The sequence below is a fragment of the Molossus molossus genome, unplaced genomic scaffold, assembly GCF_014108415.1.
Source record: "Molossus molossus isolate mMolMol1 unplaced genomic scaffold, mMolMol1.p scaffold_m16_p_4, whole genome shotgun sequence".
NCBI lineage: Eukaryota > Metazoa > Chordata > Mammalia > Chiroptera > Molossidae > Molossus > Molossus molossus.
Genome location: NW_023425377.1, coordinates 714000 through 849770, shown reverse-complemented (window position 1 = coordinate 849770; position 135771 = coordinate 714000). Strand labels below are relative to the sequence as shown.

Here is a 135771-nt window from a genome sequence, read left to right as displayed (position 1 = left end):
AAAGGAGTTCATCACCACCAAACCATTATATGAAATGATGAAGGGTCTTTTTGAAGAAAAAGATAAAATGTATGAACAAACAAAATGGCAATGAATACATATCTATCAACAATGGAATCTACAAACGAGATGAACAGGTAGAACAGAAACATTCTCATAGATACAGAGAACATTTTGTTGGTTGCCAGTTGGGAGGGGGGTTGGGGGAATGGATGAAAAAGGTGAAGGGATTAAGAAGCACAAATTGGATGTTAGACTGACAAACCTCAAAAGGAAGGGGAGTTAGAGGGTGGGAAGAAATAAACCAAAGAACTTCTATGCATAACCAATGGACACGGACAACAGTGTGGGAAAAGGCGGGAGGGGGGCGGGAGTGGGGAGGAGGGGGTCAATGGGGGAAAAATGAGGAACATCTGTAATACATTCTACATCCAACAATAAAGATTTTTAAAGAAGAAGAAGAAGAAGATAACATCGAGGCCACGGCAGCGCTTCAGCTCCAGGCCCAGAAAAGCGGCAAAACCAAAGGACCTTGTGGCTGCCTCAGGACCAGCTGCAATGATTAGTGTCCCCCTGCCCTGGCTCTGACCAATCCGCGGCCACCACGACCCTGAAGGAGCACACCCGGGGAGCTGATGAATAGTCTTTCGAGACCCCCCTCTGAGACCTCCCCTAAGGTTCCCTCCTGCAAGAGAGAGAGAAATACACCCAGGATGAAGGACCCAGGAGAGCTCTCCCCCAGGGGAGCGCACCGGTACCCTTCCCCCCTTCCCTCTAAGGGACCCCACAAGGCTTGTAACTGGGGAGCAGTGGGCAGCAGCAGCCCATCCCAGGCTAACCCCTGAACCTGTCCCCAAGGCCCCTTTCCTCTGACCCCCAGTAGCCAGAGCAGCCCCGCCCAGGGCTCCTGATGTTTCTTCTACGTCCGTCCCCAGTTCACTGTCCTAAGTGGGTTTTTGCCTCAATAAGTAAATTCTCTCTTACTTTGCTGCACTTTGTCTCTCTCTTTTGGGGGGGGGGGAGTATGTGTCCCTAGTGGGAACCGAACCCGGGACTCTTTGATCCGCAGGCTGAGGGGCAGGGGAGAGTGCTGCTCTGACACCCATAGTCCCCTCCGGAGGACCCAGGAGAGCGGCCCCCCAGGAGCCTGGAAAACCACAGACAGCGAGGCAGGCACCTGGGCCTGTTTCCCTCTTCTCCGTGCCTACCAGGAAGACCAAAGCTAAATCCGAGGCCCAGCACTGTGTACCGTGGGGCCGCGGTGCACAGCGTCCATTCCCTCTGTGTTCATCATGGCCACGACAGTCTCCGCCCGGACGTCTGCTAGTCCTGTTTCCACTGCTGACTGCTCCTGGCACCTGTGGTCTCCCCACCGGATGCGGCGGGGCTGCCACTACCCCTGCACGGGGTCTGGCCCTCAGGCAGCTCGGCAGGTGTCTGTGACACAATGACAGACGCCACGCCTTCGTCAGACAGAGTTTTGCCATTAGGAAGCTGTTTGGATAGGGCAGAGAGACCGGATAACAGAGACAGAGCCAGAGGACTGGCCTCCTGGGAAGACGCAGGGAGCAGGCCCTGGACAGGGACGAGGTGGGAAGGAGCAGGGGGAGTGAGGAGACCGGATGCTTCGGTTCCTCCGCCCACACTGGGTTCAGCTCGGTCCCTGCGCCACCCTTGAGAGCGTTCCGTGGCCTCTGCTGCCACCCAGAGGTGTTTGCTGGTAACACTGGTGCTCCCTGCCCAGCTCTCCCTGGGTCTGGGACCCTGCAGCTCCTCACACAAATCTCACGCCTGGTTTCCCCGCCAGGACCAACTTCTATGCCCGCCTGGACCCCACTAGGGGGCTGTGGGTACATCCATGTGGTGTAAGAGTACCTGCCTATGAGGCCATGTCTCCTTCTCCCCCTTTTTTTTTTTTTTCTGATCATAAAAATAGAGGATGCTAGTGATAACAAAATACAAGCAGTACATAAATGTGTAAAAACTGAACAAAAGCCCCACCTAATTCCCCACCCTCCCCAAACGACCTCTGGGCACAGCATCCCTACCGGCTTCTCACCAGGCAGTGGGGGCTGTGTTTCCAGGACTCTGCTTCCGTGTTGGCTCCATCTTCAAAGCTGTTTTCCAAGGAGGCTTTTCTCCTTTTCCCCTTCTTCGCAGCTCTTGCCTGTCCCACCTGTGGGAGGTGGTTTCTCCTGTTCTCACCTGCCTCTGCCGTGACCCACGGCTGTTTGCTCATCGTCTCGTCTCTGCAGTGAGGTGGGGCCCACAGACCAGCTCCTAGCAGACCACGTTCACGGAGTGAATGACCAAGCAAACGTTTCTCCCCTGGATGACCGACAGCCATGGGAAACCATCTTATGCCCAAAGGAAAGTGGATGAGCTCATGCAGGTGAAAAGCCCAAAGACTAAACTTCCCTCTCTATGGATGGGTGGATGGATGAATGGATGGGTAGATGTATGGGTGGATGGCTAGATGGATGGATGAATGGACAGATAGATAGACAGGTGGATGGATGGATGGACAGGTGAATGAATGCATGGACAAGTGGATGGATGGATGGATGGATGGATGGATGGATGGATGGATGGATGAAAAGATGGATGAATGGATGGATGGACAGGTGGATGAATGGATGGACAAATGGTTGGATGGATGGATGGATGGAGATGTAGCATGTCTTGTAATTTCCTTTTTTTTTTATCCTCACCCGAGGACATTTTCCCATTTTTTGTTCAGATAGAGTGGGAGGGAGAGAGAGGGAAAGAGAGAAACATTGACGTGAAAGGGATACATCGAGTGGCTGCCACCCGCACGACCCAACCAGGGCCAGGGACAAACCGCAACCGAGGTACATGCCCCCAGCAGGAACCGAACCCGGGCCAACGCTCTAACCGCTGAGCCAAATCAGCCAGGGCTCCTTCTTTTTTAAGGCTCAATAATATCGCACTCTATGGATGGACCCCGTAGTGTCTGTGCACCATCTGCCGCTGAGCTCTGACTTACACCTTTCAGCTGTGCATCAAGCTGCTGTGCACATGGGTGAGCAGACAGTGTCCAAGTCTCTGTTCTCACGTCTCCCTCCTCACCACCACCCAGCCCCTTGCTTTGTGAACTGGAATGCCATCCCGGTCGGCAGAGGTCTGTCACGGCCCTGTGATGAGCAGCCCTGGCCTCTGGCCTCTCCTGTAGGAGACGGGAGGTCAAGCCTATGGGCCTCCGTGTGGACAGGCACCTCCGTTGCTCGCTCCACAGCCCCGTGGGGAGATGGCGTCCTTCCAGGGGGAATACGATGTCTAAATAATGAAAGGCTTTTGGGAACTGTACGCGGGTCAAGGTTTCGTTTATTAAAGAACTAACCAAATAGCACAGGACATGAGCGCCAGGCAGCGTCGGTCTTTCTAACAGGGGCAGAAAGCCTCACTGTGGAGCGAAAAGGCCGTTGGGATGGACGACAGTGCGGCGGAGAGAGGGGTGCTGTCCAGCTGTCAGGTACGGGCCGCGATGGAACTGGGTCCAAAGCAGGGGGGGTTGTGTTCACCATGTGATGTTAAATGTAAAACTCCCATCGACATAAACTCCCAAAGCACAGGGCATCCCTAGGCCACTCTGTCCTCCCCGCACGGCTGGGCTGAGTCCACACCCAACAGGGGACACCACTGGGTGTGAAGGAAAACCACGCTTTCACGCCAGACCCTGTGCTGTGGGCACCACAGGAAGGATCCTGGACTGCTCTCTGGGAACAGGCTTTGTTCCTTCCAGACGAACTGCTCCCTGGATCCTTATAAACTGAGCTCGGTATTAACGGTATTCGTTAATTTCCCTTGGGGGAAATTTGAATTTCATAGACCCAGGATCTGTTTCACATTAAAATATGTGATTTTCAGTTGGTTGCCTTTATTTTTCCTCCAAAACACCTCAGTGGCAAATATGCTTCTTGCATCCTGTTCCCCGGCCCCCAACTTAAAAAGTCTTGGGGAAAATTCATTGCCCACTATCTTTTGTGGGAAAACAGGGTGCCAGGAAGGTCATTTCTGTGAGTGGAGCACCCTGATGGAACTGTTTCTATCTCTGTGCGGCTTATTCAGGGGTCTCTGTGACCAGAGGCTCTGCTGGGAACATGGTCACACGTGCAATTCTGTCGGCAGGCAGGATGCAACCAGGCGCAGTCGCACCCAGCGGGGGCAGAGGGCAGTGATGAGGCTGGGGTAAAGCAGGTGCGCAGGGCAGGGCGTCACTCCTCAGGGTTGCCGTTGGAGCAGGGTGTGCACACAGCCAGGAGGGTGGCCATGCCCCTGTACCCCGCCTGCTGCCTCTGCAGCTCTCCGTGCCTGCTCATAAATGTGTCCTGATATGGCAGGACCCAGCTCCTACACTGTCACAGCCCCTCTCCGGGAACAGGTCGGTGGCCTCGTGACCCCACAGCCTGAATGTGCATCGGAGGGGACTCTGATATTAACCAGACCAGCCGAGGGGAACCAGGGACCAGGCCCACTGGTAGCTGCCACTCCGTCCTTGTGCCCCTGCAAAAGCCTGGCGTGCAGACAGCCTGGAGTGGATGGCACTGGATGCCAGGGCCCCGTGAGGGAAGGAAACTATTCAACAGCTGCAGGTGTCAGGCCCTAAGCAAAGCCCTTCTGCCACTATGATGTCATTTCACCCTCCTCATTATTCAACAAGATTCGCTTCCTCCAAAAGGAGTGAGGTTCTGGCACAACCACGTCCACGAACCTCAACAGACGCAGGATGTGAAGCAGCAGACAGAGGCCACGCAGCCCCGCACCAGTGAGGAAGACGGTTGTCCGGGTGGGTGCACGCCTGTCCTGGGGAGCAGAGTGAAGAGAGGGAGGAGGAGCGGTGTCCGGGGCTGGGGGACGGCAGGTGGAGTTAGTGGGTGAGCGGTGTCCGGGCTGGGGGACGGCAGGTGGGAGTTAGTGGGTGAGCGGTGTCCGGGCCTGGGGGACGGCAGGTGGGAGTTAGTGGGTGCGCGGTGTCCGGGCTGGGGGACGGCAGGTGGGAGTTAGTGGGTGAGCGGTGTCCGGGGCTGGGGGACGGCAGGTGGGAGTTCGTGGGTGAGCGGTGTCCGGGGCTGGGGGACGGCAGGTGGGAGTTAGTGGGTGAGCGGTGTCCGGGGCTGGGGGACGGCAGGTGGGAGTTAGTGGGTGAGCGGTGTCCGGGGCTGGGGGACGGCAGGTGGGAGTTAGTGGGTGAGCGGTGTCCGGGGCTGGGGGACGGCAGGTGGGAGTTAGTGGGTGAGCGGTGTCCGGGGCTGGGGGACGGCAGGTGGGAGTTAGTGGGTGAGCGGTGTCCGGGGCTGGGGGACGGCAGGTGGGAGTTAGTGGGTGAGCGGTGTCCGGGGCTGGGGGACAGCAGGTGGGAGTTCTAAATATTCTGAGATGTCCGTCTCCGGGGTCTTCTTTGACGTCCATCACTTGGAAGTATGTTCCTCTCCCAAATGCATGGGGAAGTGCTTTTACACAAACTCATTCTTTAAATTTTTTTTATTTTTTATCCTCGCCGAGGACATTTTTGCATTTATCTGCAGATTGAGTGGGAGGGAGAGAGAAACATCGACGTGAAAGGGACACAGCGAGTGGCTGCCACCCGCACGACCAACCAGGGCCGGGGACACACTGCCACCGAGGGACGTGCCCTTAGCGGGAACCGAACCCGGGTCTCTCCGGACCGCAGGCCGACGCTCTAACCGCTGAGCCACCGGCCAGGACGACACGTGTGCGAATCCTCACGGGTGCCTCTCCCCTACTCGTCCCTGACGTCGGCAACCTAGACACCCCAACATCGGTCTCGGGCCACCTCCAAACGCCTCCACCGCGCCCAGCGGGACTTCCGACGAGCGAGAATCCAGCCGCCCCGAGGCCCGAAGGGCTGGGCAGGGGACCGGAAGTCCTGGCCAGGCCACCGGAAGCCCGGCAGGCTGCACTTCCGGCAGGGCCGCGGGGCGGGGCCTGTCGGGGCGGGGCTGCGCTGCGCGGGGGCGGGGCTGCGTCGCCCGCGTGCGTCACTTCCGGGCGCGGCGAGAGAGGTGAGCGCGGGCGGGAAGGCGGGGGCACGTGCTGGGTCCGCCTGCGGCTCTGCGCCCGGCCTGGCGGTCGCGCCGCTTCCCCGCGGGCCGGCCGTGTCCGCAGGACAGAGCGCCCCGTGGGTGCGCTCCGGCCCCGCCCTGCTGGCCCGCGGAGCCCGCCCCCGCCAGCGGCCGTGCAGCCCCGACGGCGCCGGAGGGTGAGCGGCCGGGGCGCAGGACGGCCGGCGAGCGCGTGGCGGTGCCGCCCCGGGAGGGAGGCCTGGAGCCGGGCCTGTCGCGTGGACGCGCGTGTCGGCCCCGAGCGCGGAGGGCGCAGGCGGAGCCCGCCGGGCACGGGCGCCCCGTTCCTACTCCGGGGGGCGCGGTGTGCGGGGCCCCGAGGCGGCGCCGACGCTGACGGACTCGCCCCCTCCCTCCGCCCCGCCTGCCTGGCGCTCGCTGAAGACGCGCGGCCATGGAGGGCAAGCCCTTGGTGACGTCCAGACAGAGGACGGAAGTGGTGTGCGGGGTCCCCACGCAGGTGGTCTGCACGGCCTTCAGCAGCCACATCCTGGTGGTGGTCACCCAGTTCGGCAAGATGGGCACCCTGGTCGCCCTGGAGCCCAGCGCCGTGGCCAGCGACGTCAGCAAGCCCGTGCTCACCACCCGAGTCCTCCTCGGGCAGGACGAGGTAACGCGGTTGGAGGAGCCCCGGGGGCAGAACCCGGCTGGGCCAGAGCTTGTCAACACAGACAGGGAGCGTCTGGCAGGCGGCACCCCCACCCCCAGGGCCCTGGCATGTCCCGGGCCTCCGCGGGTGTGAGGACCCGCCCGCGCTGGGTGGCGCCTCCCCAGCCCCTCGGCCTGTTATCGGGCCGACTAGGGGGTGTCGGGTGTGCAGTGCGGGCCTCCCCCCCAGTCTGACATGGTCATGATGCGGGACCGCTGCGTTCCGGAAAGTTCCCCCGAGACGTGACAGTCCTGCCTGCAGACAGCCAGGCGAGGCAGGAGCCAGGGAGCCGAGGACACCGAGTGGAGGAAGCCCGCTGAACGGAGTCACCTCACCTCGCACTTCTCAGGGGTGACTTAATGGTGCTGCGGGGCCAGTCTGGGTTCCTGGGAAGTGCTTAAGTAGGGCACCAAGGAAAAGCCAAACAAAACAGGTTTCAAGTGGTTTTCTCCCCTTCCTTCCCCAGCCTCTCATCCACGTCTTCGCGAAGAACCTGGTGACGTTTGTGTCTCAGGAAGCTGGCAACAGGGCGGTCCTGCTTGCCGTGGCCACGAAGGACAGGAGCATGGAGGGGCTGAAGGCCTTGAAGGAGGTGATTCAGGGGTGCCAGGTGTGGTGAGCCTGGAGCAGCAGCCCCGCTGCCGCCCAGCAGGGCCCAGCGGGGACTCGGACTCCCTCCATGGGAGGACCCCCGTCAGCCGGCAGGAGGGGCTTTCTCTGGCTCCAGCCCTGGGAGCCAGAGGAGAGGCGCTCGACTCCCGCAGACTTCTGTTTGGCTTCTGACACTGTCCGTGGGCGGAGGCGAACGGTGGAGTGGGAGGATCCTGAGTGGTTCTCACCAGGCTCCACGTGGTTATGTTCAAGAATTGAAACACTGTCATTGGCCTTCAATGTATATATAGTTTCAGCTATTGGAGAAAAGTATTTTTATATTAAAAACAAGTGCATATCCCGGCTGGTGTGGCTCAGTGATTGTCGTCCCGTGCAGCGACAATGTGCTGGTTTAAGTCCCAGTCAGGGCCCCTGCCCAGATTTCAGGAGGCAGCCAATTAATGTTTCTCTCTCTCCCCCCTCCCTTTCTCTCTATCTAAAAATATCAATAAAAACATGTTCATTTGTTTTTAAAAAGTGCATAACCCAAACTACTCCACCATCCTTAACGACACGGAGAACTTGAGTGGGAGGAAACCTTGTGTGGCAAATACAGGCTCCACGCACTCATCTTGCTTCTCCTGTGGCTCCTCTGAGCTGCTGGGAGCTGGCTGGGCCGGGAGCACAGACCCCATCCTCAGGAGCCCTGTCCTGGAAAGCTGGGAGCAGGGGCATGTCACCCCACAGGCACAGGACCAGCCAGGCGAGGGGCCCATGGTGCGGACCAGGTGGGGACTGCCCGGGGAAGGTGCCCAGGGACGGAGCTGTGCATGTGGGAGAAGGGCGTTTCCCATGAAGGCAGGGAGGTAGGCTGGCGAGGCGAGCGATGCCACCATCAGACCAGGGTGTCCGGGCTGGCTGAACAGGACACCAAGGGGAGGCAGACAGCAGAGGGCCTTCTGTGCTGTGCTGAGGCCCTGGACTTGGCCTTGAGCTCGGGAGGAGCTGCTGAAGGGTTGCAGGTCAGGTCGGGTTTGTGCTTTGGAGATGATCCCAGGAAATATTCCCAAGGATTCTGGTGAGCTGTTGACTTCAGATGGCATTTACTCACAGAAGCCAAGCCCTGAAACAGGTGGTACCCAGGACACCCTGGGAACTCGGGGTTCACCTCTGAAGTTTCTCGTGAAGAGACACCTGAGGTGTAGTCCGTGTGTTCTTGAGATTGGAAAGGGCTATCTGGTGTCTCAGAATCATCAGCTTCTGAAATCCCGAGTCTCGATTTTAGAAGCCCCGGACTAGGGCCGGTGATGGGAAGACCTGCCCAAACCGCTGGTCCCGTTCATCGAGAAGGTGTTTTGTCTGCGGAACCGTGATGTCTCCTCCCAGCCAGCGGCAAAGCTGAGCGGGAGCGGCTCCGTCTGAGCTGAAGTTCTGTTGCAGCTTCTGTTTTCTTTGGTCCTAAAGGCACAGCTCGCTCGCACGGCCCTGTGGGCCAGTGGTCAGCCCTGCTCACACACGGTAACTCGATCTCCCAACAGCTGGGTGAGGTTGCTCCTGTCCTCTGCCTCTTACAGATGCGGAAACAGGCAGGGAGAGTCACAGCGGCCGCTGAGTGCGGAGCTGGATGCGAACCCGGGCAGAGGGCCCCTCACGGAGCCTCAGCCACGGCCTCCTTTCCTCTGAGCTGCGACCCCGCACAGGGACCCAGCTGTCCTTGTCCCGGCTGAAGGCAGGGTTGCCTGGGGTCCCGGTTCTGATCCAGAACCTGACTGAGCCCTTAAGAGGCAGGTAGGGCCCTGGCCAGTTTGGCTCAACGGTTAGAGCGTCAGCCTGCAGTCCCGAGAGACCCGGGTTCGGTTCCCGCTAAGGGCAGGTACCTCGGTTGCAGTTTGTCCCCGGCCCTGGTTGGTCGTGCAGGTGGCAGCCGCTCGGTGTGTCCCTTCACGTCGATGTTTCTCTCTCTCTCTCTCCCTCCCATTCTATCTGTACAAAAAATGGAAAAATATCCTCGGGTGAGGATAAAAAAAAAGAGGCAGGTAGGCCGTGGAGAACATTGAGGCCAGAGAGGAGGCGAGTCTCGGAGACCGGCCGTCAGTGGGCCCCAGGCTGTGAGCGCCGCTGCCCCGCGTCATTTGCCAGCTGGAAGTTGGCTGCGTAACTGACGTATAATTGAAACCAGGGACCCGGCACCTCTCAGTCCTGCGTATTCACAGCTGCCTGGAGCTGCCTGGTAGCTATAGAAAGCGCAGACCGGGATGGAAAGCTCCGGTCATGGAAGCCAGCGCCTGGCGGCTCTGCTCTGCCCTACACGCAGGACGTGAGGCTGGGAGGGCCCGGCCTCCAGGCCTCCGGCCTCTGCAGTGCTCTGCGCCCGGGGCTGTAACCCAGGGGAGGCCTGCAGTTCAAAGACAGGGCTGTTCCTCGGGGGAAAGGCCATCCGACTGTGCTTACAGCTTCCACCAACGTGGCTGAGTGTGAATGATGAGTGTTGGGCTAATCTGCCGGCCGGGCAGTGCAGACAGGTGGGCGAGGTCCACTTTTGAAGGCCGTGCCCCTGGACCGGCTCAGTGTCTCTCGTCCAGCACACTTCCTGGTGAGCTGCAAGCCCCCACTCCCTCCCTGTCCCGTAGCCCCCACTCCCTCCCTGTCCCGTAGCCCCCACTCCCTCCCTGTCCCTCAGTGGACATGGGCACACTGGACATGGGCTCGCCAGGGACCGGCAGGTACCCTTGGAGGTCATGAGAAGCCGGGGGGCGGGGGGAGCAGCCGCTGCTGGTTCCCATCTCCAGTGGCTTATCCAGGGGCTGCGGAGCCCTGGGGCCACCTGAACCAATGATGACAAATGCCCGTGGAATAGGACACATGGGGACCAGCTGGGGAAGCTGGCACCTGCTGTTCTCAGCACCTTGGAGGGAAATGAAAAATCAGGAGAGGTGTCCCGTGCCTGGAAGGGCGGCCACCTCTGAGTGACACGGAGACGGTGCAGGGTGCACAGCGTCTCGGTCGTATGGTCTGCAGCACAGCGACACCGGGACGTGCCTGTGTCGTGTGGGGCCTCGGGCTCAGGAGAGAAGCGAGGACTCAGGCTCTGGGAAGGTTGTGAGGAGACAGAAGGCACTGAGCCAGGGGAAGTGACCAACAGAGTACTCTCCAGCAGGTCCCCAGAGAGCCCAGGGCAGAGGCGGGAGTGGCCGGTGACATGCACGTCTGAGGACCGTGGACGATGGTCTCCCACAGGCTCAGTGTCTCTTGTGGGAGCCCCACAAGAACCCCCAGGGCGAGCCAGGGCCTCCAGGGTGGGCTGCGCAGAGTGGTGAGCTCACCCTTGGGGAGACGGGAAGGGCGGACAGCTTGCTGCACCCTGGCTGGGGAGGGGCGGAGGGCCCAGTGCCGGGAGGACAAGAGAAACAGAGGGGTCTCCAAGAGAAAACCCAGAAACACCGGCCCTCAAGTAGGTGCCTCAGCCCACGGACAGCACACTGCACAGCCACCCCTGCACTGGGTTTGTTTCATTTGTTACCCTCCGTCAGCCCCCACAGGCATGGTGGAGGTGTGGCCGGTGCACCTGGGCAGGCAGGGCTGGACTGATGGGCAGGCAGGCCAGCGGTGGAGTGTTCTCAATCTGGGGACAGGCCAGGGCTTCCCCAGGAGCAGTAGGATCTGGGGCTGACCCAGGCTGCTGTGAGGAGGACAGTGGAGGGCAGGAGCCCCCACTGCAGGGCCCAACACCCCTGCCACCCCTCTCAGGCCTGGAGGCCTGCAGCAGACCTGCCCAAGGGGCCCAGCCGGCTAGCTGAGGGAGCCACCAGGGAGGTGAGCTGTGTGGGTGCATGTGTGTGTGTGTGTGTGTGTGCACGTGTGTGCATCCACGTACATGCATGCATGTGTGTGCATGTGTTTGCACATACAGGAGGGTTGGAGGTGAGCTGCATGTGTGTGTGTGTGCACACGCGCGTGTGCATCCACGTATATGCATGCATGTGTGTGCATGTGTTTGCACATACAGGAGGGTTGGAGGTGAGCTGCGTGGGTGCAGGTACGTATGTGTGCATCCACGTATGTGCATGCATGTATGTATGTGTATGTGCACATACAGGAGGGTTGGAGGTGAACTGCATGGGTGCATGTGTGTGTGTGCATCCACGTATATGCATGCATGTGTGTGCATGTGTTTGCACATACAGGAGGGTTGGAGGTGAACTGCATGGGTACCTGTGTGTGTGTGCATCCACGTATGTGCATACATGTATGTACATGTGTGTATATGTGCATATAAGAGGGTTGTGGGATAAGACTGGGGCCCCAAGCATCCCAATGGGGGGGACTCCTGGAGAAAAACACCTATACCTTGAAATTCTGAGAGTCACAGTCCCTTCACCACCCAGAGGCTGTGTCCCTGACAGCCAGAGGCCACCTGGTCACCAAAGGGTCAAAGGCCTGCCTGGCCAGTCCAGGCCCAGGTCAGCGCCCCTGCCCCACCCCCACTCCCAGACACAGGCAGGGTTGGCAGCTCACTCTGGAGCGATGAGCAGGTACAAATGGGCCCAGGGCACACGCAGGTTCTCCCTGGAGAGAGGTGACAAGCCGAGGGAGGGACATGGCGGGCATGGGCAAGACAGAAAGAACAGGAGGAGGGAACAAAGTCCCAGAGACTCCAGTCTGGGGTCCCCCGAGCTGACAGGGTGCTGGGCTGGTCAGCCCCTCAGCCTGGAAACAGAGAATCCTACCCATGACGTACCCAGCTGGTGGGACACGGGGCCAAAGGAGCCAGCCGGGCCCCAGTTCCCAGGCTGCAGTGACCCCCTCTGAGGAGCAGGTGAAACTGAGGCTGAGAGAGGCCCAAGGTTTGCCCAAGGTCACAGACAGTGAGCGGTGGGTCAGGGTCCCACCCCGCATGTCCAGCCCTGGGTCCTGCTCCTCCCAGCTCAGAGGCCAGTGCCCCAGCCCAGGGGAGGAACTGGAGTCTTGACCACCCAGAGGCGATGCTTCCCTGATCCCCCCCAGTGAGGGATCCCAGAAAGAATGCTGGGAGGGTCCATGGTCCCCGCGCCCGGGCCCAGAGGAAGGGGGAGCGAGCGGTGGGTGGCCAGGTCGGGACTGTCAACCAGGCTCTCTCAGTCCTGCAGGGCAGTGCTGGGAGGTCAGGGGACCCGGGGGTCCCCCACTGCCCCTCCCCTCTCTGCTCCAGCACCCGCCTGTGTGACCTGCAGGCCTGAGCACCTGAGCCCTTGGCCAACATGGTCCCGGTCCAGGCACCCTGGCCCCAAGCCTTGGCGGGTATGAGCTGAGTCCATGGTCCTGGGTGGACCAGGACAAACGCTCAGTGACAGGCCCTGCCACTCCGGGTACCCTCAGGGGATGGCCCCAGGGGAGAGCCCCGGGACCCTGGTGGGGCTGGTCCGTGTGGCAGGGTGCCAGGTCACCCCCACCTGCCACCGTGACCCCCATCTTGTCTGTAGCAGCTCTCAGGGGCTGGGGGCAGGAAAGGAGGAAGGGAGAGCCTGCCCTTCATGGGAGAGGAGCCTCCTGCCATCAGAAATGCCCCCGGGTGGCAGGTAGGCCGGGAAGGTCTGGTACCAGCACCCAGGCCAGGAGCCGCGGGCAGCGGCCACTGGGGTGAAAGCCAGGCACTGGGTCGAGGGCACTGGGGTCTGGGACCGGCTGGCTGCTTCTCAGCCACCCCACAGCCCGCTGGGAGCAGGAGTCAGGTCACCTGGTCAGAGGCCCGGGCTGCTCAGATCTGGGCCGGCAGTGCTGCCCTGTGACAGACTTGGTCAGGGTCCAGCCCCAGGCAGGAAACAGGCGCAGCAGGCCCAGCCACCAGCTGCCCGGGACCAGGCCTCTTTCAGCCAGAGAGCCCCAGAGGCAGCAGAACGGCCGGCTTCCGCCCAGCCACCTGGACACAGGGGCTGACCCCTTGGTTTCCACCCCAAACACCCTTTGTTGTGTGTGGACTCCTCCCTCTCCCCTGAGGAGGGTCGTCTCACCCACCACGGTGTCCTGCTTGCTCATGGGCCTTGATCCCGGGTTCTAGGCCCTGGAAGGGCCACATGGCTACCTGCCCCTGAGTGCAGGGCGCAGCAAGGTGGAGGGTAGCCTCGGCTCCCAGCGATGCTACAGACCTGCACGCTGTACCCCAGGGCGGGCAGAGGGCCCCAGACTCATCTCTACAGATGAGAAAGCAGAGGCCCAGAGCAGCAAAGGGGCCTGCTGAGGTGGTCTATGAAATGCACACAAGGCCTTTGCTCGCAGGAAGGACCAGGCCAAAGCCAAAGCTGCTCCATAAGGCAAAGCCATTGCCTAGAGTGCGCAAGAGGTTCTGGAGTGGGGATGCTTCAGAGCCAGGGCTCTCTGGAAGCCTTCCTGGAGGCAGTGGCTGAACTAGAATATGCCAAGGGAGGATAGCGGTGAGAACAACCCAGAGTGACCCTGGGACCAGCCTCCACCATCAGAGCAGGGGTGGCCTTGAGAGGAAGCAGCTTCCGGGAATCGGGCGCCCTCAGGGGCCATAAGGCAGCTCAGTCTGATGTCAAAATCCCCTCGCCCCCACTCACCACGGCAGAACTATGGGACAGGGAGACCGCCAGGCCCCCCGCCTGCCTCTCTGCAGTGCCATCCGCCTTGGAAGGAAAGGCAGAGTGTGGAAGTCCCTGCCCTGAACCCGCGTGAGGAGGCCCTGGGAAGTCCTCGTGGCATCTCACCACAGTGCCTCATGCTGTACATGCAGCCCCAGGACACTGGCGCCCTGCATGCTGGATATGGGCTGGGCGGCACCAGGTTTCGGAAGCTCCCTGGAGGGGAGGCAGATGAGAGGTGGGGCCACCCTGAGGGCAGGACAGGAGTCGGCTGGGAGAAGAGCTGGTGCAGAGTCTTCCAGCTCCAGGGGGCACCTGAGGGCGGTGGGAGTGGGGGCAGGGGGCAGGCCTGTCCTGGGCTGGGGCTCCCAGGGGGAATGGTGGAGTGGGGGAGGGGTGCTGCATTCCAGGGGTTGGTGGCCTTGCCCTGGACCTTCCCGAGCTCTTGGGGACCTCGCTCCCACCTCTAAGAGGGACAGAGCCATCCCCGCAATGTGGGCCTTGATCCCAGAGCACGGAGTGCCGGAGGGCCGGCAGGCCTGTCGCCCCAGAACACGGGCACAGAGCAGACACCTCTTCCCGGCACCCACGCGGCACAGGCCATTTGGTTTCGTTGGTTTTTAAATCCTCACCGGAGGATATACCTTCCATTTATCTTCAGATAGAGCGGGAGGGAGAGAGAGAGAAACATCAATGTGAGAGACACACATCGACTGGTTGCCTCCCGCACGACCCGACCAGGACCAGGGACTGAACTGCCAACCGAGGTACGTCCCCTTGACTAGAATCGAACCCGAGACTCTGGTCCGCGGGCCGAAGCTCTAATCGCTGAGCCACCCCGGCCTGGGCAGCACGAGCCATTTGTAACCAGAGCAGGGCCAAGACAGCAGCTGAGGCCCCACCCACCACCCCCTCCGGAGACGGGGGCCTTGGCAGGGCTGACTGTGGGGCAGGGGAGTCGGGTCCCCAAGCAGGGCCTGGGCCCCGCTGCCACTTCCTGCCCTGCCCCCACTAAACCCAGAGATGTTTCTGATGCACCTCCTGGGGCTTTGTAAATTGAGGTGAAAGTCTCATAACAAATTTTACCCATTTTTAAGACACTTAATACACCCATGACGTTGTGTAACCACCACCTCTATCTCCTTCCAGAACTTTCCATCCCCAAATGGAACCAGGGCCCCTGCACCCCACCCCCAGCTTGGGGTCTGCCCAGTTAAAGCCTCCAGTCCAGCTCCACGCACCTTGACCCGCCACGGACCCCTCCCACCTGTCTCGGGCTGGAGGCAGCTGCCTGGCCAACTGGCACAAGCAGGTGAGGGCACCTGGCGGCCAGCGGGCTCCAGCGAGCCAGCTGCCACTGAGCAACCGCCAGGAGGGATAAGGTGTCCACTGTGGGAGGGGCCAGCCCTCTGCTCGGCCCCTCCTCCTCAACCCTCCCTGCCGCGGAGCCCAGGGGGAGCTCAGGTGGGCCACCCTGTGGTGAAGCAGTTGCTGCCCGGCCCAGGGCTGGCACAGCCTCCAGAAAGCGGCCTTGCCCCACCCCCAGGGAGGCCACCCGTGGGGGCCACGTGGCCACACGAATGACCAGCCAGGCTTCCCTGGAGGCCGGCCTCCCAGGGATGGGCCGGGAGCTTCCTGCCTGAGAGGTAGGTGCTGGGCCCTGTGACCAAGGCAGGAAGGAGGGGGAGCCCGGGACAGAGCCTTGCGAGTGTGGGAGGAGGAGAAGCCTGTGCCCCCGCAGGTTGGCAAGTGCTGAGAACAGGCACGAGGGCCCAGCGAGGCAAAGCTGGGCACCTAGACGGTCCCAGAGAGCCAGTGGGGGCTGGGCTGTAATCCTGCCCCCCCACCTGCTCCCTGGACTCCAGCCCTGGCAAGCAGGGCAACTGGGGCTCCCCCACTCTCCCAGATGTCTTTGGCCCCTAAAAAGCGGGCTCCCCACAAGCTGGGGCACCAGAGGCGGGGACTGCCCCAGGTCACAGTCAGGTGGCTGCGCCCAGGTGGCTGAGTCTGGGAAGGAGGTGCCCCAGACCCGGGCCTTGGAGCCGGGTCCCTGTGCACAGAGGGCTTCCAGATCCGCCGGTGCCCGGGAAAGTGGGCAGTATGGCCAGACTGCGGCTGCCCCGGAGGGGACAGTGACTGACGCCAGCGTGCGTGGGCTGCCTGGAGGAGGGGCCTCCTTCCTCACCGCCTCCCCCCTCCCGGCCCTGCTGCGTGCAGCCTCCGGACACCTTTGCTCTCTCCTCCCCCGCGCTCCCCGCCTGCGCAGATGACTAACGCCCTGGGACTCCTGGGAACAGCCAGTGTCCCCCTGGTGTCAGCGACCTGGGTCCAGCCCAGCCCCCTGCCAGCCATGCCTCCCGAGCCCACAGGGCTACAGATGGACCCCGTGGGGAACAGCTCCCAGGGAGCCTCCCCGCTGTTCCTCACCAGCGCGCTGGCCCGGGGCATCTCGGGCGTGTTCGTGTGGACCGCCCTGGTGATCACCTGCCACCAGGTAAGCCCGCCCCTCTGCACCTCCCTCGGGACCCCGCTCCTCCTGAGACGTGGCCACAGCTGAGCCTGGACCTGCTGCGATGGTGGGACCTCAAGCAATGGCTCCGCGCTAGACGAAGGGGCTGTGCCCAGGGTCTTTCAGAGATGGCACCAGGCCAGGGGCAGGCGTGGAGGGGGCTCTCCAGAATGTGACCCGGGGAGCTGGGCCTGCAGGTGGACGTCTGACAGGCAGAGGGCCCTTCACCCGGAGTATTTTATTAGCCCCAGGCCTGTCCACTGACGTCAGCAGTATTCTCCCATTTCACCAACGAGAACACTGAGGCTGAGAGGTCAGGGGTCCCCACAGGCCCCCGCAGCTGGGAGGGAAAGTCCCTTCTTTCCCCAGAGGCACAGCATCCCCGGGAGGCTGCTGGGGGCTTAGACTTGCTCTGCGGGGAGTTGAGAGGTGGAGCGGGGTCAGAACATGACTAAGGGGACAGGGCAACAGCAGGGGCTGCCCCCTTCAGACCCCTTGTGAGGGAAGCAGGGGGCAGCAGCAGTGTGCTCAGCTGAGAGCACTCAGCTGGGGACACAGGACAGCCCCCAGATGGAGAAGCACCAGGCCAGCAGCAAGGACGAGCCAGGTGGCCGCTGAGCGCAGGGGCTGGGCGGCGGGAGGTCCTGAGAGTTCTCAGGTACACAGAGAGGCGCAGGGAGGACTGGCGTGCCCGAGAGCCACGCGCAAGTTGGGAGGCAGGAGGTCCTGGCAGGCCGGGGAGAGGGTCGCCCGGGTGGCGGGGCCTTGCACACAGTGGGGGGAAATGGCCTTCAGTGTGGGCGTGGAAGGTTGTTGAGGAGGAGCGGCAAGCAGAGCTGCCCTTCGGGGTGGTTCCGCTGGCCCTGGCGTAGGGAATGGATTGGCAAGTGAGCCGGGCAGGGGCAGCCTCAGTGAGTCGTCCGCCGTGTGGCCTCAAGGAACCGGATATAAAGCAGACACATCAGGTGTGCAAGGGAGGCCAGGTAGACACGATGCAGCTGAGAGGGCTGGGAGGAGGCGGTGACTTCCTGTGGGGCCATCAGGGAGGACTGCCTGTAGGAGGCAGTATTCGCACTGAGTCTCACTGAGCTGCATCTGGACAGGTAGACTGGACGGGCGGGTGGCACGTTTGGATTTGCATGAAGCCGCACCTGACTGCCTGGTGGTGGGATGGTGTCGGGTCTGGTGTAGACTGTAATTTGTAGGACAGGTTACCCAGCACCCAGGGTCGGGCTGTCCAGTCCCAGCCACAGTCTGGGCCTTGGTTTCCCCATCTGTCTAGTCCAGACCTTCTGTAACTTGGGGACCAGCTGTGTGTGTGTGTGTGTGTGCGCGCTTCCTGGGGCCCCACCAGCTGGACAGGGCCGACGGAGACCCTGGAACTGCATATCTCAAGCCTCACCCTAGTCCTCCAGCCACCCCTCCCCCGCTACCAGGCCCTCTGCCCATCAGAGCCCAACAGCACAGACAGGAAGCCGAGGCTGGAGAGGACAGTTGCCAAGGCCACGCAGCCGGGCGGCACGGGCTCCAGGAGCGGAGTCCAGGTCTCCTGGTGGCTGTGCCCTGCCCTCTGTGCCAGCCGGGGAGCGAGCAGCTGATAAGGAACCTGTTCCTGCTGCCAACCCGCCCCGAGCCGTGCCCGAGGGCACCGGCCTCTGCACACACCACTTGCTCTGCTCAGCCTGCCCTTCTACACCCTCTCTCCCCCTCCGCTCGCGGCACCTCCTCCAGGAGGCCTTCCAGAGGTGCTCTGAGACCACCAGACAGCCACCTAGGCACCGGGCTCCCCAGGGCCTCGTCCCCTTAAAGACCCTGTCACTTTTTTATGTCCTCGTGGAAAAATCTAGAAAGGTTTACAGAGGCGCCATCGTCACCCACATTGCCTGTTGTCCGGGGGTAAGACACCGCTGTCTTTTCTCCATTTTGACTATGCGTTGTCAACATACGTGGGGGTGCTTGTCGTCCTGACACGTCCCCATTTTCCTGGCCGTGTGACACCCTTGTGCATGGCTGCACTCAGTGTAATCAGCCGGCCACCACTGTGGGTGGGTGGTCCTTACTGTGCATGCCACGAGAGCATCTTTCGTTTCTGAGTAAATCTCCACAGGGGTCAGAGGTTGCCAGCCCGTCTCATGTCCCGTGGAAATGTCAGACAGCCTTCTGGAATGTCTGTGCCCACAGGGACCATGACTGCCCTTTAGGGGGTCCTCCTTGGACAGCTGAATGAGTGAGTGAATGAGCATGTGACTGAATGAGTGAGTGAATTATTGAATGAGTGAAGAATGAGTGAGTGAGTGAGTGAATGGGTGAATGAGTGATTGAATGAATGAGTAAGTGAACGAATGAATGAGTGAGTGAATGAACGAATGAATGCGTGAATGAATGAGTGAGTGAATGAATTAATGAGTGAATGAATGAGTGAGTGAATTAATGAGTGAGTGAGGGAATGAGTGAACGAATGAATGAGTGATTGAATGAATTAATGAATGAGTGTGTGAATGAATTAGTGAGTGAATGAATGAGTGAGTGATTGAATGAATTAAGGGAGAGTGGGTTGGAATGAATGTCCGGTGAAATTAATGATCGGTGCATGAAATGGTGATTGACTGAATGAATGAATGAGTAGTGAGTGAATGATGAGTGAGTTGACTGAATGATGAGTGATTGACTGAATTAATGAATGAGTGTGATGAATGAATGAGTGAGGTGAATGAATAGAGGTGTGAATGAACTAATGGAATGAGTGTGTGAATGAATGAGTGAGTGAATGAGAGTGAGTGATTGAATGAGTGAGTGATTGAATGAATTAATGAATGAGTGTGTGAATGAATTAGTGAGTGATTGAATGAATTAATGGATGAGTGTGTGAATGAGTGAGCGAGTGAATGAATGAGCGAGTGAATGAATGAGTGAGTGATTGAATGAATTAATGGATGAGTGTGTGAATGAGTGAGTGACTGAATGAATTAATGAATGAGTGTGTGAATGAATGAGTGAGTGAATGAATGAGTGAGTGATTGAATGAGTGAGTGATTGAATGAATTAATGAATGAGTGTGATGAAATGAATGAGTGAATGAATGAGAGAGTGAATGAATGAGTGAGTGAATTGAAGTGAATTAATGGATGAGTGTTGGTGAATGAGGGGAGTGACTGGAATGAATAATGATGATGTGGTGACATGATGAGTGAGTGAATGAGTGAGTGAATGAATGAGTGAGTGAATGAATGAGTGGGTGAGTGAATGAATGAGTGAGTGACTGAATGAGTGAGTGATTGAATGAATTAATGAATGAGTGTGAGAATGAATTAGTGAGTGAATGAGTGAATGAGTGAGAACGAGTAAGCGACCGAATGAGTGAGTGACTGCATGAGTGAGTGAACGAGTGAATGAATGAATGACCGAGAACGAGTGAGTGGGTGAGTGAGTGGGTGGATGACTGAGAACGAGCAGCACGGAGCCCGTGGATGCTGCCCCCGCGCAGGGTGGCGGGGCCCTGCCCGGCGAGCCTGCCCTCCCCTCCCGCTAGATCTACCTGCACCTGCGTTCCTACACGGTGCCCAGTGAGCAGCGGTACATCATCCGCCTGCTCCTCGTGGTGCCCGTCTACGCCTTCGTCTCCTGGCTCAGCCTCCTCCTCCTGGGAGCCCACCAGCACTACGTCTACCTGGACTCCGTGCGGGACTGCTACGAGGGTGAGTGCGCCCGGCCTCTGGCTCCGAGGTCAGGAGTGTCCCGGAGGCAGGGCCCAGGGCAGGCATCACCCCCAGGCCTGAGTCGGCTCAGGGTGGCCTTGAGGTGCGGATAGACCCCAGGGTCAGCGATGCGGGGGGCTGCAGCGGGGCCTGCCCGGAGCTGCCAGAGGGAACGGGCCCTAGCGGGGTGGTGGGCACCCCTGGGGGGAGTTGGGTCCGAGGTCCTGCTAAGACCTGAGCCTCAGCTCGTCTTCCATGAACTGGGCCCCGCGTGGGGGCGGGAGACCCGCTGTGGGGGGGCGCCTGCACGAGGCCCAGCTCACTGCGCCCACGCCTCCGGCCTGGCCCTGGGCTCCGCAGCCTTCGTTATTTACAGCTTCCTGAGCCTCTGCTTCCAGTACCTGGGGGGCGAGAGCGCCATCATGGCTGAGATCCGGGGGAAACCCATCCAGTAAGTGCCCCGGCGCCCCCAGCCCCGCGGGCCCTCCAGCCCCTCCAGCCCCTCCAGCCCCTCCAGCCCCTCCGCCCGGGCAGCGGGCCGCTGGCCTGTCCTCCAGACGGACCGCCGGCCTCGCACCCCAGGTCCAGCTGCCTGCACAGCACCTGCTGCCTGCGGGGCGCCGCCTACTCCATCGGGTTCCTGCGCTTCTGCAAGCAGGTGCGTGCGCCCCCTCCCACCCCGCCCCCCGCGCGCCGCCCCGCCCACATGCGTGCCCCTCGCCCCGCCCCCCCAGGCCACGCTGCAGTTCTGCGTCGTGAAGCCCGTCATGGCCGTGGTCACCATCGTCCTGCAGGCGGCCGGCAAGTACCATGACGGCGACTTCAAGTAAGGCTGGTAGGGAGGTGGGCTGGGGGCGCGGGGTCCGAGGGCCCCGCGGAGAGCTCAGCACGGGACAAGCCTGCCCCTCGGGACAGGGCCCGGCAAGGGTGGCAAACAGGACCAGAGGACCTGCCCTTGTCGCACGTGTGCCTGAGGAGCCCCCGGCTTCAAAGTTCAGGCGGAACCTGCCCACCCTGAGAGCCAGGGCGGGATCCAAGGGCACTTGGCCAGGGTCCACACACACACACACACATGCTCACGCATGCACACGCATGCTCACACGTGACAGCACACAGTGCTCACGTGCGCACACAAGTGCACACAGACACCTTCACGCACACGTACGCCTGTGTCCACCATGCAGAGGGCTCATTCCTCAGGCTGAGCCCAGGCGGATGGGGCAGGAGGGCCACATCCCCCCTGCTGCGTGGGGCTCTCCGCAGGTCCCCTCGGCCCCCAGCTCCTCCCTGCGGTGCCACCTGCCCCTCTGGAGGGAGGGCGCCGGTCTGGGTCCTGCGGGCACAGCTGTGGGGCGCAGCCCGACCCAGCCCCTGCCTGCCTCAGCGTCCACAGTGGCTACCTCTACGTCACGCTCATCTACAACGCCTCGGTCAGCCTGGCCCTCTACGCCCTGTTCCTCTTCTACTTTGCCACCCGGGAGCTGCTGCTGCCCTTTGAGCCCGTGCTCAAGTTCCTCACCATCAAGGCTGTCATCTTTCTCTCTTTCTGGCAGGGTGGGTGGGGCCGCTGAGCCCAGGGCCTGGTTCTAGTCCCACCTCCACCCCCAGCGCCCAGCCTCAGTTTCCCCAGCTGTAGCACAGGGAGTCACATGGCCCTCTCATCTGGAAGCCGTACAGCCTGGGTGCAGGGCTGGCCCCAGGGGTGGGCGTGCAGAGCAGCAGAGGGGCTCTGTCCCCGCCGGCCCTGGGCCAGCCGGTGGGCATTCCTAGCCCCACTTGGCAGTGAGGGGTGGGCCCCGTTCTGGGGCTGTGGGGATCCTTGGATACTCACTAGGCCAAGGTCCTGGCTCCGGGGCCCCTCTGAACCGCCATCTCCCCCTGCACGGAATGTGACCCCCTGGGGGGACATCCCAGGGCCAGCTGGGGGAGCCTCTGCAGAGGCCTGAGTCTCGTCCTTCCCTCCGACCCTCTCCAAGCCCGTGAGGCAGCGGCAGCGGGATTCTTGGCTGGGTCAGCTCCGACCCAGCCTCCTGTCTATGTGGGTGCCTAAGTGGCTGTTACCACCCCCAGGGATGCTGCTGGCCATCTTGGAGAGATGTGGGGTCATCCCCGAGGTCCAGACGGCAGACGGGAGCCGAGTGGGGGCTGGCACGCTGGCCGCCGGCTACCAGAATTTCATCATCTGCATTGAGATGCTGTTCGCCTCCATTGCCCTGCGCTACGCCTTCACCTGCCAGGTGTACTCGGAGAAAGACCACTCTCCAGGTACGCGGACCTGCCAGGCGGTGGGGAGGGCCCCCCTGAAATGGCGCAGCTGTGGGATGGCGTGGGGTGTGGCCAGCCCTGCCTTCCCCGCCCACTAGGAGGACCGAGCTGGGACAGGTGCCTCTGGTCCAGGGAAGAGACCAGGCAGGAGGCAGCCGGGGCAGGGGGCAGGCAGTCTGAGCTCAGAGATGGCTGGACTGGATGCTGGGCCCCAGGGCCCCTGCCCACCACACTGGGCCCTGCCCTCCCAGGTGCCTGGACCAGCCTGACAGGGTCAGGGGACAAGGGTTGGTTGGTACTGGTGTCCCTAGTGAATGGCCCGTGTCTGCTGTGGCCGTCCAAGGTGGTCCGCCGACCTGCAACCTTGGCGGGGTCTGGCTGGGACAGCCCCGTGAAGGAGCTGGCCTTGCACTGGGAGGGTCCCCTCTGGCTGAGCCCAGGCGGGGCAGCCGGAGGGCAGGAACAGGCCACGCCCTGGGGCTGGGGTTTGGGGGGGGGCGGAGACCCACCCACCACCTGCGTGCTGCACCCCCAGCCCCCATGACGCCCATGCCGAGCATTTCCAGCGGCCTCAAGGAGACCATGAGCCCCCAGGACATTGTGCACGACGCCATCCACAACTTCTCGCCCGCTTACCAGCAGTACACGCAGCAGGCCACGCAGGAGGCCCCGGGGCCCGGCTCCCACCCCAGCCTGGCTGGCAGCCGGAAGAGCCACAACGTGGAGAAGAGGATGTTGATCCCCTCTGAGGAGCTGTAGGGCCGGGTGGTCCAGCCTCCTGGAGAGGACAGGGCCCCTCACCCACCTGCCGGGCCCATGGGATAGGGCGCCTGGGCTTATGTGAGGAGCCCAGGAACCTGCTGGGTGCAGCTAGCCATGCCCACAGGTGCCCGCGGTGGGGCAGGGTCGCAGGATGGACAGCGGGGGCGATGGGGTCCGCGGGGGCTGTGATGCAGGTCTCAGCCGGGCCTCACATAGTCCTCTTGGGTGTCACTCCACACCCGTCCAGCCCCGGGAACCCTGGCCAGTTCTCACCCCGGGAGCTATGCCCCATGTGGGCCTGGGGGGTGCAGGGCCTCCAGTGACCTTGCTTCTTTGTACATAAACATCTGGGTTTTAGTGACTCGCATGGCCTCTGTTCCCAACAGGGCTGGTGCCCTGATGAACGCACCGTGGTGAGGATGGAGGAAGCCCTGGGCGAAGTCGGGGTACTGGGGACAGCATCCCACCTCCCAGCAGGACAGACAAAGAGCTCACCCTGACACTGCATGCCCTGCCCCGTGCCCCCTGAGACTGGGGAACGCGCCTCCCCCTCGGAGCCTCAGGCTCCTCTGTGCCAGCACCACCCTCAGGGGTGGGAGGCCACGCATACAGAGCCCAGAGGGCACGGAGGAGCTGGGACCGGGAACCTGCCTCCCTCTCCACTGCCCTGCATGTGACAGGCTGAGCCTGGGTGCAGGCCCCGCCCTCCGGAAGCCAATAACCCTGACAACCCGGGAGAGGGAACAGAAGCAGCCCTTGAGGGAGAGGGAGGCCCCTGGAGCCCCTGTGGCTGGGTCTGGAAGTCAGGGTCCCCGCCTGGGGGGGGCTTCGTGCGGCAGGGTTGCCAGTCTCGGTCTGTCCTGTGTCTGGGCACCCAGCAGGCTGGGGCGGGAGCCGGGGGACAGGTGCAGGGGGCTGGGCAGCGCATGGGTGCCCGAGAGCCCTTGGCAGGGAGGCCCAGCGGCCACCTCCTAGGGATGTCCCCCCCACCCCTCCTGCTGCCCGCTCCATGTCATCAGGGAAAGAGGAAGAGGTGCCAGGAGTCTCAAAAGCCTCATCAGGGCTGGACCTGGCCAGTGGTGTCCACAACAAGGGGTCTTCCCTGCCCCCTTGCTCCCTGGGCCTGGGACAATGGATCAAGGCCAGCAGCCTCTCCCAGGGCCCAGCCTGGCGTCCTGATAAGATAGGCCGAGCCTCCCCTATGCCCGCTGGATAGTCCCCACCCGACTTATCTCACCCTCTGCAGTTGGCAGCCCCCATCCGCCCCCACACGGCTCCCAGGGCCCCGCCACCCACCTCAGGCAGCAGTTTGGAGGAAGGCAGGGCTCACCCAAAGACTGCGGCCAAGCAGGGGGTTCTAGAGGCTGCGAGTGGGGGGTGCCGCCCCATGCCCCCGCACAGGGAGGGACCCCTGTGGGCCCGAGTTGCCCAGAGCTGTGAGCACAAAGGGTGAGAGGGCCCGAGAGACGAGTGGGCTCCAAGCTGCAGAGGCCCTGGGTGCCTGTGCATGGGGACAGACAGTGTAGCTTGGTGCCCAGGGAGGGGAAGTCGGTGTTTGCCGAGGACTTGGCCAGGAGTGGCACACACACTTCACCCTCATGACAGCCCCGGGGAGGGGGCCTAGGCCCAGAGACACAGCCATTTGCCCGAGGTCAGAGCCGGCTGCACAAAGACCAGTTCCCTCCCCGTCCTGGTTCCCGAGACAGCGCTGCCTGTGGACAGAACAGCTCTACCCCGAGGGCGAAACGTGTCCATGCTCCCGCTGCGCAGGGGGTATCGAGCCCCAGAGAGGATCAAGATGCCGTGTGGGCCTTGCTGGCCTTGCTCTCCCGAGACACCGTGCAGGGCCTGGAGTGGCCACACAGGCAGGAGCAGCTGGTATTGGCCCCGGGGTTCTCATCTGTGCCATAGCCCCAGTGAACCACACAGAGAGCAGGCAGGTGGCCCTGGGGGACAGGACCCCATCGCGAGACCAGGGTCTGCCTCCCCAGCTCACGCTCACAGGCTTGTCGTCAGCTTGAGTCATGGTATCGCCGATTTGGAGGCTCCCTGAGGAGGAGCAGGCTGGGGGGGGGGGTCCTCCCAGGGTTGGCTGCAGGGGCTCTGCTTAGCTGGGAAAACATCTACGGTTGCAGTGGACAAGCTCGGGGCGACAGCGACCACAGAAGGGAGCTCGAGGCCGGGAGAGGGCAGAAACTGGCCCAGGTCATGCAGAAGTTGGGCTGGGATCCAAACCCATCGCTGGCCCTGCAGCTCAGAGATGCTGCCCGGTCAGCGTGGGCAGGAGGGCAGGCCGGTTCCAGTAACCCCGACACAGGGCTCACTTGGCCCTGGTTCAGAGGCCAAGGCCAAGTGCTGACCCGTCTGCCCCTGGGAAGATGGGGGCTGCTCCCCAGGGCAGGGAAGATCGATGGGGTCCTTGGCTCTTCTTTAGGGCACCCTATAGGGCTCTCTGCTCTCAGCCCTGAGCCGGTCCCCCACCTCCATGCTCATCTCAGAGCCCGGAAGACAGGCTGGGTGAGGGGCTGGCTTGGTGACCGGGCACGCCCCCAGGGAAGGGGGCACTCCTAGCTGGAAAGGGGAGGCCATGTCCATGGATGGGGGCTCCTGGCCAGGGCAGGCGGGATTCAGAATCCTGCCCACCATCCAGGAAGTGGGCCTGGCTGCCCCTCCCACCCAGGGCCTTCCCAACGTGGGACCTCGAAGCCTGGGGGACCCCGCTCACAGCTGCACCTGGTGTGAACCGTGCCCTCCGGGTGAGGGGGACAGGGACAGGGCTGGGGTCAGGGCACAGCACACTCAACGGCAGAGCACCAACCACACAGCGAGACAGACCCGAAACCAGAGAACTCTTTATTGCAAAGGTACGAGCGCGTCACGGCGGAGACGTACAGCAATAAATTAGGTGGTGGCTGTGGGGACGGGCGGGCCAGGGCACCGCACAGGAGCCAGGGCCACGACATCGGGTCTCTTCTCAATAATTTATATCAGGATGAAAGCAGCAGGAAAATAAATATTGAAATGAAATTGCTGAGCGGCTGGAGGGCTGGAGACCCGGCCGCCTGGGAAGGGGGGCGCCCGCCCTTGGGGCAGGGCCCTGAAGCACAGGAGACAGGACAAACCCACACGGCGAAGGCCCTTGCCTTTCCTCTTAAATAAAATCCATATATTAAATCGTGACAGTGAAATCTCAGTAATCTGAAAGGAGAGCATGAGACATGACCAGTCTTCTGCCAGGACCCCCGTCCCGGGGCGGAGCCATCTGCGCCCCGTAGGACCGGGGGCTTGGGGAGCCGGCAGCTGCCTGGCAGGCCACCTGGCTGGACCCTCAGGGCCCTGCACAGAGGGCAGGCGGGAAGACGGGAGCGGTGGGCAGGGCTCCGGCCCGGGCCTCAGCCTGCAGCTCTGCTGTGCACTTACAGTATCAAACAGGACAGGTACAAAATCTGGACAATAAAATGTGTATATAACTTTTTATATATATATACTTCTCTCTTAAATATCCCCACGATCCTTACTGATATCCAATGTGGATTACCTACCACAGCTATGGCGCCCACAGCTTCCCTTTACACCCGGCCTCTGCTCTCAGGCTGCAGCCCACCCAGGCCCACGGGGCCCCAGTCACTTTCCATCCGTCGTCCGTGCTGCACACACGGCGCTGCCCCTCCTCCCAGCACAGCCGGCACCCTGCCAGGGGTGGGGGCTTCACAGCTTGCTGGGTCTCACTTGGGGGGCTGAGCCCTGGGTGTTGGGTGGGTGGTGGGCTCCAGCTCACAGCTCACCCAGCATCTCCCAGGGCGCGCGGGAGGGGGCACCCACAGCAGCGCAGGGAGGGGTGCCCCAGCAAAGGTCACCAAGGCCCTGGGCTCCAAAGAGGGAGAGCAGTGGCCGCTGCAGGCAGTGATGAAGCACCAAGGTCGCCGAGTGCGTGCCCTCTCTGGGCCTTCCAGCCCAGTGCCCGCCACCTCTCCTCACGTTCCACCCGCATCCTGCCTCTTCGCCCAGCAGCAGGAAGCAGGCGGAGCCCCACTCCACGGCGAATAGGCACCTGTTCCACCCCCGCCCCTGGCTCCACCTCCCTAGGGCTGGGAGCTGGGACCTCCCTCTTCTCCCCAGCAGGGACATGCATGCACCCTCCACATGGACCCATGCAGTGTCTGGACACATGGGCAAATGGTCCCTCCTGGGACACCAGAGCTCAGCCAGCGCAGGGGCTCTGTACTGGCCGGTGGTCACAGCAGGGGGCAAGTGCTGACGTGTGGACTGAGGGGTGGAAGACAGAACCCCTCCCCTCGGGCCACCTGGCTAAGAACCTTCTGAGGACCTTCCCACACACCCCGACTCCCTCATTGGGACAGACCCGAAAGCAGACGTCTGTAGAGTGGGCGGGCCGAGGGTGGCCAGCATGTGTGCGTGTGCGTGGGCGCGTGTGGGCACGTGTGGGCGCGTGCAGGAAGGCGTGTGGCACATGGTTCATGAGACCCTACTCCTCATCCAGCACCCCAACCACCCCGAGGGAGAGCCCCCTGGAGTCTGCAGTGGACTCAGATGTTGGGGGTCTGTTCCCATGGACCCTCTGGCAGCAAGAGAGATGTGCCCGCCACCCGCCCACCCGGCGCCCTGCCACTGGCACTAGGAGGCGGCCGAGAAGGGCACGGAGGGGGACTTGACGATGGTGATGACGCTGGTAGTGGCCACTTTGGAGGGTGTGATGGGCCCGCGGGCCACGGTGCGCGCGAAGGTCTGCAGGGCCTCGTACTTGGCCCGCAGCGCGTCCAGCTCCAGCCGCATGCTGGCGTTCTCCGAGGCCAGCTTCTCCACCTCCCGCTGCAGCTCCACCCGCTGCCGCTCCAGCTCCTCCCTCTGCGTCACCCGCTTGATGCGGCAGCTGGCAGCGTAGCCCCGATTCTTGAGGGTGCGGCGCCGCTGCTTGAGCCGCACGACCTCCTCCTTGGACAGGCCCCGCAGGTGCTGGTTCAGCTCCCGCACCGGCATGGACACCAGCTCCTCGTCGCTGAGCGCCGGGGCGTTCTCGCCCGCCTCCTTCTTGACCTGCAGGCCGGGGTGAGGGTCAGCACGGGCCCAGAGGACGGCTCCAATGATGGGCGTCCGGGTCCTGGCAGCGCCCCCGCATCTCAGGCTGCCCCCAGGAGGCACCCGACAAGTGTGCACACAGGTTCCCTGAGGGGCCGTGGGCTACACTGGCCACCCAAACCACCATGTGGATGCTGCCCCATGACCCCTCAACACCTGCTTCAGGACCGACACTGGCAGGTGGGGGCAAGAAAGTTTGGGGGTGCACAGCCCACAAATGCATGGAGAGCCCACTCGGCTCCCAAGACCAGGGCCACAGCACCCACACCTGGGGGACCACCCACCACACGGGAATCATCTTCCTGGACCTCCTGAGGCCTCAACCCGACTCTGTCACCACCTCTAAGTGACGCTTCCTCCAGCCAACAGTCCCCACCCCTTTCCAGGTGACAGGGCTCCTCTCCTCAGTCTGAGGATGGTCCTGGGAAAGATAGGGTCTGGGGGCCCGCCCACTCTTACCCCTGCTTACCTTTAATGCCTTGTTCGGTTTGGGATTAGTCGTCATAACCTGGGCACAGTCACCCGGACAGAACTGCTTGGAAACCGTAACTAGAAAAGCACAGGAGACAGAAGCGGGTGTGGTCAGTCCCCCGGCTGGGGACTGCTGCCATCACAAGGGCTGCGGGGCCATCCCACAGCGGACAGGTCGAGAGGCTCAGATCACCCTCCCTCCTGTCCAGTCTCAGTGCCCCAGAGCCAGTGGCCCCGCCCATCCTGAGGGGCTCCCCCCAGGCAGGCACCCTGGCTGTGGGGTGTTTGGGTCCCCAGGGGACCCAGGTGGATGCCCAGCTGTGTCTCCCACTCCAGCAACAGTGAGGAATGGCCAGACCCACCTCGCCTCAGTGCCCCTCCCCGCCCCCCTGACAAGAGCGACAGCACCCGGGGTGGTTCTGGGCTGAGCAGCTGTTGCTCCCTGCTCTGGTCTTCCTCTGAGCTCAGGCGCAGGCACCTGTGGGTGCAAAGTGCCACAGCAAAGGCTCCCCTGAAGGTGGCCACACCTGGCACCTGAGGAGCTGCTAGCCTCAGGACAGCACCTGTCCTGGCAAGACCCCCGTTACCCCAGAGGAAGGGCCCCCCTGGGGAGCCCCTGGTCCTGCTGAACTCACCCGCTGGCTGGTGGAGCCGGCCCCGCCCTCCCCACTGGCCTACCTCTGCCAAGGGCACTGCAGCTGTGACGTCACCGCCGCCACCTGGGCTGCCCCACAGCCATGACCTGGGGCACACAGAGTGGGCGGGGGCTCCCTACGCCAGCCTGGGACAGACAAGAGGTGGGGAGCTGCTGCCTGGTGAATGCATCGCCTGTCTGGCGGAGCTGTCCCCGCCGCCAGCCCCCACCCGCCCTTCTCGAGTTCGTCTGCATTGTGTCACACATTCTAATCATTCATGGAAAAGCCAGCCAAGCATCCCAAGCATGATTCCCCTCTGATAGTTGCCATGGCGACCTTGGGAAGTAGCCAACTCCTGATGGTCGTCATGGAAACAGAGAAGCCCACAGCAACAATGGCTTCAGGCCAACAGTGCAGACACCACAGGTTGTGGGACAGTAAACAAGCCTCTGTGCCCCGGTGGCCGAGGGGCATGGCACCAGGCTCGCGTCCACCCGACATCCCAACACCCAACAAGCAGAGAGAACGGCAAAGAGACATACAGGGCCCCAGAGACGGAGCCACACGAAAGCCTCCACTGGGAGCCAGACTCGGTGGGGTGGCCTGCACCCCACCTCCCTCAGACAAAGCCCAGGACCCTCTGCACTCCTCACCGAGGTGCAGGGTCTCAGCACCTGAGACTGGCAGCCGCCACCTCGATGGGCCGCTCTCCCCAGCACTGTGACGGGTGATGGAGAGCAGGGCTGGGGACAGCGAGGCTCCGGGCTCCTCTGCACCCCTCATGGTCACACGTGTGCGGCCCAGACGACAGGCCATGTTTGGGGAGGTCCTATAGGAAGCTGAGAGCTACTTCCGACGGTGGTTTGACCCCTGGCACCAAGGGTCATCCAACTTGTGCCCACAGGCCTGCCCTTCCCTCAGGTGCTGAGGTGGAAGGCACTGGAGAGCGGGGGGGGGGGGGGGGGGACTGTGAGAAAGTTTTCCACGCGAGGAGGTGGTGTCACTGCGGCGCAGCACTTCGGCCAGAGCACGTCAGCGCACGAGGGCCTGGAGCCGCCAGGCATAGCTGTGTGGTGAGTCACCGGCTGTTTACAGAGCAAGAGCTCACATTCCCACAGACCCCGCCCGCCCGGCCCGCCCGAGGGAAAGGGAGGCCCGGCCAGGACTGGCCTTGAGCAGACCCCGGCCAGACAGGGATCACAGTGTCTAGCGCCAGCTCAGCCAGGACAGAGGCCACAGGGCAGAGCTCAGGGCAGGGACTCCTCCTGGGCACCTGCCCACCACAGTCCGTGCTGGGACTCAGAGGGGCATAGCCGGGATGCCCACAGAATGGGCCTCCACACGGTGGACTCACCCCCTCCTACCAGCAGGCCCAGGAATCACTTCCCACCACACCCGAAAAGTCAGGTCCCTCAGATCTGAGCCCACCTTGCCCACCTCCCTGGGCCTCCGGGGGGCCAGACCCCAGGCAAGCCTCGGAAGAGACAGGAGAGGCCCAGGCTCCCTCCTACCTGGGGTCTGACCTCAGGACCTGTTTCTAGTTCGCAGACCTGTTCAAGGAGAGTAACAGGGACAGAATGAGTGCGTGTAAAAGTGGGGGTGATACTCATGACCTTGAGATCACACTGAGAACAGCTCCGTAAACCTCTTTCCTCGGGGGTTTTCATCTTTTCTGAAAAAGAAGGGGCCCCAGGGTTCTGTCCGGCTGGGCCTCAGTTGGGCCAAGCAGGTGACACCAGGAGAGACCTTGGCTTGGGGCTCTGCTCTCAGGCCCAGGCTTTGGGGCCCGCACCCAGACCCCAGGAGGGACAGAGGCTAGGGGAGACGGGGGACCCCACGGCTCTGCCGCCCGCTGCAGGTCTCCGCAGGCTGCCCAGAGTCAGGGCTGCACCTCCTCAGAAGCTACCAGACACGGTGCGGCCTGAAGCCACTCCAGACGCAGGACCAGCTCACTCTGGGGAGATCTGGAGGGGCCCCGCCTGCAGCTGCTTCTCAAACACCGAGCCATCAGCACGGGACCTCGCCCCCAGCTCAGGCACCTGCTGCCCTGCAGCCTCACACCAGTGTCACCGTGTCAGCACCCACACGGCCTCCGCAGCTTCCCAGGGTGCTCCTGCGCCCCGCGTCCATCGGGGAACAGGGCTCAGGTGTCTGGCTGTCGTGTGCAGACCGTTCACCCGCCTCAGGCCCTGCACAGCTGCCCGTCCGTGGTACGCAGCCAGCACCGCCCCTCGGGACACTTTTCAGGGGACTACTTTCTAACTCCAGAGGTCTGTTTCCAACCCAAAGCCAGGCACGGATCCTGACGGGCATGTGCACAGGTTTGCAGAGAAGCTCACTTCCTGACAGACGGAAACACTGGCAGCCTGGAAGGGTCCGCTCCGCGACCGCAGTCCGGAGTGAGCGAGGGGCAGAGTGTCCCTCCTCTCCCAGCCCCATATGAATGGGGCAGGGCTGCCTTGCCCAAGAATGGCCCGGAATTCATCCCGGGCACCCTGGTGGGCAGGGCAGGGAGCCCAGGTTCCACAGCCAAGGGCTGCCCTCCCAGGAGGCAGGTGAGCTGGAGGCCAGGGGCTCGGACCCTGCCGGGTCACTTTTCCCTCACCAGCTCCCAACAAGCAGCGCCAGCTCGCCACTGCCCACTGCCTTGACTTGGCCTCCCGCACATACACGGGCTGGTGCTGGGCTGGACCCAGGTTCAGGGCCCATCAGTAAAGCCAGCTGGGAGCAATGACCCCACCCAAACAGCCCTGGGTTCAGACAGCCTCGCAGAAAAGGTGGTTTGGGACTTCTGAAGGCGCTCGGTCCCACCCAGATTAAACAGACAGCCTAGAGGGGCTCCTCAGACAGCAGGAAGCCAGTCTGGGCTCGGTGAGGGTGGGCTCTCCAGGTGAAGGCAGCTCCTCTGACTGCGTATCACATCCAATGCACGCGTGGCAGGGCTGGGCCAGCAGGCACATGCCACCCACTGCAGGCAACTCCCACAGCCGGGGGGCTCCCCACCGCCCCACCCACTCTGGACACCAGGCACTGAAGTCCCAAACCAGCTCCCCTCAACGTGGGGCTTGCCCCACAGAGCCTTGCAGGCACCCCACCAGCCTGGCCCACACCCAGCTTTCAGGCTGGGCCTGGCTGGCTGCCCTTCAGCAAGACACGACTGTCTGCCGGGTTCGGAGGACGTCTGGTCACCTTGCCTTTGCAGTTCGGGAAGCTGTGTCATCCTGGCTATGTCCAGAGGTGACTCAGGCGTTGCCAGCTGAGGGCAGGCTGACTGCCACACCCCCAGCCAGGCCTGCTCCCCTCACAGCTCTGGGTGGTCCTCCGGGCTCCCTTCAGCCTTGTGTCCTCTCCCCAGCCCATCTCATGCTGCCCAGGACTTCGACCAGCCCAACCTCCCTGTGCAGCCAGGGATGTCCCTGGGGAAACCTCCTCCTGTGACTCCATCTTAGGGATAACCCCACCACGCTATTCGCCCAGAAATCGCCCGCACGGCCTCTCCTCTCCTTACACGTCCACTTGCTGAGCCTGGCCTGCTGGCCTCGGCCCCAGTCTCCCTGCTCCAGCCCGGCAGCTCCGTCCCAGCTCAGGCCCCCCATTTCCCTGTCTGGACTCTGACCTAGGTCCCCCAAATACAGCCCCCACAGCTATGCAGACAGATACCCAGCCCTGCTCAGTGTCTCCTAGAACCCTCCACTGTCCTGGCCACCTGGCCACCTGCCGCATTCCAGACCTCCACATTTGGCTTCTTGGAGCGCCCCCACAATCTGCACCTGGCTCCCATCCTTCTCCCCCATCGCCCCTGCCCTGCCCTCCGCCAATATTTGCCTCACAAAAAGCCCCTCCTGCCCTCCTTGCAGTAGGCAGGCAGGCGCCCTCTCCTGAGGGCACACCTGGGGCTGGTCTTCCTGTGCACGGACACTCACACCTCACCTGTCTCCGCTCCTGGAGTTGAGAGGTCTGCGCACAAACGCATTAGCGCTGCACTGCAAGGAGGGCCCAGAGGGCATCTTCCACCCCAGCACCGCTCCGCCCCCTGCCCCTTGCCGGGCACCCAGACAGGCAGCACAGAAAGGCAGGGAGGGTGCTGTAGCTGATCCCAGACCCCACCGTCACAGGCCAGGCCAGGCCACCCCAGGCTGGGCTCCCTCAACTAAGACGGAGTGTGAGTGTGTGTTTGTGTGTGTGACTGAATTGGGTGAGTGTGACTATGTGTGTGACTGTGACTATATGTGTGTGTGGCTGTGTGTGTAACTGTGTGTGTGTGTACTGTGTGTGTATGTGTGTGTGCACTGTGTGATCTGAGACTCATCCCTACCTGCCCTAAAATCCTACGGTTTCAAGATGACACTTTCAACTTCCTGAAACTGTAAGAAAGAGGAAGCACGGGAGTGTGTGATTATGAAAAGCAAAAGTAAATACCAGAGGGAGCCACGTACCTTCCACTAGCAGTGGGGAGGCGGGCACAGGGAGGGTGAGTCACTGTTTACCGCCCAGAGGAGCGAGCAGCCCCATAGAACGCTCCCAGCTGGCTGGGTGGCACTTCCCCTGTGGACTGAACCGACATCCAGAAAGTTCATTCCAGAAACCTTTAGACTCGGGAACAGCCAGGCCACAGGCAGGGCTTCTCCCAGGCCACCCGAGAGAGACCGTAAACAAACTCAGATCGGAGCCCAGACAGTCCCCGTGCTCCGCGGCGGACAGAGTAGCACCGGCTCCCCACTGTAAGAGCCCATTCCCCACGTGGCCTCGATTCAGCTCCCATTTTAGCAACCACCTTGAAAGTGGGCGAGGCTGCACTTGGAGCGGTTCCTTGAAGTCCAGCCGTGTTCAAGCTCGAAAGCAACCGCCCTGGGAGAAGCCTCGCTTTGGGTCTTCAGAGAATAGATGCTTTATTTTGAAATGAGGAGGGTCCAGCTTTCAGTGATAAAGGCGGTCCCTCTCCCGGGCTCAAACTGGAGCACTCCGACTGGGTGACCTGGGAGGCCCTGCTTGTAAAGCTGGGCAGCTGCCCAGAATGCAACAGGTGTCAGGAGTGTCCCGCTCACCGTCCTCTTCCCAGACCCCCCAGACCTGAAGGTGGCAGGCTTGGAGCAGGGCTCCAGAGGCGGCATTCCGAAACGCCTGCGCTTCAAAGCCCCAGTGCCGCGATCACTGACCGATCACTGACCGAAGACCTTCTCAATGCAATACCGGGGGGCACCTGGGCAGCCAACAGAAGCCGGGAACCTCTGATTCCATCACCCTGTGTGGGGTGAGCACCTGAGCAGAGAAGGTGGCTGCGCGTGGGTCAGCTGATGAATGAACTGTTAAGCGGAGGATCCATTTCTGCTTGGCCAGAAGGGCCGTGTGAAAGGTAAACAGAGGCGTAATCATTAACCCCGCTGACAGCGGAACTGCCAGCAGCCCCAACAGCACTGCCCCACCTCGGGCGGGGGTCCCCAACCGCCCGAGCCTCCTATGGGGACAGAGCTCGCGCCCGTCCGCCCCGGCCCCCAGCTCCGGAGACCCACGCGGACAGACTGACACCGTACCGTGTCCTAACCTCAGCAGAATCACAGACGGGCCCGCACTCCAGTTAGGAGACACGCTCATTCACGGATGAGAAAAAGGGGGCGCGGACCCTGGGTTCGGGGAAGACACACGTGTGCCCGTCCCCCTCCCCACCCGAAGCTCCCTCTCAAGGCCGCCCTCGGGGAACCCCTGGCAGGTCAGCTGCTCCACGTGACCTCGGCCAACGAGACCCCGCTCCTTCCTCCCGACCCCATCGGCGCGGGGCCGGCCGCGGGCACCGTGGGCAGCGGCCGCGGGGCCGGCCGGGCAGCAGCGGGAGCCGCGGAGGCGCCCACACCCGAGGCCGAGCGGCCCTGCGCGACCACGCGCTGCCTGCACGTGGCCGGTTATTTTCGCCACCGCCTTCCCGCCTCGGAGCGGGTCTCCGGAGGCTAAATGCAGGCTAATGGGGGGGTCGAGACACGCGGCACCCCGCCCGCCCCCCAGGAGGGAGGACGGCGACCGGGTCTAGGGGCCGAGACAAAACCCGCCCAGGCGACACGCGCGGGCAGCACACCTGACGGCAGGTGCTCCGGCCCGGCGGGGGGCTCGGGGTCCGGGTCCCGCCCAACTTTGCCGAAGTCCCCGGCGGCCGAGACCCGGGGGCGGACCGGCGCCACCGCGCCCCGCACCGCGCCCCCCGCCCGCCCAGCCCCCTCACCTGGCGTCGCGCGGGGGCCGCGGGGGCGCGGCGGCTCCTCGCGGGCACGCGCTCTCCTCCCGCTCGCGCTCACTCTCGCGCTCCCCCCGGGCCGCCGCCTCCGCCGCGCGCTCGGGCTCCGACTTGGCGAAGAACAACAAGTCCCCCGCGCCGCCCGCCGCCCGCGCGCCCGCCCGCCCGGCTCCTCAGCATCTGACACCGCTTCCGGGATCGGCGTCGGCGCGCGTCACGCCGCCCCGCCCACCGCGCGCCACCTCCCCGCCACTGCACGCGCCCTCGCCCCGCCCACCTAGACCCCGCCCCCGGCCTGCGCGCCCGCCCCGCCCCTTCGCAGGCCCCGCCCTCCCGCAGTGCGCGCATCGCCCCGCCCCTTCTCAGCCCCCGCCCACTCCAACCGTCCGCGCATCGCCCCGCCCCTTCTCAGGCCCCGCCCACTCCAGCCGTGAGCGCATCGCCCCGCAACCTGCCCGCGGACGCGCGTGGGATCTGCCGGGTTCGCCCTTCCAGAGCCCGCAGTTACAGGTGTGGGAGCTGGCCCGCCCACCGCTCCAGCGCCCTGGTGTCGCCCCCTATGCCCACCTGTGCAGGGTGGGCAGAAGGCACCTGTGCTGCAGGTGTCGTGGTGCGCCCCGCGTGCTGGCAGTCCCGAGTGCACGGAGCCTCGCACGTGGAGCAGGCGCCCGGATTGGTTGTAGGGAGCCAGAGCCCGGAACACCCCTTCCCCGCCTCGAGCACCTGTTCTCTGGGCTCCGGGAAGGGAGGGGCTGGCTCTTGTCTGGACCCCATATCCATATTCTCTGGGGCAGGCCCCCAGTCTCACCAGAGCCTCGGGCTACCCCGCCGTCCGCAGGGCCGACCTCAGGACAGCGCTGCGGACATTACAACCAGGTCTCGGGGTCCCGTGGTTTTACCACAGTAGGAGATGAGGAGCTGGTTGCCTGGTGGCCCCTCCTGACGGACACCCCATCTGTCTTTTGATTTCCCATTTTTGACCAACAAGTGGGTCAAGAAAATATTTGTTTTCTGTGGAAGAGCCAACGATACAGCATGGTGATGAATGGCTCTGATGCTCAGCTTCCCTGTCCAGGTCTCCAAGACACCGGGCTGGGGAACAGTCCCACCTAAGCCCCAGCTCCTGGCGGCCAGGGGGAGACAGGCCCTCAAAGGCAGGCCCTGGGGAGGGGAGCAACCTCCTCCTGTCGCAGATGGAGGACAAAGCTGCAAGGTGATCCATCCAGAGTCCCGCGGCCTGGCCCGAGTCAGCCCTTGGAGGAAGGACAGGCCTCTCCCATGGGCACAGTGCCTCTGCCCAGAGGTATCCGGGTCTCAGGTGCCTTCTGGCGTATCCTGGGAAACATACAGGGATGCCAAACAGTTTGTGAGTCTTCCGTGAGCAGGTAGCACCGCAGCGTGGCTGGTATTTGGAGAGCATCCGTGGCTTCTTGCTATGGAGAGCCTGGGCTTCCTTCAGAGCCGCTCGCCTGGTGCTCACCATGCACGCGTGCGGGTGCTGCCAACAACCAAGCTGCAGCAGTAGCTGCCCCATCCAGGGGCTCCCAGGGACTGGAAGGGTGGTCCCATTTCTCCTGCCAGCCCTTCTGAGCTCGAGGTGCCGCCTCTCGGTCCCTCTCTTCGGACTCTGCCACAGTGGGTACCACTCAGACCCTCACTAGTGCCCTCACTGCCTAGCCTGACTGCTCTTCTCAGATTAAATTTGGTTGATGAAGACTGCGGTCTAACGAATCTCATTCAGCCCCTGAAAGCAGGACATCGGTGGCTGGAATCAGGCAGACGTGGGAGACGGTGGTGACGCTTACGGTGTGACCTTGGGGACGGTCTCTTCATTGCACCTCTCTGGCTCTTACTTTTCTCGACTGTAAAATGGGCTTAATATGGCCCGGCCGGTGTGACTCTGGATTGAGCGTCATGCCGTGGACTGAGAGGTCTGGGCTCGAGTCCCAGTCAGGACACATGCCCGGGTTACAGGCTCGATCCCAGTGTGGGGTGTGTGGGAGGCAGCTGATTGATGTTTCTCTCTCATCGATGTTCCCATCTCTCTTTCCTTCTCCTTTTCTCTCTCTCTGAAAATCAATAAAAAACATACTTTAAAATGGGCTTAATAAAACAGAATGAAGATGGAGTTCTCAAGAAATGACCTTGGGGCCGTGTGATAGCCATCTAGGGAAAGATGACGTTGGGTCCACAGTTTATCCACACCGTACACCAGCATCATACATGTCAACTAGGTCACAGTGTAACGTCCGTAAAAAGAATGACAAGACCTTCTGAAATGGAGAGCAGCAAGGGTGGCCCCGACGTGTGGACATTCTGACACCGCTGAACTGCACCCTTACACGTGATTCAAAGGGTCAACTTCACATCGTGTGTATTTTGCCACAAAAGTGAATTTTAGGAAAGTGTTAAACGATTTGAAGAAAACATGAATGACCTCCTTTAAAACTTTGAGTGGGAAAGGGGTTTTCTAAGCATGATTAAAAATCTAGACACCAGCCCTGGCCGGTTTGGCTCAGCGGTTAGAGCGTCGGCCTGCGGTCCTGAGAGACCCGGGTTCGGTTCCCGCTAAGGGCATGTACCTCGGTTGCAGTTTGTCCCCGGCCCTGGTTGGGTCGTGTGGGTGGCAACCACTCGATGTGTCCCTTCACGTCGATGTTTCTCTCTCTCTCTCTCCCTCTCACTCTATCTGAACAAAATATCGAAAAATGTCCTCGGATGAGGATAAAAAAAAAAAAAAAAAATCCAGACACCATAAAAATAAAAAATAAAAAGACTGGAAGCAAAAATCACCATGAGCCAAGTCAGAACACAAAGTATATACTAGGGTCCTGGCTGGTTTTGCTCAGCGGTTAAAGCGTCGGCCCACAGGCCAGAGAGTCCCGGGTCGGTTCCCGCTAAGAGCACGTACCTCGGTTGTGGTTTGTCCCCGGCCCCGGTTGGGGTCGTGTGGGTGGCAGCCACTCAATATGTATCTCTCACATCGATGTTTTTCTCTCTCTCTTCCTCCCTCTCTCCCTCCCACTCTATCTGAAGATAAATGCAAAAATGTCCTCAGAGGAGGATAAAAAAAAATTACATTACAATTCCGTTCCTCCTCTGTCTGAACCCCCAAACAAGACCACATCCTGCAATGGCAGAGCTGGGGTGAGGGCCTCGGGCACTGCTGGTGGGAGCAGGAGGGACAGAGCAGATTCTTCCATGCTCACGTTGGACCTTACTTGTCCTCAGTCCCGCTTCCTGAAATCTGTGCCAGAGACACCTGTTCACGTGTGACCTGGGGGTTGTACGAGGCTGATCACTGTGGCGTCGGCTGTGATAAAAGGTCGGAAACTGCCAAGGTGTCTTCGTTAAGGGCCCAGCTAAATAAACTGGGACATCGCCAGGTGAGGTACTGTGCAGCCGTGAGAAGGGACGCCGCAGGTCCCTGGACGTGGGCACGAACACCTCTGGGGTTCGGTGTGGTCAGGGCAGGGCAGGGCTCCAATCACAAGGAAGGAGGAGGTCACAGTGCTATCCGAGCTTGTCTGTACCTACTGAGGGCAGACTGGCGGGGTTCAGCAGATTGCAAGGCTGCCTTTGGTGGTCGGGGTGCACGGGGTGGGGATAGAAATGAGAGTTCTCACCCTGGCCGGTTTGGCTCAGCGGTTAGAGCGTTGGCCTGCGGTCCAGAGAGTCCAGGGTTCGATTCTGTCCAAGGGCATGTACCTCGGTTGCAGTTTGTCCCCGGCCCCAGTTGGGGTCGTGTGGGTGGCAACCAATCCACGCGTCACTCTCACATTGATGTTTCTCTCTCTCTCTCTCTCTCTCTCCCCCTCCCACTCTATCTGAAGATAAGTTTATCCAGGTGAGGATAAAAAATAAATTTTATTTAAATGAAATAAAATAGCCCTGGCCGGTTTGGCTCAGCGGTTAGAGTGTCGGTCCACGGACCAATGAGTTGTGGATTCAATTCCAGTCAAGGGTGATTCATCCCCGCCCTTGGTTGCGATTCATCCCCGGCCCTGATGGGGGTCATGCAGGAGGCAACCAGTTGATGTGTCCCTCTCACGTCGATGTTGCTCTCTCCCTCCCTCCCACTCTATCTGAACTAAAAAAAAAAAAAAAAAAGGAAAAATGTCCTTGGGTGAGGAGTAAAAAAATAAATTAAATAGAGGGTAGCACACAGGACTGGGGTGAGGGTGCATGCAGTTTCTGAATGGCCATGAAGATCTCACGTGGTCCCTGGTCCCCAGTTGGCCTTGGTAAATGGCCCCTTTGGTACGTCTTTAGGCAGAGACAGCGTTGCTCGTGCCGGGCACGCTGCTCTCTGCACCTGGGAGAGCCCTCTGACCAGCAGGGACCTGCCCACCACCCGCTGTCTCCCTCCTTCCCGAAGGTGGAGGCAGAGAGTGTTGAAGTGTCGTGGGCTACCTGAGGAGGCCTGGCTGAGGTCCAGGGAAAGAGAGGGACACTGAGGCCCCGAGATCAATTACTCCGCAGGAAAGGGGAGAGGCAGGGGCTAGGTCTATCCCTGATGGGGTTGCTGGTGTCCCAGAAGGAGTCACGACCCCCAGAGTCCCCACAAACATCTCCAGGGGCCCTGACCCCAGAAAGGAGGGGGAGGGGACCTTGGACAGGTTGGACTTGGGGACACCCTCTGCACACTCCCCCATGATCCAGTACACGTACAGCTGTCGGGCACTCGGGGGCCAGTAGGTGCACCCCACGCCCAGGAAGGGTCAGCCTTCACGGATGCTTGCTGGCCGTGGACTGAACGGTTCACGTCTCTGTCTCGGCAGCACCCTCCCCGTGTCCCTGCAGCGCTGTCTGTGCCTGCCCTTTGAGGGTGAGGGGCAAGGCCCGGAGTGGGCTGGATGGTGCCTGCCGGCTGTGAAGAGGCCGGCCTGAACCTCTGCCCCCCTGAACCTTTGCCCCCTATGTGCCCCAGGGGCTGGAGCTCTCCCTCGGGAAAGGGCCAAGGCCGATCCTAGGAGGGTGGGTGTCCAGCCTGTACCCCGGACCAGGCTCCTGCTGGCTGGGTCCTCCACCAGGGAGCTGCTGATGCCACAGTGAACGTTTTGGGGGGATGGCGAGGAGCCTCCGGGTGCTTGTCCCCACCTGGCTTCTGGGGTGAGGGCGGGGGTCGGCTCTGCAGAGGGGACAGGCCTGGGGAGGGAGGAAGCAGAGTTTGGCCTCCAAAGGTTCCCCTGCCCTTGGGCAGCTGTGGCTCGCCGGGCAGCCCCGACTCTGAGCTTGTTCTGCCTCCCTCAGCGATGCCCAGGAGGATGGGTCGGGGGAATGTTGTATGGTGCCCTCAGATGGCAAGACTGTCACTGTGGCACTGCCGCTGTATTCGCTTACTTGTCATCAAGTAAGCAGGTTGATTCCCCTTCACAAGTTGAGAGCAATGTGGTCAAGATTCCTGAAGAAAACGCTCCCCACGCTTCTTCCATGGCCACCAGCCAGCAGCGTCCTGTCTGCAAAGCGCTTCCCAGGCTGGGTCCCTGCTGCCCGCAGGACGGCCGGAGAGGGCGGGGCCGCAGCCCCAGAGCCCTCGTCCGTGTTCCACAGGCAGCCTGGTCTGCTTTCCCGGTGGGTGCCTGAGACCCCGGAAGGGCAACCCCGTGCTCGCGGCCACCAGGGCCCCATTCGGAGCCTCTCAGGCCTTTCTCCGAGGACCAGCGGCCAAGCCCCGCTGAACAAAGGAGGTGGGCGGGTGACCATGGCCTGAGGCTGTCCCTCTGCCCCTGGGCACCCTGGGGCCCGAGAGCAGTGTAGCCTGCAGATAGACCTAGAGCGCTCTGGGCTGTGGTCTCATCTGAGGTGCCTCGGCCCCCGGGGGCCACCTGGCAAAGGAAGTGGCTGCTGGCACTTCTTGGGGAGCCACGGTGAGGATGCAGGTGGCATTTCTGGGGCATTTATTTATTTACTTATCTATTTTTAAGACCTGTGCACGAGGGCATTTTTCTAATTTCAAGCGCAGTAGGTCCCCTTTGCGGGAAGCTTGAACAAGTCCCACGAGGAAACAGAATCCCTGTGGCCCCCCACCCAAGAGCGCTGGGGACATCTGGATGGCGTGTAGGGACAGTGGGACAGAGGTGAAACAGGACTGTCCTGGTCACTGTCCCAGTGCCGCCCCGCCTAGCCCCCAGCCTGAGGATGGGAGGAGGGACGCCAGCGGAAGGAGGGCTGGGGTCCCCGGCCTCCTGACCCAGAGACCCTCCCCACCCAGCCCTCTTTCAGTCACACTGATGTTGGCCGTGACCCCCAGCCTTTGACCTCCGCCCTCCTTGCCCCACACAGCTTTCTGGCCACAGGGTTCTCCCCGGGGGCTTCCCCAGGTCACCGAAATCAAGTCTGTACCCTTCCTCAGCCTCAGCCATTGGAGGGAACACATGGAATTTGGGGGGTGCTGGCTGGGACTGGGCAGTTGGGTTCAGGGTTCCGTACTCGTCAGTGTATGGCCTGCCTTGCCCTGGTTCTCAACCTGCATTCCCCGGAACCCTGGGGTCCCATGGAGGTGGGCTGGGCAGAGCGGTCAAGGCCCCCCAGTCTGGGGATGCCCAGCTTCTCTGTGCCCTGCTCTTTGTGGTTGGCAAGAGCATTCGTTCAAAGGCATGGGAACCACAGCCGAGTCAGCGTGGGCGCGGGGGTGCGGGGGCCGCTGAACCCTGCGGCCTCAGAGTGTGCTAGGCTTTGGAATGCTGCTGGCCTGACCCTACCTGACAGAAAGGGAAACTGAGGCGGGGGTGCCCCAGCTGGAAGGTCATGGAATCGCAGTGTCGTGTGTCCCCCCACCGGGCACACCCCGGCCTGGGAGGAGTCCCCGTCGGAACCAGCTTTTCCCGCCGGCAGGACAGCTGGGAGACAGGTGTGCCCCAGCCCTGCCTTTGACCTCTGACCTTTGACCTCTGCCCTCAGAGGCTTAGGACGCCTTGGGGCGAGGAGCTGGAGGGCTCAGAGACCTCGGACACCCCTCCCGGACAGGGGACTGGTTTCCTGTGAGCTGCCCGCTCTATTTTCGGACAATAGTTGGAAAGAGCTCCACCTCCGGCCAGAGGCGGCCTGGCTGGGGCTTCCGCTCACCCGCCAGGGTCTGCCCAGCACTGGCTCAGATGTCAGCCCTGAGCTGGTGGGGGCTCCCGGGGCGCCAGCCTTCCGGGTCCGGCTCCAGAAGGCCCCGTGCCTCCTGCGCGCCTCGCGGGGCCTCCCGGGGCCGACCCAGCGGTGCCGGCCCAGGACCGCTCACGGCACAGGAAACCCTCCACCCTGAGCACAGCGGGTCTCCGGGGCCCCCCAGGAAGGGGCAGCCGGGTAATAACTGCTGACTCACAGCTCTGAAACTGTCACCCGGCTGATGGGGCTTCCAGCCTGGGTGAAGCAGGTTCTAAATTTAGAGGACAAGGTGGCTGAGAGATGACCAGCCCCCCGGGCGCCCTGTGGTCGCTCCCGGAGTACCTCATCTTACACCCAGCCCCACCCTGAGAGCTGGGAGGTGCCAGGCTGTGCCCAGGGAGATACTGCCCAGGCCAGCCCGGCTCTGGGACCCAGGCTGTGCCGTGGGACCAGCTGCTTCCTGGCCCCGAGGCGGTTGGACCACAGCAGCTGCAGGCAGACCCTCCTCCCCTCTGCCCTCGGGGCTGGGGCAGGTCGCTGCACACTCTGTCCCCACCCTACTGGCCGCCCAGCCTGCTCTCCACTGCAGGGACCCCCCTTCCCTCAGCGGAGCCACAGTGGGCCCAGTGGAGGGGCGTGCCCACCACGCTAGGTCAGGGTCCGGGGTCAGGGTCACCTGGCTCCAGGGTGGTGGCAGAGATGGCAGAGGACTGTGGGGTCAGAGGCCTGGGCTTGCCCCACCCATCACATCCTTCCAGGCTGAGTCCCGCTCATAACTATGGCTTCTGTGAGGGTCCTTCACCTGTCTGCCCCCATTTCAGCCGTGGGTGCGCCCCCTGGATCCGGCAGAAGCTGGGCCCACCAGGTGCTGCTGGTGCCTCACACAGGGAAGGGAGGGAGGCCACACAGAGAGACAGGTAGTGGGTGCCAGCATCCAGGGGTGACGGTGTTCTTTTTTGTTTATTTATTTACTTATTTATTTTTTACTTCTCACCTGAGTACATTTTTCTACTTATTATCAGATAGAGTGGGAGGAAGAAAGAGAGAGAGACAGAAAGAAACATCGATGTGATAGAGCCACATTGACTGGTTGCCTCCCGCACGACCCAACCAGGGCCAGGGATGAACCGCAACTGAGGTATGTGCCCTTGATCAGAATCGAACCCGTGACTCGTTGGTCCGCGGGCCGACGCTCTAACTGCTGAGCCAAACCGGCCAGGGCTTTTTTTTTTTTTAAAGTATGTGTTTACCGATTTCTTAGAAAGGAAGAGAGAGATAGAAACATCAATGTGAGGGAGAAACATCAATTGGCTGCCTCCTGCACACCCCCTACTAGGGTTGGAGCCTGCAACCCGGGCATGTGCCCTGACCAGGAATTGAACCGGGACCTCTCATTTCATGGGATGACGCTCAGTCCACTGAGCCACACAGGCCCGGCCAGGGGTGACGGTTTTGTAAAGGGCGATGTTAAGGTGCCAGCCAGGCCCAGTGGGGGCTGGGGCTGTGGTTTTGGGGGTGAGGGAAGAAGGCCACACTGAGCAAAGACCCAGTGGGGGAAGGGTCCATGACAGCCAGGGGGTCCTGACACAGGAACAGTCTGAGTAGAGGTCCTGAGACGAGCCAGGCGTGTCCAGGAACAGTGACAGGACAGCCAGTGGGAGAGCCTGGTCACGCAGGCCTGGTCCTCGGCGTGGAGCTGCAGTGCCCACCCAGACATGCAAAATGGACCTTATTTAGAAACAGAGTCTTTGGATATAAAGCAGGTAAGGATCTTGAGATGAGGCCATCCCGGCTTAGGATAGGTCTAAATCCAATGAGTGTCCTTGCAAGAGACAGGAGGAGACACAGACACACAGAGGGGACACGGGGACACAGAGACACACAGAGGGGACACACAGACACAGAGGGGACAGAGACACACAGAGGGGACACAGACGCACAGAAGGGACACACAGACACAGAGGGGACACAGACACACAGAAGGGACAGAGACGCACAGAGGGGACAGAGACACACAGAGGGTTCACACAGACACAGAGGGGACACAGACGCACAGAGGGGACACAGACGCACAGAGGGGACACACAGACACAGAGGGGACACAGACGCACAGAGGGGACACAGACGCACAGAAGGGTGTGATAAGGGAGTGAGATGGAAGGTGCAGCCTCGAGCCCAGGGCGCCTTGAGCCTCGGAGCTGGAGGAGCAGCAGGGACCCTCCCCGAGTCTGTTGCGAGACAGCGAGAGAATGAGAGTCTGTTGTTTAGGCCGCCTGGGGGGTGGGGTGTGTTTCAGGAACAGACACCTGCGTTGGCAGGAAGCCCTGGGTCCCGCATCATCAGCAGCTGAGGAGGCCCCCACTGCCTTTCCTCCTTCCTGCGGACGCTGACTCGGGTGACGGGCAGCCTCAGGGAGCACAGCCCTCCAAAGCTTCTCATGTGATCGGAGCCCGGGGCCGCTCCCGCCCCAGAACCCCACGAGGGAAAGATGTGTCCACCTGACCCGTGGCCTCTGGCCTGGGCAGGGAGGTGCTGTGACAGCCCAGCGGGCGAGGGCACTCCTCTTGTTCTCCGGGAAACAATCCCCACAACTGCAACACTAAACAAGCCGACGGTTTGAAGGCCCTCCCTGCCCAGTAGCCACGGGGGCCACGTGGGTGTACTTCCAGACTTCATCTATGTCTGGATAGATGCGGCCACTTCCACACGCTGGTCCGGAAACGGCGCCTTCCTTCCATCACCGCCCGAAGGGTCGGTTTGGGCCTTCGGGGCAGCTTCCGGACGCCCCACAGCTGTCCTGACCCATGCAGACGCTGGACACCTGGCCGTGAGCACGCACCTGCACTGCCCACCCTCTGTGCCCTCACCCGGGCCTACCCCTTCACCTCTGGAGCTCAGCTTCCCCGCGGTAGTTACTGAGTGAAGCTAACCCGCCCGGCCTGACTCACCTGTGCCGGCCGCCCTCCGCAGCACCCCGGCTGTGAGGAACGAGCCGGGTCTCTACCGAATCCCTCTCCTGTCAGTCGGGGTGGCAGCTCCTAGGGACCCTCCGGGCTTCCTCCAGCGGGGGTCCTGGGGCAGGGGCCAGGGCTGCAGGCCAGGCTGTTGCTCCTGGTTCTCTACTCCTGGTGGGGAGGTGGGCTACAGCCAGAGGCCCGGGTACTGCGTGACCCTGCTCCCCGAAAAGGAGGGCAGGACGGGCTGGCCTTGGCAGGTCCCTCCGGCTCTTCTGCGCTGTGCCCCTGGGCTCCCTCCTGCCTCCCATCATGGGGACCCCAGAACCTGCCCTTTGACTCATAAACAGGAGAGCAGGACTCTGACGGCCCAGCACGTGTAGATGAGAACCCCGATGCCACCCCCTGCAGCCGTGTATCCGTGAGCATGCCACTAAACAATGCGCAGAGAGGGTGACAGCGCCCACCTTTCAGCTCAGAGGTCAGAGGCTGCGACGCACCTCCGGCATCCCGCCGCCAGGGGGCGCTGCAGACATAGCCCGGGAGCCGCGGCCGCTCTAGCCTCCCCGTCCGCCCTACGCTCCCCCCGCCGCGCTGTTTTGCTTCCGGTTTCCCCGGAAGTTGGGCCGCTGAAGTCGACTTCCGGTTCCGGGGTAGCCTTGGCGGCGGCGGAGCGCTCGATGTCGCGGGCTGCTGGTGCGGGAGTCGGGGTTGCCGGCGACTCCGCGCCTCCCGGTGGTGCTGAGGCGGCGCTCGCGCGGCCCCTTCGGACTCGCTCCGCCCGGCGGCGCCCGTTCGCCCCGGCCCGAGGCCCCTGCGGCCGGGCAGCGAATGAATGAGCGGGCGGTGAGCGACGCCTGGCGCTGGCCTTCTGCGGGTGACGGCGCTGCGGCGCGGAGCGGCGACGGGCGGGGGGCGCCATGAACCGCGCCAAGGCCCCCGCCGTGCGCAGGCCCAGCGCTGCGGCCAAGACTTCAGGTGCGCGCCCCTCCCCGCCGGCGCGGGCGGCTCTGCGGGCCCGGGAGAGGGGGCCGCCGGGAGGCAGCGTGTCCTGCTCCGTCTGCACCGAGGCCTCGCGCTCGCCAGCTGTGCGGCCGCGGGCACGTTGCTGGGCCCCCCGCTTGGTCGTCCTCATCTGCAGAGTGAGCGTGGCCCTGCCCGTCTCCGACGCGGCGCGGCGGGCAGTTAGCGCCGTGACTGTTAGCATCGGCTGGGGATCTCGCGGTGGCTTCTTTCTTGCCACCCTGACCCTGGTGGAGCCCCCTGGGAGGTAGCGAGAGGTTGGAGCCTGTCCCCACGTTTTCCCACCTCCGCCGCCACTGTGTGAAGGTGCGCCTTTCTCCACCTCCCTCCCCCCGCAGGGCACCCTCCACCTGGAGACTTCATTGCTCTGGGCTCAAAGGGTCAGGCCAGTGACTCGAAGACCTCGTCTGCCCTGCTGAAGCCTGCGCCCTCCGGCCTGCCTTCCGAGCGCAAGAGGGATGCTGCGGCTGCTGCCCTGGCTGGAGCCTCGGCCCTGCCCAGCCTTACCAAACGCCCCAAACTGCCCGCCACGCCCCCTCTGAGTGCTCTGGGGCGCCTGGCTGAGGCTGCGGTGGCAGAAAAACGCGCTATCTCTCCATCTATTAAAGAGCCGTCTGTGGTCCCTATTGAAGGTAAAGTTGGTCTCTGGACTTGTCCCGAGAACGTATCCCCCCATCCGGTCCTTCCACCGGGGTCCACAGAGGCCACTCAAGGCTGAGGGCCGCGGGTGCAGCACGTTCTTGGGGAACGGAGGGCAGGGGCCTTCACTGCGCTTGTGCTTTTCTGGGACGGGGTGAGGAATTCGACCAGAACTGGGCCCTAAGGTGCTGCGGCCACGTGGCGGGAGCAGATGTGGACACCGGCACGTCATTCATCGGGCCTCTGTGGCCGGGTCTGTGAGGCTGGCTCCTACCAGGCAGAGCCAGCCCATGGCTGGATCACTGGAACGTGCTCTACAGATCTGGCTGCTTTGTTGTCCGTGGTCTTTCCTCCGGAGGGCCTGCTGAGAGCCAGTGTCATCCTGGAGGCCGGGACAGCTCCTTCCTTTGTCCACTGGCCACCTGACCTGGCACCTAGAAAGTGGTCTGTAACTATGGGTGCAGTTAGGTTAGAAATTGGTAACAACACTTTCCTTCATATGTTTGCATATTGGAAAGCACAATTTTAAAAAAACTTTTGGTCAAAGAAGGCACAGCAGATGAGGAAATACCCAGCATGAACAGTGTACCTGCAGCGCAGAGGACTTGGGACAGAGCTGAAGGACTTGTGAGGAGGGCTGTGGAGCGGCAGAGGCCAGTGTGGGGCCGTTGATGCGCTTAGTGTGCAGCTGACAACTGGATGAGGCCCGACGGGGTGGAAAGAAGGAAAGGCTCAGGACGAGAGCAGAGGGAGCAGCACGGGAGGGTCAGGACAGGGGCTCTTTGCAAAGTCCACAGACAGGAGCCCACACGGGGGCGTGGGGGTGAACAGTCTGCAGAAAGACCGCCGAAGGAGCGGTGTCACTACAAAAAAATGTAAGGCTCTGAGTGGCATTGTATCAACTAATTTGAAAGTTTAGATCAAATTGACCGACTTGTCAACAACTAAATGTATTGTGGGATAAGCCTAGGGTAACCATGTGGGACACAGTGAGGGGTCAGGAGGTAGCTGGTTCAGCACCTAAGGCCACAGGGCGCTGTGTCTATGCATGGCTGTCACTCTTATTTTTTCTCAAGTCTTGGGACACCCGCCCTGCTCCCACCTTGGCTGGTACCGCTGTTCTTAAGAGTCGGCCAACTGGGTCATGGCCTGAAACCCTTGCTTGGGGGATTTCTGATGTGTGTTCTGTGTCTCATGGCTTCGGGGGTACCAGATGGGCAGCCTCTGGCTGGCTGCTCTGACGCCGCCTGCACTGCAGTTCCTCCCCCAGCGCTGCTGGACGAGATCGAGGCTGCCGAGCTGGAGGGCAACGACGACAGGATCGAGGGAGTGCTGTGTGGGGCTGTGAAGCAGCTGAAGGTCACGAGGGCCAAGCCCGACAGCACCCTTTACCTGAGCCTCATGTACCTGGCTAAGATCAAGCCCAACATCTTCGCCACAGAAGGTGTCATCGAGGTGAGGGCTGGGAGGAGGGAGACGGGCTCTTGGGCCTGTGCCGCTTCTCCCTCCCAGGCTCGTTGCCCGTTGCCCATTGCCCGTTCCCCGCTCCTCGCGAGCACACTGGCTCAACCCCAGGCGCATGGCAAGGCTCACTTGGCGGCGTGTGCCGTCTCTTTTAGGCCCTTTGCAGCCTTCTGCGGCGGGACGCCTCCATCAACTACAAGGCCAAGGGGAACAGCTTGGTGTCTGTGCTGGCTTGCAACCTCCTCATGGCTGCGTATGAGGAGGACGAGAACTGGCCCGAGATCTTTGTCAAGGTGAGTCGCCTCCCCGGGGGCTTGGTGAGCACACTGCTTTGGGGTAAAGGGAGCAGAGCGCCACGAGAGGGGGCATGACTGGGCCCTGGGCGAAGAGAGCAGCGAGCAGCACGCCCCTCAGCAGGTGGCTGTCTGATGGCCCTGGGCATCCTGTCTTCTGCACAGCCGCTGAGGTCTTCCTGGGAGCTCGCTCTGGGCAGCTGGCAGGCTTGGGGAAGCACTTGTCTAGCTTTTTCCCAGCGCCATGCAACACAGGCAGGCGGCCTGGATGTCAGCCTCTGTCCCGGCAGGTGTATATCGAAGACTCCCTGGGGGAGCGGATCTGGGTGGACAGCCCGCACTGCAGAGCGTTCGTGGACAACATCCAGACGGCGTTTAACACCAGGATGCCTCCTAAGAGCATGCTCCTGCAGGGCGAGGCAGGGCGCAGCGGAGGGGACCTCAGTGCTGGTGAGAAGCTGGCTCTCGGAGAGGGTGGAGCGGGGGTTTTCAATGTAGGGGGAAGGCTGGGGTCACCTCCCTCCAGGGAGCACAGCATTAGGGGAGCAGGTGCTTGTGGGATCGGTGGGAACATGTGCATGAGGCCCTGACCTGCAGGGAGCAGCCCTCACCCCTCCCTCACTGAGGAGGAGGACAGCCAGACAGAGCTCCTGATTGCCGAGGAGAAGCTGAGCCCCGAGCAGGAAGGGCAGCTCATGCCCAGGTAGGCGTGCGGCCCAGCCCCAGCTGGTGAGGCCCTGTGTGTGGCTGAGGCAGCGGGAGGGTTTGGGAGGAGAGCCTTTCTTCCTCCTTTCTTCTCTCCTCTCCCCTCCGGTCTAGGTATGAGGACCTCACGGAGAGCGTGGAGGAGTACGTTCTGGATATGCTGCGGGACCAGCTCAACAGGCGCCAGCCCATCGACAGCGTCTCGAGGAACCTCCTGCGGCTCCTCACCTCCACCTGTGGGTACAAGGAAGTGCGGCTGATGACGGTGCAGAAGCTAGAGATGTGGCTGCAGAACCCTAAGGTGAGGGCGGCATATAGGGTCTAGGGTCATCCTCCTGGGCCCACCTGTCACTGAGGTCGTGGGGTTGACGGCGTGAATTCGGCTTCCTGCAGCTGACCCGGCCGGCCCAGGACCTGCTCATGTCCGTGTGCATGAACTGCAACACGCACGGCGCTGAGGACATGGACGTCATCTCCCACCTGATCAAGATCCGCCTCAAGCCCAAAGTGCTCCTCAACCACTACATGCTCTGCATCAGGTGCGGCCCAGCAGGAGTGCGGGGGCAGAGGGGGGCCTGGGGTGACCCACCTGTGCCAGCGCCCCGTTTGCTTGCCTCGTGTCCAGGGAGCTGTTGAATGCGCACAAGGACAACCTGGGCACCACCATCAAGTTCGTGATTTTCAACGAGCTGTCCAACGCCCGGAACCCGAACAACATGCAGATCCTCTACACGGTGCTGCAGCACAGCTCGGAGCTGGCACCCAAGGTCGGGTCGGGGGCCTGGGTTCTGTGGGCGTGCCCTGGGCTCAGCTGTGCCTCATTCTGGGGCACCCCCACCGGGCCGGGCTTGGAGAGGAGCGTGCCTCACGTTGATGCTGGGCGGGTAGAGGAAGTTGGCGGTGTGCTGAGCTGTGCGGGAGAGCACCTCAGGGAGGGTGGTGGGCTGTGCCCTGTGCACTCGAAACACTTGAGCTTGACTTGCACTCAGCTAGCTGCACAGGGTCCCTGATTGCCACGGAGAAGCTGAGCCCTGGCACTGGCCTTGGCCTGGTAGTGAGTCTGCTTTGTTCAGTGCTTCTGAGGAGATCTGAGAACAGCACTGGTCATCAATTAAAGTTAGGTTTTTCAATGGCATAGGTGTGTGTGAAACGCAGGGTCGACACAGCACCAGTGCTCATGGCCGCCATCTGTCACCCTGTGGCCTGTGTGTAAGGGAAGGCGGTGCCCTGTTGTCTGCTTGGAGGTTGGGGTGTGCTGGGCCTGGGTCAGCGTGCTTGTCCCCAGGCTTGGGAGTTCTGCAGGCAGTGTCTGTCCGTTAGCCTGTTGCCTCATTTAACAAGGACTAGTCCCCACCAGCCAGCTGCCAGGAGAGCTGAATAGATGGAGTGCGGCCCGCACCGTTGTCAGGGGATGAATGGGTCGGTCAGACCTGCGCCGGGCGTGCTTGTGCTGGTGTGCCCAGTTGTGTGTCAGGAGACAGGCAAGGCTGGGAGGGCTCTGGGAAGGCTTCTTGCAGGGCCTACCCAGGCCCTGATGGTAGGCCTGTGCCGGGGCCGGAGCTGGTGGTGAGCTCCCTTCCCTGCACGGTCTCTCTCCACCCCAGTTCCTGGCCATGGTGTTCCAGGACCTGCTGACCAACAAGGACGACTACCTGCGGGCCTCTCGGGCCCTGCTGCGGGAGATCATCAAGCAGACCAAACACGAGATCGACTTCCAGGCCTTCTGCCTCGGGCTCATGCAGGAGCGCAAGGAGCCCCAGTACCTGGACATGGAGTTCAGGGTGCGTGTCTCCAGCCCGCGGCTCTCACTGCTCATGCTGCCTGCCTCTTGCCACAGGAAGTGTGCTGGGCTGTGGTTGGTGCCCACATGGGTAGCCGCCAGTCCCAGAGGGCAGCATGGGCTTCATCCTTTGAGCGAACCAGGGAGGTGCTGGCCAAGTGCCCCCAGGGAGTCAGCAGCCTCTGGGTGGGTGTGGAGGTGGGGACAGAATGGTAGCTGGTGGGGCCAGGGGAGCCCAGGGGACAGTGAGCAGGGAATCAACGTGATGTAGACTGCACAGACCAGGATTCTGCTCTGGGTAGGTTTTAGAGGGGGGTGGGGTGGAGAGTGATGATACTAAAAAGCAAGAGTGGGCAGAGTGTGGAGGTTGTCAAGTGCCACGCAGGCAGTTGGTGTATGGCCCCGTGCGGTGGCCTGCTTCTCCAGGGAGCGCTTTGTCCAGCTCTGTTGGCTGAACCTCCTTCCTGTGACCTCCTTCCTGTGGCCTGACTTGGCCTTGCTGCCAGCAGGCTTTTGGTCCCCAGACCTCCTCCTGTCTGTCTCTCTTCTGGCATGGGGTCCTTGGGTGCCACCTGTACCTGGCATCCTGTCCTGCGGCCTGTGTGGGGGGCTGGGCGAGGCCTCTGGGGCAGACAGGCTCTGCGGGGCTGTGCTTGCAGGAGCGGTTCGTGGTGCACATCACAGACGTGCTGGCCGTGGCCATGATGCTGGGCATCACCGCCCAGGTGAAGGAGGCTGGCGTCGCCTGGGACAAAGGAGAAAAGAAGAGTAAGGATTGGACCAGGTTTGACGACTTGGGGTGCAGGTCAGAGAGGAGGGCGCAGTGGTGCTCATGCTGCTGGCCTCGAACTGGCCCCGAGGCACCTGCTGTCTGGAGCTGCCTGCAGGCTCGCCAGCAACGCCCTGCGTGTCCCTTTCAGACCTGGAGGCGCTGCGCTCCTTCCAGAACCAGATCGCCGCCATCCAGCGCGACGCCGTCTGGTGGCTGCACACCGTCGTCCCCTCCATCAGCAAGCTGGCTCCCAAGGACTACGTGCACTGGTACGGCCCAGCATCCTTCTGCTCAGGTGGCGCTGGGGAGGGGCGGCAGCACTTCCCTGGGCTGACTAGGGACACGCCCAGGGCTGGTCGTGCAGGAGCCTGTCCCCTTGGACATGGCCACAGGCTGGCACCAGCCTCTGAGGAGCCGTGGACAGCGGTCATCCTTTGTGCCACCGTTGGGGTCATTCTGCGTGCTGCCAGGCTCGGGCAGCCCTTCCCCAGATGGGGTGGGAGGGCCCGTCTGCCTGGAGTGGGGGCTTTGTGAACCCCCCATCACTGCCAGCCCCACAGGCCTTGTCAGGGGTTTGCTAGAGGCTCTCAAGGGGGTGCCGTGGGGGTATTGCCAGCCTCGGGAAGTAGTCGTGCTCTGAGCACGCACCTTTGGAGCCCGTGGGAGACCCGGCTGCTGTGGTGCTGGCAGGCAGGGTGGGGGCGGGGCAGCCACCCGACGGCCCGTTCGCCTCCCCACAGCCTCCACAAGGTGCTCTTCACAGAGCAGCCGGAGACCTACTACAAGTGGGACAACTGGCCGCCTGAGAGTGACCGCAAGTGAGCCCCTGGGTGTGCGGCGGGGCGGGGCGGGGTCTGCTCCAGGAAGCACCCACACTGTCCTGTCCACTGCCGCCGGCACCCGAGTGTCACCTGAGCTCCCAGCGAGCAGGACTTCCCAGCTCGACGCCCCTGGGACTCCCCAACCCCCGTTCTTTCCCTGCTTCTAAACAGCTGCACCCACGGCCTCCCTGCCTTGGCCAGTGTCATGGCTCTGCCTCCCCGAGCCCAGGCCACCCTGCCCCGCATGTCCACCTTTGGGCCTTGCTGCCCAGGCCACCCTGCTCTGCACGTCCACCTTTGGGCTTTGCTGCTCAGGTCACCCTGCTCTGCACGTCCACCTTTGGGCTTTGCTGCTCAGGTCAGCTTGCTCATCTCACGCTCCTCTCCCGTCACTCTGGCAGTGTGGGAGTCGGGACTGGCCCGTCTGCCCCGGCTCTGAGCCCCCAAGGACGAGGCACCTTTTCATGTTCCTCCTTAGGGTGGTTGGTCCTTGTCCACAGAGGCATCTGGGACAAGTGACCCCGGGAGAGGGTGGTGGCCCCTCTGGCTGGTGGCACTCGGTGCAGAGATCTGTGGGCTGGCCTCGCTGAGCACCCCCTGGCCCGCCCACAGCTTCTTCCTGCGCCTGTGCTCCGAGGTGCCCATCCTGGAGGACACGCTGATGCGCATCCTGGTCATCGGGCTGTCCCGTGAGCTCCCGCTTGGCCCTGCGGACGCCATGGAACTGGCCGACCACCTGGTGAAGCGGGCGGCAGCTGTACAGGCGGACGGTGCGTGTCCTGGGGGCATGTCCTGGGCTCCCCTCAGGTCTGCCCCCCCTCCCCGTGCCCGCTGTGCAATCTCCCGCAGTCCTTACCCCCTCCACCGACCACTCAGACACCACCTGGTGGGACTTGCTTCACTGTCCCCAGACCCGCCCAGCAGCCACTCCCGCCGCCTCCCTGGGGTGTGCTAGCGCCCTTCCACCTCCTGTCCAGTGTGGGGTCAGTCCTGTCCTCGCTCTCGGGTCCCCTGGCCGGAGAGTCCTGTGCCTGGGTGTCCACTGAGCGGGCTCTGGACCGTGCATTGCAGATGTGGAAGTGCTGAAGGTGGAGAGGGTCCAGCTGCTCGACGCTGTACTGAACCTGTGCACCTACCACCACCCGGAGAACATCCAGCTGCCCCCCGGGTAAGGCGCCCGGAGCCCCTGCCTGTGGCCCTGGGCTTCCTCCACTCCTGCTCTGAGCTTGCCTTCCGCAGCCACCGCCTGTGGCCCTGGCGTCCCTGCCCGTCTCACAGGTCGTCGGTCACTGAGCTGTGCCGATGCCAACCTGGCCTGACCGATTCTTGTCACTGACCTAGTGTGGCCGAGCCCATGCCCTTGCGTTGCAGGTACCAGCCTCCCAACCTCGCCATCTCCACACTCTACTGGAAGGCCTGGCCCCTCCTGTTGGTAGTTGCTGCGTTCAACCCAGAGAACATCGGTGAGCTCTCTGGCCAGCACAGGGCACGTTGGTGGGCCTTGTTATCGCTTCCTTTGGGCATTTTGCTTGTTGGACGTGGAGTGGAACTTGGCTAGGGACTGGATGACGAGCCGGGAAGAGGGGGCCCTGGGTGCCGGTGGGTGGCCAAGTGAGGATGCGGTGTCCTGGCCGCCACCCGCTGTTTTCTTGTCCCCCAGGCCTGGCCGCCTGGGAGGAGTACCCCACGCTGAAGATGCTCATGGAGATGGTGATGACCAAGTACGTGGGCTCTCTTCCTGCCAAGATGACCCCCGAAGGGTGGCCTGGTCTGCTGGGAAGTGGAATGCCGGCCCCTGGCCGCATTAGAGTCTCAGCTGAGTGGCCTCCTGGGTTCCCGTCACCTGTGGGCTTGAGTGACTGACTTTGACCCTTCAGAACTTTGTCCTCTTCCCTTTGCTGCAGGGGGTGGGGCCGGCACTGCGGCTGCAGGGATTCCTCCTGGCGGCCTCATGTGACTGGCAGGTGGTGGGATGCAGGAGGGACGGGAGGGGTCAGAAACCAGAAGGGTGAGGCAGATGGAGACCAGGTGGCTCATCGGGAGCAGGTGTGAGAGCGGCCTGGGCGCAGCGATAGGTGACGCGCCGGACACAGGCATGGCCGTGGGCTGCCTTGCCTGCTCTAGTGCCCAGGGCCGTGTGTACATGTGGACTCTGGCACACGTGGCCAGGGCTGGAGACACTCCACGCACACTCGAAGGGCTGACCTGTACCTGAGAGCCGGCGGAGCAGCCAGAGGACAGACTGGGACGCGTGGACGTCAGGGGAGGGTAGACTGTATTGTAGGATGCAGCAGAGGAGTGGCGCGTCTGCCTGGGGGAAGGGTGCAGCATGGAGTCTGGGCCCAGCTCTGGTGCAGGGTCTGACACGGGGCCTGGTCCTGAGGTGGGCACACTGTTATGCGCAGGGAGCTCAGGTCGCCGGGAGCGGGCTCTGAAGACCACCGGTCTCCCTCCAGGCATCTGATGTTGATGCCCACAGCCCTGGGTCCCCCAGTGCACCCTAGAGCTGAAGCTGGGTGCCGGGCAGGGTGACCCTGAGTGCCTCCAGTGGCATGGTGACAGTTCCTCTCTGTCCGGCTCTCAGCAACTACTCCTACCCTCCGTGCACCCTGACGGATGAGGAGACCCGCACCGAGATGCTGAACCGGGAGCTGCAGATCTCCCAGCGAGAGAAGCAGGAGATTCTGGCATTCGAGGGGCACCTGGCCGCCGCGTCCACCAAGCAGACCATCACGGAGAGCAGCAGCCTCCTCCTGTCTCAGCTCACCAGCCTGGACCCCCAGTACGCTCTGTGTCCGAGTCCCTAGCCTCTCGGCTGCTTGGAACCATGGGGAGGCTCGTGCTGAGCCGCGGGTGGGGATGGGTGGCTGGAGGAGCAGCCCCTGAGATAGCGCTTCCCTGGTCCCCACGGAGCTGCCTCGGGTGAGGTGAGGTGAGGCAGGGACAGGAGGGCGGCGCCCCGGCCACTGGGAGGAGGGAGAGCCTTGGGTGGGCTGCAGGTGCTTCCCACCTTCACTCCCCTCTGCTGTTCTGGTGGCTCTGCACGGGCAACTTCTGACACTGCCGTGTCCTCTGGGACTTTCAGAGGGCCCCCCCGGAGGCCACCCCCTCACATCCTGGACCAAGTGAAAAGCCTCAACCAGTCTCTCCGCCTTGGGCACCTGCTGTGTCGGAGCCGAAACCCAGACTTTCTGCTCAACATCATCCAGAGGCAGGCGAGTCCTGGTGGGCGGGCGGGCGGGCACTTGCCTGAGCTGCAGTGCCGGGCGTTAAAGAAGGCTGTGGTAAGAAGAGGGCCGCATGGGCTGCCGCACGGCAACTGATGGACAGGACTGGCCGGGGCCACGGGGTGCGGGCCGATGGGCTGGGGAAGGGGCGAGGCGGGTGTCAGGTGCAGGCCGATGGGCTGGGGAAGGGGCAAGGCAGGTGTCAGGTGCGAGGAGCTGAGCGCCGCTGTCCCCTGCCAGGCCTCGTCGCAGTCCATGCCCTGGCTGGCCGACCTGGTGCAGGCCAGCGAGGGCTCCCTGGACGTGCTGCCCGTGCAGTGCCTGTGCGAGTTTCTGCTGCACGACGCTGCCGACGGCGCTGCCTCCGGGGGCGAGGAGGAGGAGGGCGGGAGCAAGGAGCAGAAGGCCAAGAAGCGGCAGGTGAGTGCCCTTCCCCACCTCTGCCCCTCCACCTGCCCCGCCCTTCCCCACCCCCGCCCACCCTGAGGTCCCCTGGTCTCCACAGAGACAGCAGAAGCAGCAGCAGCTACTGGGCCGCCTGCAGGACCTGCTGCTGGGCCCCAAGGCGGACGAGCAGACCACGTGCGAGGTGCTGGACTACTTCTTGCGGCGCCTCGGCTCCTCACAGGTGGCCTCCAGGGTGCTGGCCATGAAGGTGAGCCCAGCAGCTGCCTCTGTGCCGCGCACCCTGCTCCGCTCGGCTCTGCGGCCGGGACTGTTCCCACCCAGCTCTTCCCCCGCTGGCCTCACACACGGAGGGACAGTGCTGGCTCCGCCCTCTTCCCGTGCTCCTTCCTGGGGTCCTGGGAACCTGCTGTGTGTGTCACGCCGGGTCCGCCTGCTCTGCCCTCTCGTTGGAGCAGCTCTGACAGGACAGCCTGTCACCTGGCAGCCCGCGTGCTCCTGGGCTTCGGAGCCTGGCCCCCTGCCCCCGCCCCCCGGCCAGGGTGCACTGGTGGAGGCGCGGTGTGGAGACCCAGCCCAGCTTGAGTGTCTGCTTGCAGGGCCTGTCCCTGGTGCTGTCGGAGGGCAGCCTGCGAGATGGGGAGGAGAAGGAGCCCCCGGCAGAGGAGGACTCGGGGGACACGGACGCTCTGCAGGGCTACCAGTGGCTGCTGCGCGACCTGCCCAGGCTGCCCCTGTTCCACAGCGTCAGCGCCTCCACCGCGCTGGCCCTGCAGCAGGCCATCCACATGGAGACCGACCCGCAGACCATCAGCGCCTACCTGGTCTACCTGTCCCAGCACACACCCGTGGAGGAGCAGGGCCAGCACAGCGACCTGGCCCTGGTGCGGGTGCAGACCAGCAGGGCCGTCCCTAGGGGGAGGCTCTGAGCTCCCAGCTTGCTTCTTGGTGACCTCCCGGCCAGAACAGGCACGAAGGGCAGTTGAACCAGGTGCCACTTGGTGCCAGATTGGCCGTTGTGACCCCTGAGGCCTGGCTGCCCTGGTTGCTCTGGCTGTGGGCGTGGCCACGCCCAGGCTGTCTGCGCTGTGCTCCCGTCGGAGAGGGGTGCTCCTTTCTGGCCGCTCTCCTCTGCCTCGTGTCCCTGCGGGCCTGCTGGGAGGGCGCGGGGTGAACGAGGGCCTGCACGGAGCGCGGGTGGGGGGCTCTTCCTGCCTGGCTCCCTGCGGGCTGTGGCTTTTGCTGTGGGACCCAGCGCGTAGCTGTGCAGTCTCCCCTTCGGGTCCCCAGGGTTGCGCCCCTGCTCACGGGGTGGTGTTGGAGGGCTGTCTGGGGCTGGGCGGGCAGCGTCAGCCACGCGCTCGTCAGGGCTGTGCCCTCTCCCCCAGCCCTGCTGGCACCCGAGCCCCTGTGTGTGAAGCCTGTGCACGGCGCCCTTCCCTGCTGTGGGCACCGCTGCTCGCGGTCCTGCTGAGCGTGTGCAGTGTCCGGACAGCCACGTGGTGCCCCGGCTCGTGGCTGCGGGCCTGGCAGTGAGAAAGCCCTGATGGCCGTGCTTGCCCCCAGGACGTGGCCCGGCTCATCGTGGAACGCTCCACCATCATGTCCCACCTGTTCTCCAAGCGCTCCTGCAGCGCCGAGTCGGACGCGGTGCTGGCCGCCCTGCTCTCCGTCTTCTCCCGCTACGTCAGGCGCATGCGCAAGAGCAAGGAGGGGGAGGAGGTGTACAGCTGGGTAAGGCATTCCTCCCGTCCTGCCCGTGGGGCCCGTCCTGCCCGCGAGGCCCGTCCCCAGCCCCTCACTTTGTCCTCTCCCTGCAGTCGGAGTCCCAGGACCAGGTCTTCCTTCGCTGGACCAGTGGGGAGACGGCCACCATGCATATCCTGGTGGTCCATGCCATGGTCATCCTGCTGACGCTGGGGCCGCCCCGTGGTGAGCAGCCTGGTGGCCGTGGGGGGCAGCTTCAGGGTCTGTCCCAGGCAGGCTCACTGTTTTATGCTGAAAAGCCTTGGGGTTCCTGTCCCAGCCCTCCTAAGTTTCCCCTGGAGTGGAGGTGGATGGGGAGTCCTCTCCTGCTTGTCCAGGGGGTTCTGGGGGAGCACACAACATCGTGCATGTGGTGGGACCTCAGATTGGCAGGCTGACCGCACTGCCCGCCATCGCTGCCCGTCACCCTGAGACGCCTGTGGCAGTGCCCAGGACGCCTCCTTGTGCCTCTGCCTCCGTGTCCCCGCCCAGCCACTCAGACCTGCTCCGCGGAGGGTGCGCTCCCTTACGGCGGGCACCCGTGTGTCCTCAGGGCCTTGATCTTTGTGGAGAAGACGGGGAAGTGCACTGCCTTCCCCAGCCTGCCTTCAGTAGTGTGCGGGCTGGGGCTCCTTGGATGGAGAGGTTTGGAAAGGCCTCGTGGAGGCACTTCTGTTGCTTACCCTGTCGTCTCTCCCGAAGCCGGCGATGACGAGTTCCAGGCTCTGCTAGACATCTGGTTCCCGGAGAAGAAGCCCCTGCCCACAGCTTTTCTGGTGGACACGTCGGAGGAGGCACTACTTCTGCCTGACTGGCTGAAGCTGCGCATGATCCGCTCCGAGGTCCCGCGACTGGTGGATGCAGGTATGGCCTGGGCTGGGTGGGGCAGGGTGTCAGGGCCATTATCTCGGCGTGAGGCTGAGGACGTCAGTGTGGACCAGGACAGAGTCATCTGGGAGCCCAAAGGAGGGCAGGGCAGGGCCTCGTGGTTCTGGCAGGAGGTTGCATCGGCTGTGCTGGCTCAGGGCAGGACCACTGGGGAGGCGGCTTGGTGAGTGGTGGGGTGGCCTCGGCAGCACAGAAGATTGTGCTCGAAGGCGTCTGGACTCCTGGGAGGCCATGGGGAGCCCTGACGGTTCTCGGGGGTTGGGAGCCGAGAGGAAAGCAGCCGCAAGCCCTGTGCAGTGTGGAGCGAGCCGTGGGCCCCGGCTGTCCCCCGGCCGCCTTCGGTGGGGAGGCCTGGGCCACCGGTGGTGCTGAGCCAGTGTGGCCTCAGCCCTGCAGGACCTGGAGCCCCAGCAGCTGCTGCTGTTCGTGCAGTCCTTCGGCATCCCCGTGTCCAGCATGAGCAAGCTCCTCCAGTACCTGGACCAGGCCGTGGCCCACGACCCCCAGACCCTGGAGCAGAACATCATGGACAAGAGTAAGGCCAGGGGTCCCCAGCACTTGTCCGTCAGCACCCGCGACCTGGCGTGTTCGGCCCGGGGTAGGGCTGCAGCTCCGAGCAGGGCGGTCGGGAGAGGCTAGCCCAGCTGTTGGCACACGCTTGGGTGGGCGTGCCCAGCACTGCTGCTCCCGCTGGAAGGCCCTGCTCCATGGCCGGGCATCTGCTGCTGTCCACAGATTACATGGCCCACCTGGTCGAGGTCCAGCACGAGCGAGGGGCATCCGGAGGCCAGACTTTCCACTCCCTGCTCACAGCCTCCCTGCCTCCCCGGCGAGGTACCAGCCTGGCCCGTCCCAGACCCAGGGGGATGGTTGCTCTTGGCCGGTGTCTGGGCTCCTGCCCAGGGCCTGCTCGTCTTGCTCTTCTCCGGCGGTGGGCCTCTGGGCGGGCGGCCTTGTTCTCACAGTCCCCGCTGAGGCCGGTCAGGGACTCGACGCCTGACGCCTGTTCCTGTCCCTGCAGATAGTGCAGAGATGCCCAAACCCAAAAGCAGCCCAGAGCCGCCTGCGGGCCAGGGCAGGGTCCGGGCCGTGACTCAGGTTCGGGTTCTTGGCCCCGAGGACGACCTGGCCAGCATGTTGCTGCAGGTAACTGCCACCGCTGCCTGGGAAGCAGGGCGTCCCCACTGTCCGCCCCTCCTCCTGCCTGAGACTCCACCTCAAGGGGGAGAGGGGGCTTTGGAGCTGGCCACCCGGTCAGAACCATGGCTTTTGTCCTCAGAGTTAGTTCCTACCCTGACGAGCCACACCCTCTCTCTGCCTTGGTTTTCTACGCCATAAAGTCGGGTTCAGAACAGTGCCCCCCTCAGGGTGGTTGTAAGAGGTTTTTGGTGTCACCCTGGCTGGTTTGGCTCAGTGGTTAGAGTGTTGGCCTGCAGACCGAAGGGTCGTGGGTTTGATTACTGGTTGGGCACGTACCTGGGTTTGGTCCCCAGCCCTGGTCAGGGTTGTGCAGAAGGCAGTCAGTCTATGTGTCTCTCTCACATCGATGTTTCTCGTCTTCACCTTTCTCTCTCCCACTCTCTAAAGACTAAAGGAAAGAATTTTCGGGTGAGGATTACAAAACAGGAGAGCAGGGCCCACAGAGGAAGGACAGTGGTCGTGGCTCTCCTGCAGGGCCGTGGCTCTCCTCACCTGTCCAGCAGCAGTGGCCTAGCCTCTGGCCTGGTTGTAGTGGGCACATGCCCTTGCTGGGTCCGGACGAGCCTGCGTGGCACTCACGTGGCCCTCCCAGGCCTGGCCACGCTCTGCTGACACGTTACTGAGAAGTGTTCAGGCGACTTCAGTACACTCAGAGCTGTGCGGCCATTGCTCTGGCTCACTGCAGTGTCGTGTTGCCCAGGGAACCCTGTGCCCTCCTCTTGGTCCCTGCCCTCATTCGCCACCATTCAACATCCTGACTCTTCTGGACCGTGTGTGCGTGGAGCTCTGTGCCCAGTGGTCCCGGGTCCACATGTGTTCTCTGCACATGCAGCCCTGGTCGCTCCGCTCGGACGCACCTGCGGGAGGGCCCTGCGCCCTGGGCCCTGCATCTCCCATCGCAGATGCTGGGCCTGTGGTGGGTGGGGGTTTCGGGAGCAGGGCGTGGACTAGCTGCTCCCCTGAGCTGGGGTCCCCAAGCAGCCTGGTCCTCCCTGAGTGAGGAGAGCCCTGCAGGCACCAGACAGCCCCCAGCACAGGCCTCTGCAGCGAGGGGATGGTGGTGGAGATGGGCAACGGGGGAGAGGGCACAGGGCCACCTTTCTGCCGCATTTGTGCCGACCACTGTCCTTCCTCTGTCCAGGTGTTCCCGCTGAACCCGGGCCCACGGTGGCAGATCTCCAGCGCCCGCCCTGTCGCCCTGGTGCTGCAGCAGGCCCTGGGCCAGGAGCTGGCGCGAGTCCGCCAGGGGAGCCCCGAGGTGACGGGCGTTGCGGTGCGCCTGCTGCAGGCCATGGCCACCCTCCTGAGCTCCCAGCACGGTAGGGCCCTGGTGGTGTCCATGCAGCGGAGCCACTTCCTGGCCTGCCCTCTGCTGCGCCTGCTCTGCCAGTACCAGGTGGGTGTGCACACGGGCAGGTGGGGCCTCCCCTCCTGGAGGGTCCAGCCCGCGGGCGAGGGTGGTTTCTGCTGTGCCTGCCGCCTGCGCCGGGCACTGAGGGTGCGTCTTGTCCTTGTGGCTGCACTTTGAGTCTGTTTGAGCTCTTCCCTGATTAAACTTACATGGAGATAAGTCGCAAACAGCAGGTGGCTCGCCTGACTCTCAGGTCCTGCGGCCCCTGGGGGGGAACACCGTGGAGAGGCCTGTGACACGTCTGGCCACAGCCAGGGCAGCCACGTGCCGCTGTTGTCCCCACAGCGCTGTGTGCCCCAGGACACCGGCTTCTCGTCGCTGCTGCTCAAACTGTTCATGCAGATGCTGCAGTGGCTGGACAGCCCGGGTGCAGAGGCCGGGCCCCTGCAGGCCCAGCTCAAGCTGTTTGCTGCCCAGTACTCGTCACGGCGCAAGATCAGCGATGGTGAGCGGTGGAGCGGGGACAGCAGCCAGTGCCTGTGGGCTGGGGTCCGAGCTGTCTGCTGTCCACTGGGGTGGGGCGGCCTGGTCAGCACAGACGGAGCTGTGTGCTCATGTGTGTGGGCCTTGGATGGGCGTCCCTGTGGACATGGCCAGGTGGTGTAGGGTCAGGGTTCCGGGGAGGCTCCCAGGGAGGGAGGGGGGTGCACGGGGGACCCCAGGGTGCCGGCAGTTCGGGGACTCTCCGGACAGGCCGGGCTGGCAAGAGTGAGGGGCTGAGTCCAAGCCCCGGCCAGTTGGTCACACGCATGTGTCCCTGCAGTGCGGAGTGGGTTCCTGCACCTGGCGGAGGCCCTGGCTTTTCGTGGGGACATGGAGGTGGTCAGCTCTACCGTCCGGGCCCTTGTTGCCACCCTCAGGTCTGGGGAGAAGTGTGGCGTGGAGCCCGAGCTTGTTGGCAAAGGTACCTGGGACCCGGGCCTGTGAGGACCCCCATCCCACTGCCCCACACAGAGGTCTGCGTCCCAGCCCAGGGCGCCTCGCCCTGTGATCCCCTAGCCCTCGCCTGGCTTTGCTGAGGGGCGTTCATGCACACGATGAGTCCATGTCGGGGCCGGACCAGTTTGCCCCAGTCTCCCCTCACCCCGAGGCGGGTCCCCAACCTGCCACCCACTGCTGGCCGTCCCGGATGTGGGCACAGGGCATTATTAGTACAGGATGGGGGCTGTCTGTCCTGCAGTCGGGTGGCCTGAGGGCCGCCGGGCTCCCTCCCTGGGCAGGGGTGACACAGCCTCCTCCACAGTCCTGCGGGGTCTGATCAAGCTGAGGTCGCCTCACCTGGAGGAGCTGCTGACTGCGTTCTTCTCTGCCGCCTCCGCCTTCCCGGCCTCCAGGCCCGTCGTGGTGGTGAGCTCCCTGCTGCTGCAGGAGGAGGAGGGGCCCCTGGCCGCGGGGAAGCAGGACGCCGACAGCAGCGGGTGAGCTGGCGGGTGAGCTGGCGGGGTGGCAGCCCGCCCTGCAGGCGGCCGTGGCCGGCGTCTCTGAGCCCTCCCTCCCCTCCCCTCCAGCCTGGAGGCCGTGCGGCTGGGGCCCTGCTCGGGGCTGCTGGTGGACTGGCTGGAGCTGCTGGACCCTGAGGTGATCAGCAGCTGCCCTGACCTGCAGCAGAGGCTCCTGTTCTCCCAGAGCAAGGTGGGCTTGCGACAGCGCCGTGCCCCTCGGCCCTGTGTCTGCCCAGACTCCCGGGCCTGCTTCTCATCTGCCCAGATGGGCCCGCGCGCCCTGCCAGCCGCTCACATGGACCAGCGGATCTGTGGCTGGGACACGGGCTAGGAGAGCGGAGGAGGGACGGTCCTCTGAGCAGCAGAGCTCATGTTGGGCCCTGCGGGGGAGGCTATCCCCTGGGGCGTCCGTCTGTCTGTAGGGAACCCTGGCAAGCACAGAGCGTGGTGGGAGGAGCTGGGAGCCACGTGCTCACTCAGGCCTGTAGTCTCGGCTGCGCTGTGGCTGCTTCTACTTTCCTAAATCGGAACTGCTCAGGTTTTGTGGCGGTTCTGGAGAAAACCAGGGGGCACGAGCAGGAGGGCGTGGTTCTGGTCCATTCTGTCGTGTTTACTCATTTGTCCTCCTCTCTGAGGGGTCGGTTCAGCTCAGCACACGGCGTCACCTGCGGAGTGGCTGCCGGGCCTGACACACAGGTGACCCTGCTGCTCCCTCGAAACGGCCCCATTCCTCTGACTCCTGTGGCTCGAGCAGGGACCATCGGGTTTCCTGTCTCCCCAGGGCAAAGGTCAGCCCGGTCCCCAGGTGCCCTCTTTCCGGCCCTACCTCCTGGCTCTCCTCACACATCAGTCCAACTGGTCCACGCTGCACCAGTGTATCCGCGTCCTGCTGGGCAAGAACCGGGAGCACAGGTGAGTCCTCGCCACCCCGCCTGCCCCGTGCTGCCCAGGCTAGCTCAGCAGGGCCGGGCACGGCGGACCCTCAGGCATCTGACCCGGCGCCCTGTCCCCTACTTCCTCAGGCCTGGTGCCCACTGGTGCTCCTTACCTGGCCCTTGCTGCGCCACTTCCCCAGGAAGGGGGCCCTTCAGTGGGCGTCACCTCCTTAGGGTGCAGAGCACACCTGGCCCTGTGTCCCTGCTCCGGGTGACGGCCAGGGCAGGAACAGGCAGCTCACTTCGGGTTGTGTCATCGGCTGTCCACACTGTGGACGGGGCCAGTGTGCGGTAGGGAAAGGGCAGGTGGGATAGAACCGCCTGTGTCCTTTGACCATGGACCTGTGCCCTTAACTAGAGAGCTCCGGGGCAGTGTGTGGCCTAAACGGCTGACAGGGAGCCTCAGCGTCTCCTTTCTGCCCCGTACCGCAGCTTTTCCCTCTGAGCCAGAAACAGACAGCCTCACGCTCACGGGCCCCTTGCTTCCCCAGGTTCGACCCTTCGGCCTCCCTGGACTTCCTCTGGGCTTGCATCCACGTGCCTCGGGTCTGGCAGGGGAGGGACCAGCGCACCCCGCAGGCAGGTTTTCACGTGGGCCCCGCTGCAGCGGGGAGGGGGTGCATACGCGAGCCCGTCCGGTCTGCCCCGGGACTGGCTGACGGGGCGCCTGTTGCAGAAGCGGCGGGAGGAGCTGGCGCTGCTCGTCCAGCCTTCTGAGCTCATTGGCCTGGTGGAGCTGGTCCTGGCGGAGGCTGAGACCAGGGGCCAGGACGGGGACGCCTCGGCCTGTGGCCTCCTCCAGGCCCGGCTGCCCCTGCTGCTCAGCTGCTGCCGTGGAGACGACGACAGCATCAGGAAGGTGACCGCGCACCTAACAGGCTGCATCCAGCAGTGGGGTGACAGGTGAGAGTGTGATGGGCCCCGGGCGGGTGTGAGCCCCCGTGTGAGCCCGGGACTCCTGGCCGCCGAGCCCCAGCACTGCCCTTGTCCTTCCAGTGTGCTGGGCCAGCGCTGCCAGGACCTGCTCGTGCAGCTGTACCTGCAGCGGCCGGAGCTCCGCGTGCACGCGCCCGAGGTCCTGCTGCACAGCGTGGCTGCCACCGCCAGCAGCATCTGCAAGGTGAGGGCTGTGCTCGCGGCTTCTGTCGCCTGAGGTAGAACCCAGACTAGGAGACGCGCTTCTTCAGCTCTGAGAACCAAGAAGGGACCTGGTGCTGGCGGCATCGTGTCTGGGCAGCCCTGTGCCTGTCCAGCCTCGAGAGGGTCTCGGAACTGGCTTTTTCTCCTTAAAAAGCTCTCTGGGCACGGAGCAGGGAAGAGTGGGTGTTTTCTACACAGGGGACCACTGGCACAGGAGTGGGGTGCCGTGATGGGGCTGGCTGTGTGCCCTGAGACCACCCACAGCCAGGCCCCAAGTGCCTTTCTGCCTCCAGCCTCCCTGTCAGCAGCACACTCGGGCAGTGCCCCCTGGGCGGGCACTGCCACAGTGTGTCTGCTTCGCAACCACGTGCCACAGAACGCCTGGGCCTGGCGCTTCTCTCTGTGGCCATGTGGCTTTGTGGGCCAGGCCCGCCTGCTTGTCCACTCCGGGGCCCTTCTCTCAGTGGGTGGGGCAGGGAGAGGGGTCTGGGGCCCTCTGCACCCAGGTCCCCGTGCGGCAAGGGAGCAGCTCTCTTCTGATCAATCTCCTTGCATTTCACTCAGTGGAGCGTATTGTGCGTGCAGTGCTGGCTTCCCCGCTCGTCAGGTTGTGTCGGCATTGAGTTTCTGTTCTGTGTGGAGAGGCTGACTTCAGAGAGTGTGCGTCTGAGTTTGTCTGGACGCTTTGGCTGCGGCCTGCTGGCCTGCAGGAGCACCAGAGCCTGGCAGGAGCCCTCCAGGCCACTGCGTGGCCCCGCCCACTCCTGCAGGATGGCCCTTGGCTCCAGATACCCACTCCCTGCCCCTTGTGCGCCGTCACAGCCCCTTCAGGGCAGGCTGGCTCTGGGGCGGGCGGGGGAGGTGTGAAGGCTGCAGGGCCCCAGCTCCGACCCCTTCCCTCAGCTGGACGTGCTCACACACCGCTTCATCACCCTCCTGGCCGACACCAGCGACTCCCGGGCATCCGAGAACCGTGTGGCCGACGCCAACATGGCCTGTCGGAAGCTGGCTGTGGCTCATCCCATTCTGCTTCTCAGGTACTGCCCATGGCTCCTACCCCGCCCTGCACTGGCGCTTGGGGACACTCAGCCTTGCCATCACTCCAGATGGCTGTTCAGAACAGGTCTGGGCCGACAGTCCAGCAGCTGGGCCTTAGTGGGAGGGGCCAGGGCATCCCAGCAGAGGGCCATCAGTGGATTGAACCTCCTCACTGACCTGGTACCAGGGGGGTGGGCTCCGATGCGCAGGTCAGGACAGGCGTTTCTGTCCACCGTGCTGTGGGCCGCACGTCGTGTTGGGTGGTCAGGCCCATGGATCACTTGTCCTGTCCCCAGGCACCTGCCCATGATTGCTGCTCTCCTGCATGGCCGGACCCACCTCAACTTCCAGGAGTTCCGGCAGCAGAACCACCTGACCTTCTTCCTGCACGTCCTGGGCGTGCTGGAGCTGCTCCAGCCGCAAGTGTTCCAGAGCGAGCACCAGGGGGCGCTGTGGGACTGCCTGCTCTCCTTCGTGCGCCTGCTTCTGGTGGGTGCCCGCCCCTGCCCCTGCCCCTGCCCTCGCACAGCCTGGTGGGGCTGCTTGTTCCTCTTCCACTCCCTCCTCAGCCAGCTGCCCCCACTCTGAACCCTCCCCATTCAGCTCATCCCGCTGCCCCCTGTGCCCTGTGCCCTCTGCCCGAGGCTGTTGGGTGAGGGCTCCTGGGACCCCTGCAGGGAAGCAGAGCTCTTTGGCCTGCCCTGGGGACCAGCGCTCACCCTGGGAAGGCCCCTAGCTGCTCGTGTGCCTGGCAAACCCCACCTTCTTCAGAGCCCATTTGGGATGGGCAACCTTCCCTGCACCGCTGTGCCTCTGCTGCGCTCATGCCCCATGGTCACGGGCTCCAGGTAGTGTCCCCTGTTAGCACCGGGAGGCACAAAGGGCAAGGACCTTCTGTCCCCTTGGGACCCTCACCATACACAGTGCTCAGTGGCCAGCAGGTGGTGCTGGCGTCGGCGGTGCCTAGGGTCTCTTGTGAGGCCTGCAGGGGAGACAGCGTGGCGGGATGGGACGCGTTTAGGTTCCGAGCATTCCACGTTGATAGTTGCCCTTTGCAGAACTACAGGAAGTCCTCTCGCCACCTGGCCCCCTTCCTGAGTAAGTTCGTGCAGTTCACCCACAAGTACATCGCCTGCAACGCCCCAGCAGCCGTGGCCTTCCTGCAGAAGCACTCGGACGCGCTCCAGTGAGTGTCCCGCCCTCCCCGCCCCCCCTGCCCCCCCCGTCACCCCACCTGGAGGGGTCCTCACAGTCACCTCTGCTCTCCCCAGCGATCTGTCCTTCGACAGCAGTGACCTGGTGATGCTCAAGTCCCTTCTCGCAGGGCTCAGCCTGCCCAGCAGGGACGGCAGAGCCGACCAAGGCCTGGACGAGGAGGGGGAGGGTGAGTGGATCCGGGGTCTGCTGGGACCGCCTCAGGTGTGCGGGTGGGGGGGCCATGTCACTGCACAGTGCCCCACCCTCCGTGGAAGCTGGCCGAGCGCCCCCCTGATCTGTTCTCGCCTCGGTCCTGAGCCCTCACACCCAGTGGTCACCCCGCGCCTGCAGGCAGGGCTGTCAGTGCTCCGCGTGTCTAGTGAGCGAGGGACCTAGAGCCCTTCAGGGCCTCTGCTGCCATGTCGTGGGTATGTGGCTCTCGTCAGTCCGTGGAAACACTCAGCACCGGGCCCTGGCCGGTTTGGCTCAGCGGTTAGAGCATCAACCTGCAGTCCAGAGAGACCCGGGTTCGGTTCCCGCTAAGGGCACGTAGCTCGGTGGCAGTTTGTCCCTGGCCCTGGTTGGGTTGTGCGGGTGGCAGCCACTCGATGTGTCCCTTTCACCTCGATGTTTCTCTCTCTCTCTCTCTCTCTCTCTCTCTCCCTCCCACTCTATCTGAACAAAAAAATGCAAAAATATCCTCGGGTGAGGATAAAAAAAAAAGAGAGAGAGACTCAGCACCGGGCCAGCACTCAGGTGCTTGCTGAGCATGTGCTGTGCTCAGTGAGCGCAGGGAGGGAGCAGAGCGGGTGGCAGCGCCGTGGCCCCTGTTCCATCACATGACACCGCCCACGGGGCACCAGGCGCCCTGCTCAGTGATGCTAGGGCTGCTGGGCAGGGACAGCCCCAGTGCACCTGTGGGTCCCGCGGGCTTGGTGTTGGGTGATCCTGATCCCCGGGTGCACCTTCACGGACAGGGCTCCTGGGGCGGCCTCTGTCCGCAGCCCACAGCCCTGCTTGCTGTCTTCCAGACGAGAGCTCGGCGGGCTCCCTGCCCCTGGTCAGCGTCTCCCTCTTCACTCCTCTGACCGCGGCTGAAATGGCCCCTTACATGAAGAGGCTCTCCCGGGGCCAGACCGTGGAGGGTGAGTGTGGGTGGCAGGGCCTCGTCCAGAAGAGCAGGCCTTGCTGGCCCGGGAGGGGCGGGTCCCGGACAGAGCAGAAGGGTGGGGGCTCCTGCAGTTGTGGGGGCGCCTGCGGAAGGAAAGCTGGCGGTGGGCTGGCTGCTGGCTGGTGTCTGCAGGAGAGCCGAGGGCTCCAGTACTGGGGCATCGGTGCCCTTGGTGGAGCTGCCCCCTGGCAGGAGGGTGGGCCAGGGCATGTGGGCAACGTGGCACAGGTGCAGACCGCTGGCCCTCAGGTCTGGAGAAGGGTCTCTGGGGGTAGGGTATACCTCTGAAAGCTCCCAGTCCACCGGCGCCGTGGTTGGGGGTCGCCGGCCTAGTGGTATTGCGAAGCCAGTGGAACTCGGGGTGCTTTCCACCCTGAGTTGCTGGAGGACTCCTGGGCTGTACCAAGTGCTGAAGACGGTGCTGAAGGTTCCAGGAGGCATGGGCTCCAGAGTTCTGTCCCACACTGCACCCAGAGGGCCTTCAGGGGCTAGGCCGGGGACCACCCAGCGGTCTGTCTCTGTGACGCCCTCAATCTGTCCCTGCTGGGGGCACAGCCGCTGGGTCCTGCCGCAGCTGCTCTGTTCTCACCGCCCTCTGCCTGCCTCAGATCTGCTGGAGGTCTTGAGCGACATAGACGAGATGTCCCGGCGGAGACCCGAGGTCCTGGGCTTCTTCTCGGTGAGGGAGCTGGGGGCTGGGAGAGGCCCTGCTGCCTGCTGCACCTCGGCTTCTCTGGCTGGGGTGTGTGAAGCTCGTGCCATGTGCCAGCATTCCAGAGGGCAGGATGGAGAGGCCCCCTGGGCCCTGGGGGAGCCTTCGGGGCGGCCCCACACGTGCGCACAGTTGAGCACAGACCAAGGCAGGAACACCACTCTGCGTGGTCACGCGCCGGCGAGGTGCTTCCTGCCCACGGGTCTGAGGTCCCGGAGCTGTCTAGGGACAGGGAGGGCTGGGGGAGTGGGGTTCCCTGCTGTCGTTGTGTCCTTCGTCATGCCGGCTGTCAGGGTCGGGGTCCTGAGGCCTGAGGACTTGTGCCCTGAGCAAGGCCAGCCCGGTCACTCCCCACCTCTGCTCTGCAGACTGACCTGCAGCGGCTCATGAGCTCCGAGGAGGAGCCGTGCCGCAGCCTGGCCTTCAGCCTGGCCCTGCGCTCCATCCAGAACAACCCCAGGTGAGCCCGCGGGCGCAGTGGGCCGGCGGTGGGGCTCTAGAGAGGTCTGGGCCATTTTGGGCATGGACAGGAGGAGCCCACCTAGAACGTGCCTTTTCCAGCATCGCAGCCGACTTCTTGCCCACGTTCATGTACTGCCTGGGCAGCCGGGACTTTGAGGTGGTACAGACGGCCCTCAGGAACCTGCCGGAGTACACCCTCCTCTGCCAAGGTCAGTCTGCCGGCCCCTCCCTGCCTCGGCGCGGTGCCTCTGGAGTCCTCAGCCCTGGGCCCACCTGAGGCGTGTCTCCCACAGAGCACGCGGCTGTGCTGCTGCACCGGGCCTTCCTGGTGGGCATGTATGGCCAGGTGGACACCAGCGCCCAGATCTCCGAGGCCCTGAGGATCCTGCACATGGAGGCGGTGATGTGAGCACCAGCCGACCGCGCACCGGCCAGGCCCTCGACGCAGCCCAGGGTCCCGGGCCCAGCACGGGAAGCCTCCGGTTCACTGGGGGTCTCCTGCAGGAGCGGGAGGGCCCCGAGTTGCCAAGGCTGGGCGGGGGATGCATTCGACCACAGCCAGTGCTCCAGACAGCAGCTGGGGAGGGGTCTGCCCCTCACTTCTTGCAGCCACAGGGACGGTGCCACGGCGAGGGCGGGTTCTGAATGAAACATTCCGAACTCACGTGCTGGCTGCTGGCGTGCTTGTCTCCCGAGATGTCGGAGTGGAGCTCGTCTGCCAGGCTGCCAGCCTGCTCCTGGGTGGGCGTGTGGGTGACCTGGGTGTCCCCTGCCCGCTGCCGCGGTCTCAGTTGCCACCGGGCAGTGTCTGGGGAAGAGCCACAGCCCCTGGGCCCTCCTGGCCCCGAGTCGGTCCTTGAATAGAAGCCACGGATGCCTTGGGCGGAGGGCACGGCCTGCGGGGGTCGCTGTGGGGCAGCCTCCAGCTCAGGCAGACGGGTCTCCCACCAGGGTGCAGCTGGGAGGCCAGTGCCAGTGGGCCCACCTTCACTGTTGCTAAGGGACAAGGCCCAGCGCAGTGCTGCCCGCTGCAGGGCGGGAGCTGGGATGGGCTTCTCTGGTCAGAACTTGGTCTAGAGCACCAGGCCACCGGGGCACACTGCCGGGTCAGCCGTTCTAGTGAGGCCTGGGCCCCCAAACTGCACGAGCATCTCTGGGTCTGCCCCTTGCCTTTCATTGTGGGGGAGGCTTCCCACCCTGTCCACACTCCTGCCCTGTTCCCAGCACATGGCCCCTGTCTTGCCCCCGCTGGCTCCTCATTGGCCCAGCACCCAGTGGATCCCTGTGTCCCCATCTCCAAGTCGGCCAGGGTTCAGGTCCCTGTGCATCCTCCCGGCTCCTGCTCAGCTGGGCCACCAGGGGGCGCTGTGGCTGAAAACAGACCCAGGCCATACCTGGGCCTCTGGAGACTGGCCCTGGGAGGGGCGGAAATGGGCTCCCTCACCCGCGCGCCTCAGAGGCCTCTGGTGACGGACTGCAGGTGCTTCTCCCGAGCTGGAGCGGGCCTGGCTCGGTCCCTGCCTCCTCCAGTCCCTTCCTCTCGAGGGCACCTGCTCGCATCCCAGAGCTGGCACGGTGGCCTGCAGGTCCAGATCCTGCCCGTCGTGGGCTGCTTCGCCCGAGCGGGTGGTTTCTTGGCCCTGTTGCCCTTGGAGCCTCGCTTGGGGCACAGAACTGCCCTGATGGCCACTCCTGGGCTAGAGGCTCAGCCCGACCCAGGGAAGGGCGTGGAGCTGAGAGGGTGGCCTGGCACCTCCCACCCTGCCCAGCTGCCCGGAACTGCCAGTCCAGAGCCCCGTCACCATGGCCCACCCGCCCAGGCTTGGCAGCCACCTCTGGGACACTCACGTGCCCGAAGTGCCACCGCCGCACCCAGGGCCCCAGAGTTGCTGGCAGGTGGCTGGTGTGTCTCTGGGAACACAGCTCCCAGGGGTGAAGGACCTGGGACGTGGGTGTGAGAGGCCCCTGGACTCCTTTCCGCCCGGTCCCGCCAGCATCAGCCCCACGTCCACTGCGGCCAGGACAGCAGCACAGACACGTTCCGGAGGCAGAGAAGGGCTCAGCTGTGGGCAGGCGACTGGCAGGCCCTGAGGAGGGTGGTCTGGCGGCACCTGGAGAACCCACACTCGCCAGGCAAGATGGCGGCCCTGGACATGGCTGGAGAGGCGTCTGCCGCGGTGCGAGCTGCGTGGGCCCGAGCATCGGGTCGGAGCCAGCGTGCAGGGCAGAGCGTGCACGGGCCCCGGCAGCGTACGGGAGGTGCTCCCGAGGCCACCCTGTCCCCCTCACCTGAGCAAACAGGCCCAAGCAGGTGGACCGGCATCCCTGAGTCTCCAGCTGGCTCTGGGCAGAGCTGTGAGTTGTGGGTGGTGTGACCAGGCCCAGGCTGGGGCCTGTGGGCGCAGACAGCTAAGAGGCCCCGAAGTGCCGGGCCAGGTGTGTGGGGGCGGAGGGCATGCAAGCCCCTTTGGGTGTCTTGACACCTCACCTGGGTCTCAGGGCGGAAAGCAGGTTGCTGGGCCTGCTTTGGCCGCTATAGCGTCTCTGCTCTGCCCCTCCCTCTCCAGACCGGTGATCAGCAGCCTCCCAGGCCTGAACGTGGGCGTTGGTCCCCACAGACCCAGGTAGCTTTGCTGCCGAGAGGGGGTGGCCTATCAAGTGTCAGACCCTTCTGATGCTGACCCTCCTCCTCCCAGCTCCACACCCCAGCCACATGGCCTCTGGAGCCCAGACTCGCCATGGAGCTTGGTCCTCTTCCCTCTCCCTGCCCACTGGGCTGCTCCCACTCACGCTCGGCTCCCCGGGCGCCTCCTCCAGGAAGGCTCTGGCAGCCCACAGTCGGTGCCTTCTGGCCGCCGGGCTCTACTCTCACTGCTTGTTGTTCACACCAGCCTGGCAGGGGTGTGTGTGCGCAACAGTGTGTGGGTCGGAGTGATGGAGCTGGCCCTAGGGTGACCAGTGGCCAGTCTGGCCGTGACCCATGCCCCTGGCTGGCCTGCCCCTCTGGTCCCCTGTCCTCACCAATAGCCACTTCCCACTGAATTGGTGGGCCCAGGGACCAGCTGTGGGGAGAGGACACTCGGCAGGGTCCCTGAGGGCAGGACCTTGTCCATCTGTTCTGGGGTCAGCTAGTTCCTGTGGTGGGCGTGGTGGTGAGCTCCCCGTCACTGGGCCCCATGGGGGGCCAGCCTCAGGCCCTGTGTCCCCTGCTCTCAGAGAGGGGAGGATGCCCAGCTAAGACAGGGTGAAGGGCAGCCAACACCAGCTCCTTCCTTCCCCAGGTAGGGAGGGGCAGCCAGGTAGGTGTTGCCATGGTGATGAGCTCACCTGCTACCTCACAGCCTCATAACGAATACCTTCTGGTTTCATTTTCAGTTCTGGGAAGGCTTGAGCCCTGACCTTCAAACAGGTCAGCTAGACAGCCACGAACCTTAGGCAGCTGGGGCCCTGGGGTCCCGGGTCTCCATGAGGGCTCCCCAGGGCCAGTGCTCCGACTTCACCCTGAACGGACCAGCTGATTTCACAGATGAGGCGATAGTTTTCCAAGGTCACACCGGGCAAAGCTGCTCGGGGGTCCTGGTCCAAGACTCCCCACCATGTCCTTTCTCAGAGCAGCTCACGGCTCTGACCCAGTTAGGCCGGTGCCGGCAGAGGGGTCATTTCCAGTGTCGTGGCCGAGGAGGGTGTGGCCTGCACAGGGTGGGCAGAGCTGGGAGCCGGGTGCCTGCAACCAGAGCACCTGGACCTGGTGCCTGGCCCAGCTGGGCCTGCAGGGCCCTGAGGTTGGATCCCACAGGCCAGGCCCGGGAGAGTCAGGAGGGCTGTTCAGACCAGGTGGAATGTCAAGTGGGTCTCAGGATGAACAGGCATTTTCTAGGTGAGGCCTCATCTCACTGACCAGCTGGGGCACAGCTCTCATCAGCCACCCTGAGGGTGGTGGGCCCACAGCCCTGGCTTCTCACCTGTGCCCTCCTGGTGGAGCGTCTGGCCTGGTGGGAAGCCAGGATGTGCCGGGTGAAGGGTGGCTGTCAACTGACTCGTAGGGAGCAGAGGTGCTGTGTCTGGCCAGGGCACCCCTGCCGGCCCTGCACGCTCTGTTTACGGAGCTGGAGTGCTGGGCCCGTTACAAGGAGTTCCTATAGTAGCGTAAGGATTAATAATGTATTTATAACACATCGTCGTGGTAGCCAAAAATGATCTATAAATGGGCGGTAAATGTTTTATAATGTTTTTGTAACCCGTTATAAATGATAAATGGCAGACTATAGATGCCGGATCAAATATTTATAACGCATTGTGTGCGACGCTGGGCTGCCACAGTTCAGGAGAGCCATTAATAATCAAGTGGATGGAAATGTAAAAGTTGCCGACATGCCCGGCAAAGCCATTTATAATGAAATGTAAAATCTGGCCGTTGGAAGCAGCCGCGAGCCCCAGCGAAGCCCTGGCCGGGTCCTCCCTCAGCCCGGAGAGGAGCGGGCTGTGAATTATTTGTGAGAACATACACTATCCATACGTGCCATATAAATATGCTATTAATGTCCCCGAGGCGGCATGCGTTATTCATGGGGCCTAATTAGCTAATGGGTGGCCCCTTAAAATGGGGTGTCACCGCTTACAGCTCCCTCTCCTGCCTAGGGCCGCAGGCACAGAGTGGTATTGGTCTCTGCAGCCATGGCCTTGGGAATCTGGAGGGGGGACATCCCTTGGCCTCTCTGCCCGTCGACCTCCTACAGGTACAGTCCATCGCTGTGGGCCAGGCAGGGAGCCAAGTCCTCCTGCCGCCTTTTGCCCTAAAGGCCCTGGCAGGGACCGTGTGGGCTGGTGTGGGCAGGGAGGGTTTGGGGTCTCAGAGGGCCAGGACAGGCAGTGCAGACTCTATGGGCCAGATCTGAGGCCAGGAGGGGCCTGGAGAGGGCGAGGCCAGGGAGTGGCGGAATGGTAAAGGCTGGGAGGTGTGATAAGGCCTGGACTTTATTCAGAGGGCTGTGGAGGCCCAGCAAGGTAGTGCCGGCCCTCAGCTGGGGGTGGGGTGGGCATGGTGGCTGGACGGGGCCTGGGTGAGGCAGGATGGCAAAGCGAGGAAATTCCTTGGCAAATGGAACAGGGAAACAGTTACACAGCAGTTTGCACCCACCTGGTGAATCCTGTCCTCCCTGAACCAGGGACACTTGCGAGAAAACGGCTTACACTTCTTCCAACCAGAGAGTAAATAGTTTAAATCATCTACTCAGGGAGACAGCAGAAATCCAATTAGTGCCATTTGCCAGCCACGCCCAGGGCAGGTGAAGTTGAGGTGATCTCATTTGGGCACATCAGCATACTGCTGGTGAATATTCTAATGAGATCCTCCCCCAAGACCTCCTCTGGATGCCCAGCCTTTAAAACCCCTCAAAATAAAGGGCCCGGGGAGGAGGGGGTGGGTGGTGGAGGTGAGGAGGGTAGAAGGGGGATAAATGGCAATGGGGAAGCAAAAAGGTCCCAGGTGCACACCCGAGGAGCACAGCCAAGCCTTCCCTTCTCCCTCTTCCCCCACAGGTATGCACCTCCTAAACTCTTAAGGGGCCCCACAAGACTTGCAACCAGGGGAGCAGTGGGCATTGGCAGCTCGTCCCAGGTTTACCCCCTGGACCTGTCTCCAAGCCCCCCTTTCTCAGACTCCCCAGTGAGCCAGAGCAGCCCCGCATGGTCTCCTGCTGCTGCTTCTGCCCTGAGCCGTCCCTGTGCCCATGCCTCCAGCTTGGTAAACAAATGTTCTTCCAGATCGGCTGGACTCATGAGACCTCGTCTGTGAAGTGCAGAACCCATACACATCAGGCAGCCCTAGGCAGCCCTGCTCAGGGCCAGGTCCCCTTTCCGTAGCCGACACTAGCACAGTGGTCAGCAAGATGATGACCTGGATGGGAGGGGAGCAGTGGGTGGGCTGGAGTGCTGTGGCTCAGGGCCCGGAGGGGTGCAGGGCAGACAGAGGAAGTGCTGTGTGGGAGGTGCTGGTGGGGACTCTGCCACAAATGCTGCCCCCCAGGTTGGTCCCAGAGCAGCCCCCACAGTAACAGTGGGACATCTTGGCCCTTTCCTTCTCAACAGCTTTTCTAGTTCTAACTGCTGCCCTGGGTCAAGGAAACCGGGTTGAGCCCTGGCTGGTTTGGCTCAGCGGTTAGAGCGTCGGTCCATGGACCAGTGTGTCGCGGGTTTGATTCCAGTCAAGGGCATGTACCTCAATTGTGGTTTGTCCTGGGCCCTGGGCAGGTCATGTGGGAGGCAAGCAGTCGATGTGGCTCTATCACATCGATGTTTCTCTCTGTCTCTTTCTCCCTCCCTTCCACTCTAATGAAAAGTAGAAAAATATCCTCAGGTGAGGAATAAACAACAACAACAAAGAAAACCCGGTTGGTTCCCGTCCCAGGAGCAGCCACCAGCCTGGCTGAACAGCCACGAATCGATCGCCATTGTCCACATGCCGGGAACCCCCAGCAGGATCCCAGCTCAAGGGCTCCCTGCCACGCACCTGCCTACAGGCCCCCTGAGACAGGGATCTCATCATCTACGCTCTGGCCTCACTCACACTGTTGGGTAGCCAGGCGTCCACATCTCAGGGCCCAGCTGCAGGAAGAGATGGAGGACCTCAGTTTCTGCTCCTTTGAATGGGCACAGAGAAGTCACCCTGTCTCCCTGCCAGGGGCCGCTCTGGGCTCTGGGGAAAACACCTTCCTTTCTTCTTGCAGGCCTTGTCTGGGCAAGCCCTGGGGCTGGGCAAGCAGGTGGGTGGGGGCCGCTCACATTTCCAGTGTCCCTGTTTCCGGCCGGCTGTCTGTGGCCACAGACAGGGTTCCATGGGAAGAGTGGAGAGCTGCCCCTTGAGAGGTGCTTCTCCTTCGTGACCGGCATCACACACTCAGAGTGTGACATGGGAAAGAGTCACTCGCTCCCAGAAGCAGCGGGGTGGGCAGGCTCCAGGAGGGGCTCCCAGGGCACCACACCCCTGTCCCAGCCTCAGGCACCTCATCTGTGAATTGGGTGGAGTGAGCCCTGCCTTGCCCGGCACCCCTGAGGGCATGAGAACCCAAGTGGATGCTTGAATTTTTTTTCCTAATTTTTAAAACCCTGAACTGAAGATAAGTTTTTATTGATTTGAGAGAGAGAGAGGAACGTCAATAGGTTGTCCCGTACATACTCGACTGGGCATCGAACCCGGAACCTTTCCATACACTGGAGATGCTCCAAACAACTGAGCCATTGGCTAGGGCAGAATCGGGATGGGAAAGCCCTCTCGGGGCCGGCTTGTTGCCATGCTGGGTGTGTGTGTGTGGGGGGGTGTCCCCGGAGACCACAGGCAGCCAGCCTGGATCCATTCCCCAGGCCTGTGACCCTGGGCAAACCTCAGTTTCCCCGTCTGAAAGGTGGCGGTGTCTGCCACTTCACCGCGAGGCTGCTGCTGGCGGCCCGGCACTGAAAAGGACAATCCCAAGCCTCCGGGGCGGCGGGGGCCGGGCCGGCGGGCGTTCCCCAGGTCCCGCGGGCCGCCCAAGGGAAGGGAGGCAGTGCGGCGGGGCCCTGGTGGGGGAGGGGCCGTGTAGGGGCGGAGCCGAGTCTCGAGGGGCGGGGCGTGCTCAGGCCGTGGCCAGTGCGGGGCGGCGGGGCGGGGCCGAGGTCTGGAGGGGCGGGGCGTGCTCAGGCCGTGGCCAGTGCGGGGCGGCGGGGCGGGGCCGAGGTCTGGAGGGGGCGGGGCGTGCTCGGGCCGTGGCCAGTGCGGGGCGGCGGGGCGGGGCCGAGGTCTGGAGGGGCGGGGCGTGCTCAGGCCGTGGCCAGTGCGGGGCGGCGGGGCGGGGCCGAGGTCTGGAGGGGCGGGGCCGGCGGGGGCGGGGTCGAGAGGCCGGGCCGGGCCACACTCGCGCCGGCTGCTGGCCCGCCGACCGGCTGCAGACCGGCTCCCCGTCCTCGCGGCTCGGTTCGCCCTCGTGCTCAGGCGCAGCGCGGCCGCCGCCCGCCGCCCGCCGCCCGCATGGCCGCCATCAAGGCGCTGCAGCAGTGGTGCCGGCAGCAGTGCGAGGGCTACCGGGACGTGAGCATCACCAACATGACCACGTCGTTCCGCGACGGCCTGGCCTTCTGCGCCATCCTGCACCGCCACCGGCCCGACCTCCTGTGAGTGCCCCGCCGGGCCCCGCGGGCCGCCCGGCCTCAGTTTGCCCGTCCGCCGAGTGGAGCGGGCCGCCGCCAGCACGTCCGGCGCCCCGCTGGCTCAGTCCGGCCGTGACTCAGGCCGCGTTCCGGAACCGGGGCGCAGCTGCCCCTCCCGCGCCGGCTCCCCGGGCCCGCCGCCAGCTCGGCGTGGGGGGGTCCCTCGGGGCTTCGTGGGGGGTCCTGCCCCTCCCCCAGCGTGTCCAGGCACCTATAGGAGTGCGCTCAGGGGCACGGAGGGGGAGGGGTCAACGCAGAGCAGGCAGCCCGAGACCACCCCTCGTCCTGTCAAGCCTCTGCCCCTTGGGGTCATAGGGGACGAGGTGGAGGCAGCCCCCATCCCCGGGAGCCAGCGCAGCGGAGGGGCCAGGCCATCCCCCCGGACATGGGCTGGGGGTCCTAGCTGGGAGGCTGACCCTGCCTTGTTGCCAGATCCTGCCCCCACCCTGGACCCACTACATCCATATTCACTCAGCAAAGCTCTGCGGTGGGGGTGACTGGGACCCGGCTTGCTGGGACAGTTCTGTGCAGGGAGGCCCTGGTACTGCCCGGTGAACTGGAGAGGGGCACAGCGACCCCGGAGGGGCGCCTGGGCTGGGTGGACAGGCTCAGGAGGGGTTCCCTGGGAGGGCCCTGCAGCCCAGGCCCCTTCTGAGAAAGCATGACGTTAAGATCATTCCCCTGAGAAGTCCAGGCTGGAGCAGGGGGTGGGTGGGGTGCGTTTGCGGAGGCGGTAGAAGCTGCCCTCGGGACTCTGGTGCTGCAGACAGGGAAACTGAGGCCCAGAGAGGAGACACCCTTGTTTAGGTCACAGAGCAAGTCAGGCAGTCAGGGATGGCAGTTGGGGCTCCTCCCCTGCACCCAGATGCCCGCTGTACCCCCAGGGACTGTCGCTGAGCACCGCTGTCCAGGGGAGGTTCGTTTTGAGAAAGAGGTCTGCATGTCATTCCTCTTCCCTCCCAGGGCTCTGGGAGGCGTGTGGAGCCGCGCGGGAGGTCCCATGTGGCACTTGGGCAGAGGCCTTTGCACCCCGCCCAGGGAGATGCCTGCTCACCCTCGGAGGTAGTAGATGTGGGGCAGGATGTGTTTCTACACTGAACGCCCAGAGCTGAGCTGGCGGGGTGGGGGTGGGGACGTGGAGACTGGGAGAGGGCCTGGGAGCAGAGGTTGGCCGGCTGAGCAGGTCTTGGATAAGGCTGGCTGGGGACCGGGCCCTAAAGCCTGGACAAGACCAGGATGAGAATCTGCGGTTGGAGGGCAAGGTGGTGCCGCTGTCTGCAGGCTCAGCAGCCTCAGGACGACATGTCAATGGAGACTTGGGACCTTTCTGAGCTCAGGGAGCTTCCATCTGCTCTCAGCTGTGCTGGGGTTAGAGGCCATGTGTGTGTGCATGCATGTGCCTGTCCCAGCATGCACTGCCCGTGGGCGAGCACAGGAGTGCACACATGGGCACGTACACGAGTTGGCACAGGCAGGCGGCACACAGCCGTTCACCTAAACGTTACTGAGGGCCTGCTGTGTGCTCAGCACCATATTTGGTGTGTGACCTTGGCCCCTGCCTTAGGGAGTGACATTTTAGTCGCAGGGACTGAACCATGAGTGAGGGGAAGCTGAAGGCAGCTTCAGTGAGCACCAGGAGGCTGCCCACCCGCCCCTGGCTGCATGGAGTTACCTACTCACTGCTGACTTGGCTGTTGTCTCTCTGCCCACTGGACTTTCAGCTCCAGAAGGGTGGGGGTGTCTGTTCAGTTCACGGCTGTGTCCCTAGTGCCTGGAACTGTCTGGCCCATGACAGGTGCTCCGTGGACATCAGCACATAGTTGGAGGTCTGTAGATGAGGGCTCGCACTTGGGGCTCAGTGGATTCGGTAGGCGTTTGGTAGTTGTAGAGCAGGGGCTGTGCAGAAGGGGGTGAAGGAGGCCATGTGGCCCAGAGGGAGGTGGAGTGATGGAGCCACGAGCAGAGGACCCCTGGAGCCACCAGAAGCTGGGAGGACAAGGAACAGTTGTCCCAGAGCCGCCAGAGAGGATGAGCCCCGGGTCCGATGTCTAGTCTCCAGAACCAGAACCGTGCGGGATAAATGTGTGTTGTTTGAAGCTGCCCAGAGCGTGGCATTTGTTACGGCAGGCCCAGGAAAGTGTGGCTTTCCACCCCTGGCAGGCACAGCTGGGGCTTCATAGACACTGGCCGAGGCAGCAGGTGAGTGGGATTGGGTGTGCACATGAGTGTGGGCACGCGCGTGCTCTGTGCTGAGCCGCTGTCGTGCCCATGCCTGTGCCTTGAACACCCTCCTCCACTCTGAACCCTGCGATGCTTCTGGGCAAGGTGGTGGCTGGAGGGGCCTCTCCCCGTGAAGCCCTGAGCTGTCCGCCGACCCCCAGAGGTGCAGGAAGAGGAGGGTGCTGTGAAGGACAGGGGTGAGACCACCCCACACCTGTCCGGCGAGGACCCTCCGGCAGCAGGAGGGTGGACATCCGTCTCCGTCTCCTTTTGTCTCGTCTCAGCCCTTCCTGCCACAAGGGAGCTGTTTCCTCTTGACCCTCAGCCGAGGGAGAGCCGCTGTGCGGAGCTGCTGGGCACGGAGCCAGCCAGGTGGCTGGTTCTGCCCGCCCGCCCAGTTCCAGGAGGCAGCGTGGCCCACGTGGATGGCCCCTCGGGCCCTGGGAGGTGCGGGCGAATGTGTTGTTGGGAGATGGGCTTGTGCCCACCTGCAGCTGTGGGTGTTCGGCAGGTGGGCCAGGGGCTTGCAGGCCGTCTCCGCGGAGCCGGGGCCAGCTGAGCACAGTACCCGCCCTGCAGGCACCCGGGCAGTGAACTTGTGGGCGGGCGGGAGTGGCTCCTTCACTTCGGAGCCTGACCAGGAGGGACCGAGGTTTCCGGGAGAGGCGGGAGGGGCAGGTGAGAGCCCGGTGCCCGGCAGGAGCCCTTCCCAGCAGCAGGCAGAGTGCCCCAGGGCCAGCTGAGGGAGGACTGTCGAGGCTGGGCCATTTGTAGCAGCTGTGGACGGCTGGCCCAAGGGAGGGGTCAGGAAGCCGGCTGCAAGCTCGCTGGGCCTGGAATCCCCGGCCCGCTGGGGGTGGGGTGGGGGTCTGATTTTCCCTGCTCTGGAGGGTGCCGGACGGAGCCCAGGGCCAGGAGCAGGGGCGGCTCCTTGACCGTTATTCTAGACATGCCTGCTGCTGGTGGTCAGGAGAGACTCCCAGAGGCCCCTGCCCAGAAGCTCAGCAGCAGCACTGTCCCCCTGTGAGGGCAGCAGGAAGCTGCCTGGGGACAGAGGCCTTCTGTTCCGCTGCCCAAGGGCCTGCTGCCCAGCCTCCGGCCAGAGGCTCCAGGGCGGAGTGGGCGGGCTGCAGGCTCCCCTCCTCGGGACAGCGGGCCCAGCGCCCCTGAGACCCCCACCCCAGGCCATGAAGGAGCCAAGAAGGGGCCCCAGAGCTGATCCTGCTGGTGGGCCCTGCTCTGGGCTGGGGTGGGGGTCAGGGGCGGTGCCCTCCTGGGGAGGCCTGAGCTGGGCATCGGCCTGGGTTCCTCATTTGCCCACCAGGTACAAGAAGGTAGGGTCTTAGCCTGCTTTGCCTTGGGGTCTCTTTCCCTCGAACCCTGTCTCCACCTCTGTGTGTGGCCTGTCTGCCTGTCTCCCCCCCGCCCCTCCCCCCCATCTGCCGCGGGCCCCAGCGCCCCTCGTGCTCCCCTCCCTCCTCCTCCTCCTCCTCCTCCTCCTCCTCCGCTGCATTGTGTTCCCGGAAATAAGCAGCATGAGGTCAGCTCGCCAGGAATTTGAAGGGACTCATGCTCCAGAGCCCCCAAACGCTGGGGTCAGGAGGCTGGCTGGCTCAATAGTCTGAGGTCAACAGTCCTGGTCAGTTGCGGCCGCAGGAGGCAGGCAGGGGGCGGGGCGGCTGCACTGTGGTGCTCGGCGGTCAGGCCCCGACAGCACTGGCCAGGACACGTGGGCCAGTCACCTGCAGGTGTTGGAAGGGAAAGTGAATGTACAACAGGAGGCTCACAGCGAGCATTTATGGGGTGCCAGCCGTGTGCCTGGCCCATGGCAGGCACCTCGGAGCATCAGAACCCTGTGGTCCAGCAAAGCCTGAGACGCGAGCTGGGCTCCTCCCCGAGGGCCAGCCAAGGCTGGGTGACTGGGCGCCTCAGCAGCAGCGATGGTGGGCCCCTGGCCAGCTCGGGCGGCGGCTGGGTCCTCTGGGGATCTGCCCTGGCACGGGGATGGCCGTCTTCCCTCTGTGCATGTCTGTGTCCTGGTTCTCCTTTGATGAGGACACGGTCATTCTGGACCAGGGCCACTCTAGTGACCTCATTTTGGTGGATTCTCTCTGTAGGACCCTGTTTCCAAATCAGGTCACATTTTGAGGTCCTAGGGGTGAGGACTCCAACAGATCTTTTGGTGGGGCCCAGCCCAGCGCACCAGGGGTCCCCCCTGGGCAGAAAGCTGGTCGGGCTGGCCTTCCTGAGGCCGGGCAGGGTCTCCCCTTGGCGCTCTCTAAAGGGATTGGCAAGGCAGCGCTGACTCGGTCATTTCCACCCCCGAGTTCGTGCTGGGAGGGCTGTGCACTCGGGCCTGAGAAGTGTCTGCTGGGGGTCCGTGGGGGGCCTGGTGCGGAGGGACTGGCCAGGGTGTTCAGGCCCAGCATGGAGGCCTTGAGTGCCCGGGGAGCAGTGTGGACGTGGTCTGGGGGGGCATGGGTCCTTGAACTTCAGTGGAAGGACAAGCCTGCAGCCTCCCACCAGTTGGCCTCTGACCCTGCTCAGCAGGATGGGTGTATCATGTGGGCGCCTTGGCTCCGAGGAGCTGACCCTGGGTCTGGGGGAGGAGGGGCCCACAGGGTAGCTGGCCACCCCGAATCCACAGGCCGCAGCCCGGGGGCTGTGCTGATGCAGGGCCTCCTCTCCCTTGTTTGGAGACAAAACAGAACTTGTTTTCCTGCCCTCCGGCCACCAGGGCATCTCCTGAGGGTCACTCAGTGACCCAGGGCAGGTCTGCAGGAGAGGCTGAGCGTTCAAGGGGCGGTGGGGACAGGCGGGGCTCCCAGACCCACACTCGGAGGACAGTGGCCGAGAGCCCCTGGGTGTGGACGGAGACCACGCTCCTCGTGCCGTGGACATTGTTGGGATGAAGCAGGGTGGACGGTGGGTGTGTGTGCTGTGCTCCTTCCGGTCACCGGTCCACCCAGAGACAGATCTGTCCACCGTCTGGTCATTCACACAAAAGCACCCTCTGTGCCTGTGGGGTGGTCTTAGCATCTGGAACGCGTTACCTGGGAGGTGGTCTGAGCGGAAATGGGGAGGTTTGCGGAAGATCCGGGCAGGTTGATGAACAGCAGGGCCTCTGGGGGGAGGTGGGCAAAGGAAACCCGTCTCTCCCACTCCCCCCATGTGGCCCGGCCTCAGTTTCCTTCTCTGTGCAATAGGCCGTGCAGGGCTGTGATGGGGCGCAGGGCCCCTGGCCGAAGGGTCTCAGCTGCCTCCCCGTTTGAGACCTGCCCCGCCTCAGCCGGGCTCTCGGATTCACCAGCAGCAGCTTGGGTTGTCCTGTCACATGGGGACACTGGGGCCCCGGGAGGAGAGGGGGTTCGCCAGGGCTCAACAGAGCAGCCAGACGAGCTCTCTCTCTTGCCGGAGGCTTCCGGAACAGTCCAGTTCACGCCGAAACTTTGAGGATGCTGTTCAGGCCCCACAGACAGCAACAGGGACAGACAGCCAGACAGCTGTGTATTCAGCCGGCCCTCCCAGAGCTGCCTGCAGGTCTGGCTGTTTTCTGCCCAGAGCATCCTGGGCCTTCGGGGCTGGGTGCCCTGCAGGGTGTGTGTGGGCCCTGGCAGCCTGGGGCAGCGGAGGGACCCTGCGACCGGGACCTCCGCACCCTGCGGTCAGGTGTGTGGCGGCAGGGCCTCTGATACTCTCAGCCCTGAGGATGAGCGCCTGCCCCCTTGGGAAGAGGCTGGACACCTGGTGGGCACTTAATGCCATGCCCTGAATGGTGGGATCTCAAAGGCCTGGGTGCTGGGCCATGGCCTGGCTTTGGTCTTCCCTGCTGGGTGACCTCGTGCAGGTCACAGAGGCCCTCAGTGCCTCAGTTTCCCCATCCGTGAGAGGCAGGCATTGACTGAATGGGGATCATGGGAGGTGTGGGGTGCTCCGTGAATGATGCGCCTCGCTGCCCCTGCCCTGAGAGCCTCCCATGTCCCCCTGTGTCCCTCCGTGTCCCCACCCGGGACATGCCGGCCCAGGAGCGTGGAGGTTGGAGGCAGCCCTCCGAGTTGTGCCCTCAGCGTGATGCATCAGTGCTGGGTCACCGGAGGCTGCGACCCCCTTCCTTCGCAGGAAACCCGCACACACGCCTCGGTCTCCAAGGCGTCCAGCCCCTTCCCGGGTCTCAGCGGCTCAGCACTCTGTTTTTATCTCCCAGAGACTTCAGTGCTCTCAGGAAGGAAGACGTCTACAAGAACAACGAGCTGGTGAGTCCCGGCCCGGCCCCCGCCAGTCCCTGCCTAGCACTGCAGCTCCCCGAGCTGGCGACTCCAGCTCCCCAGAAATAGCCTCTGCTTGGTAGCTAGGCCCACCTGGGAGGGCAGTGCCTGGGTCCTCCTTCCCGTCCAAGGCGGAGCCGGCCCAGAGGTGGCTCTGGGAAGGCAGGGCCCCTGGGGGGGTTCTGGGGGGGCCATTGCTTGCTGCTCCTCACCTGGGGAACCACCGCCCGGCCCCCGCTCAGACCTGGCCGCCTGGTCCTGTGCACACTGCTTCTGGCCGGGCTGGGGCTGCCCTGTGTCCCCGGGAGCCTGCCCAGCCAGCCCTCCTCACTGCTCAAAGCAGGCTCCGTTCCCTGTGGGCCGCATGCCCGTGCTCCCGGTGCTGACCCGGCCTGCGGGCGTTCATCAGGAGCCAGGGGAGCAGCCCCAGCTCCTCAGTCCTGCTTGGGGCACGTCTCCGTTGTGTATGTGGGTGCACTGAGGCCCAGGGAGGGCACAGGTTGGGCTGGAGCCTTGAACCAGACTTTCCTGGGCTCCTGGGTTCTTGCCTGTGGCCCCTCCTGGGGAGCTGGCGCCTGCTGGCGGAGAGGGGGTCTCGCAGCCCACTCGCAGCCAGTCACCTCCTCCCCAAGGCCTTCCGCGTGGCCGAGGAGCAGCTGGGGATCCCGGCTCTGCTGGACGCCGAGGACATGGTGGCTCTGAAGGTGCCGGACCGGCTGAGCGTCCTGACCTACGTGTCCCAGTACTACAACTATTTCCACGGGCGCTCCCCCAGTGAGTGCCCGCTGTGCCCGCCGGCCGGCACTCAGCTCTGCCCCGGGGGCTGGGGACCCGTCCTCCCACACCCCCCACCCCTCAGTCCACCTAACAGACCCCCCCCCCCCCCGAGCCTTGGTTTCCCTGCCGTCGGACCCCTGAGGGCTTCCAGGCCCGGTCCCCGTGGTCCCCGTGTCCCCTCGCTTGGTCCTGACATTCGGCCCTGGTGGCGGGGCCTCGGGCCTGGCGGGCAGGGAGAGGCAAGCCCAGGCGGCTCCAGCCGGCGCTGTGCTCGTGTGCCCTCCCCCACATCCTTCACCCAGCCTAGAAATCCCCGGAATCACTCCGGGCGCGGGGCCAGCCCTCCGCTCGCTCCCACTGGCGGGGAAACAGAAAAGTCCCTCTTCCTGACCCCAGATCAGGGTCTCGGGGGGAGGGAGGGAGGGTGTGGGTGAGGCCAGGTCCCAACTGGGGTTAGCCTTAGCTGCTTGCTGGGCTGCCCCTCCCTGCAGGTCCCTGTCAGCAGGAGCTGCCCCCCAACCCCCATTCTAGGCCCCCAGCTGGGCACCTCACCTCCAGGGGACTTACGCAGGGGTGGCCAAGACACTTTGAAACCCAGGGTGGGCGCAGGGCCCAGCCCCCTGACCCTGTGTGTCTTATGCCAGTTGGGGGCCTGGGCGGCATAAAGAGGCCCCCCTCCGATTCTGATGAGGAGCCATCCGGAAAGAAGGCCTCACCCCAGCCGGCCAGGCCTTCACCCACCCCAGCCCCGGGGCAGCCACTGTCTCCGGTCAGCACAAATGCCATTGTCCAGCGGAAGGCTGGGGGTGCAGATGTCCCTCTGCTGAAGGCTGTGAGTGCCCAGCCCTGCCCTTCCTCCAGTTCCTGGGTTCCCCACTTCCTCTCGCCGAGTGGGGCTGGACAGAGCATGGCCACTGACCCCCAGTGCCCGGGTGGGGTGGGGTCCTTGGTCCTGGCACAGCCTCGGCTGATGTTTATCAGGAGCCCACGGGGACTGGCCCCGAGCTCCTGCAGCCCTGCACGGTCGGGACACCATCCCCTTGTGCAGACAGGTAAACTGAGGCCAGGGGGTCATGCAGGCTGAGCTGAGCTTGACCCTTGAACCCAGACCTTTCTGAGCTCCAAGTGGGTTTCTTGACTTTGCGGTTCCCTCTCCCGTGGGTCCAGAAAAGAAAGCGGGGTGCCTTCTTACTAGGCCAGCCCTGCAAAGCGAGCTGTGTCCTCACTTTTCAGAGGTGGGGCCTGAAGGACGATAACATGTGCTTGGGCGCCCCCTGCTGTCCCTGGACCCCAGGGGGCTGAGGCCACAGGGGCTGGGATGTGGCTTGGATTCCTGTGCCTTGGGGTGGGAACTTGGGGGTCCTGGCCCCTCGAAACTCCCAAAGTCAGGCTCTAGCCCCATCCCCTTGGGCCAGACTGGAGACCCTGAACATGGCGCCCAGCTGGTCTGGGCATGAGCCCTGGCTGCTCCTCTGTGGTCTCAGGTCTCCGGTCTGTGAAGTGGGGTATTCTTGCCAGGGGGGGCAGCGGTCGGGAGGGGGGCTGGCCCGGGGTGGGCACTCTGACCCACACTGTCCCTCCCAGGGCCCGGGCGCGGTGGGCGGCTCGGTCAGCAGCACCTGTGGGGTCTGTGGCCAGCACGTGCACCTGGTGCAGCGACACCTGGCCGACGGGAAGCTGTACCATCGGGGCTGCTTCAGGTGAGCCTGTGCGGGCCTGTGTGGGTGCTGAGAGGCACAGTGTCCTGGGGTGTCTGCACCCCAACCCGTCCTTGCTGGTCTGTGGCTCAGATAGGGTCACGGCCGTGAGGTGCTTGTCGCGTGAGCCGACACAGCACCTGAGCGCGGCCCGTCCCTCCCCCAGGTGTAAGCAGGTCTCCGGCACGCTGCGCTCGGGCGCCTGCAGGGCCACGGCGGAGCCAGGCCACCACCCCACAGACACCTCTGCCAGCCCCGTGTTGCCGGGCCTGGGCCCCAGACAGCCGGGGGCCGTCCCTGTGGACTCCAAGCGCCCGAGCACCCCACAGACGGCCCAGGAGGCGCCTGGGTGGAGAGAGACAGGGCCAGAGGCCAGGCCTGCAGCCCGGGAGCTCCTGGGGGCCAACTCAGTGGTCAAAGGCTCCGTTCCTGCCGCAGCTCGCCCTCCGGCCACCACCTCCTCCCATGGCCCCCTGGGGAGCTCCGCCAGGCCCAGGGTCCCAGTGGGGCCTGTGGGTGGCGAAACCAGCATGCGTGTGACCAACAGCTCTCCAACTGGGTGGTCATCGCCGGCACAGGACACGGTGGCAGTCAGCCCCTGTCCTGCTAGGACCCCGAGTGCCCTGGGCCCTCGCCTGGCTACACAACAAGGCCGGGAAGCCCCCCGAATGCCAGTCCCCCTGACCAAGCTCAGCTCCAGCCCGGTGTCTCCAGGCCCAGTGGAAGCCCCAGCCTGGACTCCTTCAGCCTCCAGGACGCAGCAGGCCCGGGAGAGGTTCCTGCAGGCGCCCGGAGCCCCCAGCGCCCCCAGCGCCGCGCCCGCCGGCAGGGCCCCTGCTGCAGCCAGTGCGCCCTCTGGGGCCGACCGCAGGGAACAAGCGCTGAGCTGCCTCCGGAAGGCCCTGCCGGGGCTCGGGGGTGCTGGCACTCTGGAGCCTGGCAGGTGCGTGGGGGGGCTGGGGTGCCCCTGTCTGCCGCTGAAGTCCCCAGAAGCCAGAGGGTTGGGATGGCTGGGGCTCTGCCCTGCCTGGTCATGCCTCAGTTTCCTCCTCTGGGAAATGGGGAGAATGAGACAGAGTAGCAGAGTGCTTGGTGGGCAGCGGGAGAGGGACACGGTGACCACTGTGAAGACACCACGCGCTCCGGAGGTACAGCAGCACTGCCACCCGGGCTCCCCACGTGGCACGTGCTCAGTCACCCGTCTAACGTGAGCACAGAGGCTGGTGTGGCCCAGCGTCACCTGTGACCTCACGGGGCTCTGAGCCACCCCACCCGTGTCCCAGCCCTGCCCATACCTTCTGCCACTGGGCACGGAGCAGACGCCATCTCGGGGGGCAGGGTCTCTGTGCCAGTGTCCTGGGGCTGCCGGGGCCAAGTGCGCAGAGGGGGGCTGACCGGCCCACGCCCCTGTGCTCACACTCTGGGGCCACCGCTCCCGGGTCCCCACCCCGCCCAGGCTCCAGGGAGGGTCCTTCCTGCCTTGTCCAGCTCCTGGGCCCGGGGCCCTTGGCTTGAGCTGCACCCTCCCTCTGCCTGTCACCACCTGCCTGTCTGCCCTGTCTGTCTGTTTTTCTGTCTCTTTCAAGGTCACTTGTCATTGGACTTAGGGCCCACCTTAATTCAGGATGACCTCACCCTAACTTGATCACACTGGCAAAGAGCCTATTTCCAAATAAGGTCACACTCTGAGCTGCTGGGTGGACATGAATTTTGGGGGACACCATTCACCTCACTACTCACCTGGCGAGTAAGGAGACTCCGCACCTGGCCGAGCTGTGCCCACTGCGCAGGCTCCGCGTGGACGGAGGAGGGAGGGACTGGGTGTGGCCCCTCCCTGCACCCCGTACCTGGTGTGTTTCGGGGGTGTTTTAATCTCATCCCACACCAGTGTAAACAGAATGAGGTCAGTTACTGGCAGGCCAGTGCCACAGTGGGTGTCCCTGGGCTGCCCCTCATCCCTCAGAGGGTCTGTCTATCTCCCTCAGGGGGTTGGGCGCTGGGAACCAGCCGCTAAGGGAGGCTGAGGCTTCTGCTGGGGCCCAGCGGGCGGGGCTCCTGGAGTCACCTGCGCCTCATGCCCGCTCTCGCACCCACAGGCCCTCCCCAGCTCCTTCCCCTGCTTCGAACCGCCTCTCCCCAGCGGACAGGCCGCCGGCAAGTCCATCCGCCAAGCTGGCACAGTTGGCGTCTCCCCAGGCCCTTAGCCCCCCTCCCAGGCCTGAGCTGCCAGCACCCCCGAGTGTGGGCACCACCGCCAGGGCACCCACGCCGCCCCAGGCGGGCAGGAAGAGCTCCACGGTGTCCTCCGGGCCCAGCAGGGCAGGTGCTGCCCCCCGGCTGCAGCCAGAGGCCCCGCAGGCCAGGGGTGAGAGCCCTTGCGTGGCAGGGAGGTGGCCCATGGACGCACCCTCGTCTGTGGCAGCAGGGAAGTGGAGGCCCAGAGAGGCGGTGCGACCCCTCCAGGCACACACAGCGCCGGAGGCGGGGCTGGAAGTCCAGTGCCTGCCTCCCGGCCAGTGCCCCTGACCCTGAGGGTGGGGGCACCTGAGGGGCAGCCGTTCCCAGTGGACTACCCCCTTAGCCGGAACGCCCCCGCCAATGTGACCAGTCTCCCTGCCCCCCACCCAGGCCCCAGTGCCAACCCCCAGGAAGGCCAGGAGGATGGGCCAGCAGGATGGAGGGGCCGCCTGAAGCCCGTGGAGAAGAAGAGCCCAGCGGAGAGGTGCGGGGCGGGTGGGACCTGCACCTGTGGGTCCGTGCTCATGGGCCGAGCCTGGGTCCGGGGCCGACAGGTCCGTGCTCATGGGCCGAGCCTGGGTCCGGGGCCGACAGGTCCGTGCTCATGGGCCGAGCCTGGGTCCGGGGCCGACAGGTCCGTGCTCATGGGCCGAGCCTGGGTCCGGGGCCGACAGGTCCGTGCTCATGGGCCGAGCCTGGGTCCGGGGCCCGACAGGTCCATGCTCATGGGCCGAGCCTGTGTCCGGGGCCGACAGTGTCGGGTCCGGGGCCGACAGGTCCGTGCTCATGGGCCGAGCCTGGGTCCGGGGCCGACAGGTCCATGCTCATGGGCCGAGCCTGGGTCCGGGGCCGACAGGTCCGTGCTCATGGCCGAGCCTGTGTCCGGGGCTGATAGGCCGGCACACGGTCGTGTTCCACAAGTGCCAGGGAGGCAGCTCCCCGCAGCGGGGTGTGGGGACATCACACATCGCTCTGAGCGGGCGGCTGCTTCAGTTCCCCGGGTGCAGGAACCCACCCCCTGGGCGCAGGGCACGTTCCACTGGGGGTCCAGCTGGGTCCCGGAATCCCCATGTGTGTGAACAGCCTTGGTGGCCGAGGGGCAAGAACGTGCTTGGGCCTGGCCCTGGAGGGGAGGGGCAGCAGGGGGGTCAGTGGGGGGACAGCAGGGAGGGGAAGCAGGGGGGAAGCAGGGAGGGGAAGCAGGGGGGCAGCGGGGAGGGGCAGCTCCCACAGACCACTCTGTTAGGACAAGAGGCACCTTCCACGGACCCGCCACAGGCGAGGGTCAGGCTGGCGCTAGAGTCCACCCTGGTCGCTGCACAGAGCGACCATGACCCCAAGCACGTGCTGACCCTGTGGAAGGGGTGCCCCATGAACACGCCCCTGTGCTCGGGGCGGGTCCCAGGTGGCAGGTCCATCAGCCCCGGGCAGACCACGTGCCCTGCTTTCCTTTGGCTGGTGTGTGACCTCAGGCTTCTCTGTGGGTGTGGGGGCCACCCACCCCTTTCTCTGCTGACTTCCTGCCTTCCGTCCAGAGCCACGAAGCTGATGGAGCCACGGGAGCCGGGGGAGCCGAGGGCAGGGGGTGCACCCCAGAAGGCCCCTGGGAACTCCAAGGGGGGTGTCTGCATCACCATGACGCCTGTGCGGCCTGACAGGACCCCAGGCCCGGCCGGCCACCAGTCCAGCCTCCCAGGTAATTCCCAGCAGGAAACCAGGGTCCCGATGACCTTCTCCCTTACCCATGCCAGGCAGGGAGCATGGGCCTCGGTGGTCATCTCTGGGGGCAGCTGTCCAGGGGCTGGGACCTGTGGGGCCACCCTTCTAGGGGGAGGGGAGAGGGACACGCCCTGGGAGCCAGAGGAGCTGGCAGTCCTGGGCAGGCGCGTGCATGTGTGCGTGGGTGTGCATGTGTGCATGGGCGTGTGCGCATTGTGTGTGTGCGCATGGGTGTGCGTGCGCATTGTGTGTGGGTGTCTGTGCATGAGTGTACGCGTGGGTGTGCATGTGTGCATGGGCGTGTGCGCATTGTGTGTGTGCGCATGGGTATGTGTGCGCATTGTGTGTGCGTGTCTGCATGGGTGTGCGCGTGGGTGTGCATGTGTGCGTGCGTGTGTGCATTGTGTGTGTGCGTGGGTGTGCGTGCGCATTGTGTGTGCGTGTCTGCATGGGTGTGCGCGTGGGTGTGCATGTGTGTATGGGCATGTGTGCGCATTGTGTGTGTGTGCGCGCATGGGTGTGCGTGCGCATTGTGTGTGGGTGTACGCGTGGGTGTGCATGTGCACACTTCATGTGTGGCCCTGATGGGGTAGTCAGCTCATGGGCTGTGCCGAGGGTCCCGCCCTCGCCAGGCAGACATGGCCAGCTGGGCAGCACATGAGCTCAGGGAAGCAGTGAGGAGGTGACCTGGCCTGCCTCGTGGTCTGTTTCTTGCCTACAGCAGTGGGGTCCCCTTCCCCGGCCCCCTCGCCGGCCCCCTCGCCGGCCCGCCGCAAGAAGCTGGCCGTCCCTCAGAGCTTGGACGTTTCTGGCGACTGGCTCCAGCCCAGACCCTTGCAGCAGGAAGCCCCAGCCCGGAGCTGGAAGGAGGAGAAGCCCCCTCAGGACAAACCAGGTCAGCCTGGAGCGCCGCCCATTTCTGTTGGGGTGCAGAGAAAGGGGGTGCCCCTGAGGAGGAGGTGCCCAGGGGGGCTTAAAGGATGCATAGGAGCTCACTGGACCTTGAAGGGAGGGAAGGCACCTGCAGGGGCCGAGCTGTGCAGGTTTCAGGTGGGACAGCAGGGAGGGAGGACGGGCAGGGCCTGCTTCGATGAGCAGTGAGCTCGGGAGATGCAGGGACATGGGGCAGAGCTGGGTGGATCAGACCCCGTCCAGGACACTCATCCTGCCCCTTCCCCAGGGAGGCCCTTGGGCCCGGCCAACGTTCCTGTTCCACCTGGCAAGGCCGTGACCTCCCCTGTCAGGGTGAGTGGGCCAGGGGTGGGCACCGCTGGGAGCTCAGCCCCAGGGGGCATGGGTTACCCCTCACCCCTTCTGCGCAGCTGCACCCCGACTACCTGCCCCAGGAGGAGGTCCAGAAGCAGTTGCAGCAAATCGAGAGGCAGCTGGACGCCCTGGAGCTCAGGGGCGTGGATCTGGAGAAGCGTCTGCGGGCGGCCGAGGGGGGTGAGCCACACCTGCCCCACCAAAGGCCCCACACCCCTGAGTGGCCAGCCCCTGCCCTGTCCTGCCCTGGCTGCAGCCAGCCTGACCACGGGGCCACCCTGACCTGGGCCACCCTCGGGCCCTGCCAGCCTGCGCCCAGCCCAGCCCCTCTCTGCAGATGCCTCGGAGGACGCGCTCATGGTGGACTGGTTCCGGCTCATCCATGAGAAGCAGCTGCTGCTGCGGCTGGAGTCGGAGCTGATGTACAAGTGAGCGCCTGCGGCCCCTGCAAGGACCCTCCTCGTGTGGGCAGCGCCACCTCACATCTGTCCCCTCACAGGGTCAGGGACCAGCACCTGGAGGAGCAGCAGCTGGACATCTTGGGGAAGCTGAGCCAGCTGATGTCCACGCCGGGTGCGTCCCACCTGCCCCCGCCAGGGCCCAGGCCAGTGGGTGCACAGCCCAGCAGGTGGCTTCCAGGTCTTCTTCCTGCTGGCTGCCTGGGGTGGGCACCCATGGGAGAGGCCAGCTGGTCCTGTTTAGGGCACACATCTCGAGCCCGTGGTCGAGGCTCAGCCCCTCCACTGCTGGGCTGTGCTCTGGCCAAGCCACTCACCCTCTGCCAGGGTTTTATCTGCCTGCGGCCAAAGCGCTGGTCCCAGCTGCTCCGGCTGTGGGAGGGTTAAGTGGGTGAGTGCAGGTAGGTGCAGGGAGTGAGCTCTGCAGTGTCGGGGGGCTGAGCCAGGGCTCTGTTCTGGGCTCCTCTCCACAGTGGGCAGGTTTGTGGGGATGGGTGAGGGCACCCAGTGGGGGCCACCCCATCTCTGGTGCCCCTTCCTTCAGTCTGTGTGGCCGTGAGCCCAGCTTGGGGCGACCCTCCGCCTAGGTGCCCCCAGCAACTCACCGCTGTTCCAATGGAGGAGCGTGACGCCTGAGGCGTGGGGACACTGTGTCCTGAGGGAGACAGCAGGCCTCCCGATGATGGCAGCTGTCCCCACAGATCGGCTGAAGTCCCCGCAGGACCAGCAGCGAGAGCAGGACCTCTTGACTCAGTACGTGAGCACTGTCAATGACCGGAGCAGCATCGTGGACTTCCTGGAGGAGGACAGGCTCAGGTGAGGGCGGGCCCAGGTGGGGGCGGGCCCAGGTGAGGGCGGGGCCAGGTGAGGGCGGGGCTCAGGCCAGGTCCAGACACAGGCCCCTCCCAGGTAGGCCAGGGCTGGTTACTTCGAGCTCAGCACATCTGGACCTGATCAGTGAGACCCACTTTGAGAATTTCCCGGGGGGGCCCGAAGGCAGGCTGTGCCCAGCAGCCTGTCATACGTGTGTGTCCCCCCACCGCCACCCCCGCACTGAGCCCCGGCACTGCCTGCTCCCTGACCGCAGGGTCAGCACGCGCCACAGAGCTTTCTGCACTGAAGGAAATGTTCTGTGCCCTGCTGTCCACGGCGGTGGCCACGGGGCACAGGTGGCCCAGCACTTGCAGGGTGGCCTGCGCGGTGGCGGGACGGAATTTGACATTTACTTCTGCTCTAAATGCGGAACCACGTGTCTCCTGGTGCTGCACTAGCCACCAGTCCGGTGACCTCCCCTAGGGCTGTCCCGTCCCCATGTCTAGACAAGGGACCTGCTCTGGCCACGTAGTGTCGGTGGCCAAGGTCCGCAGGGACCTGCCCAGGGAGGAAGAGGGTGGTCCCAAGGGGTGCATGCTGGCTGGTGACCTCGGTGTCAGGTGGGCTCAGGGCTCAGGTGCGAGGCTAAGCGGGACCCGAGCCCCCCAGCATGCTGCCCGCACCACCTGTCCCGTTTCAGAGAACAAGAGGAGGACGAGGTGCTGGAGACCATGATCCGGAAGCTGGGTAATGGGAGGGGAGGGCTTTGCTCAGGGGGGACCTCCCAGGGGAGTGGGCGCTCTGTGGCAGGCTCACCCTAAGGGTGAGCTCCCCGTCAGCTGAGGGGTCTGAGAAGCAGCTGGTGACCACCTGGTCAGGGTGAGGAGAGTTTGGGAGGGGCCCCAGTCCAGGTGGGTGCTCCAAAGGCAGGTGCCCAGGTGGGTCCCCGGGAGGGCGGAGGCTCTGGGCTTCTGCTGGGGCCTGGCTGCCGCAGGCTGAGGGCCCAGGGAGGGAGGGCTCTGATGGCGGAAGGGAGGACACCCGGTGGGGCAGGGGCGGGAGGTGGGCCAGCGTCCTGTGTCCCCTCCTTTAGACCTCCAGAGGAAGAAGCCCAAGTCCAAGAAGTCCTTGTCCAAGATCTGGTCCCTGAAGGGCAGAAGCAGGACCCCTGAGTGAGCCGCCTGGCTGGCTGCTGGCCTGACCTGTGGGCCGGGCAGGGCGGGCACTGTGGGGTGGACCTGACCACCCTCTGTGTGGTCCAAGTGGCCTCAATAAAGGACCTGGCACATGACCCGGGCTCCATCTCCCATCCACCGCACTCCTGGGCTGTTGGCCGAGGTCCAGGTCTGCAGCACGTGCTGTGGCCGGGCTGTGCCAGCTGCTCGGGCCTGGCCCACGTCGGAGACAGGCCTTTGAGCGGCTCCGGCCTGGAGCCTCGGCAGCTGCAGTCAGCGGGTCTGTGCAAACCGCACGCAGGTGCTGCCCACGCGGCTGCAGCTGGAGCTCGGGGCCCCGGTGGCCTCGGCGAGGGAGTGGGCTCACCTTCCCAACTCCTGGCCGAGAGGACACAGTGGGCTGCGGAGGACCGAGGGCAGCACAGGCCCTCACAGCGCAGACCGCGTCCTCGCCCAGCTGCCCCATGCAGTGACCCAGGACGGCACTGCCCTTCGGGCCTCTGTGCCCACACGTGTGCCGGCCGGGTGGTGGCCGTGTCTTCCAGCTGCTGTGGGCGCCTGTGGTGGTGGATCCCAGGGGCCCTCGCAGTGGCCGAGCACCAGTGTCCCCCACCAGGGGGCAGGCAGGGTCACCCATGGAACAGGGCTGCCGGCCCTGGTGACTTTGTTGGGCCACGGAGGGTCTCCGCGGGACTTCTTGGACTTGCGGTCAGGGTGTGGCAGGGCGGGAGGGGCTGCGGGCGCAGGGACGGTTCAGCGCCAGGGCACTGCCCTCTCTGGGCCTTTGGTAGCGGTGGGGTCCTAGGGTCACGTGGGTGTGTCTGGCCCCGCGGGGATGGTAAGGAGACCTGCTTGCTCTCTGTCACAGCAGGGCCCCTGGAGGGGCGGGAGGCCGGGGTGGGGGAGATGACCTGGGCCGTGCAGGGACCCCAGCGGGTGCCCGGGCTGTTCTGAGCAGAGGCCCTGGGGTCTGACAAGTGTGGCCTGGGCTGGGGCCCGCGATGGGCCGGCCTGACCCTCTAGCTGGGACCTGCCCCTCCCACACAGCTCGGCCTCTTCACCACCAGGGGGAGGCAGAGGGCCACCAGCGGGGTGGGGTCTGGGAGCCAGAGCGGCTCCGTTTTACTGATCAGGAAACAGGCCCAGAGAGACCCTTCAACCACCCACAGCAGATGTGGCCGGGACCAGGTGGTCTGGGGTGCACACGGGGTCTTCAGGCGGACACAGAAGGGTTCCACAGAAGGTGTCTTGTCCAGTCTGTTCAGCTGTGGGCACGGGGGCAGTTCTGCTGGGGACCCCTCAGGTGTCCGCAGGGTGCTCCCTGGAAGTGCAGTGGCCTCCCGGGTGTGGGCACAGCTGACGCTTAGTAGGAGCCCTACTAGTGGGCACGGCCCAGGGCCCGTGGCCCCTGGGGTGTAGGGGGGCCTGGCTTCACTGCTGCCCCACCCCCAACCTGGAGGAGTCAGCCCAGGTCCCACCCACCCTGGAGACCCCCCAAAACTTGCCAGGAGGCCCAGGGGCCCACGCCCCAGATGGGAGATGGGCGCAGCAGGCTCCAGGGGCCACAGACTCTACTTCTTGCAGCCTGGCCCCTCCCTCCCCCAGGCTCTGGATTCCTGGGCCCCTGCTCTGGGCCTCTCACCCCGGGGACCCCCAGCAGAGGCCTTGCCCATGTCCCGAGAGCCTCTGTCAGCCAGCCCAGCTGGTCGTCGGCTCCGGGCCTGCGTCCCGCTCGGGGTCCGGCCTGCATGGACTTGGCCAGCGCACTGTGGCAGAGCAAACCTGTGCCCTCGGCCTGCCGCCCACCCACACTCCCGGTGCGGTCAGATGTAACCCAGCGAAACCACGGTATCAGGAACGTCTCGTCTCACAAATTGAAATTCTATCATATTCCTCTTTTCTTAAATTAAAAAGCTGAAGGCTGCTGTCTGCCTCCCCAGTCTGCATAAACTCAACCAGCGACTTAGCACCTGTACGTCTGCACGCAGCCGCCTCTGTTCCTGTCTGTTTACAAGGGGGCACTTTCCAGGGAGGGCTGGCTGGCGGGGGGCCTGCCCTCGGGGGGGCAGGGTGGCGGGGGCAGGGCCCAGCCTCCGGGAGGAAGGGAGCAGGTCAGTGCCTGGGTGTCCATGGAGGGAAAGGCAGGGACCGGCTGCAGTGACGGCCACGCCGAAGGGCCAGTGAGGGTGCGGGACAGCAGAGGTGGCCACGGGGCCAGAGCGGAGGTGGCCATGGCACAGGAAACCCCCAGGGCTGGGCAAACAGGTGCCCGTTTGACCCTGCTGACAGGTGTGGGGCGGCTGGGCGACTGGGTGGCCCGGGAGCCGGTTCCTGCTGTCGCTTTGAGTTAGGACAGGGGCTCCCTGTCAGCCAGATGCTGATGACGATGGGTCTGAGTCGCAAACCGTGGAGCTGCCCAACGGGGGAGCTGCTGCCCACACGAGGCTGTGGGTGCCGGCGATGGGCCCGAGACCAAGGTCTGTGGCAGGGCCACCTTCTCCCTGGGAGCTGCTGGGAGGTCCTTCCCGCCCCCTGGGCGCCCGGCCCTGGGGGCATCACTCTGCCCTCTGCCTCCCTCTCGCCCAGCTCCTCCTGGGCAGTGTCCCGACGCCCCTCTGATAAGGGCAGGCACATGGTCCAGGAGGCACCCCAAGGACAGAGACCCCATTTCCAAATAAGGTCACAGCGCGACTGTTCTGGGAGGACATAAAGTTTGGGGGCCCACTGCCTAGGGGGCGATAATGCCCTTTCTGTTTGTACTTTTCCTGGGTTTTCTGATATTTGTAGGTGAAGCGCCCTGACGACGACGGGGGAGGGGGGCTCTGACTGCAGGGGTGGCAGGACCAGGGGCAGAGCCGGGGACTTGCTGAGGGGCCCATCGCCTGGGTCTCAGCGCGCATCTGCAGGATGGCGCTCAGGGCAGCAGCCTGTGTTGAGCACTTCTGACCTTCAGTGAGACCCGCGAGGGAGGGAGCTGGGGCGGAGGGGGCTGGTCTGAGCGAGAGCAAGGACATGGGGCTTTGCAGGGAGCACCTGGGTCTGAAGCTGGGCTCCACGAGGGGGGCTCTGCCGGGGGCGGGGGTGGTCCTCATGGTCCAAGCTGAAGGTCCTGCCGGTGGTGAAGGGGGGAGGGGGGCCCAGCAGGCGGGAACCTTGGCTGTCCAGGTCTCCCTGCAAACCCATCAGAACAGTGATGTGGGCACGTGCACGACACCACCCCATTCTGCTGCGAGCCAGGGGCGGACCTGGGACTCACGGTGCCACAGCAGCCAGCGTGGGACCATGAGGGAAAATAGGACCCCCCAGCGAGACTGGCAGAAACAGGAAGGCTCCTGGCTCTGGGCTGATGTCCTGATGATGCCACCGAGCCCTGAATGAGCCGATTGAGAACCTTCTCGCACATGACGTCCTGACCTGAGGGCGGACAGACCAGGACAGTTTGAGCTTCTCCAGCCCGAATGCTCTGATGGCCACGTTGAGCGCCTGGTGGACACTGATGTACGTGGTGCAGCCTGTTCTCATCCGTCAGCGCCCCCAGCCAGACCGAGCCCCTCGGAGACGAGCCCCGTCCGGGACAGTGTGGCCCTCCCACCCCCGGTCCTCCCACAGGGCCTGCCTCAGTCTGTTGTGTGGCCTTGAACAGAGTCCTGGCGTCCTCCTCAGGACAGTGGGGACGCCGGTGAGAACGGTGTGGCCGTGTGCACGCTGTGGGCCTCGCTAGTGAAGGTGCCTGACCACTGGTCCCAGGGCGTGGCCGGCAGGGCAGCCCCAGCGTCCAGAGGCCCGGGCCCTGGCCGCTTCTTTATTGGGCAAGGTGTGTGTGTGTGTGGGGGGGGGGCACCCAGCAGCTCCCCGGGTCTGATGCCCTCAGGTGGGTGGGCACCATGGGGCCTTGGGAGGGCTGGTAATGGGAGACAGCTTGGAGAACTTCTCCAAACCAATTCCTGCTCCATGGACATCAGAGATCTTAGGGAGCATGGTCCCCCTCAATCCCCTACTCCCTCCCTCATCTGCTCCCACAATCTCCTTGTCATTCCAGCTTCCAGCAGGCCCAGGAAGTTCCACCTCATATCTGACCACTCAGGAGACCAGGTGTTACCAGGGGCCACTTCACCCACTGGGCTTGGATGTGGGCCAGGGGGTCCCTTCCTCCTCCAGCTTGCTTAGGCTGAACTCCAGGTGACCCCAGGCCAGAGCTCAGAGAGCCCTAGAGGCCACGGTGGGGGGTGGGGGGGTCACTGCAGAGAGGAGGAAGGGGGGAGGGCAGGAGGGGGTCTGGACCAGCCCCCAGCCCTTCCTGGTTCTCCAGGCAGCAGCAAGGTAGTCGGCTTGTGCCTCCCTCCCCTAGAAGTGGGGAGCCCCAGGGACCCCCGTGTCACATGACCCATCAGCTGACAAAACAGGATGACTCAGCCGGCAGCTGTCGGCCCCCTGAAATAATGACAAAAACAATTAGCAATCCAAGCAGTAGCCTTTCCTTAATTATCTCCTCCGAGTTTAATTAACTAGCTAAATTATCAGCAGTAATGTAGGCATTAATTATGTCAAATTACAGTGTAAAACTCACAAAGTGTGGAAAATGTCAATTCAGCTCGGCTCACCTGCCAAGCGGGGGTGGTGAGCGTGTGGGGGGCCTGTGCACAGACCTGGGCGCGGACCTGCGGGGAGCCCGGCGCCTGGGGCCTGGGCCGGGCAGGGCAGGGTCCACTGCGCTGGGTGGTGGGCAGGCGCAGGCACGGCCGCCGGCCCCAGGGACGTCGGGGTGTGGGGATGCTTTGGCTGGACCCAGGGAGGGAGAGGAGCCTGCTCCTGGACCAGATGGCCAGGATGCTGAATTATTAAATTATGAATATTAATACAAATCAGACACAAAAGAGGTAATAATTTTGCTGCCCTACAGAAATAATTAACATAATTTTGATAAATTACATGATAAGAGAATCTCAAAATTGAGGTAGATTTATCTTAATTAATATCTTGGACCGGCTCTGGAAGGTAGGCGCTTCCTTGGGGGCTGGGGCAGGACGAGGCCAGGGCGGGACGTGGTCCCTGGCCCCCCTTTCCTTTCGTCACTGAGGCTGGGCGACGGGTGGGAAGATGTTGGAACCCAGGTGCACCGGAGCATCTTAGGTGGGGGACAGGTCCTCTCGGTGCCTCCGTTTCCCTTTCTCGAAGCCTGGTGGCTGGCCCAGCTGGCCTCAAGGGTCTTTAGCTCTGACTGGCCCTTGGCCAAACTCTCCCAGCAAAATACTCTGCTGTGCCCACCAGGCGAGCCACGCACCTGCCGACCTACCTGTACACAGGTGGCCAGGGAGGCGGGGACCCAAGGGCCAGTCCCAGCAGCTGGTCCCACATCTCTGAGGGGTCTCAAGGGGTCTGAGCTGCTCGCTGGGCCTCAGTTTCCCTTTGGTATGACGGCTATGTGGACTGTGAGGACGGGGGCTGCCCCTCCCATCCCTGCCCTTGCCCACCCCCATTTCCCTGCCAGTCCCTCCGCAGGGGAACATTTGCCAGAACAGAGGGAACTTCAAAGACAGTGGGAAGCCTGGGCCCTTGGCCCAGGACACCCGGGGCCCAGCCTTTGAGGCCGGAGACCGTGGGCGTGCCCTTGTGTGCGCTGCACAAGGCAGACTGGAAAGAGGGGCGCCCCGAACTGTCCCGGCCCCGGGAGGCTCTGCTGCCGGCCTCAGCTTCCCTGCTGCTAGCCGCCCAGGAGCGGCACTGACCATTTTCCAGGCCAGGGGTGCGGCTCTGAGGGCGGAGCGTTCGGGCAGGGCTGGGAGGAACCAAGGCCCTGGGGCAGGTCGGCCTGGGGGAGAGACAGAAAGGACCCCACAGAACAGGGTGGGGAGCGCAGGGAGGAGAGGTAGAGGAAGGGTCTGACGATTTCTTCCCTCCCGGCTGCGCCCTGAGGGCGGATTCTTGGTGCAGTGATATTTTACAGGCGAGGAATCGGGCTGGGAGGGCAGTGTGCTCGAAGGCTGGGCCAGGAGACCCTCTAGTTCCTGGGCAGCCTCAGTCTTCCCATCAGTAAAATGGGAAAACGACGTCTGCCTCACAGGTGGCTCCAGGACCCTGGCGGGGGATTAGGAGGTCCTTGTGGACCACATCACGGGACCTGCAAAAGTTGCAGATGGGGGAGGGGCGGGAGAGGGGGTGTGTGTGCAGGTGCCAGAACAGGGCAGCAGAGAAGCCTCCTGGACTTGTGTGATGTCAGGGGGCCGGGCCTCAGGGATTGGCCAGGCCCCAGATGATGTCAGAAGGCTGGGCCTCAGGGATTGGCTAGACCCCAGGTGATGTCAGAGGGCTGGGCCTCAGGGATTGGCCAGGCCCCGGGTGATGTCAGGGGGCCAGGCCTCAGGGATTGGCCAGGCCCCAGATGATGTCAGAAGGCTGGGCCTCAGGGATTGGCAAGACCCAGGTGATGTCAGAGGGCTGGGCCTCAGGGATTGGCTAGACCCCAGGTGATGTCAGAGGGCTGGGCCTCAGGGATTGGCCAGGCCCCGGGTGATGTCAGAGGGCTGGGCCTCAGGGATTGGCCAGGCCCCGGGTGATGTCAGAGGGCTGGGCCTCAGGGATTGGCCAGGCCCCGGGTGATGTCAGCGGGCTGAGCCTCAGGGATTGGCCAGGCCCCGGGTGATGTCAGAGGGCTACAGTTCCTTGTCCATCTTGAAGGCTTGGTCAAGGACTTTGGACTTGACCCTAAGGGCTCCTGGGAGCCTTTGCAGGGTGTCAGGCTGGGGCAACAGTCAACCAGGGCTTGTTTTTCCTTAAATGTTTAATTATGAAACATTTCAAACAGACGAGAAAAGTACAGAAAACAATAGAACAGATACACATTTACCTACCACGGAGATTCAACAGAGGTGAACATTTTGCCGTTTTTTGTTTTTTTTAATTTTTTTCTTTATTGATTTTAGAGAAAGAGGAAGGGAAAGGGAGAGAGAGATAGAAACATCGATGAGAGAGAACATCAGTGGGCCGCCTCCTGCATGCTCCCCCCTGGGGATCGGACCCACAACCTGGGCCTGTGCCCTGAGTGGAAATCGAACCGGCGACCTCTTGGTGCAGGGTCGACGCTCAGCCACTGAGCCGCACCGGCCGGGCCATTTTGCCCTGTTCTGATCAGAACTCTCGTATGTGCTCTGTCTCTCCTTTAAATACTGCTCAGTTCTAGAACTGCAGGTTCACGGAGAAGCCGCGAGGACGGCACAGAGAGCTCCTGTGCACCCCGACACAGCCACCCCGTCACCAACACCCCCGTCTGTCACACAGCCAGTCAACGCGGCACAGTCCTGGGAACTAAACCCCACGCGGTCCGGGGCCCTCGGTTTCCCCAGCGCCCGATCCTGTGCCGGGACCCCACCCAGGCTGCTTCCTCCTCCGGTCTCCTCGGCTCCGCGACTGTGGCCTTCCTTGCCTGATGACCTGCGACCCCCAGGTGACCGCGACGCGGGCTGAGCAGTCCAGTGAGGTGTTTTGCAGAGCGTGGCTGCCAGGTTTCTCGAGGTTCTGGGTTTGAGGGGAAGAGTCACGCCGTCAGGTCTGGGTTTTGAGAACAGGGGTCTGGCCGCCTGGGCGGGTGGTGGAGGGGCAGCTGGAGACCAGTGAGGGGACGGGGTCACACCTGGCCCCTTTAGGGTGGGAGGGGACTCCATGGGGAGGGGTGTGGGAGGACAATGAGGGGAGAAGCAGTGGGGGTCAGGTTGGGAACTCGGGGAGTTTGAGTCTGAAGCAGCAGAGATGTGGGGAGGGGTGGGGGCCAGGAGGACCTCTCCTTTCTGGCCTGGGTCTTGGGTGGGTGAAGGGCTGCTGACAGTTAGGGGTGGAAGGGGGCCTGGGGAGGGCCGGGGGCAGAGGGCTGGGTCTGATGTCCCCACACCTTGGCCCCACAGAGTGTGTCCCCCACACGAAGGCTCAGGGCCACCACTCCACACTCGGGGTGAGGACACAAACCTGGAGTCGGTCCTCGTCATTAACTCAGCAGGCACCAGGCTGGACGTCTGGGGAGGCTGGTCTTTCAGCACAAACCCCTGTGTAATGACGCCTCTCACTGCCTTGGTGTGGAGAATTCCTGGCCCCGTCCCACCATGCCCTGCTTCCGAGCCCTCCCGGCTGCCCAGGCAGGGGGTGCCCAGGCCACGGAGGCCTGACGAGCAGGGCCGGTGAGGAGGAGGGTGCCCTGGAGGACGGCAGGAGGTGCGGGGCCGGAACCCCATGCGGGCCCCGAGGGTCGGCCTGGCTGTGGGGTGCTGACACCATCTGAGCCACCCAGGCAGGTGGCTGTGTGAAGGCAGAGGCCCGGGCCATGAGGGCTGCTGTGCGACCCAGCACCAGTCACCTCCGACCTCCCACCTCAGCCTCCTCACCTATAGAACAGGGTTCATACGGGCCTTAGGGTGACCCTCACCTCTACGAAATAGTGGGGGTGTCAGCAGTGCACTTCCTCTCCCTTACTTTCAGCTTCTCCATCATCCATCCATCCACCATCCATCATCCATCCATCCATCCATCCACCATCCATCCATCCCTATGCCATCCATCTACCATCCATCCATCCATCCATCCATCCATCCATCATCCATCCATCCATCCATCATCCATCCATCCACCATCCACCATCCATCCATCCACCATCCATCCATCCACCATCCATCCATCTACCATCCATCCATCCACCATCCATCCATCCACCATTCATCCATCCACCATCCATCCATCTACCATCCATCCATTCACCATCCATCCATCCATCCATCCACCATCCACCATCCATCCATCTACCATCCATCCATCTACCATCCATCCATCCACCATCCATCCATCCATCCATCCATCATCCATCCATCATCCATCCATCTACCATCCATCTATCCACCATGCACCATCCATCCACCATCCACCATCCATCCATCCATCCACCCACCCACCATCCATCCATCCACCATCCATCCATCATCCATCCACCATCCATCCATCCGCTCACTATCCATCCATCCATCCACCCACTATCCTTCCATCCATCCACTCACTATCCATCCATTCATTCATCCACCATCCATCTACCATCCATCCATCCATCTACCCACTATCCATCCATCTACCCACCCACCCACCATCCATCCACCATCTATCCACCACCCATCCATACATACATACATCCCCTGTGAACCCCACTGTGCTGCTGGGAGACAGGCCCACTGGTGGTCAAGGACTTGCTGCAGGTTGCTCAGTGAGGCTCCGCGGGGCCTGCCTCCCAGTTCCGCCCAGGAGGTGACCCTCTGCCCAACTCCTGACTTCTGACTGCTCTGAATCCTGACAGCACACCACCCCGATTCCTGCACGTCAGGGATGGCGACATCAGACCACCCGGGCGTCTTGCCCATCACTCCTACACACGGGCAGGTCTCTGCACCTCACTTGTGAGACCGGGCAGCACACCTGTTGCAAAGTGGTGTCAGGGTTCAACGGGCAACGCATGGTGAACAAACACCTCTCAGTTTACTAGGGTTGCAGGTGGGCATTTCGGCTGCCAGGGTCAAGGCCGGCTCTGCTGTTCCTGCTTGTGGGACCTTGGGCAGGGGACTTACTCCTCTGCCTCCGCTTCCTCATCTGTTAGATGGGGCCAGACAGGGCAAGGCTATTGTACTGTCAGTATCCTTGAAGTCGTCCCCACGGAAAAGCCTGGAACGCTGAAGCTGAACACCGGTTGCCTCTTGGAGACACTACTGGGTCAGGGTCCCAGGCCCCCTCCTGGGCCACGCCCCGCACGGGGAGCAGGGCTAAGCTCCGTGCAGGGGCGGGGCCAGGCGGAGGGCGGGTCTGACTTGGAGGCCAGCCGTGCGCTGTTGGTGCGGCCCGGAGCGCGGCCGGCAGGTGGCGCTGCGGCGTTTCCTAAGCCTGCAGGCGGGGAGGCCCGGCTGGGTCCTCCGTGTGCAGAGCAGACACGGGGTGCACACCGGCTCCACGTGCACCCGACCGCATGCACACCGAAGCGCATGCCTGCGTATCCATTCCACACATGCACACACGGGCGCAGGTCCCTTACCCCACTCTGCTATCCCCAACTCCCTGGATCCTGGCTGGGGTGTCTCAGGCCTTGGCCCTCCCATGTCCCTGCCCACAGGCCTCTTCCAACCTGCAGCTAGGGGCTTGGACCTCCCCACTCCTGCTGTCAGCAGACCTGGCCTCTGGTTTTCTCCGTCAGGGGGACTCAGGGTCTGGGTTCAGCCCCTCCCCCAACTCACAGCTCGTCCCCAGCTGGGAGCCCACAGTTCTGTTTGCAGCCGTGGACAGGAAGGCCCCGAGCTGGGGCTGGGGTGGGTGGGACATGGTTTCACTGGGTGCCCACTGCAGAGCACAGCCCTCTCTGCTGCGGGGCAGTGGGCTGCTGACCCTGGAGCTGTGACCACAGCCCAGTGATGGTGGCAGCTCTGAGAACAGCACCTCCGGGTGCCATCGGGGGGGCAGGAGCTGCTGGCTCTGATGCTGTCCTCACCCCTGCCTGCTGGGCTCTCCCGGGGGGGGGGGGTAACTAGGGATGGAGGGGGGTGGGTGCTGGCCAAGGTCACCTGCATGGGGGGCCAGGACCCTGGATACAGGCTGAAGGGTCCGTTTTCCTGGCCTTGGCCTTCCTGTGCTTTGTGGGCAAGCCCTGACTTCTCGGGGCTCAGCTTCCTGTCTGCCCAGGAAGGGTGACATTGCAGGCTGAGTATCGCTGTCGGACGGGCTGAGCCGAGACCCAGCTTTCCCAGATGTGGGCTCACTGCTGCCCGCTGGCAGCTCAGAGGTGCCCGGACTCCTGCCTGAACACACACCTGCTCCCGGGGCACCGGGGCCTCGCCTTCCCCATCTGCGCAATGGGCCCCTGTGCCCAGCTCCCAGAGCACTGGCAGGGAAGCTTCACTTGTGCGTGTGTGCATGCGTGTAGACATGCGTGCACACACAGGTACACACAGAGAATGGCTGCTCTGATCAACGCCACAGCAGTGTGGATGCCACCGCACAGGGGCAGCCGGCAGGGCGGGGCTGTGCCCAGGGGGAGGAACAGGGAACAGGCGTGTACCGTGCGTGGTCTCTGCTCTCTGTGCGCACGTCATTTGGGTAGGTCAACAGCTTGCATCTCCGCTCTGCAGAACTGTTTGAACAGCCCGGATACGCAGAGGACACACCTTGATTGGATTCCACAGGACCTGACACAAACAGAGGTTACTGCCATCCGGCAGCCCGCATCAGCCGCAGGCGCAGATCAGAGAACATTTTCGGTTGAATTATGTACCCCAAAAGGTGCACTGAGCCCTAACATCCGGTACCTGTGAAGGTGACCTTCTTCGGAAATAGGATCTTTACCGACAACATCAACTCGGATGAGGTCGCTGGGGTGGCCCTGCTCCCAGACCGGTGTCCTTGTGAGAGGCGGAGGCCCCGGGTGAAGAGAGGCAGAGGTGCAGGAGCCAGCCGAGGACGGCCGGCCGCCCGGAGCCCAGCGGGAGGAAGGTGCTGCCCGAGCGGCCCTGGGACACCCTGACCTCGGACTCTGGCCTCCAGACTGGCAGTAAATTCTGTAACTTCAAGTCACCTCGTTCGTGGTGCTTTGCTCGGCCGCCACGAGAAACCCCTATAACAGGTGATGCCCGTCACCCCTGGGCAACTGTGGAATCGGCCCGATGGGCGGAGGAGGCTGAGAGCCCCAAGGCAGGGCTCAGAGCTGCTGGCATCCGCTTGGTCCCTCGTATGAACTGTTTTCTTACTGTCTGTCGCTGACGCCCTGACATCTGGGCCCTGCTGACCTGCAGGGACGTACCGCCCAGGGTCAGCCGAGTCTAGAGACAGACCCACTGTCCCTGGGGCTCACCTTTCAGATGCAGCCCCCGCCCAGCCCACACCCACCCTCCCCTGTGGGCTCACACTGTCCACTGTCCACCTGCCCTTGTGGCCCAGGGCCAGGAACCAGCCACACAGCCAGTCTGACGCCTGCTCACCCTGCCTCGCCGGCTCCTTCCCACGGAAACCACAGCGAAGGGGCTCGCCCCCGTCCCCCCCACCCCGCCGCCGGCCCCGTCCCTGCTTCCCTGCGTGTGTTCGGCCTTCTGTGTCCAGGGCCGAGTGTAACACAAACGTCTTCCTTCGTGACACTCAGCACCCATCTGCATGTCACCCCGGCACCATTGAAATCCCAACTGCTGCAGCTGAGGGCGCTGCGGGGGGCTGGCGCCGTGCCCCCCACAGGACCCGCCACACTGGGCCATGCGGACCGCTCCCCAGGCACTGTCGTCAGCCCTCGCGCAGCCCTCGAGTCAGGCTGTTGCCAACGAGAAAGCTTAAGGCTCAGAGAGGTTAGGCCACTGGCTCCAGGTCACACAGCAAACCCACGGTGCCTCGGGCGGTGCCGAGAGGGACTGCATGGCAGGCGGAGTCCCAAGGCCTCTCGCCCCCACGGGGGAGGTGGCCAGGGTGGTCCAGAGGTTCTGAAATCAGGGGCTCGGAGCACGTTGAGGGAGAGGCGCCCCGGAGTGGGGAGAAGACACATTGTTTAAAAGAAACAGCCTCTGATGGATTCAATTATATGTAATTTATATAATGGCTGCAGAAGTTTCCAGCCAAAATAATAATAATAATAATAATAATCGCATGACTTTCCTTCCAGGGCCCCAGAGACGCATTAAAATAATGTAAAGTGAGTTCCTAATTGGCGTGGGCTGTGGGAGCCGGGGCGGCCTTGGGGTGTGGCAATGGCCCCTCTCTCGAGGCCCGCACCCCGCCTCCTGCCGGCCATCCGCCCGTCTGCGCGGGGCACCCCTGAGTTCACAGGATGACAGCGCCCTCCCTTCCATAGGCCTCCAGCTCCCTCACATCAGGGTGGGGACCGAGGGTGGCTTGTGTGCCCGCCCGAGCCAACCCCCAGTCGGTGAATGTGTGGAGGGTGCCTGGTGTCCAGGCTGGCGGCCCCAGGGGCTGCTCAGCTGAGTCCCACCCACTCCCCCACCTGCCAGCCCCTCCCACCTGCTGTCCCCGCCTGGTGGCCCCTGGGACTCACCCTGCTGGGGAGTGGAAAGCTCATTGGAGGAGCACTTGACTGAGCAAAACAATCCTTGTCTCCTGCTGAAAAATAAACCCTCTCCCCACATCCAAAGACGACCCGTGGCGTGCGAGGAGCCGTGTCCGCCGGCTCCCAACCTCCCACTCCAGAGCCATGGCCCAAGGTAGCGGCAGTGGCTTTGGGGGGCCGTGGGTCTCACCTCGTCCTGGAGACCCTGAGCCTGTCCCTGCCTGGGCAGCACAGCTGCCAACCCCCCCCACTCTGCAGGCTGAAGTCTCTAGCCCTTGGGGTGGGGGGGCAGGTTCCCGGAACTCCAGGTGAGGGTCTGGTCAGCAGCCCGCCACACCCTGCAGGGTTCTGTGGTCCATGTGCTCACAGCATTCGGGGTGCCCGGCTGGGGTCGTGCTGTGGCTCTGGTTAGGTGAGGGGCCAGGCCCCCGAGGATCCCACCAAGTCCCCACTGGCTCCTCAGGCAGCCCCTAGACTCCCTGCCACAGAATGTCCCATGTCTCAACCCCACCCATTAATCTGGGTCCCACCCCCTCCTCTGCTACCCCGGGGTGTCAGGGTCCCTGGTGCCTGGTGCTTACACCATCAGTGAGCATGTCACCGGCTGCGGTCCTTCCTGTCACAGCAGCCGGTCACCTGGAGGCCCAGGGGCTTGGGGCCTGTAGGTCTGAGGTGCCTTGCTTCCCGTTTGGAACTGAGTGGAGATGGTCTGTCTTCCAGGAATCAATATGTTGAACAACAAATGGGTGAATGAACGTGTGTGATGGAAAAAATACTCAGAGACACGAGGAAGGAGGGAAAACAGGAGCGAGGAGGTGGGGACCTCTGTGGGCAGCAGAGGGTGGGCTTGGCGTCCGATGCCCCCGTCTGTGGTCCTCCTGGAGACCTCTGCCCCTGCCACCGTCCTTGAGGCTAGGTGCCCCGCGAGGCCAGCCTGGAGGGGCCAAATCCACCAGCTCCTCCTCCCCTCCCCAAATCAATCACGGGGACCGAAATGAACAAAAAAGCACCCTTGACTTGGGGGCTGAACTCATCACCCCGGCCTCATTGCACACTGGCCCGGTGCCCACAGGGCAGCTGCTGCAGCCCCTGTCTGTTGGCACCGACCTGACCTGACGTGAACAGCTCTGGGCCCCTCCCAGCACCGGCTCTGGGTCATGGGCCTGGCCAGGCGAACTCTGCCCGTTTACAGATGGGCCTGCAGGGACACGGGCGCCCCTTCCATGGCGTGGCCTGGCGGTGGAGTCACTTGGGGACCTTGCCACTCCTGGGTCCTGATCCATACAGAAGGGGGTGTGTGTGACTGCCCCCTCCCCACCCCCCACCCCCAGCCCCTGGTCACAGTTCCTCCTCCTGCACCTGACTGGTACCCTCCCCGCCTTCCCTCTCCCCTCACTCAGGCGCCAACCCCCTTCCCACCACGCCCTCCTCCCCGCCTCCCCCAGTCCTCAGCTCGTCTCCAGCTGCAATTACAGCTAATCAGATACCTGAGCCGCTCGGCCCGGTGGGAAATCAACCGGCTGGACAATTAGCTTTTTACTTGCAACTCGGATTCTGATGCAAGCAATAAACAACTCAGCACTCCGGCTCCTCCCGGCCCTCCCTGCGCCCTCCTCTCCGCGGCCACCGAGGCCAGCGCCCACTTGGCAGCAGCCCAGAGCCCCGGGCAGGACGGGCCAGCCCGACCCAGGCCTGGGCAGCGCCTGCGCGCGCACGGAGCCCTTCCCGCTCCATCCCGGTGTGGAGCCAGAGGTGACTGCCTGCTGGCCACCACGAGCTGTGTTATTTTGGGGGGACCGCTGCCCCCACACCCCCAGGCTGGCGGGGACCGAAGCCTCTGCCAGCCCAAGTTCCTCCCGCGTGTGCGTGTGCGTGTGCGTGCGCCCTGCCCGGGCTCGTGCCTGCTTGTAATTAAGCAGTTAATTGCGCCGGTTCCTGATTAGCTTTGGGGGATGGTGATGTTCGAGCGAGATGAGGTGTTGTGTACAGTTCAGAATCATTTAGAGAAATTGGAGCTAATTTTGCTGTCTGTGCTTATTACTGCATTAATTTAATTTGGGTTGCTTTTAGCTCATTAACACATCTAATTAATTCGTTGACATCACTATTAAGATGTCTCTTTGAAATTGGCGTCTCCAGATAATCAGGATGGAGAGGCTGACACGCCAGGCGCGGGGCTGCCTGGGAACGCGGGGGGGGGGGGGGGGGGGCGGAACCAGACTAATGAATTTTCCATCAGAATCGCCGGTTTGTCAGAGGAGGTGCAGGGGCGAAGGGAGCCCAGAGACAAAGGAAGGGGGAGCCCGAGAGCGCGCGGCAGGGTTAGAAAACAAACAGCGAGCAGGGATGCGCACGGGAAGGGCCACCTGGCACCTGCCTGGCTCTGCCTGGCGTTTCCGACCCCAGAGCGCTGGCCGGCCTCTGTGAGGGTCAGCGGGCACAGAGCTGCCAGGGCGGGGTGAGGAGCACAGCGAGGGCCAGTCTGCTGCCCTGGGGGTGGGCTGGACGGGAGTCAGGAGGACTCAGGTGTGACCCCGCGGTGAACAGATGGGAAGCTGAGGCCCAGGGCTGGGGCAGTCTCAGGAGGTCACAGGGAGTTTGGGGACATCTAGTTGAGAGCAAGGACAGCCCAGGTGCATGCTGGGGAGCAGCCACATCAGGGTGGCTGGCGGGCAGTCCAGGGAGCCCCACCATCCACACTCCTACCCCTCTGTCTCCTGGAGGTCCCTGTTAAGAGCACACGAATGAGGGCCCATGGATCCCCCAGGCTTTCAGGATGGGGGCCCCAGGCCGAGCAGGGGCTGCACTATGGGGTGTGGCGAGCAGTCTCGGAGCGTGGCATCTTCTAGGGTGTGTCCCCTGGGGGCCCGGGGCGGCCCCCATGTCTCCCCTTCCAATCTTCTCTCTCACCTTCTCACTCTCTTCTGGAAGGTCCTCCCTTTCCTCATCGTGGGCAAAGTAACCCTATCTGTGCTTTGAAGAGTGGTCTCAGATGTGCCCTCCTCCAAGAAGGCCTCGGGGATGTCCCCTTAGACGCTGTTGGATAGCAGGTGCCCACGGCCACGTTGCCCTTGTATTTAGCAAAGGGAGACTTTGTGTTTCCTGAAGAGAAAACTCAGGGACTCAGTTCAGAGCCACCAGACCAAACACCTGTTCATCCATTCATTCGCTCACTCAACATGCTTTATAAGTACCTGCTGTGGGCAGGCCCCTGTGTCAGGTGCTGGGACAGAGATGAGCGAGATGCTCAGCTTCTTGGGAAGACTTCACATTGCTGCCTGTCCCTTGTTTCAGGGAAAATAAGAGGTCACCCAAATGACCTCGGTCACAAAGGGGGGGGTCTCCTCCTGTCTTTGGGAGTTGCCGCAGGGAAGCCTTCATGGAGGAGGGGACTCCCGAGCTGGGCTTTGAAGGATGAATAGAAGTTTGTCATCGTGTTTGAAGCATGTGAGAAACACAGCAGGTGCTCAGTGGACGATAACCGGCCATTGGAAGCCGTTGGCGCTCAGGGGGTGGAGATGCTGCCCTCTGGGTGGAGGGTGGGGACCCGCTGGGATGCCCTGCTGGTCCAGGTCCCGGTGTCAGGACGGGCCTCCACTCATTACATCTGCAATGACCCTGCTTCCGAAGGAGGTCGCACTGTCAGGTTCCAGGGTCAGGACTTGAAGTCGGGGGAGGGGGACACAATTCAGCCCATCCTTGCCTGGGAGGGACAGTCTCGCCCACATACATGGCTTCAGTTGCACTGACTTGCAGCTTTATGTCGGGCCACATACCCTGACCAGATGGCCAACTGCTGCTCCCAGGCTGCCCCGAGGTGAGTTCCAGATGCCCCCTCCCAGCATGCCACTGCTCAGCACGCAGCCCCTCAGGACTGCCCTTGTCCCCTGTCCGGTCCCACCATCTGCCCGCGAGCGTCCTGAGTCTGCCCACTTCCTCCTGGTCCCGCTGTCGTGTCTGGACAGCGGCACGTCCATGGCTGCCCGGCTGGAGAGGCCGGGCCCAGCCCTCGGCGCATCGATGTGCCGTGAAACGAGCCACCCCCAACACACACTTACCCGGCCCTGATGGGTGCTTTGGAGGGGCTGTGCGGAGGGCTCCGTGTTCAGGCAGCCGTGCCCGGGGCTGTGCTGGGAGCCGGTGGACTGTCAGCTGGGGGCCATGCGGGGCCTCCTCCCCGCGCCAGCTGGGTCCCGACAGCAGGTGTCCCTGGAGAACAAGGCAGCGGTGTTCTCATGACCTGCCTTGGGAGTGAGTCTCTCCTGCTGCTGGTGAGGCCTCCCTGAGGTCCACCCGGGCCCAGGTTCCGGGAGGAAGGTTTGGCAGAGCCACTGGGAGGGCGGCCTCCTTGGGAAGGAAGAGCAGGTCGTGTCTGACCGGGCGCACGACTGGGTGACCAGCTGGTTCTGCAGGCGAGGTAACGGTTGAGGAGAACCTGGCTCAGAGAAGTTAAGTGGCGTCACCCAAGATGCACAGCAGGACCAAGATGTGAACGCTGACCCCAAAGCCCAGGCCATCCTCCTGCCCCCCTCCATCCTATGGCCCCAGTGGACTTGGGGGCACCAGCCCAGTCCCCTGCTCCTTGAATAGGCTGGAGCGGAGGGTAATTTCAGCCCGATGATGGGGAGGACAGAGCGCTGTAATTAATTTATACGACAGCCATCACTCTCGCCGCATCCCAGCCCCGTCGGTGAGCTCGCCCGCTTCCCAGGTAAGCCAAGGAGCCTCATGAAGACAGACGGGAAAGGGGTGTTTCAATATTCCTTATAATTTTATATTCTCTCTAATATCTCTCGTGCTAATTTCATTATGCAACACAGTCGGCACAGTGATGTAATTATTGAAAAGTGATTTTACAATAAATGGATTTAAATGTGTTGGAGTCCCTTATAAATTCCATCTCGTGGTGAGGGTGGCGGGTGTGGGCGGGCGGCAGTGAGGGCCCGGGTCCTGGGTGGAAGCTGAGAAGTTGTGCGTGGCCCAGCGGAGGGTGCCTGACACCTGCCAGCGACAGGCTCTGAGAACCCACAGCAGCCACTCGCCTTCCTGCCACCTGGCCAGGCCCCTGCCCTCGTCCCTCCCCCACCACAGTCCCTGTCCCCTCCCCAGCACCCCAGGCTACATCCTCTGACTCTTGCTGAAGACCCCAAGATAAATGCAGACCCCTGTCTTGGCCGACCTCCCCTCCCTCCCCTCTCAACTCTGAACCTCCTCTCACTTTGACTCACTCTGTCTGCTCTTGTCCTACCTCAGGGCCTTTGCACAGCCAACCGTTCCATCTGCCAGGAGAGCCCTCTCCAGGTGTTCCCACCCTGGCCTCGCTGACCCCCTGAGCCCTCCCACCCCTGGGACACACACTCAGAGCACTGACCACCCTCTGAGGTCATCATAGCTGTTCATCGTGGGTTTCTTCTTGGCCTCTACCCTGCCCACCGTCACTCGCCAAACACTGAGCGCCCGCTGCTGGCCAGCACCCAGCCGCCCCGGAGGTGCCTCTGCTAAGTGACAGCTGGGAAGAGGGCAGCTTCCTGGTACCCAGGGCCAAGCCCTACAGCAAAGAGACCTGGGCGCAGCTGGTCCTTGGGCAGGAAGGGAGAGCAGTCCCCCAACTTCCCCTTCTCCTCCGGGGAGCCCTCCTCATTGACCCAGACCACAGATACCTCCCCTTATTGCCTGTTCCCGTCTGCTGGGTGCTGGGGACGGCCTCTCACCTGGTGGCATGGGACGGAGGGGAAGGGCCGCTGTGTGCAGAGCCGGGCCACGCTTGGGCCAGTGGGGACGGGAGGACACCTGTGTGGAGTGGAGTGTGCCTGTGCGCAGTAGGCGGGTGCCGGTCCACCAAGCCGAAAGAGGTTCCTCCCGCTGGACATCGGGCCTCCCGAGGAGTCACTCGGACCCACCTGTGAGGGCAGAGGTTCCCGTCCTGCTGCAGCCTTGTCCCATCCGCACCCACAGCGCCCCAACAGTGGGCACCAATGAGGCCTTGCAGTCACCAGTGCACAGGTAAGAACTTCCTCCCTCCCTCCTTCCCTCCCTTCCCTCCCTTCCCTCCCTCCCTCCCTCCCTCCCTCCCTCCCTCCCCTCCCCTCCCTCCCTCCCTCCTCGGTGCCCTGCTCTGTGGGACAAGGCAGTGGCTCTCCGGGCACCTCTGGAACCCTCCAGGCCCCTGGCAGCACAGTCCTCCCTCTCACAGGCCCACCTCATGTGTAAATTGGCACCTCATTGATTATTAATGAAGTGCTAATTGCTCTTTGCAACCAATTTTGATGCAAATGCATCTGGGGCTGTTTGTGCCACTGTGCACATCAGGCTTCTGCAGGACCTGGGGCACCGGACAGGACACTCTGCAGTCTGCAAGGCCCGCCATCCAGCCCAGCCAGGTGATGGCAGAGCCGGGCCGAGCACCTGACCACCTGACCGTCACAGGCAGGGAGGCCGAGGGCCACGCAGAAATCACCTCTTGCTGGACTGATGGCCAACTAAGGGCCTTGAGAGCTGGCTGGACCCCGCAGGGCCTGTGGGTTCACACCCACCATGAGGCCTCTACTGGACACCAGCATGGACATTGGAGCGGTCAGGCTGGGAGACACTGATGCCCACACCTGCCCCCGGTGAGGGGCCAGGAAGCTGGTGCTGCCCTGGGCCAGCGGGTCCTGGCTCCTGGGGCCCCGAGGCTCTGACGCAGTGGGGACACAGGGCTTTGGGATCAGGGTGGCGGTTACTTTGGTTGCACCAGGAGGTTGCCCAGCAACGGGGCTCAGGGACGTCCCCATGGCAAGAGGGTGGCCCTGGGGACCAGCTCCCCAGCATGGGAAGAGTTCTCTGGTGAAGATGGAGGGCTGAGAGAGAAGCTTCCACAGAGCAGGGTGGCTGGGGGGGCCGCAGGACCCTGACACCCCCACCTCCTGGTACGTGCCTGCAGTCCCGGGCTCACGCCAGCACATGGGCTCCAGGCAGGAGGGCGCATGCCCGGCCCGCTGGTGGAGGGGCTGCCACTCTGTCCCTCGGTCCCAACCCCGCCAGTGCCCAGGGAGGTGGTTCCTTCAGGGAGGGTCTGAGCACAGGTTGGGGGTCTGAGGGCCTCCATTGGAGACAGAGGGGGAAATGCAGTCCTGGGGTTTCTGGTCTTTGAGGCAAGGCCGATGGGCCTGGGCTGGACCCTGGTGCCCCCCCCCCCAGTGTGGGGGCCAGAGCAGTGGTCTCAGAGGCCCGAAGGGTCCAACAGTGTCACCGTCACCACTCACTCCTGCCTTCGAGGTGCACTGGGCCCTGCATGGGACTGGCCGCAGCCAGGGCTGCAGGGCACTGTGGGAAAACCTCAGCTGGGCTCCCATCCCCTGTGAGGAGGGGTCTGTTTAGGCCCCGGTGCTGTACCTCAGAGCCAGGCCCACCCACGCTGGGCGAGGAAACAGCCCGCCCACCTTGGGGCCACACAGCTGACCATCAACAAAATGTTTGCCAGGGGTTCGTAGAATCCCCCCTTCCTCACTCGCCTGTGCAGGCTGGGACCCCCTCCTCACTCACCTGTGCAGGCTGGGACCCCCCTCCTCACACCTGTGCAGGCTGGGACCCCCCTCCTCATACCTGTGCAGGCTGGGACCCCCTCCTCACTCACCTGTGCAGGCTGGGACCCCCCTCCTCACACCTGTGCAGGCTGGGACCCCCCTCCTCATACCTGTGCAGGCTGGGACCCCCTCCTCACTCACCTGTGCAGGCTGGCACCCCCCTCCTCACTCACCTGTGCAGGCTGGCACCCCCTCCTCACTCACCTGTGCAGGCTGGCACCCCCTCCTCACTCACCTGTGCAGGCTGGCACCCCCTCCTCACTCACCTGTGCAGGCTGGCACCCCCCTCCTCACTCACCTGTGCAGGCTGGCACCCCCTCCTCACTCACCTGTGCAGGCTGGCACCCCCTGCTCACTCGCCTGTGCAGGCTGGCACCCCCTTCTCACTCACCTGTGCAGGCTGCCTCCGCTGTCCCCCAGGCCCCTCAACCCAGCCTCACATGTCCCATCATCCTCCTCTCTGCCACGTTGGGGTTTCTGACAGGTAGGAAAGGGGCAACCTTGGGATCGAAACCTTGGTGAGCGGGAGGGGGTGAGGAGTGGGGGGCACATGTGCTTTAAATATAGTACATATAGCTCTGGCCAGTGTGGCTCAGCAGTTAGAGCATCGGCCCGTGGACCGGAGAGACCCGGTTTCGGTTCCCGCTAAGGGCACGTACCTCGGTTGCAGTTTGTCCCCGGCCCTGGTTGGGGTCGTGTGGGTGGCAGCCACTCGGTGTGTCTCTCTCCCATTGATGTTTCTCTCGCTCTTCCTCTCTCTCTCCCTCCTGCTCTATCTGAAGATAACATGCAAAAATGTCCTCGGGTGAGGATAAAAAAAAATAAATACATAAATACAGAACATACAAATAATGTAACAAATATTTGATTTAATTTTATTAAATACCAAACGAGTGATGGTGACGCTTTATTACTGTGTCTGTGAGGTCCGGACGTCAATGATTTACTCTGACAAAGCGGGGGGCCCGTCGCGGCGGGCGGGTGTGCGGGGAGGTGCATGGTGGCCAGGGCTGCAGCACCCGGTGAAGTCACACCTATTAAACTATTCTTTGCACCTAGAGGCATCTCATTAATACCTCCACAGTGCCTCCTGCCCCTCTGCGGGCTGACCCCAGATTTCGCCCCTGGCGCAGCCTCCAGCCCAGCACAGCCCATAAAATTAATACGACTCTCTCACCTAATTGAATTCCTGACAAATGGAGATCCCGCTGCCGCAGGCCTGGTGTGTCCTGGATTCTGGGCTGGTCCCCGGCCACGAGCTCCGGCAAGGCTGCCCCACACCTATCTCTGGCTGCGTGGCAGCTCTCCGGGTGACCTGTCCCTGCGCAGCCCAGGCCCCGTCTGTGAGTGCTCAGGGCGGAGGTGGCTCTGTCCAGCTGCCTGAGTCTGGGCAGTCATGGCACAGCTCTGGGCCTCTCGGGGAGGTCCCACGAGCAACTCCGCAGGTGCTGCGAGAATTAAGGCAGAAAGGGTGGAAAGGACCCGCTCAGCACCCCAATGGCCTCCTGAGGCTGCCCCCTCCATCCTGAACTTTGGTGGAAAGCCCCCACCTGAGTCTGATCAGACCCCACCTCACCGGCTCCTACATCCATCCACTCCCTTCCTCCTGCTTGGTCCCCTCTGGCCTCCCCTGCTGGTCTCTGGGCACACTAAACTCACCCCTTTCTCTCCCTGCTGCCCCTTCAACCTGAGCAGAGCACTAGCTGCATGTTCAATCCCCACCTCCATGCCTGCAGTGGCCACCTGAGCCTTCACAAAGCCTGCTGCTGCAGCCAGAGTCCCGGAACCACCAAGGAAAATCAACCTGCTCTCCGTCCGTCCATCCGTCCATCCGTCCATCCATCCATCCATCATCCATCCATCCATCCATCCATCCATCCATCCATCTATCTATCCACCCATCTATCCACCCATCTGTCCATCCATCCATCCATCATCCATCCGTCCATCCATTCATCCACCCATCCACCTATCCATCCATCCATCCATCCATCCATCCACCCACCCATCTATCCACCCATCTGTCCATCCATCCATCCATCATCCATCCATCCATCCATCCACCCACCCACCCATCCACCTATCCATCCATCCATCCATCCATCCATCCATCCATCCACCATCCATCTATCCATCCATCCATCATCTATCTGTTCATTATAAAAATTAGAAAATTCCAATGTATACAAGAGGAAACAAAGTTTCACCTGCAGATCCTCGCTCTGCCAATAGCTCCTGGTAACATTTAGTTGTGTATGAAGGGCCATATGGGCCATGATGCTGCATTAACACAAGGGCCAACTCTGACTCTCGTTCTCTCTGGACCACTGAGGTGAGAAAGATTCTGAGCTCAAATGAGGTGGCTGCATAGAGATGTCCCTGTCCTAATCTCCAGAACCTGTGAATGGGTCACCTTACATGGCCAAGGGAAATTGGCGGCTCTGAGCAGGAAAGGCTGTTGGGACTCTTCAGGGGATCTGATGTAGGCCCAGGGGGCTTACCGCAGTGCACGGGTGGTCGGAGATGCAAGAAGACATGATACCGCCCTGGCCGGTTTGGCTCAGCGGTTAGAGCGTCGGCCTGCGGTCCAGAGAGACCGGGGTTCGGTTCCCACTAAGGGCACGTACCTCGGTTGCAGTGTGTCCCCGGCCCTGGTTTGGTTGTGCGGGTGGCAACCACTCGATGTGTCCCTTTCACGTCGATGTTTCTCTCTCTCTCCCTCCCACTCTATCTGAACAAAATATGGAAAAATGTCCTCGGGTGAGGATTAAAAAAAAAAAAAGAAGACATGATACTGCTGGCTTTAAAGGTGAAGGAAGGGGCCCTGGCCGGTTTGGCTCAGCGGTTAGAGCGTTGGCCTGCCGTCCGGAGAGACCGGGGTTCGGTTCCCGCTAAGGGCATGTACCTCGGTTGCAGTTTGTCCCCGGCCCTGGTTGGTCGTGCGGGTGGCAGCCACTCGATGTGTCCCTTCACGTCGATGTTTCTCTCTCTCTATCTTCCTCTCTCTCCCTTCTACTCTATCTGAATGAAAAAATGGAAAAATGTCCTCGGGTGAGGATAAAAAAAAAAAAAGGTGCAACGAGCCAAGAAATGTCAGCAGCCCATAGCCCTGGAGCCTCCTGAAGAAATCAGCCCTGTGGTTCACGGCAGACTTCTGACCTCCGGAGCGTAAGGAAATAGACGGTGACTGTTGGTGTTCCTCAGTCTGGGGCAATCTGTCACAGCGGCAGTAGGGAACGGACCATGAGGCTCCGCTGGGAGGGTGGCGTGGCCCTGGGTGGAAAGAGAGGGCTGTTGGCATACGACCATCCCCTGACCACAGGTTTCTTCAGTGCACAGGTCAGTGGCATTAAGCACATTCACACTTGTACAACCATCACCACCATCATCTCCGGAACTTGCTCATCTTTCCAAACTGAAACTGGCTCCATTACACACTGGCGCCCCCTCTGCAGCCCCTGGTGCCCACCCTCCTTTCTGCTTATGAATCTGTCTCCTCTAGGCCCTCATACGAGTGGAATCGGAGAGTATTTATGCTCTGTGTCTGGCTGATTTCACACGGCACAATGTCCGCCAGGGTTATCTATGGTTTGTGTCGGAAAGTCTTTCCTTTTGAAGGCTGAGTAATATTCCCGTGTCCGGATAGACGGCATTTCGCTAACCCATCCGTCAGTGGGCACCGGGTTGCTTCCACCTGTTGGCTACTGTGAACACTGGTGCCATGAACGTGGTGTGTATCTCTTTAAGACCCTGTTTTCAGTTCTTTTGGGTAGAGAACCTAAGCGGAGCCGCCAGGTTGTGTGGTCATTCTGCTTAACTATTGCAGGAACGACCAGCCCTTTTTCCATCGCGGCCGCGCCACTTTACAGTCTCACCAAGAGTGAGATAGAGTGGGAGGGAGAGAGAGAGAGAAACATCGACTTGAAAGGGACACATCGAGAGGTTGCCACCTGCACAACCAAACCAGGGCCGGGTACACACTGCAACCGAGGGTTCCCATTTCACCAACACATGTTGTTTTCCGGGTTTGGGGCGGTGGCCATCCTGCTGGGAGTGAGGAGCACCTGGTTTTTTGTCTTGGATCTCATTGTGTCCTGCCCACCAGAGTGACTCGGAGCTGCTGTCTTACGGCAAAACTGGACCTTCTGTTCTTCCCTGGCGCCCAGAGACCCCTTCCTGGCCCCTCGCGCAGGCAGGGGTGGCCACATGGGCGGCTGATCCTGTCCCCGTCCCCTCTCGTCCCTCCGGATTAGTTGAATCTGTCCCTGCATCTCTGTGTCTGAAACCCTGTCTGTCTCTCTCTCTCCTGGGTGATGCTTCTCTGTCTCTGCCCCTGGGGGAAGGGGGTCATGAGCTCACACTGGGGCATTGGGAGCTGCCCCCCATCTTCTGGCTGCTCATTCCGTCTCTGAAGCTGTGTCTCTTCAGGGGGCCTGGCCATGGGGTGGAGGGACCTCCTGCTCTATCCCCAGAGCCCCACATCGGGAGTTGGTGCAACCGGGAGGGGTCAGGGAGCCAGGCCTGTCTGTGCCTGGCCTCAGGACTCAGGAAGCCCCCGGCTCCTACCCTCTGCCGCACCCCCATTTCAGCTGTCTGCTGGGGTGTCCACACTGCTCCCAGGGTGACCGCCTGGCTCTGCGAAATGGGCCTCGCCCTGCTGCTGGGCAAATGACCACACTGCAACTCAGAGGGGCAGGAAGCAGCCCAGTGCCCCAGGAGCGCACGCCTGCAGGTCCTTGTCCCCACGGTCCCCGCGGCCCTGCGACCCTCACGGGGCACCTTCCCGGGGCTCTGCTCCGGGGCGGCCGCCTGGCCCCCAGCGATCCGCGCTCTGGCTCAGTGTCCTCACCTGTGAAATGGGATTGAGCGCGGGGTGGGGTGGGGCCGTCCCGCGTGCCGCCGCCAGGGGTCGCCCCCCACCGCTCCCCAGGCCCCGCGCCCGAAATCGCAGGGAATTTGCTTCTTTTCATCACCCGCTTGCGTCCAGCTGCTCCTGTCAACACCTTCTTACAGCGTGTAATTCACCGCCGGACTGACAGCCGAGCCGCTGGGGGCCGCGCCGCGCACCTGGGGCTGGGCCGGCAGGGGGCGGGGCGGGAGGGGTGTGAGGGGCAGTCTCGGGGCTGCTGCGGCCCAGGAAGGCTGGAGGGCTGGGGGGCCTGGGGGCCGCAGGTTCACCCACCGCCCTCTTCCCTGGGATCCCCAGGGGGAGGGGTTCCACCCATCTGCCGTCCCCACCCCCAATTCCCTTCACCTGGACTTCTCACCTGTTTTGTCCCATCTGGGGCCCTCTGGGACCCACCCAGGCAGGCAGAGCATCAACGAATAAACGGGAATCCACACTCACGCCAGCCCGGGGCGCGCCCTGCTCAGGTCCTCCCCTGGCAGGTGCAGCTGGCTGCGCGCCTGTGTGGGCTTTGACAAGCCCAGCCTCAGTTCCCTGTCTGTGAAACACGGATGCTCTGAGCACCTGCCGGGTCGAGGCTCCCACAGGTGGTGGCTTGGCCAGGTGCTAGCCCTGGAGGCTGCAGGGAAGGGCTGCACGCTGGCTGTCCTCTCCGGGCGCACGGCCGGGGTGGGGTGGGCTCCTTGGACTGTCCTCAGCTGACCGGAAACCTGTGCACGCTGAGGGCACGGGGGTGGATCTGAGCTCTGACATGCTGTGTGTCCTTGGGCAAGTCATATGCCTTTTCTGGGCTGGGCAAGGAGCAGGTGGGGAGAGGTGGGGTCTGAGGTCTGCTTGGGTTGAACGCAGTTGCCCTTCTTCCCCAGGAGCAGGAGGGAACAGCAGCAAACACCTGTGCCCCACACAGAGATGGAGACCCCCCCATGCCTGTGCCCCCCCCCCGAATTCCTCCAGAGGATGCAGTCACAGAAAGTGGACTCCTCCGTCCATCTGGTTTCTGGGGCCGGCCTCCTACGAGGTGAGAGAGCTGGGAGGGGACAAGGCCTCTGGCACCTGGGCTCGGCCATGACAGCGGCCCAGACCGAGTCCGGTGGACAGACTGGGAAGCCCATGGGGGCTGGGGGCGGAAGGACATGCCCAGCTGCCCCTGGGCCAGGCAGTGGGGCCACGGAGAACAGCCCCCGGCCTGCCAAGCCACCTCCCCCCACAGGCAGCACCGCGGGGCAGGAGCCCTGCCCACCATGATTTACGAGGTTTCGACAGTGTTTGTGTCTCCTTGGAAAGCCATTTGGGGATGGGAGCTTTGATTGCGGAGCCCGGAGTCTGGGAACCTCTCCTGGGAGAGTGATCCAAAAACCACACGGCGTCCAGCTCAGAGGCGGTCAGCGCAGTGTTCACGACCGGGACGCCCCGGGAACGCCAGCGACACGGTCACGACACGAGGCTTCCGAGGCTGCTCGCTGAGGTCCTGCCACGTGGGCAGAGACGAGCCATGCCCTCCAGACCTGCCGAGGGTGTGAGCCCCAAGTGTGCACTGTGGCCGGCCCGGCCGCTGCACCCCCGCTCTGCTCCGTGGGGTCCTTGTGGGCTGGCAGGCGGCCCAGCGGGTGCTCCCTCGGGGCAGGGCAGTCCACCCGTGCCCGTCTCCCGGGGCCTGGGCCTGCCCGTATGAGTAGGTGCTCGATGCCTGCTCTTTTGTATTTATTTTATTTATTTATTATTTATTTATTTTTTATTAATTCATTGTGTTACAGATGTTTCTCCTTTTCCCCCACTGATTCTCCCCTCCCCCTCCCTCCCTGCCCTTTCCCCAGTTTGTTGTCTATGTCCACTGTTCATGCACACATGCGTATAAGTTCTGTGGTTTCGATGCCTGCTCTTGATGTGCGCAGAGCCTGTGGCCGCCTGCAGAACAGTCTTGCCCAGGGCAGCCTGCCCCCGGAGACAGGTGGGCCTGGTCCCCAAATGCTCTTGACTTCTTTCGGGGGGCAGGCCGACTGCCCCCCGCCCCCACCCTCCTGCCTGGGGACAGCCCTCCCAGGAGGAAGTGAGAGGCCTCTCCCTGCCCTGGAGACTCCATCCTGCTGGAGGTGGGCTGGGAGCCCGGCCACGCCCATGGGCGGTGCATGGCGACACTGGGCCACAGTGGGGACCGAGGTTGACCCCTGGCCGGCCTGGTGCCAGCAGGGAGGTCGGAGCTGGTAGGGAGCCCTGACCGCACACCACTGACCGCACACCAGACCCACTTCCCAGCGCAGAGGCTGAGGCCCCGGGGGGAGCAGGCTCACTGGGGACCGGGGAGCAAGAGTCAGCGGGAACCCCGAAGCTCCCCCTGGCCACCCTCTGACCTAGGAAACGACAGTGGGGCGACTCATCCAGTGTTTTTGGGTCCAACGCACTGCTGACCCTGCAGGAAAGAGAAAAGTCATCTAGGGTCACCTCACTTTTATTCCCCAAGGACACAGAACTCTCACCTCTGCTGGGTGAAGAGAAACCCCCTCCCTGTGTCTCCATCCTCCAAAGAGGGTGTCCTTCCCGCCTCTCTGGGTTCTCCTTCGTCCTTCAAGGCCCCTCCTTCCTGTGCCCGCAGGACCCGAGCAGGGAGTCCAGCCCGTGGGTGGCGTGTGGTCCCAGGGCTGCCCTGCAGAGGGCTGGGCTGCTTCACCCCAGGAAAAGGCGGGGCGGGGCTGCATTTGCCCGGGGTGAGGCTGCCCGGCTCGTCCCTGACTCCTGCCCTCTGCGCATGGGGTGTTGGGGTCGCCGGGCAGGTGGTCCCCATTGGAAGAGGCCCCCGTGAACCCAGCAGGAGGGGAGGCTGGAACTGCAGGGCTGTGAGAGGTCCCGGGAGTCAACTGGGCACTTTGTGGAGCCCAGGGACGCCCCGCTGGCTCCCCGGTAACAGGCAGAAGGAAGGCCCAGCGCCTTGTTCCCCATTATTATTCAAATGGATTGAGTTTTTTAATCCTGTAATAAAGTGACAATTTCCATTTTCCCAGGCAATTTATTTCCACAAAATGACCAGGGTCGCGACCTGCTCTGCAAAAACCACCACTCGGTAATGAAATCAAATGCGCTGCATTTTGATGGGGATGTTTCTTTAAAGGGGGCCTGGCTGTGGGCTCCCCCTGCCCCCTGCCCTGGGGAGCTGAGGGTGGGAGGCGGGGGCCTCGGCGGCGATGGGGCAGCACCTCTGTGGCCAGCATCAGCCGCTGGCTGTCGGGGCCAGGGCCTCCCCCACATCCCGAGAGGCTCCGTCCAGCTGGCTGCAGGCCGGCCCAGACCTGCTCAGGTCGGCACAGCTGTGTGAGCTCAGGCAGGTCCCTGGCTGCTCCAGCCTCAGTGTCCCGTGCCCAGCAGCGCCCTCCCCCTGGGGTGTCTGGACATTTAATGAGGAAAACGTGCGACGCACCAACTGCTCGAGTCTGAGGATTGTCCTGCTGGTTATTCACTCTAGTGTCATAATCCGGACTCTTCGGGTGGAGGGGTGAGGGCAGGGGCTTTCTTTGGGGTGGGTCTCGGGGAACTCCCACCTCCTTCAGCCCAGGTCAGTGTGACCCCAGGCAGGAGCCCAGGAGCCTCCGGTGCCTGACATGCCCGGGGAGCCGGTCAGGACGAAGCTGGCACCATGCCCTAGCTGTTTCATTAGGGTTCTGATCCCAACATTTTGCCATCGTTGTCACATCTCGTCCTACACAGTTCAGGCAGCGTCATCCCCGTTTACAGACGGGAACACTGAGGGCGCTCCCAGAGGCCCCTGGTCAGCAGGTGGTGAAGTCAGGTGCTGACACTGTGAGACCGTCGGGGGCTCAGAGCTGCCCCGGGACACGAGGGCACGGTCCCCACGCTGGGCCGAGGCCCGCCCTGGGACCCCGAATGACTGCGTGGAGCAGACCTCTGTGCTCAGGGCGGCTCTCTGAGTGCCCACCCGGCCCCAGCACCCTGGACCCCCCAAGCAGATCAGCCCCTCAGACACACCTAAGTGGTGAGAACCAAGCAGCTGGGTGGTCAGACATGAGGCTGGGCGTCTGCTCCCCTGCCTTCCCCGGGGCGCTGGGACCCTCGGAAGAGTTGGGAACAGCAGAGAACTCAATTGGTTCCAGGGGCCGGGGAGGCCACAGGGCCTGGGGGGGTCGTGGGAGCGGTCACTGGGGCTCCAGACTTCGCCCCATGGTGTCGGTGAGGGTGGAGGAGCTCCGAGCAGGTTCGGAGGGTGAGCGCACCCACGCCGCCTGTCGACCGGGAGACCCCCTCCAGGGCCGGCCACCTCGGCCCCTCATCCGCCTGCCTGCACTGTAGGTAACACTGTCGACTGGTAATTCTCCTGATCCCTTTATCCTGCACTTTAATAAATAATTTACCTGAATTATTCACAGGGAAATTTCAACATTATTAAAAATTAACCAACTTAAATGAGTCTATGGTAAATAGCTGGGGCAGCTTTTCTGAGGGGGTGGCGGCACCCAGAGCGGGAGGCAGGACAGGCAGTGCGGCGGGGCAGACAGGTGAGCGCAGCAGGTGAGCGGGGCAGGTGGGCGGGGCAGACAGGTGAGCAGCAGGTGAGGGGGCAGCAGGGGAGCAGGGGGCTCACAGAGGCCCGAGGCAGTTGGAAGCCTGGAGGGCGGCATGCCCCCATCCCTGAAGGCTGAGCAGCGGGGAAGGTGTGTGGCCTCTCGGGGCGTCTAGCAGGATGGGGCGATGCGGCCTGCACCACAGGGAGGACCCCGAGAGGACACCAGGTGCCACGTGTGATGGGAGCCGGGTCAGCTTCTGGTCTGGAAGGTGGATGAGCTCCAGGCCGGTGGGCCGTCTGGCCTCGAACAGGCGCCCTGGCAGCTGTGGGGCCTGGGCATGGCGCTGAGGAGGGCACGTTGGTGGGCCAGCTGACCTGGGCGCTGTGAGCATGTCCCAGTCTCTGGCAGACAGACTGCGACATCTCTTGCACTGGGACCGAGCAGCACGCCAGCCACCTGAAGTACGCGTCCTAATGGGTTTCTTTTTTTCACTCTTATATCATCTATTTTTTATTTATTTTTAAATTTTTATTTATTTTTATTTTTTTAAAATATTAATTTATTTTTGTTACAGATGTTTCTCCTTTTCCCCCACTGATTCCTCCCTCCCCCTTCCTCCCCGCCCTGTCCCCAGCTTTGTTGTCCATGTCCATTGTTCATGCATACATGCATATGAGTTCTGTGGTTTATCTCCACACCCCCTTCTTCTGGGGATTGTCAGTCTGTGCCCTACTTCCATGTTTCTGGGTCTACCGTATTCCTCAGACTGTTATGTTCATTATATTCCGTATATAAGTGAGATCATGTGGTATTTGTCTTTTTCTGCTTGGCTTGTTTCACTTAGGGTAATACTTTCCAGGTCCCTCCATATCGTCTCAAAGGATAAGAGGTCTTTCTTACAGCTGCATAGTACTCCATTGTGTATCTGTACCACTGCTTTTTTATCCATTCGTCTACTGATGGACACTTGGGCTGTTTCCAGATCTTAGCTATTGTTGCCATCGATTTCTTGACATTAATTTTGTATCCTGCTACTTTGCCAAATTCATTTATTGAGTCTAGTAGATTTTTGATGGAGTCTTTAGGGTTTTCTGTGTATAGTATCATGTCATCTGCAAATAATGACAGTTTCACTTCCTCCTTTCCAATTTGGATCCCTTTTATTTTTTCTTCATGTTTGATTGCTGTGGCTAAGACTTCCAGTACTATGTTAAATAAGAGTGGCCAAAGTGGGCATCCCTGTCTTGTTCCTGTTCTTAAGGGAAATGCTTTTAGTTTCTGCCCATTGAGTATGATGTTGACTGTAAGTCTTTCATACATGGCCTTTATTATGTCGAGATATGATCCCTCTATTCCCACATTGCTGAGCGTTTTTATCAGAAATGGATGCTGGATTTTGTCGAATGCTTTTTCAGCATCTATTGATATGATCATTTAGTTTTTATTCTTCGTTTTATTTATGTGGTGTATCACATTTATTGATTTGCGAATATTGTACCAGCCTTGCATCCCTGGGATGAATCCCACTTGGTCATGGTGAATAATTTTCTTGATGTATGGCTGGATCTGATTTGCTAGTATTTTGTTCAGGATTTTGGCATCTATGTTCATCGGGGATATTTCCTGTAGTTTTCTTTCTTTGTAGTGTCTTTTTCTGGTTTTGGAATTAGAATTATGCTGGCCTCCTAAAACGTGTTTGGAAGTCTTCCTTCTTCTTGAATTTTTTGAAATAGTTTGAGGAGAATGGGTGTTAGTTCTTGTTTGAATGTTCGTAAAACTCCCCCATGAAGCCATCTGGGCCTGGGCTTTTGTTTGCTGGGAGAGTCTTGATTACGTCTTCAATTTCTTTAGTTGTTATTGGTCTGTTCAAGTTTTCTATCTCTTCCCGCTCCAGTTTTGGGAGACTGTGTGTTTCTAGAAATTTGTCCATTTCGCTTAGCTTGTCAAATTTGTTGCCATATAATTGTTCATAGTAGCTGTTAATGATCTTTTGTATTTCTGTGGTGTCAGTTCCTCTTTCATTTATGATTTTCTGCATTTGGGTTCTCTCTCTTTGTTTCTTGGTGAGTCTAGCTAGGGGTCCATCGATCTTGTTTATCTTTTCAAAAAATCAGCTCTTTGTTTCATTGATCATTTGAATTGTTTTTTTTGGTCTCTATATCATTTATTTCTGCTCTGATCTTTACTATTTCCTTCCTTCTACTTGCTCTGGGGTTTTCTTTTTGTTTGCTTGCTAATTCTTTGAGTTGTGAAGTTAGACAGTCAATTAAAAATCTTTCTTGTTTCTTGAGGTAGGCCTGTAGTGCTATGAACTTCCCTCTCAGAACTGCTTTTGCTGTATCCCATAGATTTTGTGTTGTTGTGTGTTCATTTTCATTGGTTTCCAGGAAGTTTTTAATTTCTTCCTTGATCTCCTCGGTAACCCATTCATTGTTTAATAACATGCTATTTAGCTTCCATTTGTTTAAATGTCTTTGCATGCTCTTGTTGCAATTGATTTTTAGTTTCATGCCATTGTGATCCGAGAATATGCTTGATTTGATTTCAATCTTCTTGAACTTGTAGAGATTTAGTTTGTGTGCTATCATGTGGTCTATCTTTGAGAATGTCCCATGTGCACTTGAGAAGAATGTGAATTCTGTAGTTTTGGGGTGTAATTCTCTGTAGATATCTATTAAATCCATTTGGTCTAGTGCTTCATTTAGAGTCTGTGTTTCCTTGCTAATTTTTTGTCTAGAGGATCTATCCAGTGGTGTCAACAGGGTGTTGAAGTCCCCTGCTATGATTGTATTGCTGTCGATTTCTCCTTTGAAGTCCTCCAGAAGATTTTTAATATATTTTGGTGCTCCTATATTGGGTGCATATATGTTTATCAAGGTTATATCTTCCTGTTGGATAGATCCTTTCAATATTATGTAGTGGCCTTCTTTGTCTTTAGTTATGGTCTTCATTTTGAATCTATTTTATCAGATATGAGTATTGCTACTCCAGCATTTTTTTTGCTTTCCGTTTGCTTGGAAAATTTTTTTCCATCCCTTCACTTTCAAACTATGTGAGTCTTTTGTTGTGAGGTGGGTCTCTTGTAAACAACATATATGTGAGTCATGCTTTCTTATCCAATCAGCTACTCTGTGTCTTTTTATCGGAGCATTCAGTCCATTTACATTTAAGGTAATTATTGATATGTACTTATTTATTGCCATTTTTGTTTAGTTTGGTTATATTTTTCTTCCTATTTCTGCTACTAATTACAGCAGTCCTTTTAACATTTCTTGCAGTGCTGGTTTGGTGCTAATGTATTCCCTTAGCCTTTTTTCGTCTGGGAAGCTCTTTATTTGACCTTATATTTTGAATGATAGCCTTGCTGGGTAGAGTAGTCTTGGATTCAGATCCTTGTTTTTATGACCTTGATTACTTCATGCCATTCCCTTCTGGCCTGTAGTGTTTCTGTTGAGAAGTCAGCTGAGAGCCTTATGGGGTTTCCTTTGTAGGTAACCTGTTGCTTATCTCTTGCTGCTTTTAGGATTCTCTCTTTGTCTTTAATTTTTGGCATTTTAATTACTATGTGTCTTGGTGTGGGCCTGTTTGGGTTCTTCTTTCTTGGAGCTCTCTGTGCTTCTTGAACTTGAATGCCTTCTTCCTTCACCAAATTAGGGAAGTTTTCTGTCACTATTTCTTTGAATATATTCTCTAACCCTTGCTCATTTTCTTCTTCTTCGGGGACTCCTATGATGCGAATATTATTACGTTTCCAGTTGTCCCACAGTTCTCTTAAACTGTCTTCCTGTTTTTTAATAGTTTTTTCCTTGATTTTTTCTACCCTGTCTTCTAATTCACTGATCCGGTCCTCAGCTTCCTCTACTCTGCTCTTTAGACCTTCCAATGTGCTCTTTATTTTTGATATGTCACTCTCGATCTCTTCTTGGTGGTTTTTAATTTTTAATTGGTTTATTTTCAGCATCTCTATGTCCTTACTCATGCTGTTGAGCTTCCTCAAGATCATGGCTCTGAATTCTAGCTCTGTTAACATGCCTAACTGCTCCACATTGATCTCATCTTCGGTGGCGGTCTCTTGCTCTTTCATTTGGCTTCTGTTTCTGTGTTTCACCATTTTGGCTATCTCAGTGGGCTTTGGAGCCTGCCAAGTTTTCCCTGTCGGTGTTGGTGTTCTGCTGTTTGTGGCTTCCTCTCCTGTGTTTACATGAGCGAGGGAGGACCCACGTTAAACACCACTGTCTCTCTCTTTCCTGGTTAGAGTTGCCAGCCCAGGAAAGGTACTGTTATCCTCTAGCTTTTTGCCTGGAGGCTAGCAGTCCAGGTTACTTGAAGAGTTTTGGGTTGTTAGTTGATTGAAAAACTCCCTCAGGTGCTCAGCATAAGGGGATTTCCTGAGGGTGGGGCAGATGCTGGTTGTTAGTGAGCCTCAATTAGCACTTCAATGGCCCACAGGGTGGGGTTGGACCTCCCAGGGAGGGCCTGCTGCCTCTCCCCAGAGCCCTGGGAAGGAGCAAGATGGCCACCGTCCTCAGCAAAAGCTCTGAGCGCCCTCCAAATCCTGAGTGTCCCCACACAGTTCCAGTCCAGTCGCCCAAGGTGAGTGGCTGTGGCTGTTTCAGCCTCTGTCCTGGCTCTGCGCTGTGGAGCCGCCTGGGAGTGTAACCCGAGGGCGCTGCTCCCAGCTAAGGCCGCTGCCGAGCTGCCGTCTGTGGGCTCCCAGCCCCCCTCTTGGCCTTCGCAATCCTACCAGGATTGAGACAGTGTCCCTGGTTATATGGTCCTCGCAAACTGCTTTTCTGTTGCTTCTTCCCGTCAATTTGTCTGTGTTTTAGTTGTAATTCAGTTTGGTCCTGGGAGACGGTCTGTGTAGCTTCCGTTCACTCTGCCGCCGTTTTGGAATCGCCGTTGATTTCTTGACGTTAATTTTGTATCCTGCTCCTTTGCCAAATTCATTTATTAAATCTAGTAAATTTTTGATGGAATCTTTGGGGTTTTCTGTGTATAGTATCATGTCATCTGCGAGTAATGACAGTTTCACTTCCTCCTTTCCAGTTTGCATCCCTTTTCTTTTTTCTTCATGTCTGATTGCTGTGGCTAAGATCTCCAGTACCATGTTAATAAGAGTGGCGAAAGTGGGATCCCTGTCTTTAGTTCTACTAGAGGCACAGGTGGAGGGTGCTGGACTTAGAAAAAGTTCTGCTACCTGAACAGCTCGTCTCACAAGCATCACCTTCACTACGCACCGGGGGCGGGCTGGCGAGGGGCCTGTGGACGGCAGCACAGAACCCTTCTCGGGGGCGGTGAGCTCACCACGCTGGCCCCCGCAGCTCTGGCACCTTGAACATGTCGCCACCACGACACCCTCAGTGAGATGTCTTACCTCCCTTGTCTATAACACGTCTCTTTTGGGACCAGCCACACGTCAACAGCTCTGTGTCCCCGTGTGGCCCGGGCCACGAGCAGCTCGGCCCCACCCGGACCGGGCTGGTGTGCCACGCGTGTCCAGAGCGGCCAGACTCATCGGACCACGGTTCCCAGTGGGAGCTGCTGGCGCATCTCAGCCAGCTCGTGGTACAACAGTTACCTGTAGGATCAAATAAACGGGCTGGCTTTGACCGATTACACAGAAAGGGAACACGCCTGCTGCTCAGAGTCAGGTGGCGGCCGTGTGTTAGTTGCTGCTGTGTGGTCTGCGGCGCCGCCCTGTCGCTCACTCAGCGAGAGTTCATTAGGGACATCTGAGCAGGAGGGCTGGGCACAGGAGGGCCGAGCACCCGCAGCCCAAGGGGAGCTGCTGCCTCACCGGCCAGGGCCGATTCGTGTTAATAAAGGAACCCCTGCCAATGGCCTGGTTGCCGCTTCTCCGTGCTCCTGATGGCGGGCGGGGCCCGGGTAACAGGTTATTAAGGAGAGTGAATAACTTGGGGGGACTGCCTGGCAGAAGGTCCTGCCCTATGTGCAGGTGGGGTCACCCCAGTGGCCCCGGACAGGAGTGGGTGGGTGCCCGGAGCCCTCCATTCAGTTAACCGGCCCAGGAAGAGGGGCAGGGCTGACGGAATCCCGCTGGGCAGGGCGAACTCGGGGTTCCTTTGGGAGCCCTCGGAGGTTCTCTGCCTCTAAGATGCAAAGATGAGGTCACTGCTGTCCATCTGGGAACAGCAAAGCTGAGCAGGTCAGTGTCCAGGAGGGGGAACAGGAGGCCACAGGGGCTCCTCTCATCGTCCTTGATTGGGGGGCTCCTCAGGTGGCTGGAGGGTCATTTAGTGTCCCAGAGGACCCTCAGGGGCGTAGGCTGCCCATGTGATGTGTGGGACTGTGGGCAGAGCACGTGTCCTATCTGGGCCTCCGTCTGCTCCCCCAGCAATGGTCGAGTCACCACAGTGACACATGGCAGGCCCAGCTGATGCCCCACGCGGCCCATGGTAGATTCTACTGCCTTCTGGAGGCTGCTTTGCAAACTGTAAAGGGCTGTGCACGTGTGAAGGTGGACAGCCGTAGCTCTGGTGACACGTGGTGGCCTGATCCTGGGGGTTGAGCTCTTGCCTGCTCTGGGCGAGTTAGGCCAGAGGTGGGCACTCGGTCCCCTGCAGGTCCTGACCTGGCAGAGCCAAGGCTGGGCCTGTCCTCTCCTGCTCCTCCCGCTGCTGGCGTGTTCTGGACCCAGGGCCTGGAGCAGGGAGGCGGGGGACTCCAGTTGCCATGGTGCTGTCACGGTCTTCCCTGAAGCCACCTCCTGTGGCGGCTTTAAGATAGGCCCACAGCAAGGTGGAGAGTAAGTCCCTTCCCCTGAGTGTGGGCTGGACTCGGAGGCTCGTCTCTACGAGGAGACTGTGACCGGAGTGGAGTCTGGGGCTGGGGCTGGGTCACGGGCCATGGCAGCCTGTCCCCTGCCCTGTGAGGGAAGCCAGACGCCAGGTCGTGAGCAAGCCCCAGGAGGTTACCTTAAAGTTCATATGGAAATGCAAGGGGCCCAAAAGAGCCAAACAGTCTTGACACAGAACAAAGCTGGAGGACTCACATGTCTTTATTTTATGTTTTCTTTATTTTTTTTTCCCTTTATTGATTTTCGAGAGAGAGACAGAAACATTGATGAGAGAGAACATCGACTGGATGCCTCCTGCACGCCCCCCACTGGGGATCGGGCCCACAACCTGGGCATGTGCCCTGACCAGGAATTGAACCGGCGACCCGTTGATGCAGGGTCAACGCTCAACCACTGAGCCACACCTGCCGCGCTCACGTCTTGATTTTGAAATTGTTACAAAGGTACAATAATCAAGACACACAGACCAATGGACTGGAACTGGGGCTGTAGAAACAGACCCACAAAGTTACTGTCCATGGAGGTTTTTTTTGTTTTTAAGATTTTTAAAGTTGATTATTAGAGAAAGGAAGAGAGAGGGAGGGAGAGAGACACACACTCATCAATACGAGAGCAGAACACTGGTCGGCTGCCTCCTGCATGCTCCTACCAGGGAGGAGCCACAGCCTGGGCACGTGCCCCGACCGGAAATCGAACCCACCACCTTCCAGAGCAGGGACGACACCCAACCAACTGCCATGTCAGCCAGGGCCCCATGGCGTTCGATAAGGGGACAAGGCCATCCAAAGGGAAAGAACAGTCTTTTCCACAAATGGGGCGGGGAAACCTGGGCGTCCACAGGGAAAAGTGAGATCCCTGATTCCACCGTGGAAGAAACATGAACTCGGTTTGTATCCAAACCTAAGAAACATGAACTCGGTTTGTATCCAAACCTAAGAAACACGAACTGGGTTTGTATCCAAACCTAAGAAACATGAACTCAGTTTGTATCGCCACCTAAATGCAGCCATTACAACTATAAAGCTCTTCAAGGAAAACGTAGGAGCAAGTCTTCGGACGTCGGGCTGGACAGCGGTCCTCAGCCCTTACACCAGGAGCACCGGCAACCAGAGAACAGATGTAATGAATGTCGTCAAACTGCAAAACTTCCGTGTTTCAAAGGACACATGAGAAGGGACAGATGACCTACAGGACGGGAGGAAAGTTCTGCAGAAAGGTCTCGGAAAAGGGACTTGTATCTACAAATGATAACACAAGGACACACAACCCATTAAAAAAAATGAGCAAAGGACTTGAGCAGACAGTTCTCTGAGAAGGACACGCAAAGGCCATTCTGCATGTGAACAGATGTCTCGTTGGCTCACGGATGGTGCAAATCGGAACCACAGCGAGGTGCCACCGACCCCGCTAGGGTGGCCAAAATAAACAAGACCACGACAAGTGCCACAAGGGTGTGGACAGACGGAGGCCTCCAGCCTGCGTGGAGGTGCAGCCACCACGGAGGTTCCTTCAGTGACCAAACACAGAGCCACCAGGTGACCCACAAGGCCCCGCCCTGTGTCCAGCCAGGAGAAGGGGAAACGTGTCCACACAGAAATCTGCGCACAGGTCTTCATAGCAGCATATTCATAATGTCCCCAAATTGGAAACAGCCCACGTGTCCATCAGCTGATGAGTGGGCACACAAACGTGGCCATCCACGTGCGGGGGTATCCCTCAGCCATACAGGGATGAAGTACGGGTGCCGAGATGACAGGGTGGACTACAAACATGCTCAGGAAAGAGCCGACGCCAAGACCACGCGTGGGGTGACCCCACTTCTCCTCCATGTCCAGGGAGACACATCGTAGACACAAAGGAGGGCCGGGTGGCTGGGCGCTGGGGGAGTGAGGAGTGATGGCTGCAGGGTACGAGCCGCCTCGTGGGTGCTGGTGAAGGTTCTGGAAATGACTGTGGTGGTCGCACAGCTCTGACTATATGAAAGACCACGGAATGTGTCATGTATGCGTGGGCTGTAGCTTGGCGTGTGCAGACACTCTCCTGAGTGGGCGCCCTGAGTGGGCTGAGCTCCGCCTCCTCCCTGTGCACCCGGCGGGGCGGGCATGACGCTCTGTCCATGCCTCCCGGATGGCGCTCCCCTCCCCCAGCTGCTGACTCACGCCCCCCACAGGCCAAGGGGAGCCATCCGGCCTGGAAATGCTGGGCACGGATAACCCCTCCCTGGCAGCCTGCCCGTGACTGAGTGGCATGGCGTGAAGACCCTGCCCCTAGAAGGCCCGCCCCGGGTGCTGCCCCTCCGGCACAGGTGGCCTTGGCGGGTCCTGTCTCTGAGGAGCTTCCTCTCATCTTGTCCTAAAGGGCAGGGCCCCTGGCCCACGGTGGCAGCTTCCACAGCGGGAGCTCTGGCCAGGACCCCAGGACTCAGGTGTGGCGGGAACGACTGTGGGCCTTCACCCCAGGGGAATTGGATGTGCCTTGAGGATGGGCCCCTCGTGGTGTGAAACGGGGTCACAGCACCTCAGGCCCCCCAGGAGCTGAGCAGGGGCGGGGCAGGGACACACAACCTGCTCCATGATGTCTCCATGATGCCAGCAGACCTCCAGCTGCGGGTCAGGACTCCGCTGTCCAGGGGGGAAGCCAGGCTCAGAGGGGGGCACTTGGCCAAGCAAGTCAGGGCAGGAGTCAAGACCCGAACCCAGCAGGGCCAGGCCCCACGGGCAGCCACATCTGGTGGATTCCTCTCTGGGTGGACCGCCCCCCACTATGGGTGGACACCCCAAGATCTGCAGGCGGCAGAGCCAGGGTTTATGATGAAAGGGCCGCAGCAGGAGGAACGGGGCTCCCCCGCACTCACCCACGTGCAGGCCTGGGCCGGGGCTTTAGCTTTCTCACCTGTAAAATGGGGTCATAGTGACGGTGCCACTGTGAGGAGTGGGGTGCAGCTCACTCCACCAGTGCCAGCCTCCCTGTCCCCCCTCTCGGATCCCGAGGTTCTCCCCGACTCCGGGTGGGGAGCGCGAAAGAGGCCACCCCGAGATGGGACCACGGGCTGCGGGCCCAGCAAGGCCCCTTCCCGGGACGGCCAACTCCACCTCTGGACTAATCTGGGTTTTTAAGCACAATTAACGAGGTAATGGGGGTCAGCAGAGCCCTTCAAATGCAGTTTAGCACAAAACCCGATGCAGGACTCACGCAGATGGGCGCTGTCGATATAATGGATTCCCACCCGTCGCACTAAACAAGGCTGCGCGCCGCCCAGTCAGCCGCCTCGGAGGAGGCCGCCCCGAGCTGCGGCCGCCGCTCCAGTCATTACCGCGGAGCTTGTACCACGTTCCAGAGAATTCATTAGGGAAGGAAAACAGCGAGATCTGGAGTTATTTGTAAACCGACAGGGAACACATGCATCATTTGGAGGAAGGAAATGTGTCGATTCCAGACGGAGGGACGTGGGGGTGGAGGACCAGGGGCCCGCAGGCCGCAGGCTCCCTCGGTTAGGGGCTCGGCGCCCCGCAGTGAAGACGGGCTGTGGTGGTTTCCATGGAGTTCTCAGCCCCCCACAGGCCAGGTGGGGCGGGGCCCAGGTGGGGCGGGGCCCAGAGACGGCAGGGCCGGCCCAGTCACACAGCAGAGGGCTGGGACTGCTGAGGTCTGCAGGGAAGGGGCAGGGGCTGGGCCCAGGTGACCTGTGACCAAGGCCCGGCCAGGGCAGTGCTGGCCACACGGGACAGGCATGGCAGGGAGGTGCGGGTTGGGACCCGGAGCCCCTCAGCCCCGCTGCTCCCCTTTCCTCCTGGCAGCCAGTGGGACCTTCCTCAGCTGAGAAACCCCGAAACCTCCTGCCGTCCCACCGCCCTGCCTCCTGTCCCTCCTGCCTTGTCACCAGGCTCCCTCTCCCCTCCCTCCGGCCACAGGCTGCCCCTACACATGGAAGTCCCACCAGGCTCCAAGCCTAAGCTTGCAGGGCTCCCAGTGAATGTCCCTCCCCGACACCACAGCTCGGTTCCCTAATACAC

General features: G+C 62.4%; 5 protein-coding genes across 9 annotated transcripts; 4 read left to right on the top strand and 1 right to left on the bottom strand.

The window, feature by feature from the left end:
* The first annotated feature begins 6475 nt into the window (after positions 1–6475).
* On the top strand, positions 6476–7913 carry PSMG3 (proteasome assembly chaperone 3). The gene is made up of 2 exons (XM_036241193.1): positions 6476–6714; positions 7220–7913. The coding sequence occupies exons 1-2, from the start codon at positions 6499–6501 to the stop codon at positions 7370–7372; spliced, it is 369 nt and encodes a 122-aa protein (XP_036097086.1). The 5' UTR covers positions 6476–6498; the 3' UTR covers positions 7373–7913.
* A 7516-nt stretch (positions 7914–15429) lies between these two features.
* TMEM184A (transmembrane protein 184A) lies at positions 15430–23496 on the top strand. Its single transcript, XM_036240509.1, has 9 exons — positions 15430–15565; positions 16186–16413; positions 19958–20123; positions 20484–20574; positions 20706–20781; positions 20858–20949; positions 21508–21677; positions 22194–22388; positions 22924–23496. The coding sequence occupies exons 2-9, from the start codon at positions 16186–16188 to the stop codon at positions 23145–23147; spliced, it is 1242 nt and encodes a 413-aa protein (XP_036096402.1). The 5' UTR covers positions 15430–15565; the 3' UTR covers positions 23148–23496.
* Positions 23497–25970: 2474 nt separating this feature from the next.
* Positions 25971–35603, bottom strand: MAFK (MAF bZIP transcription factor K). 4 transcript variants are annotated; one of them, XM_036240861.1, is made up of 4 exons: positions 35565–35603; positions 30782–34678; positions 28717–28796; positions 25971–28205 (listed from the first exon to the last, which is right to left on the bottom strand). In XM_036240861.1, exons 3-4 carry the CDS (start codon positions 28750–28752, stop codon positions 27786–27788), a joined length of 456 nt encoding a protein of 151 aa, XP_036096754.1. In that variant the 5' UTR covers positions 28753–28796; positions 30782–34678; positions 35565–35603; the 3' UTR covers positions 25971–27785. The 4 variants fall into 4 exon arrangements, with proteins under 4 accessions (XP_036096754.1, XP_036096755.1, XP_036096756.1 ...); XM_036240862.1 differs by having other exon boundaries at positions 33790–34678; XM_036240863.1 differs by lacking the exon at positions 35565–35603 and adding an exon at positions 34896–35096.
* Positions 35604–46542: 10939 nt separating this feature from the next.
* Positions 46543–70878, top strand: INTS1 (integrator complex subunit 1). 2 transcript variants are annotated; one of them, XM_036239872.1, is made up of 46 exons: positions 46543–46606; positions 46990–47283; positions 48549–48745; positions 48910–49047; positions 49338–49497; positions 49645–49750; positions 49867–50053; positions 50146–50291; positions 50378–50519; positions 51357–51533; positions 52192–52300; positions 52453–52573; positions 53045–53122; positions 53738–53895; positions 54197–54293; positions 54497–54588; positions 54786–54846; positions 55710–55907; positions 56211–56340; positions 56593–56772; positions 56858–57007; positions 57357–57647; positions 58324–58491; positions 58578–58689; positions 59206–59367; positions 59780–59926; positions 60127–60225; positions 60413–60537; positions 61733–61987; positions 62288–62447; positions 62766–62906; positions 63246–63420; positions 63511–63634; positions 64226–64356; positions 64871–64958; positions 65056–65282; positions 65376–65499; positions 66423–66556; positions 66854–67046; positions 67616–67743; positions 67829–67941; positions 68786–68899; positions 69534–69604; positions 70006–70097; positions 70199–70308; positions 70393–70878. In XM_036239872.1, exons 1-46 carry the CDS (start codon positions 46549–46551, stop codon positions 70506–70508), a joined length of 6579 nt encoding a protein of 2192 aa, XP_036095765.1. In that variant the 5' UTR covers positions 46543–46548; the 3' UTR covers positions 70509–70878. The 2 variants fall into 2 exon arrangements, with proteins under 2 accessions (XP_036095765.1, XP_036095766.1); XM_036239873.1 differs by having other exon boundaries at positions 57357–57641; positions 70393–70877.
* Positions 70879–78101: 7223 nt separating this feature from the next.
* MICALL2 (MICAL like 2) lies at positions 78102–95004 on the top strand. The gene is made up of 17 exons (XM_036242080.1): positions 78102–78244; positions 84705–84753; positions 85398–85539; positions 86187–86374; positions 87127–87242; positions 87406–88182; positions 89225–89604; positions 89868–89961; positions 91013–91173; positions 91918–92091; positions 92377–92441; positions 92519–92642; positions 92800–92890; positions 92962–93035; positions 93622–93736; positions 94434–94480; positions 94827–95004. Exons 1-17 carry the CDS (start codon positions 78102–78104, stop codon positions 94907–94909), a joined length of 2823 nt encoding a protein of 940 aa, XP_036097973.1. The 3' UTR covers positions 94910–95004.
* Positions 95005–135771: the final 40767 nt, after the last annotated feature.

What these genes read in the sequence shown, in the direction of transcription:
- MAFK (XM_036240861.1), bottom strand. Translation starts at nt 28,752, where the DNA reads ATGACGACTAATCCCAAACCGAACAAGGCATTAAAG. An exon ending in AACCGAACAAGGCATTAAAG is followed by an intron (nt 28,206 to 28,716) that starts GTAAGCAGGGGT and finishes CCCGGCCTGCAG; the next exon opens with GTCAAGAAGGAGGCGGGCGA.
- INTS1 (XM_036239872.1), top strand. Translation starts at nt 46,549, where the DNA reads ATGAACCGCGCCAAGGCCCCCGCCGTGCGCAGGCCCAGCGCTGCGGCC. An exon ending in CCCAAGGACTACGTGCACTG is followed by an intron (nt 52,574 to 53,044) that starts GTACGGCCCAGC and finishes GCCTCCCCACAG; the next exon opens with CCTCCACAAGGTGCTCTTCA. An exon ending in GCGACCTGGCCCTGGTGCGG is followed by an intron (nt 57,648 to 58,323) that starts GTGCAGACCAGC and finishes GCTTGCCCCCAG; the next exon opens with GACGTGGCCCGGCTCATCGT.
- PSMG3 (XM_036241193.1), top strand. Translation starts at nt 6,499, where the DNA reads ATGGAGGGCAAGCCCTTGGTGACGTCCAGACAGAGGACGGAAGTGGTG. An exon ending in TCCTCCTCGGGCAGGACGAG is followed by an intron (nt 6,715 to 7,219) that starts GTAACGCGGTTG and finishes TTCCTTCCCCAG; the next exon opens with CCTCTCATCCACGTCTTCGC.
- TMEM184A (XM_036240509.1), top strand. Translation starts at nt 16,186, where the DNA reads ATGACTAACGCCCTGGGACTCCTGGGAACAGCCAGTGTCCCCCTGGTG. An exon ending in ATCCGGGGGAAACCCATCCA is followed by an intron (nt 20,575 to 20,705) that starts GTAAGTGCCCCG and finishes CTCGCACCCCAG; the next exon opens with GTCCAGCTGCCTGCACAGCA. An exon ending in TCCTGCGCTTCTGCAAGCAG is followed by an intron (nt 20,782 to 20,857) that starts GTGCGTGCGCCC and finishes CCGCCCCCCCAG; the next exon opens with GCCACGCTGCAGTTCTGCGT.
- MICALL2 (XM_036242080.1), top strand. Translation starts at nt 78,102, where the DNA reads ATGGCCGCCATCAAGGCGCTGCAGCAGTGGTGCCGGCAGCAGTGCGAG. An exon ending in CCACCAGTCCAGCCTCCCAG is followed by an intron (nt 91,174 to 91,917) that starts GTAATTCCCAGC and finishes TCTTGCCTACAG; the next exon opens with CAGTGGGGTCCCCTTCCCCG. An exon ending in GAGTCGGAGCTGATGTACAA is followed by an intron (nt 92,891 to 92,961) that starts GTGAGCGCCTGC and finishes GTCCCCTCACAG; the next exon opens with GGTCAGGGACCAGCACCTGG.